Genomic DNA, 144179 nt, shown 5'->3' on the forward strand with positions numbered 1-144179 from the left:
TTTTTTATTGGCATATTATTTTATTATTTTAATATAAATTTTTGTTTTTATGTTGGTAAAAGATGAGACCATTGAAATGGAATTTGTGAATGGGACCATTGAGTTGGAATTTATGAGATATATTTATTTTGTTAATATAGTATAGCAAAAAATATGATGTGGACAAAACTATTTGGTATTTTTATAATGAAAAGCAATATATAAAATTTAGGTATTTTGATAAATATTTAAAATGCATCAAACTTAGAAATTAATTATCAAAATTTGTTTTCAAATTGTAGGTATCGAAATAAGTTCATCGATTAAGAACGATGATCACATATCAAACACAGTTAATAATATGATAATATATTGTCATTTGTTATTCACGAGTTCCCTCAAAAAAGTTCCATGTTATTTATGGAAATAAATTATGTTATAATAATTATTTTCTGGAAATTAATAGTGTCAGGGTCCGTACTGCACATTGAGGAGTCGGGTGAATGGTTTAGGATATCCCCCGAATGAATGACTGATGACATACTTAGCGTTAGCTGGATCCGGATCAGCAGCATTGATCCAGACGTTTGATTTGAATACGATTAACATCCACTTTGGTCGAGCGTTGGCGCCTGGAGACCCACACTTTTCATTTGCACTACACCAAAACAGGCTTTTAGCGGTGTTTTTAGCGGCGTTTGAATAAAAAACGCCACTAAAGATCAAGCATTTGCGGCGCTTCCCAGAAAGGGCCACAAAAAACCTAAACCCAACGACGCTATTTTCTAGGCTTTCGGGGATTTAGTGGCGTATTTTAGGAAGCACCGCTAATGCTCAGGGATTTAGCGGCGTTTTCGAGAAAGTGCTGCTAAAGATTAGGCTTTTAGCGGCGTTTTTTAGAAAGCGCCACTAATGCTCAGGGCTTTAGCGGCGTTTTTGAGGAAACGTCGCTAATGCTAGGGCTTTAGCGGCGTTTTTAGGAAAGCGCCGCTAAAGATCAGACTTTTAGCGGCGTTTTCTAAAATGCGCCGCTAGTACTCAGAGATTTAAAATAATTTAAAATATATGTTAAAAATGAAAAAATTAAAATACTATTATTTAAAATAATTTTAAACTTTTTTGGGTACATTACTGTTTTTTTAATTTATATATTAAATAATTTCTTATATAATCGTAAAATAGATAGTATTAATTTTAAAATATTGAATTAATTATTACTATAGTTTAGGGTTTTTGGTTTAGGGTATATGGTTTAGAGTTTAAGGTTTAGGTGTTACCATCTTAAGGTTTATGGATTATGGGTTTAGGAGTTATGGTTTATTAGTTTGATATTTTGAAATTTAAAAGAAAACTTCATTTGGTAGACACATAACAAAGAAATTGACAAAAAATTGTAATAGAATAATTAAATTCATTGAAATAAAAATATGGGTAAACTACACCCAATGTCACTATACTATTAGTGAATTTACATTTTGATCACTCAACTGCAAAAAGTTACAAAATAGCCACTTAACTATTTGAAAGTTTTCATGCAAATCACTACAGTATTAAGTTTTTTCCTTTATAAAGTCCGGCTAGTGAGTTCCAAGTAATGATTTGATAATTAGTATGGTGGATCAATACCCATTATCAAGTAGAAAAATATACCTTAGATCCAAGTAGAAGAATATCCAAATTTTAAGGTTTAAGGATTATGTGTTTAGGGATTATGGATTATGGTTTAAGGGTTGGGGTTTAAGATTCAGGGGTTAAGGGTTATGGGTTTAGGGGTTAATGTTTATGTTTTATGATTTAGGGTTTAGAAGATAAGGGTTAAAAGTTTAGAGTTTAGATTAATTGGTGTTTTTAATTTATATATTAAATATTTTCTAATATAATTGTAAAGAGATAATATTAATTTTAATATATTAAAATTATGATTATAGTTTAAATTATTTAAGAGGTAATAGATAAATTTTATATATTTTAAATGGTTTAGGATTTAAGGTTTACTTTAGATTTGTTAAATGATGAAATTTTATATAATTAATTAATGCTTTTATATTAAAAATATTTAATCTAAACCATTTGATATATTTAAATATTAGATTTAAAAAACATTAATAAATAAATAAATAAATGTAACAAATTGATACAGATAGGTAACTATCTATTTTGGATATATAAGACCAAATTATAACAAATAAATTAAAATGAAATACAAAACTAAAATCATTCCACATTGAACATCTAGCAAAATAGTTATATTTTAGTTAGGAAGAAATATCTCTAATAAAATGGAGATTAGATCGAAATGAATAATATAAAATCATGATTAACGCCTCAATCTTTAATAGAAATTTGATATGTGAGATTAATTGCTTACATTGGATAATTATAACTTAATAATTAATTACAAGATTTAATCATTTTTTATTATTAAAATATACGATATTTATTTTGAGAGTACTTGATTTTTTATAAAATTTAATTTATAAAAAATAATAAATGTTTTATAAAATCACTTAACTAATAATTTTTAACAGACAAAATAAAAAATTTTTAGCAGAGCAAAACAGCGTCGTTTTGTTCAAAATAAAATAATTTTTTACGGCGTTAAGCAATAGAGGCATTTTTTGTCAAAAAATTAAAAAATGGCGCCACTTATAAATTTTCCCCCCTGAAATCTTCCCCGCCTAAAATCCCTAATTTCCCCCTTGAAACCCCCAACTTTACAAACACACCATCCTTTAAAACTTTTAACTCCATGCCCATTGCTATGTTTTCTTCTTCCCTATATTTTTTTTTTCTGATGAGACTCTTAATCTTTACATACAACAGGTCTTTTCTTCCCTATATTTTTTTCTGATATTATATGTATATATATATGGAGTAGCAAAGTTTTGATTTATTATGGTATGGGGGGTTTTGATTTGTTTTCTAATGGGAAAAGGAAATGATAATTGACAGGAACTTTGTGATACTAGGAGGAGAGGAGGGGTTCCAAATGCTCGTTGATGCCTTGGTTTGGGATTCAGACGCCTTACGTTGTTGCATATTGCATCATGTTCCTTTAACTGGCCATGCTTGTCTTTGGGAATCATGGATCACTTAATCTCCTGGGAATGTTAAAATCAGAAGTAACTAATATTTCTCATCCATTTTCTAAGCATTTTCAGCTGTGTTTTTTTTTTTGTTTCTATTATAAATCTTACAGGCAGAGAAGGTATTCAACCAGGACATGTTTTTCAGGTAGACTGTCAAATATGTTGGAGAGCCAATGACCCACTTGAAATCCATTGCTTCCTCTGCGGTATTTCTTCTTCCCCGGTGCTGCTCTTCGTAAATCAAATTTAATGAAGATTTACTTAGATTTCTTCAATTTTGTTGATTATATCTTTGAACGCAGATTCATAATTAAATATCTTCGTTTTCGTTGATTATATCGTTGAAGAGCAGCTGAAGAAAAGCCTGTCTTCTGTTCAAATAAATGGAGGTGAAAGTTTAAATGTGCAACACAATAAGAGCTCTACTTCTGTTCAAATAAATGGAGGTGAAACTATAAATGTTGGAGTGGAGGTAGCTAATTCGGAAGTAGAATACATTGAATCTGAGAACTTAAGTGATCTAGAAGATGTTGATACATGTCTTAAGGTATAATTTACTTTCAGTTTACACTTCAATTTCTAATATTTGGTGTACTGTTTGCTGATTTGCATATATACCTATTTCAGAAGCTCTTACCTGGACTTGACTCTAAAGATTGGATTCTGGTTGTTGAAACACTCAATAATGTTCGTCGATTATCAATATTCCATGAGGAAACAATGCATAGTATGTTGTAAGTCTCCAATTCTTACTTGGTTATCTGACTAGAAAGACTAGAGAATCGGGTGTCTTAGATTTAATTTGACTAGTGCATTGTAAGTATGTGCTCAGAAGGGCTTGTTTTACAGAGTCAAGTTCAAGGGGTACTATGGTCGTAGTGTTCCACGTCTGGTAGGCAGTTGGGATCTGATATCCTTACTGCTATTTTATTTATCTGGAAGGAAGTCCATTTTTTTTTCCAGTCTTAATCATGTTCAATTTGTTTCATTGGTTTGGATGGTACCGTTGTTTGTTATATTTGCAGCAACATAGTTCATATAGATTTCTATTAACTAAGTTCATTTAAAGTAGTTAGCGTCTAGCTATATATGGGTCTTTTTGGTATATGTGGTTTACAAAGCTACTGTTTTTTTCCCTTTTTATCCCACCACTTTTTCATGCATACTGATGATTATTTGGATATCAACCTTTTGATATCCTTGTTCACTTATTTTCATGATTGTTTGCTTTATTTTATAGGATTTGATAGATGTCCTGTCGTATTTTATGAATTTCCTTTTTTTTATTCATTTGATTTTATCTGGGTGTTGAGGGAATTAAAGAATATGGAATTGACAAATTGATACAAGTAGCTGCATCCCAACTAAGCGACCAGCTCCCAGAGTCACGGGAGGCTGCTCGAACCCTTCTTTTGGAGCTGCAAACTGTATATGAGAAGTCCTACGGTCTCTCAACTGTAGTATCTGAGAATCCAAAGATGGGCTCTTCGGAGAACTTTTGTCTGTCAAAGCTCTCTCCTTTAAGTGCACAAGCAGTGCTTTGTGTGACAACAAACATCGCTCGGGAAGGTCTCGTTATTGATTCCTAACGGTGAGCTTTATATCGACCATATATGAGTTTGTAGCAAGTAATGTCTTCTTTTTAATTTTGGCCACAAATATATGAGCTTTAATGAGCAGAGTCTACAGTTACCTATTATTGTTTTGGCTTTGGTTTTGTCTTTTTTCCTTGTAAATTCTCTTGAATCATCGTCTCCCATCTTGGTTAGGAAATTAGTCGGATTGGAATTGAAATCGAATTAATGATATTCTTTGCATATGGTTCCCGAAAATAGTATACATTTGCTTCAGCTTTCCTTCTTCTTTTTTTGCGCTTAATCTTATAGCTGAATGTTCTATCATATATGTTACATAATACAGTGTATACATGCTCTGAACTGATGACATATAATGGTGTTATTGTTTGCTAGTCTAATTTATTAAATCTTCACTCTCTATTTATATATATATATATTTAGAAATGAGGTATGATGTTTTAAACATATGACAAGAAGTTTTAATTTTTTTAATATACTTGTATTATATATAGATATAGATATATGTATGTATCTAATATACCCATGTTAAATCTGGGTAACGTGTCTAAGAGTTTGGGTTTAGTTTAGAAGTCTTTATCATATGTTCACGTCTTTTTAACATCTTTAACGTGTCTAACGATATAGATATATATGTACGTATGTATCTAATATATATATTTTATTTTTAACATCTCTCTTGTTTACCAAGTTTGTTGGTTTATCTGATCATTTCGTTTTGCATCCTTTAGATATTGAAGGTGTAGCAGAGGATTCAATCTCTTCAAGCTGGAAAAGCCAAGGCTTAGCACTTCTTCAAGTGGAATGTTATTTAATGTTTCATTCCATGGTCGTTTATATTAGTCAGAACTTGAATTTGGAGTTATTGAAATAGGGTTTTATAGCTACTTTGTGTACTAGCTTCTTTAACCATGATTATTAATTATTACGTGTTTTGTAGCTTCTTTTATAATTAGCCGAGTTAATATAGATCAGACAAACTGTGAGGTAGATTGCTCATTTATTTAAACATAATATTTAAATTCTAAATTTAAATTCATTAATTTTTATATTTAGTTTTAAAGTTAAAATTTTAATAGAAAATTTAATTTAATTAATATTTTTTATCCTTAATATATATATATTTTAAAGTTTAAGTTTCAAAAACAAAACATAATATAATATTTATCATAGAAATAAATATTATTTAATTAAAATATTTTTTAAAGGTCATGTTTTTAGTGGCGTTTGTAGAAAAAGCGCCTCTAAAGGTCTTGTTCTTTAGCGTCGTTTATGGAAAAAGCGTCGTTAAAGGTCATGTTCTATAGAGGCGTTTGTGGGAAAAATGCCGCTAAAGGTCTTTATCTTTAGCGGCGTTTGTAGAAGAAGCGCCGTTAAAGGTCTTGTTCTTTAGCGGTGTTTTTGAGAAAGCGCCGCGAAAGGTCTTGTTCTATAGCGGCGTTTGTGGGAAAAGCGCCGCTAAAGGTCTTGTTCTTTAGTGGCGTTTATTTCTAAAAACGCCGCAAAAGTTAGCGGCGTTGTCAATAGCAGCATTTTTTGCGACGCTACTATAAGCACCGCAAATACTAAGCGCCGCTAAAGGCCAAAAAACGCTGCTAAAAGCATGTTTTGGTGTATTGTTGCCGTGTGGGGAGTGCATTGTCACTTTAAAGGATGTTGCACTGCAACTTGGGCTCCCAAGCGACGAGAATGCGATAATGGGCGCAAGTACAATATTTGAGTCGGAAGCCCTTTGTTATAACCTACTAGGAGTCTCGCCCAGTGATGTTAAGTCAAAATTTACGAGTTTGAGATTTCTATGGCTGAAAGCCAATTTTGAGCATTTATCAATTAATGCCACTAAGCAGGAGGTGATGAGCACAGCTCGAGCGTACATTATGCATATTATAGGAGGTGAATTGATGCCAAATACAAACAACAACAGGGTTCATTTGATGTATTTACCCCTATTAACTGATTTGCAGAATGTTAGCTCTTATAGTTAGGGTTCCGCAGTTCTGGCTATGTTGTATCGTGAGCTTTGTCGGATGACAAAGCCTTCTGCTATAGACATAGGCGGATGCCTCATATTGCTGCAGTTTTGCTCTATTTACCGGATGCGATTCTTGGCATCGGTTAGTCACCAAGCATACGTTTTCCACTAGTGAATAAGTGACACAATTTTACTTGTTATAGCAATTAATTGACATATTTTTTTTTCTAATAATACTATTCTAACGATACTATTCTAACATGTAATTTTTTTTCGTAGATGGAGTACCAATTCGGGTATCAGGAGGTCATACACTGTTTCGATATACCGTTTGATGATTGAACAACATGCTGAGGAAGGGGTAAGGTAATCCAATATTCATGACATGCAATTACTTTGTATATCTTACTCGAACCGTGTTAAAATTTAACCATGTTATTAATTGTGCAGTTCATATAGATGCCGTATCGGAGACCGGAAATTGCGGCTGTTATTCCCTCGTCTGCCCATATTCATTGACAGCTGTGGTGCATTAACGCATGCATTATCAATTTCCAGACAGTTGAGTGGTATAACGATGATCGAGTACTCTAGCAATTTGGTTGCATACAGTATATTCCGGCTCTACCAATGTAGTTGGGGAAGTTCCATAGGATAAACAAGAGAGGAAAACATGGAAATAATTGGGGGGTTGTAAACCAAAAATATATTGCAGTGTGGGACAATCGGATGGCGCGAAGACCTCAGATGGATATTGCTTTTGATTTGCAACCATCGTTAGAGTACATATAGTGATACTCCAGTACAGGAAAACCATATTTACTTGGTAGGCAATTGATTGTAGTCCCCCCGCATATGCATCGACTTGGGGCATATGAGCTAAAGCCAAAGCTAGAGCCCGAGCCTAAACTTGAGCTAGAGCCCGAGCGGTCGCATACCCATTATAGGGATAGTTTTTATCATCCGGAGTTGTGGGTCAATGATTATTTCCCGGGCTCGTCAAGACATGGATATCATTCTAAGTTTGATATCTTCAGTCTACTACCACCGCAGTATAGCACTCCTCTCGGCTCGTATGCACTGCATTATTCCACTCCTCTTTGCTCGTATCTACCGCAATACTCCTCCTCCCGGATCGTATCCACCGTAGTACTCCACTCCTCCCGGCTCAAGTTCATCGATGACTTTCGAGGCATATGATTTTTCTTCTATGTTTCGCATACCTCCACCTGCGGGTGAAGAGAATGTTGATCACCGAGATCACCCGCAACGTGAACGTTGGCCCTCACAAAAATATACCCCTAGGACCACACCATCAAACCATCAATTTTAGGGGTCTGTTGTAATTTAAATATTACAAAGTTTATAGTTTTTTAATTCTACAAAATTATAAATGAATAAAAGACAATTTTTATATTTATTTAAATATATTAATTGCAACATTATAACTTGGAACAAACTCTGTAATATGAATAAACTTTGTAATATAAATTAAATACATTACAATATTAAAATGATGAACAAACTTTGCAATATAAATTAGATACATTATAATATTAAAATGATGAACAAAATTTGTAATATAAATTAGATACATTACAGCATTAAAACGAGGAACAAACTTTGTAATATAAATTAGATACATTACAACATTAAAACGAGAAACAAACTTTGTAATATAAATTAGATATATTACAACATTAAAACGAGGAACAAACTTTGTAATATAAATTAGATGCATTACAACATTAAAATGAATAACAAACTTTGTAATATAAATTAGGTACCTTAGCTCAATTCCTGCCCAATCGTGACGATTATCCAATATGGTAGTTTTGCTGCGGGCATTTACTCCGATTATGACCAGCTAATCTGCATAATCCACAAAGCTTATCATCAGATTTCTCCCTAATGTCCATTTTATTATAGATTCTAGATGATTGCAGATAACCTTTCGGATTTCTATACAATGTTTTTTCTGGGACAAGCTCGAAAGTCGTTGAAGGCACCTCCTACGTAGACAGGTCAGGTAGGACAGGGAACTCGTTCTCCCAAACACGCAACGCACGCTCGAGGGTGTACACATTATCGATAAATTGTTCAACATTGAGCAAAACTTTAGCACAAGCTGCCACGACATGTGCACATGGATAATGAAGTGTTTGGAACCTTCTGCAATCGCACCGTCTATTTAGGAGATTAACTCCATAGGGCCTAGGTGGTATATCGGGTTGACGACCGATGGTCTCTGTAACTCGAAACATTTCAAGATGTCGTGAATATACTTCTACATTCATCGACCTCGCCATCCGACGGTTTGCAACCATTGCATCCCTGACATCTTCGACAAATACGTATCCCATATCCATCTGGTTGATTTGTTGCTGCCCCATTCTTGGCATCAAGGTAGCCAACCTGTAGAATGTAGCTGAGAAGATAGATGAAATCGAAAGATGTCATGTTTTCATCAACACGGAGTTAATCCCCTCCGCCAAGTTAGTGGTCATATGACCATAGCGAAAGCCCTCGTCAAAAATTTGATCCCATTGCCAGGGCTTCATGGTACCCAACCACTGTCAAAAAGATGTGTTCATTTGACCTTCCATGTCACTCTTAAGCCGAGTCATTCTTTGTTGAAAAATGTATGGTTCTAGCTCGTGCGCTGTGTATGTATTAAGAAAAGATAAGTTACAGTCTCACCTTAAAATATTAAAACATATATTGAAAAGATAAGGTTATCATTTACTCATTCTCACAACTTGTCTCCGCCAGTCTGCATTCTTATAATCTCGATGAAAGTTAGCTACGATGTGCCAGATGTAATAAATGGATCTTTATGGCACATCGGAACGCCTAATGGCAACAATTAATTATTTCCCTCTATCGGAGATGATGCAAATATTATCGTTGCTAATAACATACCTCTGGAGGTTCGTAAGGAAGAATTCCATGATTCCATGTTCTTTTTATCTACTATGGCAAACACTATTGGGAGCATGTTCTTGTTCCCATCTTGAGCAATCGAAAGAAGTATGATCTGTGTATATTTTTCGTATAGCCAGGTCTCATCTACTTGCACAAATGGCTTGTAGTAGGGCAATGCGTCTACACATGGATCAACCGTCCAGAACATTCATTGAAAAATTATTTTTCCCAGTTGTAGTTAGTCATTCGAGCTGTAATAAATTCGTGTCTGTAACTCAATGACAGTCCTCGGCACGTACTTCCGCATAGCAGCTATCCATCCCTGTAGCTCATTGTACGATGCATCGAAATCCCCGTACAATTGTTCAGTTGCCATCTGTTTAGCTATCAACGTCTTTCGGTATGATACTAGATACTAGAATCGTACTTGAATTTCGGCAATCAGTACCAAAACTTTAATGGTCTGCATGTCATTCACCATTGGCATGATGCAGTTACAGATAGTTTTAGAATCAAGTTTTCGATGATCTTCTGTCATACGTGTTGACGTGCATGTGTGAGGCCAAACAAATTTTTGTATCTTTCATATTTGCGACTTCTAAATAAATGCGGCTCGTACCTGTCAATTGCAGCCTTATGTCGACTTCCAACACTCCCTAATATATAATGTCAGTTTAAACATAGTGACTTTGTAGTCCACTAATATATTTATGCTATACCGCTTAATGAAAAATATGCACTATTCCTTACTTTCAAATCTCTGGCCCAAGAACAACTCCTCAAGATTGGAATCTACGGCTAGCTAGTGGGCAGGTAGTATTTTAGGGTACTCCGAAAACTCGATTGTATGCGCCGTGTCGGGGTTTATGAGCGGCATGTGTGCCCCAAGATTATTGTGTATCACAATACGTCGAATCTGGTTCTGGACTGAAGATGCGTTAATGTTTCCATCGTCATTCACGCCTTCATCGTCAAAGTCATCCGGGACCTCGTCCACATCAGGATCACTATCACTATCGACCTCGTGATCACAAGGATCACTACTATCGTATCCATCATCACCAACCACATCAATATCAAGTGTAACATTAAGATCGATGTCGATCCCACGTACAATCGATTGATTATCAACGTACGATATCGGAGCCACCATACACGGTGCATTTTGGTCACTCCGATTCCCACAATAAAGAGCGACCATTGTCTCCACGTCTTCACCGTCTACAAGTTCCATTTCGGTGAATTTGATGAGACCTGTCGAAATTGGAAATTTGTAGAAAAGTTTCGAGATCCTTCTCCCATAACAACTAACAATTTTTGCACTAATTATTTCTTTCATATCATCAAACGAAACATTTCTATTAAATCTCATTGCTATTTGTTGGTGACATTCAAATATACATCCAACCGTTGTTGTCAAGATTACTCCATCGAAATAAACACATACGAAAAACTGATTATCCATCTTCAATACTCAATCTGTTAAAAAAGAAATAAAAATTTTCAAAACAATTTCGAACAACAAAAAAAAATTACTTATATAAAAAATTTAATGAATAAAAAGAGACCAAAAATATATCAATATGCAAAATTTTTCATTCATAAGCTCGGACTTTTTAGTTCTCATTTTGTACATGGATAACATTTATCTTTACATTTAACCACTTAAATTCATTTCTACTTTTTCTTCCATCTCTGATTTTGTATCATCTCCTGGGAAATTCTCTATATTAAATTTTGAATTCTCTTCAAATTCATTTTCTACAATCCAATTTGGAAATTCCTCAAGATCTTCTTCTTCTTCTTCAATCTTCATAACAAGTATTGAATTTAGAAATTCTTTTGGTAATCTCCTAACAACTAATTTATCCATCCATGGTATGTCAAACACATTTTGCTTCTCAGTCAACTTTCGCGAACCTATACTTTATCTCGCTATTTTCCTTACTCCATAAGAGATTATAAACTTCACGAAGTATATAACTAGATTCCAATAGGTTCGTGGTACCAATGTATTCCAAAATTGGTCTAAAATGATTTGATGCTCCCGTTCTATTAAGGTCCCTCTAAGGGTCAAGTATTGTACTTTATTCTTTCTAATTAGTTTATGACCCTTTCATAACACTTCTTGCATCTTTTGATTTACGGTAATAAGGTGTTGAACGATGTCTTCTTCTGGTTTCATTCTGTAATCTTGCAATTCTCTCATCATCTTATCAACTTTCTCCATTTGTGCTAAAGTTATTATCTCATCAGGTAATATTAGTTTTATTACCATTTCTACCAATATCTATGATAGAAAATATTTTTATTTCGATTTTCAGTATTTATCTATTTTTTTCGGTGTTATCACTAACTAACAATTACTTTATAATAGTTACTAGCAAAATAGCTTTCAAATATATTAAAAATATTAAAACGTAACATTCATAACCTAACAAATCACAATAAACCCTAAACAAATAATTAACCTAAACACAAAACTTACTAACAAAAAACTTTAAAACTTTAACATAACATTCATAACCTAACAAATCAATAAACAAAATAACTTTAAAACAAAACATAAAACTAACAATAAACAAATTATATAATACTAACAAAATAATTTATTCTCATCATAATCCATTCTCTTTAAAAATAAAAATAAAAATAAAAATACATTTTCTTTCTTTTTTCTTCTTCATTCTTTCTTTATTTATTCTTCCTCTCTTATTCCTTATCTTTTGCTATTTTTTTTAACCGACCTTTCTTCTTGAACCAGACGATTAAATAGGAGTGTAAATTTAATACACTGGTGCCGCCTATCAAATAGGGGTCACCAGTGCCGCCTACCAGATAAGGGCCACTAGTGCCGCCTACCACACCCCTGCATTATATCCGTATGTATGTATATGTATATATATATATATACGGGTTCATACCAGCCCGGTATAAATGTGGTGCCGCCTATCAGGTAGGCACAACTATTAAAATGATATATATATTTTTTAATCAAGGCTGTTAGAATTTTAGGGTGGGCATGAATGTACTTAAGGGTGAGCATTCGATCGAATCGAATCGAAAATTTTCGAGTTAATCGAGTTTCGAATCTCATTTTATCATCCTAACTTTATTTGAAGTTTTCTCAAATCGAGTCGAGTGAGATGGAATTCGAATCGAATCGAATCAAATATATTTGTTCGAGTTAAATTTTAAAAAATAATTTTGGGTCCTTATAACCACTGTCACCCATCGTAATAAAATTTGTCCACCTTAATCAAATTTTTTATTAACTTTCATCGCCTTATAATTTATTTATTAATTTTTTATATACTGGTTAGCTTCTTTGCTTGCTTAGTTGTTTCAATTATCTTCAGATTCTTGTCACTATGTATTTTGGAATTTAAAATATATTAAATGTAAAAATATATTTTTAATAAAAGTTATTTTAAAATAAAATATGAAATTGATACCAATATAAAATTTTAACACGAATATTTTATGGCATAATTAATAATTCAATTTTAATATAAATATTCAATATGACTAAACAATTCAATAATATAAATAATATAAAATGTGAAATTTAATTTAATAATATAAATGGTAGATATAAATAAAATTATTACTATTTATGTTTAGTGAATTTTTTTTGGATAATTTTAATTTTTTATTTGAGAGTAAAGGGTGAGAAGTAAAAGTTTAGGGGGAAAATAAAAAGTTTTGGAGAATAAAAGTTTGAGGGAAAGTAAATAGGGGGAGTAAAATTTTGGAGGGAAAATATTAAAAAAAAAATTGGAGGGGGGAGGGTTTGGGGTAGATGAGTGGTGGGATGGGAAGGGAATAAAAGTTTTAGGGAAAAAGTGGGAGGGAGTAAAAATTTTGGGGAAAAATAAAAGGTTTTGAGGGCTTTGGGGAGTAAAATTTTGAGAAAAAGTAAATGGGAGAGTAAAATTTTGGTGGGAAATGAATTTTGGGTAGATTGGGGGGTTAGGAGGGGATGGAAGTAAAAGTTTTGGGGGGAAAGTGGGAATGAGTAAAAGTTTTGAGGAAAAAGTAAAAAGGTTTGGGAGTTTGGCGTAAAAATGTAAAATATTATAGTTTGATATTCGAATTATTCGAGTTATTCAAATTCGAAAATCCAACTCGATTCGAACGCGAAATTTGAAAAAAAAAATCGAGTTGATTCGAATAACTCGATTCGTTTAACTCGAAATTCAAATTTTTTTCAATTTTTTCGAGTCGAATCGAATTTTGCTCACCCCTAAATGTACTATTTCGGTACATAATCCCTTTGACATACCATTTTAGTATATTATTTTTATTTTTATATTATTCAAGTAAAAAAGCCGTGAGTTAATGCCTAATTGATTTATGATACCAAATTAATTAATAACATTATTAATATATATAATTAATTGAGATAATAACTTGTAAATATTAAAATAAAAATATATAAAATTCATTAAAATGAGAATTAAATTTTTATTAATCTTATTAGTTTTGATTCAAATCTCACCTTATATATTTTTAATTGATTTTTGTAATGAAAAAATTTAAAATACCCTTAAATAATATAACTTAATTTAATTATAAATAAATATTTTCGTAATTTTTTAATCGGTTAAGAGTAAGCAGTAGATGAAAAATAAGGAATTAGGGACAAAATTTCTGTTTTGGGTTTTCCAAGATTGCCTTATCATAAAAGGGACACGTGTTGTCGTGCGAAAAGATTTCGTTCAACAGCTAATTACTGCACCTTGCAGTGACAGATGACAAACTCAAATGCAAAAAAAAAAGGATAAACGTAAAACGACATGATATAACAGATAAAACGACATTGAACTTCCGTGAATACCTCCTTTAGAGAATATCTTTTCCCGTAGCCCATAGCTTATTGAAGCTCCTGCTTGCTTTCCTTTGCTTCAGCAGAGCGACACAAACGAAGAAGAAAAGAAATATAATAAAATAATTTCAAAATTATTTATATAAATATGGCGTTTGGCGCCAAAAAGGTGGGCCATGTGGTCTCTGGTATTGGTGGCAACGGAATGGGCCAGATTTTGGCCGCCATGGCCGCCGCACTCTTGATTCGCTTGTTCTCCGGGCCTGGCCCAGCTAGCTTGCCGGAAGATGAAACCTGTGAAGAAAACGACTCCGTCAACGGAGATGATGCTCCGCCATCAGCTGGCAAAGTTCTTCCGGTCACCATAACGTGGAGGAACATCACATGTTCCCTCTCCGATAAACACTCAAAATCAGTAAGTAAATAGTAGTAACAGTTTTCCTCTGTTTTTTTTTCCCTTTAATTCATTTATTGTTATGCATTTTTGCCTGGCTTCTAAGAAGATGCAAAAGGAAAATTGAAAACATATTTGAGCTTCGAATTGAAACTGGAAATGGTAGGACTTGTTTGTCTTTTAAATATGATAGTTATTTATTTTACGATAGGTTCGCTTTCTGCTTAAAGATGTGAGTGGAGAGGCAAAACCTGGAAGATTACTCGCCGTAATGGGGCCATCAGGATCAGGAAAAACCACTCTGTTAAACGTTCTGGCGAGTCAGATTTTGGCATCACCGCGGTTGGCGTTGTCAGGTCTTTTGGAGTTAAATGGGAAGCCCAGTTCAACTAAAGCTTACAAGTAATGACATTATTAACTTTGAAATCATTAGAAGTGTAGTTTATATATGGGTTTGATGGCATTTATAAGACTGTTTGTTGGTTCTTGTAGATTTGCTATGTTAAAAATTTGAAAATCTAGGGATGAGGTATAAACCTATAATAATTGAGTTGAATATGTGACTGCTAGCACTATAAAATAATATATAATATATAATCACAAGGTAAAAAGTGTTAGGTATCCCATAATGATAACAAAAGGATGTGAGTATTATAATCTTAATAGACTCATGACATAAATATGTTAGATTCTTATAATTACGGGAACATTCATGATGGGAACTACCTATGTGAGTAGGAGTGTGGTCGCTTCTAAGAGCTTAAGAGTTTGGCTCTGACAACACTCATGAAAAGAGGTTACATATACATGACCGTAATACTGTGCATTGATTGGTGTTGGAATTGTTGTGTGGGATGTGTTCGGTTAGTCAAATGGAATAGCTGGTTCAAAGCATAATTTACCATGCAATTTCGATTAACTTGAACATGTTTTCACTAAGTGAAAATTTAATCGTAAGACATCTTCATTTATGCAATCAATTTTCAAGATTATCAAAATCTAGAAGCGACCCAAAAGTTATGCCAATTGGTTATTAGCTAAAAGTTGTCACTATTTATAGTGATGAGTTATGTCTCTTGTTACTAAGAGTTATGTTTCTTAATTATTAATAAAGAGTCATTATTATTCAAGTAGACTCTATTGATAATTATGTTTATTATTAAAAGATGTGATTATCCATTGGATAAAAGAGACATAAGAACTCTCATAAATAGGAGTGAAATTTCATTTGCATGTACACCAAAAAGACATGGAAGTAAAGTTTCTTTCTATTCTTCCACCATCTTTTATATTGTTAAATTCTTTATGGAAATTGATATCCTTACTGTGCTCCGCTGAGTGCTCAATGGATTGTTTCTGTCAAGTGCAAAACGTAAATAGTCATTGGATATCTTTGAGATTCATTTGCCGTAACTCTTTTGCACATCATAATATAGATGGGGCAAATAGAATCTTAAAGAAAGTGACATTGATACACGCCTTGAAACCTGTGTTAATTTCTCATGAGTTCATTTTTATCCCCCACACACTAACTTTTTGATGGCATTTCTAAGACTGTTTGTTGGTTCTTGTAGATTTGCTTATGTCCGACAGGAGGATCTTTTCTTCTCCCAGTTGACAGTTCGAGAAACATTATCTCTTGCTGCAGAACTTCAGCTTCCAGAGATATCTTCCATAGAAGAGAGAGATGAATATGTGAACAATCTCTTATTTAAGCTAGGCTTGGTAAGAATAACTTGATTTCTGTATGCTGGAGATATATGAAATTGTGAGGCTTGCAGACATATTACTTTCATTGTCTTAGCTGCCATTTGCTTTACATAATAATTGAGAGATAGAGAAATTAGCTGCTTCACTGGAACCTATCAGCTATGCTACCACCCTATATTACTAATTGTATGATCTTTGCTTTTGGGTTAATACAATGTGGTAAGAAAGAGGTTTGCTCAATTTATAGTCAATTATCATTAACATTTTTATCCTGATACAGTTTTTCTTTCTGGGTGATCTTGTTATTCATTCTCTAAAAGGTCAGCTGTGCCGATTCAATTATTGGTGATGCCAAAGTTCGTGGGATCAGTGGTGGTGAAAAGAAACGCTTATCATTAGGTTGTGAACTGATTGCAAGTCCATCTGTCATATTTGCTGATGAACCCACAACTGGTATGCATGATTAAGCATATTGTAATCTTCTTGTAAGATAGCTCTTGTTACTCAATCTTTTTCCTATGTTACATTTGATCACATTATTTCTAACTGGTTTCTGAATGCTTAACAAAAACCATCCATCATGATAATATCTATGCTTGATTAATTGCCTCCTCAGTAATTCCGAATTGCTATCATCTGGTAATGTATGTCAGACACCTAAGAAGTATTGATAGAGCATGTGGGGTGCAAAGAAAAAAAATGTAGCCGAGAGTGATAATTTCCTGAAGTTCTTCATAAAACATCCAGAAGTGACAATTTCACATACCATGCCATGTCCAAATCAATTAGTTGCAACCTTTAATGTAGAATAATCAGGGTTTTCCTGTGAGGTTGATCTCAGTTTTTCTAGGTAATCTTGGAACACTTAACTAAAACCCATCTATCATGTAATATCCATGATTGCCCAATTGTGTCCTCAGTTATTCACAATTTGTATCCTAAAGAACTAATCTTAGACTCCTAAGAAGCAATGATATAGCATGTGTGGGGTGCAAAGTACAAAATGTAGTTAAGAGTGCTACATTTTGGAAGTTCTTCATAGAATTTGTGCCATTTATAGAGCATGAACAAGACAAAATTCGATTTTACATACCGTATCATGTCCAAATCAATCAGTTAGACCCTAAACCTGAATTAGTGTATGGTCATTAATATTTTTACCAGAGTTGATTTTGGTTTTCCAATTTCTTCTTGTGTATTCAGGACTTGATGCTTTCCAAGCTGAGAAAGTAATGGAAACTCTCCGCCTGCTTGCACAAGATGGTCATACTGTAATTTGCTCAATACATCAGCCTAGAGGTTCGGTATATGGTAAATTTGATGACATTGTGTTGCTAACAGAGGGCACACTTGTTTATGCTGGCCCAGCACGTGATCAGCCGCTGGAATACTTCTCCAGATTTGGGTTGTTATCAAACTTTGCTCCTGTTAATTATGGAATGCAATGTCTGCCTGCATGCTATGGTTCTTTATTCAGTCTCAATAAATTTAATTCTGATTGTCTGATTTTTATTGACTGCGACTTGTGAGGAAGAGACATGTAAATATCTTCTGTTTAAAAATATTTAACCTCTGAAAAGGTGCATTGTTGGGTTTAGGACTAAACTTATCCATCAAGTTTACCTGCTAGGAATCCCGATTAGCATCAATATTACTTGTATGCTGGATGAGATTTCTAATGTAACTCTAGCACTCCTATTATGCTTGAAATGTAGCTGCATGTGTCCACATCAGTCAGCTTAAGGAAAAAGAGAAAAAGAGAAAAAATAGATATTGCCATGGCCTCATCATTTACCAATATACCGTTAATGTGTGATACTGACGCATCCCTTCGCGCATGATCTTGTGGACTAGTTATATTTTTCATTTTGTTTATGGAAGTGGATGATCTAAATATTCTCTTTCTCTCTCTCTCTCTCTCTCTATATATATATATGTTGTTTCATTGATATCATAATTAAACGGCTTTGAGGATCATGAGCTGGTTTTTTTCCCCTCTGCTTTTGTTTGCTTTAATAAACAATCTATTATTTGAACTCTGCATCTAGATGGAAATTATCTTACAACAAAGTACCAGAATCTGAAATGATGAGACTTATTCTTGAATATTGATTAATCAACAGGTACCAGTGTCCAGATCATGTAAATCCTGCTGAATTTTTGGCTGATCTTATATCCATTGACTACAGTTCTTCTGACAGTGTCTACTCTTCTAAGAAAAGAATTGATGCTCTCGTTGAAGCATTCTCAACACAGTCGTCAGCAGTTCTTTATGCCACTCCTCTTACTGGAAAGACTGGTCCTAAGCAGGGCATGAAGTTTGGCAAGAAAATCGCTGCTAAGAGGAAAGGGGGATGGTGGAGACAATTCTGGTTGCTTCTAAAACGTGCATGGATGCAAGTTGGTTTTTCTACTATTTAGTATAATTTTATGTCTATTTAGTTTTTATTTGATATCTTTAAGGTTTAAGGACATGATAGAATATAGGAACAATCATTCCCTTAAATTCATTGGTTTGATTAAGAAATTGTCGTAATTCATTTGTCTGATATTTAGCTGCTTCATTTTACCCAGTCTGGCCAAGCATTCTAATGATGTAATCAATTTCTAACATCCAGTGTTTTATTCATTCCCTGAAGCCAGAACAACAATGAAAAAAATAAAAGTCCTAAAATCAATAAAATCATTGTATAACATGTTAGTCTCCTTTTGTGAGGTTTTTTTCATACAAGTCTTGCTAATTTCATTTTTCTTTTACTTTGTGTGGCTGTGTGTGTGCATGTATTCAAAATGATCATAACTTCTGTTCCTTTTTATTCATTGACAAAATGGTTGGCCAGGCTTCTCGTGATGGACCAACAAATAAAGTTAGAACTAGAATGTCAATTGCATCAGCTATAATATTTGGATCTGTTTTCTGGAGAATGGGAAGATCTCAAACGTCCATACTAGACAGAATGGGTTTGCTTCAGGTATGAACCCTTTGGTTTCCTTAAAATTATTGCTCTCTTTTCTGCTATAAAATCGCGACCATGCAATTTTTGTGGTACATGAAGTCCCTTTGATCCTACTCTAGGCTCGGATTTGTGTTTTTCGTAAGAAAGTGGACCAAAATGAATGGTTCAAGTGTTTTTGATAGGGGAGGTCAGTGGAGGGGAATTAGATAAGTGTGGAAGGTATTGAGGACAATTTTTCTTTCTGACCATGCCAGAAACTGATGCACCTGATAAATGGAAATGAAGCCATTTGAATTCTATACCCTCGATAAAAAGGGTTTTTAGGTTATTATGATTATTATATTATTTTTATTTTAGCAGTTTGTTCCTCAATTCCAGTTGGTAGTTCAGGTAATGAAAAAACTGGCTAATTTCTAGCTTTTGCTGGCATTGGACCTCCATCCTCTTCCTATTGTGCCATAGCTCAAAGGCACTCTTGAGACCACATTCTAACTCCTGAAACTAATGAACCATACCCCTTCCTAAAACTTTATTCTCTGTTGTTCTACAAAGTATATGATGTTCTCATATTTGAAAGGCAGCATATCTAATCATCTACCATTCTTGAAGAGTGACTGGTGTCGAGCAATTAATGATATATATGTGATTAAGAGATGTAAGTCTTGATCGTATTAAAGTTCCTTGACACTATTCGCATCATATGCCCTGTGTCAGGTTACTGCAATAAACACAGCAATGGCAGCTCTCACAAAGACTGTGGGTGTATTTCCCAAGGAACGTGCAATTGTAGACAGGGAACGTGCTAAGGGATCTTATGCATTGGGACCCTATCTTCTTTCCAAATTGATAGCTGAGATACCTGTGGGAGCAGCATTTCCTCTAATGTTTGGTGCTGTGCTCTATCCCATGGCTCGCCTTCATCCAACCTTTTCCAGGTCTTTTCATTGCCTTCCATAATGAGGCTCTTTATATTGTTTACACTAGAAATAGGTATGTTGCTCTATCTACAAATGTCATGTTTTGTTGAAGTAATTGCTTACCACATGCCTACCTTTTCTCAAGAAGATGAAGAAAAACACGAAGAAACAATTATAGCATTTTCCTCAATGATGCATAAAAAACACATAATTTGGCTTATGATTGTCGAGGTTGAAATATCTGACAATACCAATTGAGGAACTAATATCAATTGTTAGTTAATAATTTGGTCAATATCATGGAGATTTGGTGAGTTGACCTTGGAGTTTGATTTTCTAGATTTGGAAAGTTCTGTGGAATTGTGACTGTGGAGTCTTTTGCTGCATCTGCAATGGGTCTGACAGTAGGGTCCATGGTCCCAACCACTGAGGCAGCAATGGCCTTGGGACCCTCTCTTATGACAGTCTTCATCGTGTTTGGAGGGTATTATGTAACTGCAGATAATACACCAATCATCTTCCGTTGGATTCCCCGTGCTTCTCTAATAAGATGGTAAATAAACAAATACTAAACTCTGATAAGGCATTATTTGATGATAAATCAGCACCTTTCTTGTTTGTGCTTTAATGATGATAAGTCGCATCTTTGTTTACATGCTTTCAGGGCTTTTCAAGGGCTTTGCATCAATGAATTTACTGGTCTTAAATTTGATTGTCAGAATTCCTTTGACATTCAGACAGGAGAACAGGTATGGAGAGAATATAATTCCCTCTATCTGAAAGAGTGTCCAGCTTTGACAAGACAGAATTATAAACAAGAAAGTTATTAACTTAAAATTATAGCCTAGTTCCGTTTCTCAAACCAAAGTTACTATGATGAGTAGTCAGATTCTTTAACTAGAATCTACAGCAACTATTATTATTGAAGATTGGTCAGATTAATTTGCTAAGTAAACGAGAAAACTACATGATTTCCTCAAATTTAATGTGCGTATATATACCTACATATGCACACAATGTGCTTAACATTTCGTACTAGGACTAACTTGTCTGGATAGCATGGCTAATTTAGATGGCATTTCTGGGGTTAAGCAGTCTCATGATTTCCCTTTAGTTAAATGTAGTCTACGATAAGATTCTTGTTTTCTTTTAAAGCGCTCTCGTGAAGCTTTCCTCTTAGTCTATCCTAATTCTCTTTTTCTTGCTTTATCCAGGCACTCTATCGGTACTCCTTGGGAGGAACATGTATCAGAGATACAGTTATAGCGCAAAGTAGAATTTTGTTGTTTTGGTATAGTACCACTTACCTTCTCCTCGAAAAAAACAAACCCAAATACCTGCAGCTAAAGGCGCCTGCATCTGAGCAGATTGAACCAAAGCTAAAGCTTGAACCTTTATTAGAAACCGACCAACCTCTCCCACTCAAACAAGTTGAACAAAATCAGCAAGTTGAATCAACTCCAGTAGACCAAACTGAACCATTCATCCTAGAAGGTTTGTAAAAATTTAGGCATTAATGATGTTACAAGAACTAAGAGGTGCTACTATTTATTGATTTATGTCATACAGGTGCTAAGTAAAGGAGATATCTTTGCAATAAAGGAGGGTCTCATGCATTTTCGAGCTACATTTACATCAATGGTATACTTTCCCATGTAAAATAGCTCGTCTGTAATGGATCTTTATGACGTCCATATGAACCATATCTGTGCTACACTTAACAGATATCTTCTGTCATCTCTTGTCTAAAGAGTAGCTAAAACCAAGAAAATGTAGTTTTCGTAATGCATGATGCTATGTTGAAACTATCCTGGAATCATGAAACTTTTAGGTAATATATCATGTTCGAATCTCTACCTTTTAGGATGTCGATTTGGTTTGATGTCTTGGTCTCTTATTGAACGTAATAGCTATATGTAATATATGTTAGCAATGTTTCACTGGATTATAGCAAATAAGGTTAATAAAATTATGGGAAATTAGAAATTAAAACCCCTTTATAAACTCAATTGTGCTGTAATTTGGTATCCCTGAAAACAAACTCATTTTTTTTGTCATCTTTCTCATTGTGATGCCCAAACCGAGAAGAAGAAATGGAAAAACCCAATGTGTTGTCGGTATGCTTTTGTGGGTTGTCATGGTCAAACGCTCATGATGTTTTTTTACTTGGTTTGATCCACCAATTGGTAATCATGGAAGGATCATTCTCCTTGGACTGTTGAAGAAAACCAGAGAAATAGAGAGAACGTTTGATGTGGATTAGTAGCTTGATTTTTACTCTAGTCTTGGTTATACATTATGAAGTGAAAGGGGAATAAATGAGTGCTTCTTGTGGGCTTTAGGGTGATGTTGCAAACAATTTTGGGGTTCGACCGTACTCTTTCTTAATGTTTTTGAATTGTAGGGGCTATATGCATAATAGTTAATTTCGCAAATGTGTGAATCTAATGTTGAAATTGTATTGCAATTGGACTGCATAATTGCTAATTTGAATTTTTTAAGTCCTACTATTATGTAATTTCTTTTTATTGGAGTGAGTGCATAAGTCTCATGCACCACCAGTGAATAATAATTATGGAAGACTTGTAAATAAATACTAATAATTTTATTTACACATCAATCATAACTATTATAGATAAATATTAATATTAATAACTCTTGGATATATAATTTTGGGTTTAAGGATTTAGGGATTGGGTCTTGGATTTAAGGTTTTACTATTTATGTATAATTGTTTGTTTTAATTATGTTTAAATAAAATTATTAGTATTTATTTATATGTCGACTATTTTTGTTTTATCTAATGATAAGGTATCATATTATTATTCACCAATAGTGCATGAGATTCATGCATCGACAATGCATCAAATATTCTTCCTTTTCTCTTAAGTAGAAGTTTGATTGAGATTAAAATGCGATATAAAAATACAAAGAATTATTAAAATAATAATTTTAGTTCTCAATTTTATATGTTTTTTGTCAATATCACCTTAATTTTATATAAAAATATAAAAAATCGAAACTATTTAAAAACTAGAAAATTATATATAAAAATTCTAAAAAATAAAATATCGAAAATGTGATGAAGAACTAATAAGTATGGGAAATAAAGAGAATTATCATTCAATAGAATCCAATAATAATTTTAAAAAATCGAAAAAGAAGAAGTTATACCATTACATGCTTGCTTAGTGTTTCTCAAAACCAAATTAGTAATATCTTCAACTCAAGCTCCATACTGCTAAAGAACATCTAGAATTGATATTATAGAGATTTGTCAAATTGACTTTGATGCCATTTCATCAGCCAAAAATAAAAATATTCACAAAATAATTTAAGACTCGAATCAATTTTCAATTCATTTAAATTATTTTCAAGTCCAAATTGTAAAAATAACTATATTCTGATTTTTTTATAACGAAAGAACTATGTCAAGAAACAAAAGAAGTAAAAAATAAGAGAACTAGTAATTTTGCTAAATGTTTTAATTTTTATATGTTCTTTTAAAGATTATGTATTGAATATTTCTATATAGATAATACAAAGAGACAATTTTGGAGGGTTTAAAATTTTTCCCTCATTTTCTCTCACTTTATCTATTTTTAATTTTTAGAATTTTAAATTTTTAAAAAGAATTTCAATTTTATCATTTTATATATAATTAAGGTCATATTGATAGAAAATATAAAATTGATGATCAAAATTTTATTATACCAACTAAAAGAATGTCGCTTAATAATCAGTGGCAAAAAAATTAAAAACTTTAATAGTGAAATTGTAACTATTTTAATTAAATGATCAAAATAAAAGCTTACCTATAATTTATTGTCTAACAATTTACCTCAAAAGGAAAAAAATGCAAGTTGACACCTAAATAAAACACACCCTGTAATCTTAAAACTCTTAAAAACAACATATATTGCAGTAAGGACACTTATAAATTACCCAAAGTTTCAATACACCACAACCAACCTCAATACAAAAATAATAATAATAATACTAAGAAAAACACGTCCTTTAGCATCACAAAATATAACTTTATTATCATAGTAAAAATATTATGGAAGTCCTTGCAGTAAAAGTTAGATTATATTTTATTTTTACTAAAAATGGATAAATCAAAGAACAAATTGATCATTTCTATAAAAATTTCATCTATTTCTATCGTTAAAATCTAGTATAGTGACGGAATAATTAGATAATTACACATTGCATGCCACTTATATCTTGTGGTGACATACATAAATCAGTTTTTAGCAGTAGAAATGAATAATTTTTTAACAAAAAAATCAATTTGCTTTTTGATTTAATGCACAATGATACTTTTATCAATTCTTCACTTATAAGTTTTAAATTTCTTATGATATTTTTCCTATGGAAATATACTGAAAAGGTGATTAAATTTATTGATTCAAGGAAGCCTCAAGGGAAATTTGGCCTCCCACTTTTGAGTACAACCACTTGACTGTCTCTCATTCAGGGGATTCATTTTACTCTCGTTATTGTTTAAAGGAATGTTACTTGACTCATTTTAGGCTTCCACCTAACCCAACAGATGTTTTCTCACTCAAATCAAAGGATTGTATGAAATAGAGATGTCACTATTTTCCAATAGTTTAATGCCACATCAGTATTTTCATATTAAAAAAATCAAATCTAAATAAAAATTCTAAAATTCAGGATGAAATTACAGATTTAACATTAAATTATTAGAAATGGATGATATCTCTGTTTCATACAATCTTTTCTCTCAACTTGTATGCTAATGCTAATTTACATTATTTAATATTTCCTCATTTTCAACCTGTTAATACTTGGGGTTTAATTATGCTTTTTTTTAAAAAATTCTAATTTTATTTGATTTAAAATTAAAATATTTAACAAAAGTTAACTAAAATGTTATTAATTGAACTTTCATTTTAAAATAAGAAAGATTAAATTCTCTCGATCAAAATTAAAACAGCTAAATTTCAAAAATCCAAAACTATAATAACTAAAGCTAGAGGATGGTGGAGAAGGGTTTTTCTTTTCTTTTTATAATGAATATCATAAATTAAATAATAAATTACAAATCAATAATACCTTTTAGACTACTAGATTTCCATACGTGTTTATATTTTTATTATTTAGAAAATATTTTATTTCCTAATCATTATAAAAAATAAAAAATAAAAAACATAATTAAGTAATTTTACAATATTTAAAAATATATACGTAAATCGATGTAAATAAATTAATGATTTTATCAATGTATCAAATAATAATTTTATTTTTAATTACAGAAGAAATGCTTCGTATGTAACTGTCTTGCAATAACACCTATTTGTGTGTATTTGTGGTTTGGTAATAGAAATAATCTCGTTTTAAATAAAAATAATAATTTAAAATAATATGATATTTCTTATTTATTAAATTATAATAAAAGTGTAACTGAAGACGGATCATTTAAATTTTTATTATGAGTTTGAATAAATGTAGAACAACAATTCTATTTTTTAAAATTATGTACATATCTTAAATATTAAAATACAAAAATAAAAAGCATTTTAAGAATTGAGATAAAATTTTGGTTTAATTTGAAGGTGTACACTAATAATAGATTTTAATCTATAACTATTAATTTTATATTTAATGTTAAATTTTAAACTAGTTCTTTTAGTTTTAATATTAAAAGGTTAAAATGTGCCACAAGTCCTTGTACAATCAATAAATTTAAAATTTAGTCCCTTTACTTCTATTTTTATGAATTTAGTCCTCTACTTTTCAAAGTTCAAAATTTAGGTCCAATTGTTAACATTGTTAATTTTTTTTTTTTGTAAAATTTGTTAGTTTGACATTTTGAAATTAAAAAAATGCCACATGATAGCAATGTATTTAAAAATGATGTTGTAATGAACCTAATTTAACAGAGTTAACAATTAGATTTGAATTTTGAACTTTGAAATTAGAAGGGCTAAATTCCTTGAAATAAAGTACAAGGATTAAATTTCATAGTTTCAAAGAGTATAGAGACTTATGGCTTATTTTAACCTATTAAAAATTATTTTCTAATTTAAAACTAAATAATAGTGTTACTAATTAAAGGAGGAGATTACTCGATCCATTTCCGTATCACTCATGATCTATATAATAATCGGGGCTTCCATTTCAAATGCATACCCCATTTTTGAGCAGCGGGGGCATGAAAATCCACGAGTAATTCAAATTATATCAAATATAATCAAATTAAATTATATGAATCTTGATCAAAAGCAACTTATCTAATTGGGATGAGATTATCACAATATATTTTCTAATTTTATAATAGTTTATTTTCACATGGAAAAAACTATTGAAATTATTAAATCATCTAGTTGTATTATAATAAAATATGAAATAAATTAAATACAATTTAAAAACTTCAACTTCCTAATTAAAATAAAAGTATATTTAAACAAATAAAAAATCTATCCACCTAAAAATTAAAATAAAATACTAATAATATTACAGGTATGTTTAAATTTTTATTTTAATCTTCTACTTCAATCTATCTTCCTCGTCAACATCTTTTATCTTGATCTTCGATTAACATTGGACTTCTTATATAATTAATTACTTTAGAGTTGCAAAATACCTAAAAATTATAAAATATAATAATAAATAATAATTTATTGTTGTAAATTTAAAAAATGTACAAAGTAAAATTAAAATTAATTAGGACGTATCATAAAAAGTGAAAGTTTCACATTAAAAATAATAATAAGGGAAATAGAGGTGTAGCCAGGGGTTGGCAAAGGCCCTAAAATAGAAAAATTTTCATTTAGGTCTTTTAAATTTTTTAAAATTTTAAATTAGTAAAGATAAAATTGCACTTTTCCCCCTAAAAATAATAAATTTTTATTTAATCCTTTAAAAATTATAAAGATATAAACTATTCAAATGATAAAATTATATTTTTACTATCGTAAAAATTAAAATTTAATTTCGCCCCCTCCTAAAAATAATTTCTGCCTTCGGCCCTGAAGGGAAAGTGAATAAGGGTGGGGTTTAAAATAAATCTAGCGAATAACGAAAATTAAACAAATGTGTGGTAAAAGAATATCATGATTTTACTTTATCATTGATTAAAATGATCTTTCATCTATTTCCAGTGACATTGTTATTGTTATTTGAATATGACTTGAAATTTCATTTTCTAAAAATCAATATTTTAACACTCTATAATTTTTTGAGACACTTCAAACTTACTAATACTAATAATATCCATTTTTTTTGTAATATCATTTATATTCTATTTATTTGAAAATGCTTAAGTGCAAACATGGGCGTAGCTAGGGGGTTAGCAGGGGCCCCGGCCTCCCTAAAACTACCATGTTTAGTAAAATCGTATAAGTATGTGATTTTACCCTTTTTCTTTTTCATCATTTTATCTACCAAAAATTTGCTTGAATATGATACAATTTATTGACTTTTTTTCCCAAATAAAATAAATAAAAATATAAATTTTCAACTAGAACAACATTGGCCAAGATAGAACATATTTCAATTTTGGCAGGAAAAATGAGCCTATGGAATCGATTTCAACCTAAAAATGGACTATTTGACCAAAATGACCCAAAAAATAAATAATTATACAAATGACTCAAGTTCAAAAACAATCACTTAAAAAACTTGAAATGAACAGTAAATTTAGGTGGGGGGACTTAAACGATCGGCACTACCTCAATTTTTATCCCAATCATCACCTGATAAAATTTTCAGGTGTTAAAATAATATTTTTTGGGGCTAGGGTACTTAAATGGTCGACACCATCATTTTTTTCCAACCGTATCATATTTGTATACTTTACACCAATATTTGAAAAAAAATTTGGGTTGGGAGACCCCGATGGCCGGCACCACTTTTACACATAAAAAAAAAAGATTTTTTTTGGGGGTGTTGGCCATCTATCAAATAAAAAAAATTTTGGGTCGGGGGTACTAGATGGTCAACTTCAGCTTTTCGGGGACTAAAATTTTTTTCTAATTGTTGGGACATTGATGGTCGACATCCTTGTACTAGATTCGAGAAAAAAAAATTGGGTGCTAGCACACTGATGGTCGACACCCTTGTACTAGATTTGAGAAAAAAATTTGGGTGCTGGGACACTGATGGTTAACACCCTTGTGCTAGAATTTTAAAAAAAATTTTGGGTCAAGTGAAGTAGATGGCTGGCACCAATGTACCCAAATTTTTTAAAAAAGTGTGCCTGCACCCCAATACCAGATTTTAAAAAAAAATTGGGTGCTGTGACACTGATGGCCAGCACCCTTTCAATATATAGGGTTGTTTTCTCTTACATTTGAGCTTTTTCTTTGCTTTTTTTTAGTTGAAATACAATATTAATGTTTTGTTTGTTGAGGAGGAAGCAATAATTGTTGAAAATGAGTTCTCAAATTTTGTTAGTTTATGTTTATTTCGATGGAGAAATGATAAATACAACTGAAGAAGGTTGTGTTTGTCAAAGTCGGCAAAAATAGGATGAGATTCAACAAACGTGTTTTGCTGGCAGATTTGAAGTAGAAGATTGGTACAAAAATAGCTACCCGATGCGGGAAACAGATGTTGAGACTATTTTACAAATTTTTGATTTCAACAGATCAGCTTAAGTTCACGAAAATGGAACTTGAAGATGATGATGATCTAGGGACAATGATAGCAATTTATTGCCCCCAGAAATGGAAAACCTTAGCCTAGTGGAGTTGTTTACGGAGATGGCTGAATCAAAACCTATTCAAGTTGTAATTCTAGTAAGTCAGCATTCTAGAATTGATTTTGATTTTAATGTCTGTTGGGAAGATTAGTCGGGTTGTGGATGGTCACTACAAACTCCCGAAAATCCAAACTACGGTGAATGTTCGTATAACGTTCTAATACCGTGCCCTCGTCCAGAGATTCATCCAGAAGTGTTGGCCACCATAGAAGATGGTAAAGAAGGATCCCATAATGAAGAGCAGTCCGGCTATGAAGAGCAATCCAAGCATGGTATTGAATATTTGAGTGATCCTGATTTGGATGACATCTCTAAAGACATAGACGATGAAGGCCCAATAGAGGGTGAAGATGTACATCCCCATTTGACTGGGAATATGGGACCCGGTATAGTTATCCGTAATAATCCAAGGGCCTTCATGATTGATGTAGATCTTGATGCGGCGCTTGCGTGCGAGTTCTCCGAATATCTAGATATAGTGTCGGCTCACTTACTAGATGAAGAATCAGAAGCAGAAAAGTTATTCATAGGACAACAATTCGATAACAAGAAAGACTACTTACATGCAATAAAACAGTAAGGTCACGAAGCCAACGCAGTCTTTATATGTCGAAGAATGTTGGAAAGCTTCAAGTGGCTGTAACTGGTGTGTTTGAGCTGCATTAATGCAGTGAACCCAAATACGGAAAATTAGGAAAATGGAAGGTCCTCACACTTGCACGGTTGCTTGTATGTCACAAGAAGATTGAAAATTGGATGCAAAAACAATATGCAACTCTATCATCCCGTTGGTGAAAGATAGTCCCACCATCATTCTATCGATTCTTATTGCAGAATGCAAACTTGGTTCAAATACAAGGTTTCCTATAAGAAGGCATGGTAGGCGAAACAAATGGCAATAAAGTAGTTGTACGGCCATTGGGATGCATCATACAACGAACTTTAAGGGCGAATAACCGCGATGTGGGAGTATGTGCCAAGAACGGTAACTGATTTGCAAACACTACTGTATAAAGGCTCAAACACCGAGATAAAATCGAGCAAATAGGTTTTGCACTGATTGTTTTGGATGTTTGAGCCGTGTGTTAGGGCCTTCCTTCATTGCAAGTCGATGGTGCAGGTACATGAAATATGGTTATTTGAGTTAGGCACGCAAATACTCTTGATTGCGGTTGCACAAGATGAGAACCGCAATGTACTTCTTATCGCTTTTGCCATAATGGAGAGTGAGAAATTCAAGTTTTGGGAATTTTTCTTGTCAAATTTGCGAAGGCACGTTATGAGGCAAGAAAACATTTGCCTCATATCAGACAAATCAAAGGGATTAGTTGCTGCAGTAAGGCGTTCAGGGGTTCCGTGGAGGCCCGTTTATTGCATCTGGCACATTGTGTCAAACTTCGAAAGAGATTATAAGAATAAAGAATGGCGTAGAGAACTCGTAAAAATGGGTAAAAATACTATTCCAAAATTGATTTGTATATTTTCAAGATTTATAAGTTTGTATTTCTAAATTTCTTTTTTTATTATAAATTTATAGGTGTTTAATTGTTTTAAACTATTTGTTCGAAATTGGATACACAAGGTATGAGTTAGAACTGCAACGACTCATGCAAAGGTTTGCGAGGCTTGAAGCTCAGATGAATTCGTTACCCGAAAATCATCATCTCTGGTAGTGGTTGGGTAGAATGGAGAACTGGCAATGGAGTCAAAGTTTCGATGTTGGGTTTCAGTATGGTCACATGACAACCAACCTCGTAGAGAAGGTTAACGCGGTATTAAGGCATACACGTCATCTACCAATTTCGACTGTTTTCTCGGCAACATCTTATAGATTGGCGACGTTGATGCCAATGATGTGGCAAAGGCAAGTAAAGTAGATGGAGGTCATGCACGAGTACGTTGAGGGCGTCTGAAACACAATGAAAGTAAACGCGAATAGGGTGCGAAAGATGAACGCAGAACTGTATTAGCATGACTTGGAAACATTTTGAGTTCAAGAATACATAAGCCGTCGCTTAGGTCTTCCACCCAGGTACGCTATTGATCTATGAAATAGGCGTTTCAAGTGCGAGAGGTTCCAAACTCTTCGATCTCCGTGTGCGCATGCAAAACTAGATGTCGAACATTTCATAGACGAGGTCTACACACTACAACGCACATTGCGTATTTGGAGGAACGAATTTCCCGTAATGCCGGATGCCTCGAATTGGGAAGTTTCGCCCCTTGCTTTTGAGATATTGCCGGACCGCTGTCTTCATAAACATCCTAAAGGTCGACCACAGTTGACGAGGATTCGAAATGACATGGATATTAGGGAAACGGGCGAACCCAAACAGTGAACAGTCTGCCGAACATCCGGCCACAATCGATCAACTTGCCCACATCGTGTTTATGTTCGCAGTTAATCTTCCTGTAATTCCGGATTGGAAGACGACGATGAATAGGTGAACCTTTTTTTTATTATTTCATGATTATTGTAAAAAACAATAATTTATTATTAAAAATAGTGTGAAATAAATAAAAATTATTCAATTATCCAATTATTAAATAAATAAAATTTTAATTATTATATAGTGTAAAATAAATGTTTTAAATAAATAAATTATTAAGTTATTATATAGTGTTAAAGTAAATAAATTAAATAAATAAATTATTCAATTATTATAGTGTAAAATAAATGTCTTAAATAAATAAATTATTCAATTATTATATAGTGTAAAGTAAATAAATTAAATAAACAAATTATTCAATTATTATATAGTGTAAAATAAATAAATAAATTATTCAACAAATTGAAGAATAAAAAAATGGCTCATGACCTAAAGAAAGAAAAGAAAAAATGGAAAAAAATGGCGTGACACAAAAAAAGTAAAAAAAACTAAAAGGGCCCTTAACAACAATGGTCGGTGTCAGGCCCATGTCAGGCTCTTGACATCAATGGCCGACTTCAGCTTGCCAAGTAGGCCTTAGGTCTGCGTGTGATTTAAGCCTGATTGACGAGCAGGCCATGGCCACGGAATGGCTGACTTCAGCCTTGTCAGCAGGTACCTGGTCCTCTAATGGCTGGCTTCAGGCCTGCTCGACGTGGTCCTCTAAAGCTAAAAGAATGCTTAAATAATAGTGTAGTCAGAAAAATGATGCATGAGAGGTGTTTGAGTAAATGCTCTCAATATAGTATTCACTATCCTCTAGACGTAGAGCGCGCAGGGCTTTGAACTCAAATATGTTACCCACAATGGAAGTAAACATGTTAGTAACAGAACATTTTTCAAAAAGGTCTAAAGGGTAATCTACATAACATACATATTGATCTTCTTCTTCAGGAATGGGCTCAATGTGGTACCATCGCCCTTTGTAACGATCAAGGTTGGTAAGCCCATCGATCCACATAGTTGTCCATGTACCAATAGAAGATTTAGCAGCTACCGCGACCCTTGCTTCCTCAGGCAGAACTCTGGGTTGAGGAGTTACTCAGAAGGCTGCCAAGATATCGAAATAGGGCACGAGTCATTGTAACACCCCTTACCCTTATTCGACACCGAAATAGGGTACGATGCATTACCAGAACACATACACTTGTAAACGTATTGAACCGAGTTATAAAATTTCATCTAAATTAAAACTTTCAAATTATTAACATGCTTTTACAATTATTCACAATATATCCTCAAAATATTATATTCATAATAAATAGGGCCTACGAGACCCGATACATACTCATGCAATTCAATGCTTCATTTTTTTTATTCAATTCACAATTTCTCATGCTCACAATTCAAATCCTATCACTAGTAATTTCCATTCAATTCACGTACAATTCAATATTAGTAAGTTTAATACTAATACGTATTTACCATTTAACTCAACGTTTATCGATTATACCATTCATTAACACATTTATGAAATTCTCAATTTTGCAATGAAAAATATCACTTTAACTTAAATAACAACATCAATTAAACTCATCATCCCCTTTTTTGTCATTTTTCACTTCAAATATGAACTTACTATTTTATTATCTTTCCACACCCGTTTCCTATGCATATCACACAAGGCATAAACATATCATTCAACCATAGTTGCAAGCTAATGCATTTAAACATAATTCTTTTTGGAACTAACCATGTGATAAACCATTTCACTAGAGATTACATAATTTAAACTTTACCACCCCTGTCATGATCACAAGCATATTTTCATTTAGGCACTTACCATCTCAATGCATAACTTATAAGTTTAACGTGACATAATCCAACCACAACTTGGCCAAAGCCTAAGGATGTACACCAAATATGTTAACCAAATAAACATATAGCATAAGCATTATAAGCATAGATGAGCACAACATTTGTTCATGTATCAAACTTACCAATATATGTTAATTCATAAACCATTCATGACATTATTTCAAGCCATATCATATTCCAAATATTCCATACACACATACTATGAAACTTTATTTTCCCACATGAGCTTAAATTATGACCAATCATGCGCAAATATAAGCATAATTTCTATTTCATCGTTTATCAATCATAATTGAGCATATAACCAATTATACACAAATCATTCATATATTTTCCAATTTTCCTCCTCCTACTCTCCATTCCACATCCTTAAACTGTATAACACACTTAAATAACATTATCCATACTTTCACTATTTTCTTGTATGTAAATTCAAACTGTCTATCTAAGTTAGAGTCACTAATTTATTTATATCTCGATATTCCGAGCTCCAAATTAAGATCCATTAATTTTATCCAAAACTAGACTCACATATATTTTTAACATAAAATTTTCATAATTTTGGCTTATCCAATAAGTACAATTTATTCTTTAAATTTTCCCTATTTCATTGCTCGATAGCTCTGACCCTTCTTCAGTAAAAATTAATTATTTCATAGTAAAAAATTTGATAATGTTATTGTTTGTTTATTTTGAAAATAGACTCATTCAGGATTCTAAACATATAAATTTTATCTCATAATTATTTTTTACAATTTTAATGATTTTCCAAAGTCAGAATAGAGGATTTCAAAATCATTCTAGCGCTGTCTCACTAAAATTCAAATATCTCATAATATCAAACTATTTTCTTGCTCTGTCTCTTTTATGTAAAAATAGACTCATTCAGCTTTAATTTCATATATTATTCAGCCTTTAATTCAATTTCCACCATTTTTGGTGATTTTTCAAAGTCACACAACTATTGTTGTCTAAACTATTTTGTTGCTAAATGTACTCTTTCATAATTTCACATTTTCTCACTTTCTTTTTTCACTGATCAAAGTCAATTTCTCGTCTTTCTTGATTTATAATAACACATTTAACTTGTTTAACACTCGCATTATTCAATTTAATCCAAAAATCACACTTTGAAAAAATTACATTTTTACCCCTAAAGTTTCACAAATTTATGATTTTGCCCCTAGGCTTGTAAAATAATTTTTATTCAATTTCCTTACATTTTAGGCCAAGCTGAACCATTTTCATAACTATAACAGTCCACAATTCTCACTTATTCACACACTTGTGACATATTTTATAACTTTTACAAATTAATCCTTTTAGGCATTTTAATCGAAAATCACCTAGTAAAAATCGATTATCGCACTCTAAACATTCATATTCTTCCATAAAACATCAAAATACATGCATATCATCCATGGTTAAATTTTTAAACACAAACCCTAGCTCAAAATAACGATAAAAATAGGTAAACCGAGTTACGAGGATTTCAAAAATGTAAAGAACATTAAAAACGGGGCAAAGACGGACTTACTATGAAGCTTGAAAGCTTGAACCAAACCCTAGCCATGGCTTCCATGACATATTCGGCCAGCCCCCATGAGAAGATGATGATTTTTTTTGCCTATTTTGTCTTTTTAATTCACTTTAATTACCAAATTACCAAAATGCCCCTAACTTAAAATTTTCTTATTTCACTTATCTCTTGCCCATTTTTGTCCCCAATTTAACCAATGGTCTAATTACATTTTAAGGGCCTCCAATTTAAAATTTCATGACAATGGACACTTATAACATGTAGAACTCAACTTTTTCACTTTTTTACAATTTAGTCCTTTTTACTAAATTGAGTGCCCAAACGTCAAAATTTTCGAACGAAATTCTCACGAAATCATTTCGTGAAATTGTAGACCATAAGAATATAATAAAAAATAAAATAAATAGATTTTTCCTTGTCAGATTTTTGGTCCTGAAACCATTGTTCCAACTAGGCCGAAAATCGGGCTGTTACAAGTATGATAAGTCAATTTATACTTTTTAACACCAGCTTTGAATCTAACACTTGCTTTAGTCTCTGTTTGTGGTGACATAAGTCCTTCCCTACAACTCATGAATTAAGAATTCTCTTAACAATAAGGTCTACTCGACATAAATGAGGAGTTAATGAAACCTATTCGAATAAATCTTTCAAAAAATTATCAACAAATCCGAAAGGTTCCTTATTAGACAATGGTATTTGATTTGCCAAAATTCTTTACTCTTTTTTGAATCAAAATTCTAAATGCAAATGAAATAGAAATAGATAAATAAATTAATAAAATATATAAATCAATTCTAATACAAATATATATTAGAATATATATAATAGAATAGATAAATATATAATAGAATTAATATTCTAACATCTAATATATATTATACATTATAAGATCAATAATAAGTGTTGACACCATTTTTTGATGAAACGGGGTCGACTTGGGTTTTGAAAAATGAAAACAAAAATGGGAGTCGCCACCAATCCTTTTTGATAAGGTGTGATAAAATCACCTTGAAAAGTGGTTATTTTTAATAAACGATTTAATTTTATTAAAACGACGATTTTGGTCCACGAAATTCAAAAAAACAGGTTCGGGAATCGGTTACGTACGAGGAAGGATTAGTACCCTCGTAACGCCCAAAAATCGGTACCTAGTTGATTAGTTAATGTTTTAATGTCAAAAATTGAAAACTTTAAAGAGATTTAAAGTACGATCCTTAAAAACTTGAATGACATGGATTAAGATTTAAGAGGATATTTGGCTATTTGGTCGAACGAGAAGTCGAAACCCAGCACATTAGGGCACGTTTTCTCGAATTTCCAAACGTAAAATATTACCTTATTTTGAAATTTTTAAAAGGATATTTGGCTATTTGGTCGAACAAGAAAAATCGAAACCTAGCACATTAGGGCACGCTTTCTTGAATTTCCAAACGCAAAATATTGCCTTATTTTGAAATTTTTAAAAGGATATTAGTATGCGTAACAAAATGTTAATGAATACAATGGTGTAGCATAAATAATACGAGTAATAGCAATGAAAATAAATTAGATAAAAAGGGAAAATCAATGACATACAAAATAACAATACACATAAGCAAATAAAATCAAAACATTCTTTCGAAATAATAATGAAAATGTAAATAAAGAAATAATCAAGCAAATGAATAGAACTATAAAAGTATAAAAGATATATATGTGTATATACATAAAATTATGGAAATATGAAAATATATGTATGTATATATTTTAAAATTATTATATAAAATATATATATAAATATATAAGTAAACATATACATCCATATATACGTACGTACATTAAAATATGTATATGTATCTGTATGTATATAAAAATTATAGAAGGTATATAAAAGTATGTATATATATATGAAAATGAAATATGTCACTACACCAAACAGGCTTTTAGCGACGTTTGGACAAAAAACGCCACTAAAAATCAAGCATTAGCGGTGCTTTTTGAAAAACGCCACTAAAGGTCTAGCATTAGCGGCGCTTTTTGGAAAATGCCACTAAAAATAAGTATTAGCGGCGTTTTTCAAAAAGCGGCGCAAAAAGCCTAAGCCCAACGACGCCGTTTTTTGAGTTTTGGGGGGCATTTAGCGGCGTTTTTGAAAAATCGCCGCTAATGCTCGGGCCTTTAGCGGCGCTTTTTTTAGCGGCATTTTTAAAAAAGCGCCGCCAATACTCGGGCCTTTGGCGGCGTTTTTAAAGAAGCGCCGCTAATGCTCAGGACTTTAGCGGCGTTTTTTGAAAAGCGCCGCTAATGTTCGGGCCTTTAGCGGTGTTTTTTGAAAAGCGCCGCTAATAATAATAAAATCTAAAATTTCTCAAAATGACGCCATTTTAATAGAAGAAGTTAAATTTATTAGTGGTGTTTTCGAAAAAAATGCCACAAAATAGACATTACCTGCGTTTTTTTATAAAAACGCCACAAAAAAATTTTCGCGTTCGGATTCATCCCAAAATTTCCCCCTTGAAACCCCCAATTTCAGTTTTAAAAATTCTTCGCCTAGTTGTCCTGCTCCTTCTATCGCACAAATTTCACTCTTCCTTTTTAATTTATTTCAATTTTGTTTTGAATAAATTTCAATTTCATTTTTACATCCGCCGCTGCAAGTGCAAATCCAAGGGCTGCCATCTTTCGATTCCAAAAATTTTCCTTTTTCTCCTCGTAGATCCTTCTCCGGTTCATTTTTATTTTTTCATTTTTCATTTCATTTTAGATTTTTTTAAAAAAAATTGTTTTTGAATACTGTTTTGGTTCAGTGAGGAAAGCGCCGAGCTTTGTGGTAGTCAGATCTGATGGAACCATGAACTTGGATTTTCATTCTTGGGATTTTCATTCTTGGAATTTTTGTGAGTGTTTCTGTATTAGGTTTTAAGTAGCTGAACTAATAGCCTTGCTTAACAACAAGCACCACATACCAACGCCACCTGAAGATGGAGATGGAGAACTAGAACCCTTTTCAACTTGATGTGAGAAATCTCCTCGCTTTTAACCCTTTTCACAACTTTCCTTCCCTCCCCACTTCCAGGTTTGCCCCTTTTGTTTCACAACGACTCTTTGATTCGTCATTGCTGTCAATAAGTAGCACAAAGAATTTAAATTTTCCTTCATTTGTTCTCTGTGAATTCATTTAATGCTTGAAGATTGAATTAAAATTTGAGAGAGAAGTTAGCCTGTTACCTTTAAGGTTTTAAGATGGATCCTTTAGTTGAGGTCAGCGAAGAGCTAGCGGAGATCGACGGACAAGTCGCCGAAATTTTTCAAGCTTTATCGTAAGAATTTAATTTCTTTCTCTTCTTTGTTTATACGATGTAAGAATTTAATTTCTTTTTCAAGCTTTATCGACATTTTTCTTCATTTTTAGCTCTCTGGGTTTTTGTTCTTTTGATTGTTTTATAACAGCGTCTTCTTAAAGGATATGTGATATGCGAAATCTAGGAGTTGAATCCAGGTGTTCATTTATTCATACACTATTCTACTTTATCTTGTTTTTATCACAATGTTTCATATTTGGTCTATAAATTTCAAGAAACTTGGTTTGGCAGATAACAGTTTACTTCATGAAGCTTGCTACCCCACATACAGAAGAAGTAATAAAACTTGTTGATAAAGTTGGCGATTTTGAGTGGTTAATTCAGAAATCTCCATTATCTTAGACTTGCAAAGTAGAACAGAACACTAACTGTTTTGGTCCCTTTTAATAGAAACTGAACTCTCCAGGATTTTTGCATTATTATTTAGTGTGAACATTACTAATGTATTTCCATATGACAGGTCCGTTCAACTTGATGTGGGTCTTCTAAAGGTCAGAAATAAAATAAGTTGAGCATATTAGGTTTGTCACTTAAAGGGCTCTGCAGATTGTTTTAGATTGGCTTGATTTTTTATTCACTCGATATTTCTCTTTATCTCTCCATTTGATCCTGTTCTAGTATCATTTAGTACTTTTTCTCATATGTTCATTGATATTTAAGTTATGTTCTTTTGTGTTCGATTATTTTAGGTGTTGCTGAAGAAGCAACCGCAGTTTTTGGTCAAGCAGCTGCTCTTTGTGTTCAAAAGTAGTACGTGGATCATGGGGCAGCTAGCCCAAATTTGTATATTTCCAGTGAGGATTATAATTTGGTTTTGTCGCGGAATACATTGAATCTGAGAACTTGAGTGATCTAGAAAATGTTGATACATGTCTTAAGGTATACTTTACTTTCAGTTTACATTTGTCATCTCTAACAAATGACTCAAACTTGAAAGTTACTGCAACTTCTGTTCTTAACATTAGTTGTCTTAAAAGTTGCATTTGAATGAATCTGAAAATTATATAATCCTAAACTTAGTGTTCCTGAACACAATTATAACATCTTTTCTTAGCATATAAACTTAGCATGAATCAAGTCAATGATCAGTTTAATCTTTTCAGGTTTGGAGCCATCAAACACTAGTGGTGTTGTCTTCTTTATGGTTCAGACTGCGAGAGTGGAGAGGAGGATAAATGAGACAGATAACTACAGCAAATTGGTGTATGTATAGGAAGCTTAAATTTTTATTTTGTAGCATTAAGTTTTCTGTTAAGCTTAAATGTTTTCTGTAGCTATCTTTCCATTGTTTATTTTAGTTTTGATTCTAAATTTTTATATTTACTTTAATATTTACGACAACTTGAGTTCTAACTTTTGGATTTTAATTGTATTTATTATTTTATATTTAGTTTATTGAAAATTTAATTTAAATAATATTTTTATTTATCCTTAAAAAGTATATTTAAAGTTCAAATTTAAAATATAAAACATAATATAATATTTATCATAAAAATAAATATTATTTGATTAAAATAATTTTTTTTAAAGTTTATGTTTTTTAGCGGCGTTTTTGCTAGAAGCACCGCTAAAGGTCATGGTCTATATCGGCGTTTGTGATAAAAGCACCGCTAAAGATCTTGGTATTTAGCGACGTTTGTGGGAAAAGCGCCGCTAAAATATGTGGTCTTTAGCGGCGTTTGTGGGGAAAGCGCCACTAAATGTCGTGGTCTTTAGCGGCGTTTGTGGGAAAAGCGCCGCTAAAGTTAGCGACGCGTTCTTTAGCGGCGTTTTTTCGGCGCTTTGCGCTTTGCAAAGCGCAGCTAAAGGCGTAAAAAAGCGCCGCTAAAAGCCTGTTTTGGTGTAGTGTGTACATAGATATATAGATATGCATATAAGTTATAAAATATAAAGAAACGCATGCATATATATATATATAACAAATTTTAAAATTTAAAAAGTATAAATGAATAAATAATAATAATAATGGTATAATATGATAATGATAATAACATTAAAATAATTAATTAAATAATAAAATAGCTAAAAACATGGACTAAATTGAAATAAAAATGAAAAAATTAGGGCAGATTCGAAAATAAATAAAAGGGGAGGACCACATTGAATGCGCGAATATCAAGGAGGGACCAAATGGGTAATAATCTCGTCCCTCCAAAACGCACAGTTTCAGGGTGGGTCGAATTGAGAGCCAAAATAAATTGTAGGGCAAAATTAAAAATAAAAATAAAACTTAAATGCAAAACAATTTAAAAGCTGAAGGGCTAAAAGTGCAATTAGCCCTTTAGCTTAAAAACATGCGGACCCTGGCCTGGAGCGGGTCGGGTAATCTGGCGACGTTAAAACGACACCGTTTTGGCACCTGAAACTTAGGCCCAAAACGACGTCGTATGGCCTACACTATAAATATAATTTTTTAACCCAAAAAATCATTTCAGCCATATTTTAAAAAAAAACTGCCAAACTCTCTCAACCCCTCTCACTGACCACGTTAGCTCCAGCCGCCGGACCACCGTGATGGCCGCCGGTCGCCGGCGACGGCGTCGCCATTCACGGTTGCCGGGAAGTCCAAAAGACGCCGTTTCAGTCCCCTTTTTAAATGAAACCCAGATCTGGGGTTCAAATCTCCGAAAAACTGACCGACACTCGACCGAAGGAAAGGAAACCGAAAGGTTTCACCTTTCATCGATGAGGCCCCCTGTCTCGGTGGAAAGGGCTGACGACGGCGGCTCCGACGACGTACCAAGTAAGATCCCCTTTCCCTTTTTTTTTTGTTTTACTTTCGTATATAAAAAAATAAAAGTAGAAAATGAAACAAAACAAGAAAATCAAATAGATATCAACCTTTGATTCTTCTGATATTTTTGTTCTCTGCTGTATTTTTCTCTGTAAATAATTACATGGTCATTTTAGTGGCTTTTATAGCCACGATTACAATCTTGGTCCATGTTACTGTTTGCTATTTTTCTTGCTACGTCTTGCTATGTTTTGCTTTTGTTTCTGTCTTTTTGTTGATGTTTCTGTGTTGCTTCTTGGTCCTTTTTGCAGTTATCGGGGGTCAACGGAGGGGAATTGCTATCTTGGTGCAAATGGAGGCTGCCTCGGGTGACGAACGTGCTGCTGAGGCACATGGGCAGCAAGGGGAATGGCACCTTAGGGTTAGGGTTTCAGTTCCTACTGAAACCAGTTAAGGTTTTGGGCCGTCGGGCTTTGGGCTTGTAGCTTGGGTTTTAGGTATTTATTTTGGGTTGTAAGTCCGGGCAAATTTGGGCTCCTACAATAAGAAATAAGAAATTCACCATTGACAGTAATATATGTTGTATATGTAAATCCTAGATGTGAAAACAGGCGTAATTCGGCCCAAAAATGAAAAAAAAAACGAATATAGATGGAAAAAGGGGGGAGAGGTTGGACGTAAAGTAAAAAAAAATCGATATGCTAAAATAAAATACAAAATGAAATTGAAACAAGGCTAATGAGATAGAAATAAGGAATCAGAGTTTGGGTTCGAATTCCATAGATAATATGGATGGTGTTGCCTATAATGATGGACAAATGAAAGACTTTCAAAATTTTTATTTATCCACTTCCTATTTTGAAAATAGATCGGTTGAACTTAAAAATTCTTTCATCGAAGAAGGAAACAATCCAATTGAATGCACTTGAATTGGATGGGACCAACGAAATCGAGTGCTAACCCCCATTTCTTATTGAATTAACCGATCAACCTTCTGTCGAAGATTTATTTTGTATTAGATAATTTTTGGAAAAAAAATTGACATATTTCACTTTATTATGAAAATAAATCCTACTACTTCTGTTCTTGGAGTTTCCACACTTGAAAAAGAAAATCTGGGGCGTATTTTTCAAATCACCAGTCTAGTATCCAGTACTGGATGTAGCCTTTCCCTCGGACAAGATGCCTAATATTTACAATGCCCTAGTAGTTAAGAGTCGAGATGCCGCCGATCAACTCTTAAATAATACAGAAAACAATGGATCAATAGATGGTTTACAATTGAGGGGAGGCTCTATTTATAGAGTTCCCTCAAATCCAACGGTCTCGCTATATTTACATCGACGGACGAGATAAAGCTTATCCCTACAATTAAGGAATTACAAGATTTACATAATCAAATCAAATCAAATCTTATTAGATATTATTCTCCTCAATCTTCTAAGATTAGTTTTCCTATTTACCAATGTAGCCTAAATTTTCATATCTGCTTGGTTAGGCCATACATGCTTCTCCATAAGTTTTTTGAATCTAGCCAATTCTCGTAAGTCAAGTGATCCTTATTTAACTAATAGACCTCTATGGGATACATTTTGTGTGATGATAACGGGTTTTGAACTACGACCCGCGATATAACAACATGATTAGTTCATATCATCTTATTTTAACAATGTTACAAAAATGAATCAAAATGTATGATTCGGATACCCATTTTTAAAAAAAAGTAAATACTAATTTAAACATTGTTGAAAAATTCAAATAAAAAAATATATTTAGCCTATTCTTAACTCTTAACAAAACTTTCAAATTGGCTTCGCATCACATGAATGCGATTTTTATTTTTAAATTTCGACAGATGAAAAATAAGGTAATATCGCATGTTTGTTGTATGATTTTACAAAATATTCTAGATTTTATTATGGTAATGCAAACAATTAGAAAAGTATTATAGATTTGTAATTTATTATTTAATTTATGAATGTGGCTTTCTCACTTTCTCCTCTCTCCCGCTATTTCCTTTTTATTCGAATAAATATCAAAATTATATATAAATTTTGATTTAATATATAATTTTAATTTTCGTAATTGCATAGATTAGACTTTTATTTTTTATTTAATTATATGCATTTAAATAAATGTATATATCATTTTTTTATATTTAATAAGTATAATTGTTAATGTATATAGTATATAAATGTAAAATGAAATTATATCATTAATGATGTTAATTGTTTATAAAAATTAAATCAAATCAAAATGTCACATATAAAATTACACAAAATAAAATTATATATATATATATATATATATATATTCTCAACCAAGGAAATCATTTTATTCTGAAATAGAAAAGTATCACAATACAAAGCACCAAATCCAACAATAAAAAATAGATAAACCAAGACAAAGAAAACACCTCCTAAAACCACAACACGAGACACTTCACCCCCAACAAGAGGTACAAAATCTCACAATTATCGTCACCTTTAACTAAAAGTACAATGATCACCTAACATTATCCTCTCTCTTGGTATCACTCTCATTTATTCCATTTATAAAAAATATATATCATTGATTTGATTTTATCTATTATAATGACATTGAATTCAACTTCAAATAATTGAATGCTATAAATTGCAGTTGCTTTAACAACGCATGTGGCACATTGTAGCTTAGACTCGACGATCGGATCGAATATTGGGGTGCTACAAAAATTTCGGTGTCCGTTGGAAAAATTTTGTGTTCAAATAGAAATATTGGTATCTCGAGTGTTGATCGGTGTGGACTAGACGTTTGATCGGCCGTAGATCGGTTAAAAGATATTTTAAAATTATTTAAAATGAAAAAATAAAAATTAATAAAAGGTTTTATAAAATTTTAAAATATATAAAAATTTTAGTAAAAAGTTGTAAAAAATTATTAAAATTTGTAAAAAATATTAATTTTTTTAAAATGAAAAAAGCAGAATTGTTCAAACTTTTTTAAAAACTTATTATAATTTTAATATTTTTACATGAATTTTAAAATTTTCTAAATATTTTTACTAATTTTTATATATATATATTTGCAAGTTTGTTTTTTCATATTGTAAATAATTTTAATGATTTTTCACCTGGTCAACATGGGTCAACGCCTGAAATACCAAAATTTATCCCTAATGGCCAATAAAAAAAATCATTTAATTGGGAAATAAGAGAGTACGAGAATAGACGACACAAAAATCAAATAAGCAAGAGAAAGAAAACACCTCACATTACCATGCCTCTCTTGGGGTGCTCATTGGACACGTGTCAATGGACAACATTAGTATCAAATTTATTAATTATGTTTTTTTTTTATGCAAAAAATCTTGACTTGGGTCTACTGGGCCACTCAAGATACCCAATCTAGAAAACCATATTATATACGACGTAAACAGTGATGAAACCCAATACACTCTAGAAACCCTTACGTATGACCTCATTTAGTTTTCTCCTTCAATTTCTCTAAAAATATTTACTTAATATTTTATTTCTTTTAGTCTTATTTCATCCCTTAATTTATATTTCATCACCCAAAGGTTGGCATCATTATTTTGTGCTGATGTGATACTGATGGTCAATTCGATAGACACATGGTAGCCTCTCAATATGCCACATACAAACATAAATTTAAAAATATATTAAAAAGATCTTTTTCACATCAAAAAAATTGAACTCTGGACATCTATTTATCTAGATTATTTTTTTAATTTGTTTATAAAATATTAGTTTTTAGGTTATTATTTTAAATATATATAATATAAATTTATAAAATATAAAAATATATACAACTAAAATATATATTAAAAATCTTATAGTATTTTGAAAAATATAAAATATATAAATTAATAAAAATTATGAAATTATAACAAATATAAATATATAAAAGAACTAAAAAGCACACCTACAATGAATTTGGAAAACTTATTGTCTAGATACATTTAAATCTAGACAACCTTGTGTCTAGGTTCATTCTATATGTCAAAACTTTTATATTTTTATTAAATTTCATATTTTTAAATTTCGTAATAATAATATAAATAACTTGGTATTTTACAAATAAAAAGCATATAAACTTACTACAAAATTACATCTAGAATGAATCTAGATAAATTGGTGTCCAAATTTAAATATATTTGGACAACCATTTGTCCATGTTATTTTTTATGTGAAAAAATTCTATTTTTTATTAATTTATATATTTTTTAAAGTTATTTAAATTTATTTTTGCCATGTATACTAAGAGGCTACCACCTCACCCCATCATATTGATTATTAGTGCCACATTAGCATGAATTAACGATGTTAGTGCGAATATACCAACTTGGGTGACAAAATACAAGTTCAGATACCAACTAGGTCCCAAAAAAAGTTCAAGTACCAACTAAGTTCTTCTGGACAAGTTCACAGGACAAACTATATATTAACTCATTTATCTTCACTCATTATGTGAAGTGAAAAAAGAATTATTTTGTAAAAATTATAATAAAAATAATTATGTATAAAATTAATAGAATTTTGGTTGAAATGATAAAGTTGAGATTTTAAAGAAATTAATGTCCTAAATTTAAATCTTGTTTTTGAGTTTTTTTTTTAAATACAATGCTTACGTTAAGTACCCATAATTCTTATCAAGCCTTAAAGCGGAGGAAAAATATGCTTAGACTCGTTTGAACCCACATCCTCTTATTTGTTGCAATAATAACAATGTCAATTGAGTGAAAATTCAATCGATCATTTTTTAGATTTATTTCGAGTTTAAATTGGTTTTTTTTAAATTATATAAAAGAAAATGTTAAATATAAAATTAGTACCTGAACTTGTCCACTTATCTCAGATTGGTACTTATGGTTTTTTTCCCCAAATTGGTACCTGAACTTTTATTTCGTCAACTAAATCGGTACATAAGTCCAGCGTCGTTAAGTTTAGGACACATGAAAAAATAATATTGTGACATGTGGCATAAATGACGTCATGGAGATGTCATCATTAAAAAAATTAACAAAAAAACCTTCTTCTTTTTTTTACTTTTCTCCTCCACTATTTTTTTGACATTCCTTTTTTTTTCCTTTTTTCTTCTTCCCTCAACCCAAGTTGTTGCCTTTGTTGCCGACAGCGGTTAGCCTCCTTTTTGGCCTGAAAATGGCATCGGAGTGATAGTCAACGATTTTTTGTCTTCCTATGAATCAATTGCAGAATTTGTCATCTTTTATTCACCATTGGTTCTCATGTTCGTTTCGTCTTATCTACTTGCAAAAAAAGTTTGGGTTCAAAAACCATCCTCTGGTTCTTAGAGAATCCATCTTAAACCAATAAGCCTGTTTTGTATCCAATCTCATTAAGATTCTATACCTCGATCTTCTTTCTGGGTTTCTGAAACTAATTTCATTCAATCTACAGGGTTTTGCATTCTGACCCTTTCGACCCAATTTCAAGGTTTTTATCTTTTGCCATGTTGCAATGGCTTGTGGATTTCTTTTTCTTTAGTGATAAATCAATGGTGATAAATCATATTTTATTGGATAAATCAATGATGTTGCTGGAAGGGGAAGATTTTACTGGATGGTCTTGTGGGTTTCTTTTTCTTTAAGTGTTTTGTTGAATGATGCAGTGCAAAGTTTTTTTAAGTTATGTTGAATCATATTTGATCTCTCTATATATATTTATGAAAAAGAAGGTTGTAGTCTGGGAACTAAGAAAAAAAATCATAGATGTTGAGATTCTACCACTCTTCCCTTAGATATGCAAGTAATTTTGGGAAACTGAACCAAAGACCTATGTTAAGGTTTGCTAAACTTCATGAGATAAATCAACAACATAAGAAAATATTTCTTCTGCGAAATTAATCATCTACAAGAACTATCTCAACATTTGAACTGAACATGCACCCATTAATGAATTGAATGGTCCACTTCAAGTGTATCTACAAAAAAGGAAAAAATGAAAATTTGGGTTTTTTTTCGAGAAACAAACAGAAAAAATAAATGGAAGAGAAGGGTTTTAAGGTTGAGGAAGGAAAAGAGTGGTGGAAAAAAATGTTGACTGTCACTATCAAACAAGAAGAATAAACTTTGGTTGATAGGAACGAAAAAAAAAACGTCAAAATATTTTGCGAGGTAGAAAAGTCGAAAGGATTTTTTTATTTTTAATTATGACAACACCATGATGTCATTGATGCCACATGTAATAATATTATTTTTCCATGTGTCCTAAACTTAACAACGTTAGACTTGGATCGATTTAGTTGACAGAACAAAAGTTCGAGTACCAATCTGGGACAAAAAAACCATAAGTTCAATCATTGCAATATTATGACTTTTATCTCTTTCCATTTCCCAGAATATTGAGAGAAATATGCCAAGTCAGAAGATGTCGTAGCAACAAAGAAGTCCAATGAGGAAGAACAGAGTGAAAATGGATACACTCAATATGATAACGAGGAAATTGCCAGAAAACCTGATCCTTAGCCACACTATATGTCTACCTTAAAATTTCTATATATTGTAAATTGATATTCGCACCTCCAGGAAAATTTGAAACATGACAAAACTGGGGCATGCCTAAAAATTCTTTGCCCTCTTTTTGTTTTCCATGGAGGTTATGTAAATTAACTAACTGTTGTGTATATATTTCAAGTATTCATCCATTGTTGATACTAAATTACAATTTGCATATGTTCTTCATCTACATATATCAATTAAATTCATTTCAAGTATTCTACAATTTACTTTTAAATATTGTAGAAAAACCATAATTTGTTCTTAAAATTATTTTTTGTTTACACTTTTCATTATCAAGGTAGAATCAAATTTTATAACAAAAGTTCAAGAGAAATAAAAATTTAAAACCAATTCCTACTACAAAATAACATATTAGACTTCTACAATATTTCTCTTTCAAAGATAAACAAAATAAAACGAAAGTTAGACCCCTCTTTAACAACTATATTACCCAAAAAAATGAAGTTACTGAATGAGAGCTCTGTTTAGAATAGAAAATTTGAATTTTGAGTTATTTATGTCCTAATAAAGACCATTTTCATCTCCTAGTTTCAGATCCCTTCTCTTCACAAAATTTGTAATCCAATTTTTTTTAGCACATTGACACCCTTGTTCCATTGCTTGAACTTCATGTAATGTTGGGTATTGGTATCCCAATCCCAAACCAATACCGGTAATCTTTATTGAATTTGGGCTAACTGATCGGTATTCCTGTACAGCAAAACATGGGATTCCACCAACTCCGATGGCAATAGCAGCCTTGATAGGTTTCTGAGATCAATTTTGTAAAGTTGCTTCTTAATGCACCATGGATTATCATGGGCATAATGCCCCAATTCAGTTTCAATCTCGACTCTATTTCTCTTGTTTTTATCGGTTGAAAATTTCGAGTTCCCTATTGTTTGTCTCTTGTTGAACAATGTCAAAGTATGCTCTCTATTGATCTTCTTATTCAGGCTGTTCAAGTTATGGTGATCGCTATATTCATCGACTCCATATGAAAGTGAAGGAGATAACTCTAACGAAACATTATCACTGATGTTGGCTTCCATCGGTTCCAACAAAATAGCATCGCTGCTATTCTCGATGCACATCATATTACATACATCCAATTTCCTTTTATCTTCAATTAAAAGTTTTTCTTTATCAGCTAGAGTAGTTTTGGTGGACATATTATTGATAGAAGGAGAATATTGTAACGATAATTCAGTATCGGTATCCTTCAGGTTTGACTGGAAATATCTAAAAAAGTTGATCCTCGTAGTTTTAATTTCTCGTAATTAATTTCTTGTTTTCCCATATCAGTTGATATTGTTGACGCAGACGACGAAAGAGACAATTCTAATCAAATATTAATATATTCACAATCTGGGTTTATTTCTTTGATGCTATTGGTGTCGTACACATTGATGGAATTCAAAACAATGAAGGGTTTGCCGTCTTCCAAGGATGAAACAGGTAAGCACCGAACAATCACTTATTTGTTTCACGTAACTACTGAAACCCTTGTTTAATGAGAAATTTATAAAAACTAAAACCTTGGAACCCCATGTCGAGTAAACCTTGCACATTCTTTGTTTGCCTTATTCGTTCCTATTTTGAAGTTGTTGTTATTACTCTCGAAACATGGTAATCAATCCTATGATGTTTAATTTTAGATTTGGTGAATGTGTTTGAAGTGTTCCTTTCGCAACTTCTTCTATATCCCAACCCATGAGATCCATTGAATAGAGAAGCTGCTTCATGCAACTTATGAACATAAGTGAATAAGCATAAACTTTTATGTTCTATATTTCATACATATCTTTGCCTTTAGAATGCCCTACCGAGGTAATTTACTTACATTTCTTTGTCCTTGTGTTTGGAAAGTGGAGGTTTCAATTTTAAAAGTCAGCCATTTTCAGTCGATAGAGTTAGACCTACTTGACCGATTTTTGTGGCCATACCATTTCACTACTTCTTATATTCTTTAATATAGTTTTTCGATGGATTCAAATCGCTAGTAATATGTTGTGGCAAATCATTTATCATATCCTTTGCATGATGCGATTCTTGTTTTTTGAAAGTATGATCTATGATTTACAAAATCATGCATTGCTTCTCTTTCATTCTTTGAGATTTTAAGGATTCAATAATTGCAATATTATGACTTTTATCTCTTTCCATTTCCCAGAATATTGCGAGAAATATGTCATGCTAGAAGATGTCGTAGCAACAGTAGCAGAAAAGTCTAGTGATGAAAAGCATAGTGAAGACGGATACACTCCATCTGATGACGAGGAAATTGCCGAAAAATTTGATCCTTAGCCACACTATATGTCTACCTTGAAAATTCTATGTATTGTACATTAATATTTGCACCTCAAGGAAATTTTGAAACTTGACAAAACTGGGGCATACCCAAAAATTCTTGCCCCTCTCTTTGTTTTCCACGGGGGTTAATTAAATTAACTAAGTATTATTTATATATTTCAAGTATTCTTCTATTTTTAATTTTAAATGGTAGTTTGCATATGTTATTCATCTACATATATTAATTAAACTCATTTCAAGTCTTTTACAATTTACTTTTAAAGATGCTAGAAAAACCATATACATGGAACATAATTTGTTCTTGAAATTGTTTTTTGTTTACACTTTCCATTATCACGATAGAATCAAATTCGATAATAAAAAATTAAGATAAATAGAAAATTTAAAAACCAATTCCTACTACAAAATAACATCCTAGACTCCTATAATATTTGTCTTTCGAAGATAAACAAAACAAAACAAAAGTTAAATCCCTCTTTAACCACTATATTACCTAAAAATGAAGTTAGTGATTAAGAGCTCTGTTTAGAACAGAAAACTTGAATCTTAAGTTATGGATGTCCCAGTAAGGACCAATTCCATCACTCAGTTTTAGATCCCTTCCCTTCACAAAATTTGTAGTCCAATTTTTGATGAGCACATTGGCTCTATTGGTCCATCGCTTGTACTTCTTGTAATGTTGGATATTGGTATCACAATCTCAAGCCAATATTGGTAATCCTTGTTGAATTTGGGCTAACTGATCGGCATTCGAATGCAACAAAACATGAGATTCCACCAACTCCGATGGCAATAGTAGCCTTGACAGGTTTCGGAGATCACTTTTGTAAAGTTGCTTCTTGATGCACCATGGATCATCATGGGCATGATGTCTCAGTTCAGTTTCAATATTGACTCTATTTCTCTTGTTTCTATCAGTTGAAAATTCTGAGTTCCCTATTGTTTGTCTCTTGTTGAACAATGTCAAAGTAAGCTCTCCATTGAACTTCTTATTCAGGCTGTTCAAGTTATGGTGATCGCTACATTCACCGACTCCATATGAAAGTGAAAGAGATAACTCTAACGAAATATCATCACTGGTGTCGGCTTCCATCTATTCTGACGAAAAAGCATCGTTGCTATTCTCGATGCACATCATATTATATACATTTGATTTCCCTGTATCTTGAATTAAAAGTTTTCCTTCATCAGTTGGAATAGTTCCGGTGGACATATTATCGATAGAAGGAGAAGATTGTAACGATAGTTCTGTACCGGTATCCCTCGGTTCCGACAGAAAATCTCTGAAAAAATTTATCCTCGTAGGTTCTAATTTCTCGTAATGAATTTCTTATTTTCCGATACCAATTGATATTGTTGACGTAGACGAAAGAGACAACTCCAATGAAATATTGCTATCTTCACAATCTGGGTTTTTTTTTTCTTTGGTCCTATTGGTGCCGTCCACATCCATGGTATTCAAAACAATGAAGGGTATGTTGTCTTCCATGGATGAAGCAGTCAAGCACCAAACAATCAACTTATTTGTGTCAGGTAACTGTTGAAACCCTTGTTTAATGAGAAATTTATAAAAAGAAAACAATAAAAAATTCTCTCCTCAGTCCCAACTCTAAAATCTAATCTCTTTACCTCCCATTCTCACTTTTTTGAAAAAATATGAGTTTATATAACTAAACAGGATAGAATCTTTTTCCTACTAGAAAAGTAATTTGGCCTCCAAGTACAATGTTGCCCCCACTCTCATCTTCATCTTTTTTCTTTTTTTACTAATGAAATTGTTATTTGATGTATGAATGTTTTTATTAATTATTAGAATTAATTCTAAATAATCATAAGTTAAGTTTGCAATGATAGAAAACATAAATTTAGATATTCATTCCAACGTCTTCAAAATGGTTATTAATGAATTTTATATTTTATTTACCGTCAATGTTTCATTAAAAGAGAACATTAGGGAATAAATTATAGGCATGATTATTTTTGAACCTTCAACTTTACGAAATAAATTATTTTAATTTCTCAATTTAATTTTTCGTCTTTTTAACTCGTTAACTTGTATTTTTGTCAAATAACCTCAAAATTTATGGAAAAGTTAACGTTTTTTAATTTTGCATATGTGGCATGCCAATATTTAATTAATTTTGAAATTTTAAAAAATTCAAAAAAACATAAAAACTATAAAAAATACTTTTAACTTTAAAAAAATTAAAAGTCAATTAAATTCTGACATGTAATCCACGTGACAATTCATGTGCATGCCACATCAATACAGTTAATGAACGTTAACTTTCTCATCCATTTGAGGTGATTTAATAGAAAAATGTAAGTTTAAGGACTAAAAGTGGCGAAAAAGTGAATGGAGAACTAAAATGACATTTTTTTATAAAGTTAAAGGATCAAATAAGTCATTATACCTAAATTATATTAGGATAATCCGAAAAATTAAATATTTTAGTCACCAATAAAATAATTCCCCATCATCCACTTTAAAAATTGTGAAAGTATTATCATACTAATCTTCATATTCAAAATCATCTTTTTAACTTTAATTAAATTATTTAAACATTTAATAAACAAAGAAACATGTTTTCTTCTTTAATAAATTTTAAAATTATTTTACTTTTCTTTTAAAATTTAATCAACTTTTATTTTTATGTAGTCAAAATTTTAATTTCTTTTAAATTTTCAATGTCTAGACACCTAATTTTTCTTTTTCAATTTTTGATTTTCTATATTTTCATAAAAATTAATGAAATTCCATGGTTTGGTAACACTGCGGGTGGCTGTAATCATTTTCCATTTTTGCAAACTCTTTTCTAGGTTTTTAAAAATATTTAATGATTGATTTTAATTTTTCAATTTTCAATTTCTTTATAATTTTATTAGTTTTCTAATTTTTAATTATTGTTTTCAACATTTTATATTTTACTTTTACTTTTCTTTTCCACATCTTTGCATTTTTCCTCAAAATTTTAATTATTTTTAAGTAATTTAATTAAAATTAAATTAAATTAGAATGATATCATATATAATTGAGTGTCGAATAATCTTTGTATGTCTTTGAAAACTAGTGATGTTGCACTATTTTATTGTTATCTAATAATTGTATATTTTCGGATGATTCTACTATAAGTTATTCCCGATACGTAAATTTATACATGAGTAACTATTCGATAAATAGTTCATGAACAATTAAATTTTTTTCGTTAATACTTATTTATTAAGCTAAACAAACAAAAAAAAAATCAAAATGTTTAAGCTTGCTTTTTTTCTTGAACAATCACATTATAGATTCCGATTACATCTGCTCTTTTTGACACAATGTCTAGAACTATCCATAGCTCCTCCTTAACTCATAAATAGGAGGATAATGCATTTCAACGCACTCGAATCCACGTCCTCTTACATTGGCAACAATGCCTATGCCAATCGAGCTAAGACTCAATCGACGTTTAAGCCTATTTATTAAGTGAACCGAACATGAACAAAATTTGGTTGGTTCGTTTGTGTTCATAAACAAACACGCTGATGTTCGCTTAAAGCTCATTTCATAAATTATTTTAAGTGTATTTAAAACTCATTTACGGTTCAGTTATCGTATAATTAATAATATTATTATAGTTCACGTGCTTATTCTATTTATATTAAAACTATTGATATTTATATTTAATTATTTTATATCTAAAAGATAATATGTATGTTTATTTATTGTTTGTTAGTTTATTCTTCATGATATTATTTGTAAACGTGTTCAAGTATATGTTCGTAAACAATTATATAAATGACCACAAACACTATTTTAAAACTTTTAACTATCACTAACCAAACATTAAAAACTTAAAATAAATAAACAAACATGAAAATAGGCTGGGAGGCAGGGAGGGATAATTTTTATTTTAAATAATAATATACTTTTATTTAACTTTTCAAATTTCTAGTTAAATTTATATAAATTATATTTTTAAAGACACGTGCCGCTTGTTGATTGGTTGCAAAGATTTTTTTAATGGATGTAATGATAGGGATAACATTAATTACGGAATGAAGTTTATATACCTAACTCGACCAAAAGAAAAAGAATCTAATTCAAATAAAGAGCATAGTTTATGGGCCTCTAATTCAAATTAACCCTTTAATTATTTATAATTAGATTTTAATATTGAACCAATGTAATTTTTTACGTGCTATAAAAATTGATAATATCGTGATAAATAATTAGAGTGCATTGAATATTATTAATATGACGTATTTATTTATTTAAATTTAATTTTACTCACAATTTAAATTTTTTTATTTTAATTTCGTACATATGACATGTGTTATTATTAATTTTGAACACTGCATTTCATTATTTATTATATGTTATTTTAAGTGTATAATTGTGTTCTAAACACATAATTTTTACACGGATACATGTATGATAAAATTTTTATTTTTATATATTTTTAAATATAATATGTTTAAACATTTCGATTAATATTTACTCATAATTAATAGAATATATGGAAAGTATCCTGCGGTTCTCAAGAGTAAAAAGGGATGTTAGATACGTTCATTACTACTATTTATTTTAGATTTATATTTTTATTTAAAATATATAAAAATATGAAACCACGAATCTGTTATCATAATAATATTAGAGGTTAAATATAAAATTAGTATTTAATTTTATATTTAATGTTAAAAGAAAACAGAAAGATGATGGGACTAGGTGAATAAATAAAGAATTAAATATAGAAGGGCAGGAAGAGTAGGTGTAAGAGAGGGATTAAAAATTGCATGAAATGATGTAGATACAAGTGGACGCGGTGTGACTGGCGCCGCCCCCATAGGATACGCACGTACATTCCCATTTCTTACTACAGAATCTTCCAATTAAAAATCGAGTGTCCCACACGTTATCTGACCTTTCTTCCAAATCAATCTCTAAATTCCAGGTTTTTGACGGTCCTTCACCATCTTCTTTCTTCTATAAATACTCTCTACTTTTTTTCTTCCCAAAATCATTGCGCCACTTATTCCAGAGATAACTTCACGTCCAAAAACCATGCAGGCTACTACTTCTTGTCTTTCTAAGTCCTCAGCTTCAGCTCCTCCACCACAACATCGCTTCTCCAGCCACCTAATAGGTGGGAGAAAGGGTTTGGGAGGAGCAAAGACGGTAAATGTCAAAGTAATGGCTTCAAAAAGATCATCAGGGCCATATAGTCACAATTTCGACGGGAAGCTAGTGGATGAGAGCATGATAGTGTTGAGAAAGCGGATTCAGGAGATGCAGAGGGTGGAGAAGAGTTATGAGCCTCCCCAGCATTGGATGGAGTGGGAGAAACAATACAAGAAAGAAAAGTACGACCTCGATGTTTGCCAAGCTGTGGGGAGCTTGCAATCCAAGCTCATGGAAACCAGGCCTGCCGTTGCTTTGGGGATGGCTCTTCTTCTTCTCTTTATCTTACCAACTTCAATCGCCGCACTTCTCTTTCATCTTATCCCTAATTCCCTATGATCATTTACCTCTAAATTTGTTACTTCTAATTCAAAATGTTACAATCTTCGTACTCTTCCTACGGTGATTCATCTTATTATATAGTGAGTTCAAATTTGGGTTGGGTTTCCATTCTACCATGTAACCATGTATAGTTGTTCTATTATATTTTGATTATATATTGATATGATTTTATTTTATAGTTGTCAATCATGTTTTTCAAATCAAATCTTTGCTTTACCAAAAGCCACATCGATCTTCAAGTTCTAATTTTTATTTAAATTTTAATTTCTAATTATATTTTGACCTATGTGCGTCACAAAATATATTAAAATTGGAATCCAAGTAATTTAATGTGAGATAAATGGGTGATTTGATAGACCTCAATCCTTGGGACTTGGGCCGGAGTCGGTGATGCTATTTTTTTATTACTTATCTTGATTTGTGTTTTTTCTGGGTATTAATTAAATAGCAAAAAGAAACTACCCATTCAATCGAACCTATAAAATGGGTCAACCACTACTTTTCAACTCCAGAATTTTTATTTAAATACTCAAACATAAAGCCAAGAATCAAACCCATGTGAAGAAGGCCAATGATTCTGACCCAAAAGCCTTGCCTCCCCTATGGAGAATGCTTTGCTTATTTTTTCCAATCGTTTTGGTTTGGAGGTAGCTTTTCTTATCAAGTAATTTCCAAGACAACTTGGCTAGGAAGGCTTGCTTCATATTAGCAACTCGTCTAAAACTCAAGCTTCCATGTGATTTAGGTGGAGTAAGAGCTTCCCAATTATTTCAATGATTTTTCGTCACTATGCTACCACTAGAAGTCTTTAGAAACTTTAAAGCGTGACAAATAGTAAATGAAAATACTTGACATCTTAGAATGCAAGTGTGTAAAAGTATAAGAAGGGCTTAAAAAAGCCACCCTTAATCTTAGCCCTTAAACCAAGATATTTCTCAATATTGTTAGGCCTATAGCATTGGAGTTGATAGAATTCAACCAGCCGACATTCTACATTCGAGAAGGGATGAAACCCATGGCTTGCTGTACTATGGAGCATATGGTTCCAAAGGAACGAACCTTCTTTAAAGAAGACCAGCCTGTGAGAAAGTTTATCCCAGTCAGACCTCTATTCCTAGGCAGAACGTTCTGCCTTCTGGTACTCTCAGCCTCCACGACTACTAAATTTCAAGCATTTGGATCAAACTCTCATTGGCACCAAGATTCTCCAAACAAATGCTTTATTTGAGTAGCAATTAAAGTTTAATTTGAATGTCATAAAAATATACAAAGTTGCCATGCCGATTATATTTTATGGACTTAATCAATTTATTAGCCAACATGAGTCAAATCTATAACAATTCCATCAAAACAACAAACATCCAAAGAATAATTAAAATTTAGTTATTTATATTATCATAATAGTTGGCATACATCCCAACTCCTTCCCTCATTTGCCTAAAACAGCAAAACTTGAGAAAGCCAACCTTTCTCATTATCATCATCGTAAATCGATGTATGCTAAAAAGCAATCCAAAAATCTACCCCCCTATTACAAAATATTAAATCCTAAATAGTATATGTAAAAAAAAAGAGTTAGAGTAATTTTTGTCGCAGTTTCTACTTGTTCTTGATGGTGATCCCAAGCTCACCTGCAACAATAACAGTCGTAGCCATATCAAGAAACATGCCATGTTCAACGACACCAGCAATCCTCAGAATAGCATCGCTTGCCACCTGCAAATCCCCAATGTCTTTCTTCAAATACAAATCCACAATATAATTCCCATTATCTGTTACAAAGGATTTCCCTTTAGAATCATTCCTGAGCTTGGCCACACAACCCGAATCTTCGAACAGGTTTTGGAGTTTATTAGCTGTGAATTTCCAGCAAAAGGGGACAACTTCAACAGGCATGGCTAAGCCACTCCCTCCCAAGTGCTTAACCAATTTGGATTCATCAACAATACAAATAAATTTCTTACAAGTCCCTTCCACCATTTTCTCTCTTAACAGGGACCCACCTCTGCCTTTGACGAGATTAAGATGTGGGTCCACTTCATCGGCGCCGTCGATTGCTAAATCGATGGTGGAATGGTGGTCGAGATCCGAGAGCGGGATGCCTAAAGAAACAGCCTGTTCTTGCGTTTTCTTGGAGGTGGGAATTCCTACGATGTTTTTGAGCTTGCCGAGGCGAAGCAACTCACCGATGCGATCCACGGCGTGTTTGGCTGTCGAACCAGTGCCTAGACCCAGAACCATTCCTGATTCAACGAACTCAACGGCTTTGTATGCGGCAATTTTTTTCAATTCGCCTTGGGTTAGGATGACCGGTGGAGATAAAGATGGAGGCCTAGACAAAACCTCCACATAAGAAGCTTTTTCAGACCAAGCAATTGCCATTTTGTGTGTGTGTTGGGGGTACTAAATAATAAGAAAAACAGATTGAAAATGATTAAAAAAATAAAAAATTGAATCAACAGAAATCAAAAGATTAGCAGCATTGTAAAATAATAAAGTGGAAAAAGAAAAAAGAAAGTGGGATTTGATTGTCTCCTGTTGGTTATTTCCCCCCAGGATATTGATTTAGGCCAGGAGAGGAGGCGTATGGAAAACAGAAAGGGATGTGTTAGGTAGTTTTAAAGGCGGATGGAGGAAAGGGCATCCACTCCTCGAAGTCAAGACCCAGGCCACACAAATAAAATGGATGGTGGTGGTCTTCTCTGATTTTTTACTTTTCACTTTGCGGATCAGATATTATTGGAGCTCTTTTCAATGCTTATCTTTAACTTTCCTCCATTTTTACTTTCTAAAATCAAGGGTGTTGTTTGTTTGAAGAAGTGGCAACTTGCTTTTCAATACGATTCTCCGCATATTCTCAACCTCTGGATGAAATTTGGACGGTCTGTATTGTTTCGCTGTTTGTTCTCATCTCCAACATCTTACTAACAGCATTGTCGTCGTCTTTGGCTTCTTCGATTGTAATATATGCAGGGGCAGACGTAGTTTTGGTTAAAAACATAAATGAAAAGTGTAAAAATGCTTTGGTACGCATTATACGAATTTTTTTTACCTATTAATTTTAATTATTTGCACAATATGTAATTACATGCTCAAAATAGTTATATTTAAATAGGACTACTCTTTTTTTTTTTTGAATAATGAACGTATCATTTTTAACATAAAATTTTATGATTAAACTCATAACAATCTTTTCGGGGGGGTTTATTTTCGATTGCCAAATAAAATAATGAAGATGTTGAATACAACTTTTGTCATCGACCTCTCTCTTCCAACTTGAATGGTCCATAAACAAAGTTTCAGTGCCTAAGCTAAGCTAAGAGAGGTAGGCATCTTCTTGGGAAACTCATTCGTTATAAATACTATTAAAGCGAAAGCAAGAAAATGTGGAATAAAAATAGCCCAGCCCAGCCTAGACTCCACCATCGGGACTTGGAACTTGAAAGCCGCCTCTACAGAGTCACATGCATCCATGGATTGCCCTTTCTAACTTGCATTCATCTTTCTTTTCAAAACTTGGAATATTCCATTCCATTCCATGCTAAATGGGTCATCAATTAATAATTCTAATTTCTCTAATTCAATTTAATTTATATTTTTATATGGTAAAAGTGAGTATTTTAAAAAAATAGCTTTTTTTTAAAATAAAGTCCGATTAATACTTGAGCCTAAAAGACCAAATCAGAGAAGTTTATAACAAACCCAAAAGAAAAAATGAAAGGAAAAACCAAATAACAGGGAAATAGAAAACCAAAAAAGCAACAGGCCCCAAAACAAGAAATCGTCTTCTCATTTCTACAGTTTTTCAAGCTCTTTGCAAATCTAAACTCCCCAAAGAATAAACAGCTAAATCTTCCAATTTCCGGCAGTGAGTCAACCAGAAGAGGAAGCAAGTTGAGATAGACAACCAGATTACCAAGTTTCTCAACCCAACCGAAAGATAAACCCCCACTTCTTTCATCTGAATCAACATCTATTCCATTAGGAAACCACACTTACGCCTGACCTTTTCCATATTACAACTCTGAAGCTTCGTTTCAATTGAAAACACCACCGTGGGATTTATGTCTCTCAGCATATGCCGGAGACGATTAACAATTCGAGGCCTCCCTAAACCCCGAACATTCCAGCTTAAGAGTTTCATTGTTCCCGGCTGGCTTGCTTATCAAGGCCTGCCAATCTTTTAGTATTTTGTACTTGCAATGAAGTACCAAAAGTTTCATTCGAATCATCATTTCCAGAAACTCGTGAAACATTAAATTGTATGCGGGGTCGTTTAAGTTCATCACTATGCATTATTGGACTACTCGCTTCCTCATATGCTACCATTTCCTCGTCAAATCCATCATGATGTTGATCCATTTCCCCAAGTTTTAATGGGCCTAGAGCAAAAGTAGACTTTCCTTTATCTTTTACAGAAACAGAATCTTTTGGGATAGAACCCCAATTCTCACCTTTATTCACTGAATTTGATTTCAGAATCCCCACATTCTTTTTTTCCCTAGTTGACATTGTGTTGCCAAAAATAGAAGGTTTCTCCCCCATCGTCTTCCACTAACCACTTGCTCTTCCATGACAGATTCTTTCTTGGTTGAGCATGCAGAGAAATATCCCAAATAAAGACATATTCTGACTGTGGTTGAATAGCTCTAATCGAGCAAAAACTTTCACCATGTCCAAATTTGCCACATAGAAAGCAAAATAGAGTCAATTTTTTGTACTCAAAACGAACATAAACTGATTCACCATATTTTAGTGCAGTCCTCTTCTTTCTCTTAAGAGGCTTTCTAACATCCACCCTCACCCAAATTCTCATGATGCATTTATATCCCAGTTGAGTTGCAACAGTGTCATATTCAATAAATTCCCCAATAAAATTTCTCAACTGATAAGCAACAGTATCTGCCATAAAACCAAGAGGGAGGTCATGTATTAGTAGCCAAAAATCCACCCAATGTAATTGAACAGTTAAAGGATCCTCTCCCGTCTTCCATCGATGTAGAATTAGTAAATGGGAATTAAAATTCCATGGCCCATTCTTCATAACTCTCTCCACATCCACTTCATAATAAAAATGAAATAAATATCTCTCCCTTCCCAGATTTGAGATTGAAACACCCCCTATTGGATGCCAAACACTTGCCAAAGTCGATTGCATTGCTTGAAAATGCACAACACTAGAAGTAAGAAATACTCCCACTAAACAGTTCACATACGAGATCTCTTGACTAGTCTTTTCCACCTCCAGTTGAATGATTTCTTCCTCTTCATCATCCAACGAAAGACCTGCAATTGAATCCTCCATTTTCTTCCTACGGAAAAAGACAAGCAGGTTACCCAAAATAGGAAATTAAAGAAAATAAAAACATATCAAAAGATAGAGAAAAAGCCTGTCAAAAGACAAATAATTGATTCGAATCTAAAAAAAAATAACTTAAAAGTTTTATAAAAAAATATTATTATTAATATAAACTCCAAACATTCAAAACCCAAACTTGGTATAAAAAGAAAAATCAAAACTAAATTATGACATGGGTTCAAAAATTCAAAATCCCTACTAAACCAAACCAAACCAAACCAAACTAAGCTATACTTTTACTCATGTGAAATAAATAAAACATATAATGCCCTGCATATTTTACCGCATTTTAGATATATAAATTACACTTGTTTAATAGTTGATCTAAAGTCGACACGAAATTTGAAAAGATTTGAATATAGAAAATAAATTTAGGAAAAAAATTTGAAATATCGGTTGAGCTTGGATTGTGATATTTAAAATTTGAAGTTCGTCTGACTCAATTTATATCATATGAAATTAAATATATAGTAATGTAGATATTATAAAATATATTAAGTTATTTACGTTTAAAATATTAAATAAAATAATTTTATTTTTAAAAATAAAAAAATGTGGGTGACCTTGAGAAAACTGTAGACATATTTCTATAAAACTAAACTTAAATTAAATAAATATGAATGATCACACAATTTTAGTACAAAAGTTAACATTTATTATACTATATTTTTGGTGTTTATTTGAACTTAAAAGACCCCCCAATAAAAAGAATATTTCTATAAAGTAGATTCCCACTGTATACATTATGTGCACGAACTCTTCCTCTTGTCGACACTTTTACTTACACAGTGAAATATTTCTTTAGTGAAATAAATCAAACGAATGTGATTGCAAGACACAAAAGAGAAGATTGTAGTCGATAGGTTAAGCCATGCCATAAACCAAATAAAGTGTGTTGGTAACCTAGACCTTCTCTTCCCCAAATTTTGCAACTATTAACAAAAGGTTTAGCCCTCATAATTCTCTACAATTTCGCTATTCACTTTTTATAAAATTATGACTTATTCAATTTGGTCTTTATTTACTAATTTTGGTCCTTCAAATTTTTTTAATTTACATTGTAACCCCTCAACTTTTTGAATTTCACACTTTGACTCCACCACTTTTTATTTCTTTACAATTTAGTCAACACCTAGGATTTATTTCTCTAAATACATGACTCCTTTCAATTGCCTTCTCTACTAACTCTAATAATTCTTATTTTATTTCCTTTGAAAATTCCAACACATTTCATCTTTTCTCGACTTAGGGATGTTACAATTCCCTTGTTTTTCTTTTTCACCATTCGGAATTCTCAATGTGATTCATTTCTCATTAATTGCTACATTTGTATAATCTTTCGACCTATCAAATTAGAATATGAATATGTTGAAAAATTTTAATTTATTCATAGGTTTTCGGAAGATTTTTCAAAATTGAACCCAAAATACAGACGGGAATTATATATTTTCCCTTAATTTTAATTTTTTTATTGGTTTACTTTTATTCCTTTAATAAAATAAAATAAAATCCTTCTTAAAGTAGAATTTATTTATCTTGCGTTTTGCTTTTGTTAAGGCCTAATTGTTTGCAAATTTTGTTGATAACTCAGTTTGATTTTATAGAAGAAAATGGAACTAAAAAAATGTTGAAACAATTTCAGGGGAACGAAGAGTGTCGAAACCATCTTTTGAAAAACAAAAATGTTTTAGGTTGTCAACTTTTTAAAAAATTAAAATTGGGAGTCGCCACCAATCTTTATTAGGGTGTGACTGGATCACCTAAAAAAAGGCTTTGGTCTACGAGTTTTAGAAAAACGGATCCGGGAGTCAGTTACGTATGAGGAAGGATTAGCACCCTCGTAACGCCCAAAATTGGTACCTAGTTAATTAATTAGTGTCTTAAGGTCGATAATTTGGAAAAAAAACGTAATCCTTAGCAAAACTTAAAAGGCTACGTATTAAGACCCTTATTATTTCAGAGAAAGAAGATACCACACCCAATGCGTTAGGGCACATCATTCTAATTTTCCCCAAAATGAATTGGGTCAAAATACTTGTACAATAAAATTTTAGAAGAACATCCACTTATCCAAGATTTAAGAAATCACACTCAATACGTTAGGGCACGATTCCTCTAGAATCCCAAACTCGGAGTATTTCCTTTACTTTAAAAGAACATCCACTTATCCAAGATTTAAGAAATCACACCCAATACGTTAGGGCACAATTCCTTTAAAATCCCAAATTCGGAATATTTCCTTTATTATTTTTAAAAAATCTTCATTTCGAGAAATCAATGCGTCACATCCAATACGTTAGAACACAACATGTTGAATTCCCAATAATGAGTTTTTATTTTTTGATTGAAGAGAAATACTCGATTATCGGATTTAACGAAGAAAATTGGAACCCAATACGTTAGGGCTCAATTCCCTTGAAAATCCTAAATACGAACATTATCTCAATTTTAAAAAATTTTCTATCTTTAAATTTGAGTAAAAAATGATGTAACGTGATTTTATACATGCAAATGCTATAATAACAATAACAATAATAAATACATCATCGACATAAAAATAATATAAGCAAATGCATAAACGAAATAAAAAAAGTAATCCATGACATGCAAAATATTAAATGTAAACACAATTATACAATGGATGGGATAGCAAACAAATAAATAAGGATCAAAAGATGTACACATGGAAATTATGAAGATTAAAATATACATATAATTTACAAATAAAATTTTAGGTCATAGAATTTATATATAAATACAATACATAATATACTTATGAAAATAAAGAAAAAAATATAATTATACGTACATATATAAAATAATAAAATAAGTATATTTTAAAAAAGGAAAAAAAGGGTGAGTATTTAATCACTTAAAAATGTAAATATATACATATAAATATGAAAATATTCATTAAAAATATATATATATATATATGTACATATAAAAGGAATATATATAGATAAAAATAGAATAAAATAATAATTACACTATTAATTAATAAAATAAATAAAAGAACATAAAAACTAAATTGAATCGCAATTTAAAAATCAGGGTAAATCCAAATAAATAAAAGTAAAAGGACTAATTTGAACGTCGAATTACATAGAGGGGCTGGAAGGAAATTTTCCCTTCTCCTCTAAAACGGTGTCGTTCAAAAGGATTAAATTGGAATTTAAAATAAATAAAAGGGTAAATTAAAAAATAAAGAAAACTTAATTAAAAAAACATTAAAAGGCGGAGGGGCTAAATAAAATAAATAAATAAAATTCGCAGTGGTATCACCTTCTCCCTTTTTTAAAATCGTAAATAAGTAAAAAAAATAATCGAAAGAAAAAAATAGTAAACCACCTTTAAAAAACTGCCAATCGTTCCTTTTTTATTCCTCATCTTTTTCCCCCCTCCTGTCTTTTACAATGAATGGAGAGGCCTCTATTTATAGTTGAGCCTCCCCAAATCCAACGGTACAGATCAATTACATCAACGGCTGAGATTAAAGGGTATCTACAAATTAAATCTCTAAGATTACAAAATCATATATTCTAAGATTGCATATCATATCTAAAGATTATATATCATATCTAAGATTGCATATCATATCTAAGATTGCATATATCATATCTAAGATTGCATATCATATCTAGGATTGCATATCATATCTAAGATTGCATATCCTCAAAAATTATGTTTCCATATGTGAGCCGGCTAAAATTAGGTATTACAAAGAGTAGTTTAAATTTTAAAATGTGTGAATTACTGTGAAAATGGATTATCTAATAATTTAATAACAAAATGACCATAAAAGATTTTAATCAACTCATACCTTAGCATGTTGAATTATCTAATCATTTCTTTTACTTATATTATTCCTTTCAACTCACATTTTAAATTAATTGATTTTATTTTTATTTTTATTTTCATATGACACGTGTATGTGTGATTGGTATACCAGTATATCCAAACTATTAATTTATTATATATTATATTATTTAAGATAAGATTATATAATATAATAGAAGAATTAACTTTCAAATGTACGAAGAGTATAAAGGCTTAGAGCATATTTAAACTAATAAAATAAAAAATATATTTAATATTTAATATTTAATATATTACCGTATGTGATATAATATTATATAATATAATAATATATTTTAAAATTATTTATACATATGTGATTCCCCACACCCGACTTGGTCACCGAGTCCGAATGTGAGCCATCACATTTGTTGTCGGAACAGCTCAAACTAACTCTTATTTCAAATTTAATATGAACATCAAGCATTAATCAATTCATAACAATACATTCACATTGATTAAAATCATTTTCAAGTTATTTAAATCATGTTAGAAATATTTTAAAACGAGTTTTAGGAGTTTGGGGGTGATTGAGACCAAGTATGCGTCTTTAGGAATTAAAACAAACTCAAAATAAGGGAGGAACCCCTTGTCTAACCCAGTTTTATCAACACAAGTGGGTACTTGTATTGATACAAGTACTTGTTATTGTACTCTTTTTTTTTTTTTTGCTATTGACTTATATTGATACATCTGACCACTTGTACTGAAACAAATTTGCTAGGACCCAAAATAACCTCTAAAGTCACTTATTTAACCCAAAACAAGACCAATTCATTTCCTAAGTTTACGGGACTTGAAATACATGTCCTAAACACCAAAATTGTTTACCTAACCACATTCAATCACATACCATCAACATGATCACATTATCTCCAAATTCAAACTTCAAAATATCTTACTTGGCATGCAAGCAACTTATGAATCATAGCATAAACATTATCCAAGATCATACATACCATGATGCTCACACCATTATACATGTATAAACATACTTAGATTACAATTCATTACATGCTAAGTCATCAAAATGGACTCCAAAATTAAGCCTGACACTAGGTACATGCCAACTTGAAATACAACGTACAAAAGACTATACAAACTCTGCTGAGTTGAAAAGTGGGTCCTAGATGCTATCAACCTTCCCAAAATCCTAGAGACCTACTCATTACATTTGCACGGAAATAGATAAATTCGTACACTGAACAAAAAAGCTTAGTGATAATAACATAATCCAAAAAAATACATATTTAAATTAAGCACATAAGCTAATTGTAATTTCATTTATAAACATTCAATATCAACGATCATTATCTCATGCTCATTTCTTTTGTACTTTCTTATGAATTCTTCATTCGAATTAAGCTTTATGTGTCAACTAATTGATATGTCTTTCAAACTTTACATTACTATATTTAGTATCTACATTTGAAATAATCATAACATCAATGCTATCTCAGTATCATTTATAACTTATGTCATTCTCAAATCAATATCTTTAACTTAATTTCACCAATAAAATAGTTCAACTCGTTTCATAACATCATCAACCCTTAGGGCTCATGTTACATGTTTTGCATGATCTTTCACATGCTATGGTTCATCACACTTGCATTTATTTCAATTATTCAATTCAAGCATAAGTTATTCATCTCAAAATTCAACTAACATATTCAATCATGTAGCACATAATTTGAGGCCCCTATTAATCAGACACAGATTCAAGACAGATATATAAATTTAAACTCCTAACACTCCAAAATAAGCACCAAAGTGCTGATCAGGAATAAATGCACTAATCTCCCTAACACTCCACAAAGGTAATTGCACCGAAGTGCCAATACAAATTGCATCGAATTGCCAGAACAAATCGCACCAAAGTTCTAGAATAATCACACCGAAGTATTAGTATGCTCCCACCAATAATGTATATGAATCCTATGACATGACAACTATACTCAAACTCTATCTAAGACCGTTTAATAGGGCATTTCTCATATTCATATGCATAAGTCTCACATCTTATAATCATTACACAACATTTTCATAACCCGTTCATCTTAATATCATGTCTTCATATATCAATCTTTTATGAGATCACATAATCATATAACATACATTTCATATATCTATTTCTAAACATTTATCATTACATTGTAACATGAACTCATTCACATAAATATTCAAAATACAATAGTCATCATATCACAAGTATACTTACCAATCATGAGACAAATAAACATTTTTACCTTATTCAATTTGCTACTTAATAGGATATACATTTAAATCAAATCACGATAGCGCAGACCGAAATGGAGCTACTCATCTACGACCTTCGCCTCTCTATTATCCCTCGACTTCCCAACATTGTCTTTAGCTCTAGTAATTTGGAACGACAAAAGTGAGGAAAACTAACAAACTTTTTATTTCTTTCTTCTTAGCATAAACAACAATTGGTATGAGGAAGAAGATATCATCCATTCTCTTTTCCACTCACTTAATATATATAAAAATATTAGCAAAATAATTAAACTTAATTAAGCCTTAGACGGATGGTTATTATCTATCATTAATTAATTTAGTGGAATTGGATGAATGAGATAAATTCATTCAGCTATGGAATAATGATGGTAATATATCAACATGGTCCTTGGATCAATTGCCAAATAAAGCCTCACAATCAATTCTCACTTGTGATGACTCATTTGCAATTTAGTCCCTGTACTATAATTAACAACATTTTCAATTTAATTGCTCAATAATTCACTATTATAATCTCATACTAGATATGTCAACTCTTCAAATAATAATTCACTAATTCAAATTACAAAATCTGCTTTGAAATTGTGTTTTCCAACACCGTTTAAAATCAGGTCGTTACAATATATAATAACTATTATTGAAATAAAATTTGAATTTACCACCCGATTTGCTTGAACTGGCTCGATTTGGTTAGGTAAGTCAGTTTTAATAGCTAACTACAAAAGATGATATACTATTACACAATATAATAATATAGTATATAATTATGAATAAAACTATTGATACATATATACAACTATTATTATATTATAGAAAGCTTCAAAAAATATTTTAAAAATCAAATAAAACTCTAATAAAAAACTACAATAATTTAAGTCCTTAATTGAAAATTAGCAATAAATTGAGCCTCCAAAATATAGCTTTCCGTCAAAGCATCTAACATGGGATGATGTGGCAATTATCATGAAAAAATGATGACTAGGCAATTGGAGTGGAAAAATAGTTTAATTTTTAAATTATTTTATTAACACTAATAATATTTTTGTTGAATTTGTAGACGTGACATTAAGAATTTTATACTTACAAACATTACATGTAATAAGTATTGTGTAGTTATGTTATAGATAACATTTCTATTAAAATAAAACATCTATATAAAATTATTGCTTTATATTAAGTGACTTTTATTGTGTCATCATCGTGTAAAAGTAAATTAATTGTTACATTTGAAATATATTTTATAAAATATCAAAATTATTTGAATATGTTTAAGCTTGTCCAACCAAAACTGATTCAAATCCGAGAAAATTCAAGCTAAAAAAAATTCGAATCTAAAAAGGATCGGGTCTGAGAAAACTTCTAACCCAAGAATATCCAAGCCTGAATTGATTTGAACTCGAGATAATATAAGCTCAAAAAGAGCTCGACTCGTGGCACTTGTACTAAAAATTAATTAAACTCTCGTAAAATAATTAAAAAATAAATTAAGGCGTCATAAATTTATTTAAAAATCAAATAAACCTTTCACATACAACATTTTTCATGTCACATCATCATATAATAATACGTTAAAAGTTTAATTATTTTACATACATTTAAGTCTTAATATTTTATAATGAACAGTACTTTAAATTAGGTAAACAAACCCAACCCTTAAACTAAACCGTCCGACAAATAAAAAAAAACTAGCCGACAACTTAGCCCAAATAAAATAGAACTATCTGAAGTCTCCACAAACCTAAACAGATTACTCAAAAAACACAACAGATTTAATGTTTTAAATGTTTTAATTTTAATGTATGTTTTTCTATTTTTAATTGACTTTGCAATCTATAATTAATGTTTATGTCATTGTTACTTAAATGTGTTTATAAATTAGTTAAAAAAAAGAATTCTGATTTTTATAGTATTTATTAAACCATTGACTGCTCTCAATTCGGCTAAGAAATTACGAAAAAAAAAAAACTTGTAGTTAAATTTTTTATTATTACTCGAGAGTACTTTAGTCTTTTCATTTTAATAGAAATCAATTAAAATTACTAAATTTTACATATTTGTTTCAAACTATACGTTTTAAATTTCCACACGCATTAGTCTAGTCTGTAGCGTTTTCCCATTTGAATTGATTTGATCTCATTTTAGAAAGAGAAAGTTAAATGGGCCTGGCCCAACTTGAACAAGTCTACATCTTAGTCCGTCAATATTGACCCAATATTATCCTCTATAATTAAGAAAGAGATGGTGGTAGTGCAAAAACCTGTACTTGTTCTTAAAATATAAAAACGGGAAATGCGGGGTGGTGGCTCAAGAATCTTCCTCCTCCCTCACCAAAATCATAACAGAAATGAAATCCCATATATAATAACTGAAACACCGGATTCCAATACATTCTTATTTACCTCAAAACCCCATACCTTATTTTTCACAGAAACCCAAAAAGAAGCTCCCTTTGCTTGAAGAAAAACGATCCCTTTCTTGTAAGTTTCCTCTTTTCTTTTATGCTTTAATGCTCTTGTAATCGTAAAGCACTCTCTCTTTTTTGCCCCCTTTGTTATTGCTACCTTTTTCCCTCTCATTCCTCTTTTCCTTTCTTTTTGTCTTTTTGGCTTCTTTGGGTACTTCCCTTTCTTCATTCTGTTTTCTTTAGAATGTTTTTGGATGTATTTTCTTCAATGGCTTCATGCCAATTTGTTTGCTTTTGTGGGTTTTCTTGTTCCTAGGCATTTGTATTAAGTGCCTGTCAAAAAGCCCCTCTTTTTCTTTTCATCTCTCCCTTTTCCTCCTCTGCTTAACCTTTTCAAAATTTTAAACTTTTTATATCTGTATTTGCTACAATATGTTGAGCTTTTGATGCTGTTCGTTTCCGAGAAAATTTCTTCTTAACTCTCTATGAGGTGCTTTTGTCCATACTTTATTACTTGCACTTGTTAGGGTGTCCCCAATTCTCCTGGTTTCAGTTCCGCAGTTGAGAGGGGCCTTATATGAACTTAAATCTTATATACTTATATACTAACACCTAAATTTTGAAAGTTTTTGATTGTTTCTAATCTTTTGTAGTTGTTGTTCACAGCAGGAAATTAAACAAGAGAACTTGATCAAAACCATTCCTGCCTTGTCTTTGGCTTGTTTAAAGCTGATTGTTGAGTTTTCATTTTTGTATCTGATTATGGGGGATCATTTTGTATTACTAGTGGACCGGTTGATAACTGAATCCACATTGGAAGCTGCAATTGAAAGCAGGAACCGGTCTTTTCAGGCCACTGCATCAGTGGTTGATGACACTAAGGTATTCAACCCTTCTCCAAAGTTGAATTTATCCTCCCTGGGGGAAATTGTTGAATGTAGGATATGCCAAGATGAGGATGTAGACTCGAATATGGAGACCCCTTGTGCTTGTTGTGGCAGCTTGAAGGTTAGTTTGGTGCTTATTTGATGATAATTTTTCAGAATTTGAATATATCTGTAAATGTTATGTATATTAAGATAACCCCACAAAATTTTCACTATAATGATTTGCAGTGTTCTCACGGCGCCGCACTTGATAACATAAGTGAAACTTTTGCATGTTTTATAGACAAATTAGATCACTCTTTTAGAGTTTCTTATTATAATTATATATCTTAGCCTTACACATATACATATATCGCCTTACTCACTCATATGAGCACTTTTGTGTTGCACGTTGCACCTCATGCAATATAAGGGTTCTAGTGCCTAGAGTGCGCCCTGCAACTTTGACAACATTTTGTTCCCAATTTTAGGTGAATGATGTGATGAACTTTGTGTAGTTTTTGCTCCTTGGAAGTTTGAATACATCATCAGTTTCAATCGGGCTCCTATATCCTTCAATACTCATTCATTTTCAGTAAATCTTTTTAAATAATCCAGTCTAGGGGAACCTGTGAATATGCATTTTCCTTCTGAAGGGTTTAGCTAGTCTGATTAGTTGAAGCTTGATTTTTCTACTAACCCTTTTTATTTTAATTACAGTATGCGCATCGCAGATGTGTACAGAGATGGTGCAATGAGAAGGGCAACACTACCTGTGAAATATGCCATCAGGTACCATAATTTTACATTCACGACCCAAGATTCTTGTTAAAGCATTTTTTCCCCCTTCTAACTCCAACTTCTTAAAGTGGTATGGAGCTCAAATTCTTCATTGATATATAGTTTCTTACCTAAATTTATGTGATCATACATCTTCTGTATTACAGCAATTCAGGCCAGGTTATACCGCGCCACCTCCCTTGTTTCATATTGGGCGTATTCCAATGAACTTCAGGTAAGTTTTGTTTGAAATTTAACTGTTTTAGGCATTAACTAAGCACTTCTAGTCAGATTAAGAGATTTTAAAGTGCTTCGTTTTTCTCTGGAGTTTTATGAATAAGTAACCTTTGTGCCTTTCTTTTTTATTATGAAATCAGGGGCAATTGGGAGATATCTAGGAGGGAGTTAAACAATTCTGGCTTTATAGCAGTGGTCTCAACAGATCACAGCTTACTGGATTCTCGCTATGATGAATATTTAGCTTCGACTACAAGAAGCTTAACCGGTTACCGTATGGTTGCAATACTTGTAAGTCTCTCTCCCTCTCCCTTGGGAAAAATCTGTTTTAACTTGTTAGATTGACATGGCAGGCCGCTGCTTATCAATGTCCGACAGATTTGGACACGCTTGACATATAAGAATTGTATGATATTATATGGAAACATTACTGTCATATCATATTGTGCTCATGTTTTAATCTTTAAGAAGAAAAAAAAAACAAAGTATTGTGTGACTATATTTGTGTTCAAGTTCTTTTTCTAATTTGTTGTGCTTTTAATCTGTAGTTCATGCTTCTTTTGGTTTTACGGCATATTCTTCCTGTCCTACTAAGGGGAAGCGATGACTTCTCTTTCCCATTATTTATCGTAAGCCGTCTTTTTCCCCCATGCATTTAAAGAATACCATCAGATTCTTTACTTTTTAGACTTATAAACTTATCACTTCTTTTGTTTTACAGTCGATATTACTTCGGACCATCGGAATTATCCTGCCAATGTATGTCATTTTTAAAACAGTGACTGCCCTCCTTCGCCGAAGGCAGCATCAGGTGAATACTTGCCATTAATTCAGCTTGTATTTCCTACTGTTCTGGTTGGTTGTCTATTGTTTGCTTATCAGAGCTACGTTTTTTTGCCGTTGTTCCATTAGGAGACACCAAATTCATTGTTTGCTGAATCAGAGGAAGAGAATGAAGTTGCTATCATGCAAACTCAGCCTCACATAGTTAACATACATTGAATTCCGACATGGATAAGATACATCTCTGTATCTTCAGTAGGTGAAAAAGAGTTGAAAAGTAGGGGTTGATATCAGGTAATAATATAGCTTGTTTCGCAGATAATTTTAGCTATCAAAGAAATATACATTAAAGCCAAGAAATCCAAACAATGTACAGTGTATATATTCTTTGTGCAGTTTATAAAAAGAACAACCACAAATTCAAGTGAGATTTGCTTACTTGTACAGAAAATAAAAGAAAAACAGATTGTATGTCTCTCTATTTATTCATTTATTTTAAAGTATTTGATATTAAAAGTTTGCTAATGATATAAACAAAATTTAAAATGACAATTTCAACTGATAACTAACTATTGGACTCAGAAGTTGCAGCCCATAGACATAGAAGATAGTATTGTCGAAACCGTTTTTTGAAAATAAAAATTTAGTTGTCGACTTTAAAAATTAAACTGGAGTTGCCACCGATCCTTTATTAAGGTGTGATTGGCCTACCCTATTTTGGTCAACGAATTTTGAGAAAATGAGTCCGGGAGTCAGTTACGCACGAGGAAGGGTTAGCACCCTCGTAACGCCCAAAATCGGTACCAAATTGATCATTTAATGTCTTAGTGTAGAAGGTTAAAAAGATTTTAAAATCAACTCGAATGATGAAATTTGAAAAAGGATAATCAATTGTTCAAGTCGTGTAAAGAAATCGAGTCCCAATACATTAGGGTACAATTCCTCATAATCTCCGAACTTTGAATATCACTTTTATTTTATGCGAAAATCTTCATTTCGAGAAAGTAACATGCCACACCCAATACGTTAGGGCACGACAAGTTAAGTTCTCAAAAATAATTTTTATACCCATGCATTTTGAATAAAGAATATCCTCGGTTATTTAAGATTAACAAAAAAAAATCAGAACCCAATACGTTAGGGCTCAATTTTCCTCGAAAATCCCAAACTTCGAATATTACTTTTATTCAAAAAAAAACGTTTGAATCAAGAGAAAATGATTTTGATGTTTTGACAAAACCAAAATATATCTTCTTGTTTAAAAAGAAATGACATAATGTTAATATACAACATGAAACACATACCTTAATTTTAAATTATATTCAGTATATGAATTATGAAATGTCAATGCATATATATACATGTATGCAAAAGTTATGGAAATAAAAGAATAATATATATATATATAATATGTACATGTATTTACAAAATATGTATATATATATTTATAAAAAATAAAAGAATAAAAAATGTATTTAGATTTATATAGATATATAAATTATTAAATATATATAAAAATATGAAAATATGTATATACAAAAAATGTATGTATATAGGTATATATATATGTACGTAATAATTATGAAAATAAGATAAAAAATAAAAGTATGTATATGTGTATATATTTACAAAATAGAAGATGTATAAGTATGTATTAGAAGATCGTGGAAATACATATATGCATATATATATATATATAAAGTATAAAGTTTAAAAAAATTAGGAAAGTAAAATAAAAATATAAAAAGTACCCACCAACTCCTCAGACGTTTGTTTAACATTATTATCCAAATTTTACCAATTTCAGATTGTATGCATTTATTGATTGATTTTTTATTCTTTTAAATCAGTAATTATACTATTAAATTACTTGATTCATTGTTAATAAATCAAAAAGAAAAAAGTACTAAAATAAAACCAGGATGTATTTTTAATCAAGTAAAAATCAGTAATTATTGATTTTCAGTGAAGTGATGTTAAGCAAACAAATACATTTATTTCCATCCTAAATTAACCATAATTCTTATAGTACAAATTACAAACCAATATATTGTGAAGAAGCAAATGGATCAGAACTGAGGTGTGGGATGGCAAGGTAATGAATGGCCGAGACTCAAACTCTAGTTCTTTGTACTTGATTCCGGGATGCACCACTCTTACGGATCTAAAATCAACCTTCATCGGCTCTATTTGGGCACTAGCATGTACCATCCATGTAATTTACCAACAAATCTTGAACCATGCCTCGATCTGGCATCTTCCCTGCAGCACCGTATATGGGTGCTAGACCTCCGCTTATCGGCCCTGGGTTTTCTTTCACCTGAAATGGAACATATATATAAACGAACGAATTTTGATAATTCAGCAAATTCTCAACTACCAATACTACAAAAGTTTCTCTAACATACCAGTAAACATTACAGACAAAAAAGAAAAAAAGATGCTTACAGTTTGTACAGCTTCCCTCAAATCCTGGAGGAAGGCATCAACTACTGGTACATGTTGAAGAGTGACACAGATATGAATGCTGTTTCAACCACATCAAAGAAAAGAATCAGTCCTGATAATAGAAATTGCTACGAAGGTAACAGATTCCAACTTGAGAAGACAAGTATACAAGTATCTATGAAAGCATCTAAAATTCACAATAAAGTAACACATTTAATCAATCATACTAGAGGCCGACCAGAGGTACAATTCATCTCAAATGACTAAGGGAAGTCAATTCAATGCAAAAGCAAAGAAAGAATGAGGCAAACAGTGGTCACCTGTTGGGCCTCTGCAATGCATTTAAATGCCAACCTTTGCCAGACATGATATCATTGACTTCAAATATGTCCAGAACAGCAGATCCAAATGCCACGATTGTCATGTCTGGGTTCCCAATGATGAACAACTCAGGAATCTCCTTTATCCTACCATTTGAAATAGCTGTTATTCTATATATCTCAATATTAAAGAATTCAGCGGAAAATGTGAAATGAATTCGAACCCTTTCTGAATCATCTTCGATACTTCCATGATTTTTCTTGTGTTCTCCAAGTAACCTATGCGTTTTCAAGGAAACAATAATCAGCCAAAAACCAGAACCCCTGAATAATCTAACAGTGTAGATGACAATTTGCTAGCTTCAGGCATTGTGCACTAGAAAGGAATTTTGCTACCTTGTTGTCCCAGAGACATCATTGCTGCCCAAGCTCCAGCAATTACTCCTCCAGGCCTGCTTCCAGCTATGGTTGGAGACACATAAAGCCCACCCGACCACTCAGTAACTGTCCATGAAAAAAAATAAAACAAATATAACTGAGTACCACATTTCATACGTAAATTAAGAATTAATTCTAGCACCTGAAAGATAATATCAACACAGTATCTGCTCTCTTTCAAAATAATCCTCCCTGTTATACCAAACTAATGCTTTCCATCTCATCTTAAATGTTTAAAATGGCCCCGAGAATCAGAAATACTATCCTAGAAGTGATCTGGCTGCCTCAGTTTTCTGTTTGAAACAACCCTAAGATTTTCCTATCCCCCTTCTTCCCATCTCAAGCATATTTCTCTTTTTCCTTTTCTTTGACAGTAGAGATTCTACTTACCAGCTACAAATTGATGCTGTTAAAGAACAGTCGGCCAAGAAATCCATCATAATATTTAGTAGCCACCAAGCAAAGATGACATGAAAAGAAAACATCATAAGAACTTGATCAGAAGTGTCAGAAATATGTTAGACAAATATCTGAAATAAACCTTACTGACTTATCCGATTTTATCAAACTTAATCTTGACACTTCTATTCAAGTTTATGTTAATACAATGTACATAGTCAAAAGGCAGAATCAAAGCAACAAAAACAGATAATATGCATTGCAGAACTTGTACAGAAAATTGACATTTGTCGGTAGAGACATATACCTCCAAATCACCAATTTAAAGTCTTTACTTCAGCAGCTAAATATAATCAAATAATAGAGCCCAAACAATGTTCAATACTGTTCAAAGAGAACTGTTAGATACCTTTCTAATGTCATGATTTCTGTAAAGAACTACACTCGTTCCTTTAGGAGCCAGCCCATATTTATGCACATCCGCTGAAATTGATGTTACTCCCCTAACAGTGAAATCAAATGGCGGAATTGGGTACCTGAGAAAAACATATAACCAATCAAGTTTTAGCCAACATTCCTGTAATAGAGATGGAACAGAAACAATTATATTAAGAGCTTATGCTCCCGATAATACTTTCTACTCCAATTCAAAAACAAAACACTAACATTTCCAAACAAGAATTCAAGTATCAAAGGGAGAAAACCACTACCTGTAGTCCATACAAGGTATCCGTTAATTAAGATAAAAATTGGAAAAAGAAAAGGTAAATTGATACTATCATAGTGAAATAATGAATAAAGTGGCAGCCCCAATCATATAAAACAGTTTCCTGATAAAATTGCACCTGATAGCAGGTTATGCAGATCACACAATCAACTCAATGGCATAAAACACACAAGTTGATAAATTCATTCAAAGGAAAAAATAATGTCAATAAAAGTGAAGACACTTATCCAGAGTAAAAAAACCTTAGCGCATTCAACAACTGCATAGAAGAGAGAAATACTAATCTCTTACAGGGAAAAACACTCAACTTCTTCAGAATAAAGTGAATAATCAGTTATTCATTGAAAACTAGAACTACTAAACAGGTTGGTATCAATTTTTAAAAAGTTTTGATGACTCAAATAAACAGTTCCTTAACGAGGGAAGCCAGTACCAAATCAACAATAGACAACTACCCTCTTCAAAGAACAAGAACCAAATTTAACAAGGACAAGATGACTACCACAATTCCAATATCTTAGTCCATGTTGAAAAGAAAATAAATAATATGATCTAATACAACTGAGAGTTCAGCAGCACGTACCCGAGTTTACGAGCAAAAGGCAACACAAAGCCACCAAGACAAAGGTCAACATGGAGACAAATTCCATAGCTATCAGCCAGTTTACCAAGCTCCTGTGAGAAGGATGCTATATTTTATCAGAAAGGCTCCCAAGTAAAATACAACATTAACAAATTACATTTAAAAGCTTTTCCTACCCTGATGAAATTAGTGGCTTACCTCAATAGGGTCAATGATGCCATGAGGATACCCAGGTGCAGATCCAACAATCTGCAGAATCATAAGATTTTTGTCAGGCCAACTTACAACAAAGACCTTAGCTGCATATAAGATTACTGCAAATAATATAGGCATGCATACCAAGATTGTCTTTCTGTTAATTTGTTTTCTGATTGCTTTAACATCTGCTTTAAATTCTTTATTGACAGGGACGCGACGGAGTTTGATGTTAAAATATTGTGCTGCCTTGTCATATGCTGAATGTGCAGATTCAGCTATTATCCTATGGTTTGGAATCGAATAATTCAAATTGATAAAATCGGGATTGATAATAAATTAATGAAATGATTTTAAGTAGATATCAGGAAAAGCTTACATTTCTGGCCTTGTAATTCCCTTCTTCGCCTTCATGTAATCCCGAGATGTTTTCACTGCTAATAATATGCTCTCAGTTCCTCCTGATGTCATGTTTCCACAAACTTGTCCTCCAGAAGCCTTCTCTTTACTGCCAAGTAGATCTGCTGTCATAGCAACCACTTCAGCCTCAAATCGCGCCACACTCTGAAACACATCTAAATGTAATGGGTTGGTATGTGCAAACCTGAAAATAGTCAACAGCACTTTTTAAAAATGTGTAGCTGAAAGTGGAGTGGGGTAGACATGATTTCCTCAAAGTAATAATAGAAAGGATATAAATCTTTAACTGACGCAAATAGAGTATTTTAAACACTCTTTTTGGTAACCAAGATAGTGTCAAGTAATTATCTGAAACTTCCAATCCAATCAAATGAGTTCAAAGCATTGAAAATAACAACATACCAGAGATGTTCTCAGGAATTTTTATTTTTTTTTTTAAATTGAGAAATTAGGGTATCTTACTAACATCGAGCTTGCCTCATTGATCAAAGAAAAATGTCCTTCAGATTCACTTCCACCAATGTAGCTGGACAAAAGTAAACCCATAATTTATCAAGCTCAAGCACAATTCAACAAAAACTGATTTATATTTGAAATAACAAAACACATACAATTTTTCTCTCAGACAAAATTATAAACATACACTGTACCGGAGCATTTTCCTTTCCAATCAGCATCATTGCTCTTTACATCTTTCATTTCCTCTATAACACCCACTCCTAAACCTGTGGTTGGCAACTCTGTCCTCCAGTGTTCTCTTTTGGATTTGCTACCAGATTGTAGCTTATCCACAACCTGCATTATTCAGACCGATATATGTAACAAATTATATTCATCCAAATTTTAAAGACAAAATTTACTAAGATCTGACTGATTGGAACATAAAATCCACAAACAATATTTAAAAACAAAATTGCATGATGCATCTAGAGCAGATATTAGTATTCTAGTTCTAGAAGCAAGAACACAAGTGTCTCTACAACATGTTGAAACAACAATCACAAGCCTTCTCTAATTCATGTTATAATGAATACTTATGCACTTCCGCAGAATTTCATCCAACAGGAGTTTAAAATATAATAGTTAAACGATGTAAGAAACACTTCCACTGAATTCACTATATAATCAATAAACAACATCCCTGATGGTGTCATTCAGGCTTTGGCTATTCTACACCAATATTCCAACATTATTTATCTCTCTTTGGCTCTTACAGTTCAATGAAAGCAGCACTCATGCTTAGTTTAAACAAATACACAGTAGCACTTATGCATAGTTTAAACAAATACACAGTACATTTCCATCTAGACAAACACCAAAAAAAGTGCTACACTACAGTCTCACAACCCAAACTGCAAGCCCTTTTTTTTGAAATTCTATTTATGAGTTCCCTTATTAAATGCACAAAAAGTAGGTAAAAAAAATTATATCAATCAGAGAGAAAATTCTAAATAGCGCCAGCGACTATAACTGTAATACAAGAAATGAACTAATCATTCACTGATATAGAGTAAGGCCCTCTATGATGCCAAATAAAAGAAATCAAATAAATCCAAGGAACCGTACCATACTATAAAATGCAAGCCATTAATGTGTTTTCAGATATCCACAAACAGTAGTAGCGGCCAGCGTTGGAATTTTTATAGCATCATAATACTACTACACTAACAAATGCTATGAATGCAACTCAGCGGACGCGTATTAAATGCTTCCAGTTATTCCTGATCCAGTTACAATATATTCTTTCATTCATTGCCCAAACAAAAAGAAAAATAAATTTCTATTGTTAGGAACGAATCAAAACTAAGCATTAATCCGCAGCACGAATAAAACTGAGTGTATAAATCATTTTAAAAAATCAATAAATATGCCTTAAATTATAAGAATATATATAATCTGACCTTTTGCTTCTCTGCATCAATATAACTCTGAACACCAGGAACCAACCTTTTTTCGTAAAAAAAAAAGAATGATGTTTTTTTGCAAAATGGAGAACAAATTGATTAGTCAATGAAAATGAATATTTCCGCTCTGAAACGTAAATAAAATAAAACATATAAGTTTTAATAGATTACTTGATGGAACTCATGAACAAGACTAAGACCGTAGCTTTGAGGCCTTTCTCGTGAATAACGGAAAGGAGCGAGTGAAGTAGACGGGCGATAAAGAGAGTGAGCAGAGGGGCGAGAAGCAGAGCCAAAGGTTCGAATTGTGAAAGGAAGAGATTGGCAGACAGTCTGAAGCGAACTAAGAAAGAATTCAACCAAGAAGAATAAGAATCCATCTTTGTTTTCTCCTGAAAAATTTAGGAAGAAGAGAGGAAATGTGAAAGGGTTTATAATGTTGGGGTTGGTAATCGCGTGCAAGGCACGTCCCTTACTTGTGTTTTGGATAGCGTGACGTTGCCTCACTTTTCCTTCGACTTTCCTCGTTCCTACAAAACTAATAATTTATTTCATGAATTAATCCCAATCTCATTCTAATCAAAATGTTTTAACCCGTACTAACTCCATTATATTGTTTATTTGTTTCACAAATAATTGAAGTTGGAATATTATTCTACCTAAAAATTATGAATTACTTATTTATCCCTTCTCTGTGAAATATTACCCTTTTTAATATAGAAATAAAAACGGGATAACATCAATTATATTATTTTGGAAGTTCGACTTATACATATTATGATTTTGAAAGAATGCCAAGTTAAATTCTAGTATTAAAAAAAAAGTTTAAAATTAGAAAGATTAATCAAAATATCCATTAGCTTTGAATATATGATGATAAAAACGACGAAGGGACAATTGAAATTTATTTCGCTTTAATTTGACTCAATATCCATCGACGAGTAAAAGAACATATCTTAGATCCAAGTTGATCTGATGACCAGTGTTAGAGATCAGAGAAAAAACTGTTTGAATTTTGATTCGCAAATTTGTGACATCCAAAGTTATTTCATGAAAAAAATCGAACTGTAGAAGAGAAGGTAAAAGAGAGCTTCTGATTTGTGTAAACAGTGCAAACAGTGAAAGTCATATAGCATCAATTTTAACGGCCTAGTGACTTAAATGAGAATTTTTTAATAGTTAAGCGATCAAATTATAAGTTTTTTTTAGTTAAGTGACCAAAACGATAACTTATCCTTAATTTAGTGACTAATGCTATAATTTACCCTTTTTTATTTTGAAGGAAAGGTCAGGTGGGATTGATGATATACTCAAACTCTAATATTTATAAGACATAATTTACGATTTAGCCCTTGAAGCATAACTTTGGTACTTAAACTTTTTTTTTACCCAATTTGATACTTAAAGTATTGATTTGTTATGGTTTTGGTCCAACTTTTAACAGAAATAAAAAAAATCTGACGGCCAATCAAATAAAGCCACGTGGCTTGACTATATTTTCATAAACTATTTTTTGTTGAAAAGAAAAAATATATTATTAATATAATGTATTTCTTAATTATTTTTTATTAAATTTCTTTTCACCCTTCTTGATCCTTCAACAAAAACCCATTTCTAAGAAAACCCAGATTAGCATTTTCTTCCAGTAATTCTTGTATTCTCCACTTCTAATTTTACTACATATCATATCTGTAACATCCCAAAAATCTCAATGTCACTAATAGTAATGTTTAAAAGAAAAATAACAAAATTTCCCAAAAAGTAAGAGTTTATCAATTGAATAATAATAGTAAAGTCAAAATTTGACATTAGAAAAGAAAGTATAAATAGTAAAATTTCAGTAAAGATTAAATAGGAAATTTGTGAAAGATGGACTAAAAAGGAGCTGACTGTAAAACATGGGAATTCTGGGCTGTTTTAGAAGGAATAAAATATGTTTTAAGGATTAAATTGTAGAATAGTGAAATTTTGGATTTTAAGGACTAAATTATAAAACTACAAAATTTGATTTTCAGAGACTGTATTGTAAAACTGTAAAATCTGAAGTATAAAGACTGTTTTAAAATTTTTGAAACATGTATAAACATGGACATAATAATTATATACTTTATTTCGTGAAATTTTGATAAATACATGTGTGAAATTATATAATGGAAATTTGAAATCGGTTAGATTGGTTATGATATGTATGTGATTTTGAATATTTGTTTGAGTTGTGTATACGAAATTATGATGAATTAGTGAGAATAATAAAATTAAATCTTAAAGCTATGAAATAAGCTCGAATGGTATATATATATATATATAGAGCCCGTGACCATCAATTTTTTAAAACTATAATGGACTAATACTTAGGTACTAAATTGAAACAAAAAAATATTTAAATACTAAAATGAGAAAATAAATATACGTAAATTAAACTTATTTATAATAATACCAATGAATAATCAAACAATTTAACCAATATACATTTATATAAAATTATGTTATTAATGCAATAAATTTCGCTCAACCAAATCACAAACTATTATATATTAGTTCTTTTTGCCCTCTAATGCACAAATTGATTATATATATTGTCGAAACCGTTTTTTTGAAAAACAAAAATTTGGTTGTCGATTTTAAAAATAAAAATTGGAGTCGCCACCGATCCTTTATTAAGGTGTGATCGGCTCACCTTAAAATGATTTTGGTCTACGAATTTTGAGAAAACGAGTTCGGAAGTCAGTTATGCACGAGGTAGGGTTAGCACCCTCGTAACGCCCAAAATTGGTACCAAATTGATTATTTAATGTCTTAGTGTCGAAAGTTAAAAAAAATTTTAAAATAAGCTTGAATGATGAAACTTGCAAAAGGATAACAAATTGCTCAAGTCATGTAAAGAAATCGAGTCCCAATACGTTAGGGTACAATTCCTCATAATCCTCGAACTTTGAATATCACTTTTTATTTTATGCGAAAATCTTCATTTCGAGAAGGTAACATGCCACACCCAATACGTTAGGGCACGACAAATTAAGTTCCCAAAAATGATTTTTGGTGCTCGTATATTTAAAATAAAGAATATCCTCGGTAATTTGAAATCAGCAAAGAAAATCAGAACCCAATACGTTAGGGCTCAATTTTCCTCGACAATCCCAAAACCTTGAATATTGTTTTTTATTCACAAAAACTTATGAATTGAGAAAAATTGATTTTAAGGCTTTGATAAAACCAAAAAAGAAATAATTTCTAAAAAGTATGTTGAAAACCTCAATGAACAATTATGAGACAAATACTTTAATTTAAAGCATATATGAATAAATATTTACAAATATATATACAAGTACAGTAAGCAAATTTGCAGATATGTATACACATATACTTAACACACATACAATAACACATATAAAAAGATGGAATGCAATATATATAAAAATGCATGTATGGGTGAATATGAAAATTGTAAAAATAAAAAAATGTACATACGTTAATGCATATATAAGTGAACCAATAAAACAAAATTTATAATAATTTCTAAAAACATGTATGTGTAAAAATGCATATGAATTAGAAAATGTAGGCATATACACATATATATGTACATATTTATTTATATAAACTATGGGAGCAGAATATATAAAAATATATGAAATATGTGTATATAAGAACTAAAATATGTATGCATATATGTATCTATTTTAAAACGTATAAGTATATATATGGAATATAAAATATGAGAAAGTTAAAACTGTAAAAAAGTTTTAAAAAAATGTATGAATGCATGTGTTCATGAAAATTTAAAACATATATGTATTAATTAAGCATTAAGATAGGCGTATATAATAATAATAATAATAATAATAATAATATTAATAATATCAATAAATAGGATAAAATAAAATGATATAGCATAATTATGATAAAAACAAAAAAATGGATTAAATTGAGTTAAAACGAAGCAATGGGGTAATTTAAAATAAAATTTAAAAAGGGCCCACTCGAATACTGCAGCGTAACAATGGAGGACCAAAGGAAATTATCCCATCCTTCCCAAAACGCTGCACACCAATGGGTTAAATTGGAACACACAAAAAATGCGACTCAATTTGCAAAAGAACAAATCGGTTTGATGAAACAAGTCACAAAAAAGCAGGGCCAAATGCGCAATTAGACCTTAAAAGCCAACGCAGATCCTCCCTTCGAGTCGGTCACCGCATGGGTCAAGGCTGGACAAAAGCAGTACCGCTTTACTCGCTATTTAAAGCGGTATTTTTTAAAAAAATCAATTTGCAGAGAATAAAAGAAAAAAATGAAAGGAAGGAAAAAATTTCCCTGCTAGGGTTTCGCATGGCCGTCCGTCCGTGTGGTTTCATCGCAACCAAAGGGTGGGAGGCGCGCAAATTGGGTTTTTAACCCTTTTCGAGCCGATCCGAGGCGAGGTAAGCCTCTCTCCCTTTTCTTTTACTTTTGTATGCACAGAAACTAAACAAAAATAAAAAAAAAAAACTAAAGAAATTTTAATAAATCACCTTAAAACTGATATTTGCTTTCTATTGATTTTTCTCTCTGATTTTCATGTCCTCCTTTTTTACAAAATCAAACGGCATTATATAGCCTAAAACTTATTTGTTTTACACTATATTTTTGCTAATGGACTCTCTAAGTCCGTGTTTGCAGGTGCGTGGAGAGTTTGGCATGCGTGGAGGCCGAAACTTGCGGCGTCCGGATGCTGCTGGAGGCGCTGAAGACGGGGGCTTGCGGCGCTACTTGCTGCTATGGTTCTCTTTTTTTGAGGGGGTTAAGGCTAGGGTTTAATTCGGGCTTTGTAAAAATTGGGCTGTGTCCCATTATTTATTCCACACTGGCCTGGGCCAATTTGGGCCTACTACATATATTATTTAATTTTTTTAAATTTTTTTTATAAAATTTGTAATGTTTTATTAATAATATGGTTTTTAAATTAAAATAATATATATAAGTTTAATTTTAAAAACACACATTTGATATTAGATTGAATTTAAATAACCATATTTTGAAATTACTTTTAAAATTAAATATTATAATAATATATTGTGTGAAATTCTATTTATATATGTTCTACCGTAATTTTAATTTTTAATTTTAATTAGTGAATGTAAATTATTGTTGATTTTAAAATTTGTGATCATTGAATAATTTATTGTAACATTATTTATAATTTAAAATATATATTTGAATCTTAATAGTGTATTTAATTTTTTAAATATTGATAACTTAAAAGACTTTTTTAAGCGATTTTAAAATTAAAAGTGGCTTATTATGTAAAAATGTAAGTAGAATTATTGAATATAAGCAAATTGGAAGACTTATTATGAAAACATCACCAAAAGATATTTGGTATTTGAACTTGATACTTTTTCCTAATTTGGTACCTAATATTCTTTTTTTGTTCGATTTGGTACTTGAACTTGACAAACGTTTACAAAATACTCCAATATATTGACAATGCTATTTTTTATGAGGTAGCAAAATAATCAATGTATGACCGACATGTGACGGATGACATACTGTTTTTTTTGTATTTTATATGTTCAATTACTTTTAGTTCATTAATTAAAAATAATAAATCTCTTTTAATTCACTAAGCGTAGCCCAATACCTATTTCTTAATATTAATTTTCTTTAATACTGACAATATTTTTATAGCGTAACTTGTATAACGTTTAATGAATTTAAATATTTAATTAAACCTAAAAATAGGTTAGATAGCAAATTAGGGAAAGTGTGAAATTTAAATATTAAATTAGAGTAAAAAGTTAAAAGTAGGAAATGTGATATGAAGGCAAGGACAAATAATGGAAAAGTGATCAAATATGAGAAGATGCATAGTATTTATACAAATTTTGAGGAATGTAATAAAAGCGCGCATTTCCATTCCCAAAGGCAAGGAGTTGAAACATGAAAAGAATAAAAAACATGACAGCATTAGTTACGATAGATCAAACATGAAAGATATAAAGGGTTTTTACAAAAATAATATAAACAAATAAAAAATTACTAAAATGTTATAACTTTTTTTTATTTACCAAAATATATTTTTTTTATTTACCAAAATATATAAAAACAAAAAAATAGAAAAAAAAAACAATCGATTTGACAACTCCCAGGTGGAGGGAAGCAGGTTGGCGGCACCAAACAAGGGAACCAGGTTGGCGGCACCACCCTTGAATTTAAGGGTGGTCGGTTGGTGGGGAAGAAGGAGAGGGGAAGAAGAAGAAAGAAAGGAAGAAAGAAAAAGAAGGAAAAGGAAAGGAGAGGAAAGAAAAGGAAATGAGAGGAAAGAAAGAAAAATAAGGCGTTTGGAATTATTAATATTATATCGAAAATGGAGGCATATAACCTTAAATTAAGCTTTAATATAATGCAACTTTAAAATAATTAAATTGGTAAAAAGAAATTGAACAATAAGCACAATAACTAAAACTAGAATAATTAAATTAGAATAATTAAATTGATACAAAAAAGTACAAACGTGTTAATGTACAAACATGTGCCATACACCCCTAAAATTGATGGTTCGATGGTGTAGTCCTAGGGGTATACCTATTCGGAGGTCGACGGTCACGTTCGGGTGCCCGACGACGACACATTATCATTTAGCGAAGTGGTGGTGTAGTACTAGGGATGAAATCATTTTGAGGAGTCCCATAATGAACTTGATGCACGGATATGGGCCGGGCGAGTAGGATCCGAATAGTTCAAATTCGTATGCATATTCTGGCCCTGAGAAGCTCGGCAAATTGTCAGTGCCTGACAAATCCGGATGATAGCTATCTGAACCGACAAATCCAGATTGTTCCGGATCTGGCTGGGGCTCCTGCTCGGGCTCCGGTGGTTCCTGAGAATAATATGCCATGGGATCCAGATCATGCTGGGCCGCTGTGGCCGATCCCCCATGTCGCTGCATGTGCGGGGGGATTACAATCGGCTGGCCTCCGTATAAATATGGCTTTCCGCAACTATAGTACCATTGCATATACTCTACTGATGGTTGCGAGTCGGTAGCCATAACCATCTGAGGTCTTCGACGAAATCGATCGTTCCACAGCGCCACAAATTTTCGGTGCTTAATTCCCCAATCTATCATCGATTTTCCTCTCTTATTCTTGCCGTGAACTTCTCCCACCTCACACGGCGGATCCGGGATAGGTTGAATGAAGCCAAACTGCCGTAGCACCCGATCCCCGTGATACCACTCGACCATGTTGAAATTTATAATTGGTGCGTTAGTGCACCATATGTACGAATGCACGTACGCAGACGAGGGTACCACGGCGGTAATTTCTGGCGTTCGATACGGCGTCCATATAAACTGCATGATTAATAACATGGTTATAATTAGTCATAACGTGTGCATAAGATATAGAAAGTAAGATGTCATGAATATTAGAATAGCATGAATATTAGAATAGCATCTTACCCCATCCCGGGCATACTGTTCAATCATGAGGCGGTATAGCAGGACATTGTACGACTTCCCGATACCCGGACGAGCACTTCACCTACAAAAAACAAATATAGCGTTTAGAGTTGGTAACATTAGTCAATATATTATGACTACAAATAATGAGAAGTTATATTTTATCACCTGTTCAGCAGTGGATAAACATACGGTTGGTGTCTAACCGATGCCAAAAATGGCATCCGATACAGCGCCCGGTCTGCAGCAGTGAGAGGCATCCGCCAATGTCGCGAACTTTCAGATCTGTCGCCCGACAAAGCTCTCGATACAAGACTGCTAGCACGGCTGAGCCCCAGCTATAGGAGCTAACACTGGACAAGTCAGCTAACAGGGGCAAGTACATCAAATGCACCTTGTTTTTGCTTGCATCATGCATGATTTCTCCCCCTATGATATGCATGATGTACGCTCGAGCAGTGCACATCAACTCGCCTTCAGTGGCTGTCGCTGATAATTGTCCATACTTGGCTTTCAGCCATGTAAATTGTAAGCGCGAAAAATATGACTCACCGTCCCCTGGTGAGTCTCCTAGAAGCTGATAGCAAAGTGCATCCGGATCGGTAAATGCAGATAATCCCGTTACGGGACTCCCGTCAATTGAGAGCCCAAGCTGCAACGCTACATCCTCCAAGGTCATCGTGCACTCCCCGCACGAAAAATGAAAAGTGTGGGTCTCCGGGCGCCACCGCTCCACTAGCGCAGATAATAAATCAAAGCGCAAGACGGTGTACCGGATTTGTGCTACGGACCCAAATCCGGCTAGCTCTAAGTACGGCATCAACCGTGCATCCGGAGTATTCTTCAAAACACTCACATGGCCCCTTAAAACTTGGTACGAGTCCTGATAGTATTAAATTACAGAAAAAATTTTACGATAACATTATTTCTTTGTACGTCTATCCTTTTTAAATAAATAGAACTCGTGATTAATAAATAATAAATCATATCGCGTTATTAGCCGCATCAGATATGTGGCTTTTGGTGCTAATCAATGAAGCCATTGCGATGCCTGCAAGTTGAAAAAAAAGTTAGTAAAAAATTCTTACTTCGGCCATTTGTTCGTATTTTTTTCTCCGCATTTTATTACTTTAAAAAATATCTTCATTTCTAATTTTATAATTTTACATAATGTTTTAAATTTATTAATTTAGTGTAAAAAATTAATTTAGTGTAAAAAACCATTATCCCCGCCATTTACTCGTATTATTTAGTGTATTTAGTGTAAAATTAATTTATTAATTTAGTGTGTTTTTCCTCTTTTTAGTTTTTTTGTTTTTACTTTTTTGATATATTTTGGTAAATAAAAAATTATATATATTTTGGTAAATAAAAAAGTTATAATATTTTGATAATTTTTATTTTTATATTATTTTTATAAAACCCATAATAAAACATTACAAAAATAATAAAATATTAAAAAATACCAAAATATTATTTTTTTTATTTACCAAAATAAAAAATACTAAAACGGGTTTTTATTTGGTGTAAGAAAAAATCCTTATCCCCCATTTGCTCGTATTTTTCCCGATTTTATTACTTTCAATAAAAATATTTTTATTTTTTATTTTATTACTTTATATTATTTCATTACATTTTTTAAAATATTTGTATTAACTATTTCTCAATTTTTAAAAAGTTAGTAATACACTATTATTTTGGCCATTTGTTCGTATTTTCTCTCCGCATTTTATTATTTTAAAAATATCGTCATTTTAAATTTTATAATTTTATACTTTTTCAGTGCATTATGTTTAAAATTTATTAAAGATATAATTTTTTCTCATTTTCTTACTTTCGGTGAATATATAATTTTCGTTTTTGCTTTTCGTATTTTATGTTTTCTTAAATATATTTCTTTATCATTTTACTTTTAATGTTATTTTCCTAACAAAACTAATTTCAACATCCTAAGTCAATTTCATAAAAAAATTCCTAATCAACATATAATGTACATATAATGAATTTTTTCATGCTAAATATATCTCAAAAATTATATATCCTAAATAAATTAATAAAATACGTAAAATGTACTTAACATTATTTTTTAACACACAAATATTACAAAAATCTTAAATTAATAATAAAAATTACCTTATTTTCTTTTTTTCCTTCTTTCCTTCTTTCCTCTTCTTCTTCTTTCTTTTTTTTCTTCTCCTTTCCTTTTCTTTCCTTAATTTTCTTTCTTTCCTCCAATTTCCTTTTCTTTCCTTCTTTTTCTTTCTTTCCTTCTTTTTCTTTCTTTCCTCTCCATTCCTTTTCCTTCTTTTTCTTTCTTCCTTTCTTTCTTCTTCTTCCCCTCTCCTTCTTCCCCCCACCAACCGACCACCCTTAAATTCAAGGGTGGTGCCGCCAACTTGGTTCCCTCCACTGGTGCCGCCAACCTGCTTCCCTTGTTTGGTGCCGCCAACCTGCTTCCCTCCACCCAGGGAGTTGTCAAATCAGTTCATTTTTTTTTTTATTTTTTTTTTTTTTTTTTTTTTTGTTTTTTTGATATATTTTGGTAAATAAAAAAGTTATATATTTTTATTTTTTATATTATTTCAAAAAACCCTATATATATATTTATATGAAAATTATAAATATATATTTTAATGATTTTAATTAATAATAATATTTAAAATATGTAAATAAAAAAACCGTTATAACATTTTAGGCTAATTTTTACCCAAGCCCTGAAAGCCCATATTTTTTTTATATTATTTCTGTAAAAAAATTAAAATAAATACTTCGTATGAATGTGGAAACAAAAATTTTGAACACAAATATGCATTTAAAAATAATGAAATGAAAGATGTAAAACTAATAATAATAATAACACATATACAATATGTACGAAATTAAAATAAAAAGAGTTTAACTTGTGAGTAAAAGAAAATTGAAATAGGTAAATACATCATATTAAGAATATTAAATGCACTCCAATTGTTTATCATAATATTGTCATTTTTTTATAGCACATCAATAAGTTATCAAGTTAGTAAAAAAAATTAAAAATTAAATATCAAGTTGACTTGTGACACCAATGCAATTAGTGACATTATCTACATATGTGTATGCCCACGTCACCCAAATTTGGTGAGCGAAATAATTTTATTTTAAAAGTTAAAATGGTAAATAATTTGATTATAAATCCATTAAACACGAGTTTAATTTCTAGATATGTTAATTTTAATTATTTTATTTAAAAGCGATGACTATATAAAAGTAAGAAGAGATAAAAGGAGAAACAAAACCATAATAATAGTTATTTAATAAAATATGTATTAGTTATTTTCAAACTGAATTAATACCCGATTAAAGAGAAAAATAGGAATGGATTGGTTTTATTATTATAAAATATTATGAATTTATTTATTGGAAATGAGAATGGTGACAAATAGAGTTGAAAAACCAAATATTCTTTGTTTGGATTTAAAAATGGTTGTACAACCAGACAGCTGACGAAAGTGTTATAATATATAAATGCCATTATAATAATAATATTTCTTTCTTCTTTTCCTCAACTAGTTTTCTTAATCAAGTTATTAAAGATCTAATCACGTAATCACAATAACTTTATTAGATGTCACGCCTTTCAATAATGAGATATTTTAAGAAGCTATTAGGTAAAGCCACCCCATTATTATTACTCAATTATCAAAATTTAACGTTTTAGATCCTTCATTTACATTTCGGGATTTTTCTAATTGGTATAATAACATATTTTATTAGTTTGATTTTAATTCTAAATTATTTAATAAATTTTATTCATCAATTTGACCCTCAAACACATATAATCAAATATAATACAATTATATTTAAACACATAATAATTAAATCTCGATTTACTTACATGTAAATTTATGATTTTGATAAACTCAAAAACTCAATAAAATTGTGATTTTTATAAACTTCATTTATAATCTTGCTAATAGCATTTAAGAGTGAGTGTTCGATCGAATCGGGTGAACAAATTTCGAGTTAATCAAGTTTACGAGTCATACTCTATCATCCTAATTCGATTTGGAAATTTTTTGAATCGAGTCGAGTGAAATAAAATTCCAGTGTAGTCAAATCGAGTGAAATTGTTCGAGTTAAATTAAAAAACTAAACATGTCAAATTTAAATCTTGTTACAATATAACTAATTCTATGCTAGAGCACATAAATTTGAAGCCATGTATATTTAAAAACATTTTCAAAGAAAAAAAAAGAAAAATACTTTAGTATGATAAACTAGAGGAGTTCATAACCTGGCCCGGCCCAAAAAAAATTTTAGCCCGCTTCCTAGGCTCGAGCCCAGCCTGGCCCAGAATATGGGCTTGAGATTTTGTCCAGGCCCGGCCCGGGGAAAAAATACGGAGTCCGGCCCTGCCCGACCCGTTTTTTAAAAATTAAAATTATATTTTTATTAAAATTAAAACTAATTGTTATTAAAATTTTATCAAATTATATTTTTTTTTGTATATAATGAAAAAAAAAGATTAGTATTAAAATAAAATAAGTGAGGTCAGTTTTGCATTAATTAAGAATGCATCATTTCAGTATTAAAATCTTAAGTATCATTCCAGTAGTAAAATCTAACATTTTGTACCAGTCAAAACATTAAGAATTGAATTAAATTGGTATAAGTGTGTATTAGTCTTGAGAGAAGCATGCATTTATCGCATCTAACTACTTTGTTCGAAACTCAGAGCTATGGGTATAGGCCTTGACTAGTTCTTTTCGACCCAAATTTACAACCTGATTACAACCCCGTTTTACCTGATATAAACTTGACTAGTCTTGAACAAACCTTTGCAATATTAATAACAATACCCTCAAATCTCCATAGGTAGTTCATTATTCTTAACTCTCAACCTCGGCCATTAATGCCAACTCCCTGGCCATCATTGTTATAAGTCCAATTTTATCACTTCCAATTCTATCCTGTCACCTAAATTTTATAACAAAATATTTAAACATATTTAATTTTATAGCAATAAATAACAAACCATAATATTCATACATTAATCCATCAACATATTTAATTTTATAACAAAATATAAACTGTAAGCTAAATTAAATTTTAAACATTTAGAAAGAATTTAGCTGATCCAACTATTTTTATTTCTTTTTTCCTGATCCAACTACCAGACTATCTACTATGTAAGCTAGCTATACCCCTTCCCTAAACACCCACTGCCTTACCCTTTGGAGGTGGGATTCAGACCTGCATACTTATTTAATAGCCAAACAATTTTACCAGCCAAATTAAGATCTAATGACTTTTTACTAGGACATTAAACCGTAATTAGGTTTTTACTAGCTGCCTAGTGGTTTCATAATTTCAATTTTTATACTACTTTGAAATATAAATCAAAATATTCTAATGTCCAAGTACAGTAATTAGCAAAGCACTGATTCAGCAGCAGTCAGAGTATTCATGGTTAAAAGAAATTTATAAATTTAGGCGATTCATTACCTATAGATGTTCTGGCCTCTCGAGGGATCCATATTCTGAATTAATAACTATAAACAACTATTATATATATAGATAGCTATGAAAGTTGTAACCTGTTACTAATGCAATTTCAAAAGCCCTTAGCATCCAATTATTGTAGGCCAATGATTCATTGAACCACATCATAAGTGAGAGATCTGACAATTTTGGTCTTCTATGAATGGGTCTACCAACAGTTAATAGGAGTTTAATAACCAGTTCCTATATGCCTGATTGCCTAAGAAGTTCATCTTTCAACCATTGGTGTGACTTCAGCATGTCAAGGCTGTGCATGAAGAACTCAAGCCTTTTGCATGTAGCTTCTCTGGTTGTGGGATGAGATTTTCATACAAGCATGTCAGAGATAACCATGAGAAATCAGCGCTCCACGTTTATGTTCCAGTAAGTTATTTAGTTGTCAATGATTAAATGCTATTATAAGCTTGTTTATTTCGTCATAGGTATTTTTCGTGATAGACAAAGAGTAATGATTGTAACGACTGTTTCCTATTCAGGGGGACTTCATAAAGTCGGATGAGCAGTTTCAGTTAAGGCCAAGGGGTGGGCGGAAAAGAACATGTCCCACTGTGGAAATGCTTATTCGAAAAAGAGTTGCTCCACTACAAATGGATACGATGATGGACCCAGGGCCTATTCAGGGTTGCTCTTAACAGATGAGGGCTAACACTGAGACTAAATGGGTAAATACAGTTCAGTTAACTTGTATTTTTTAGGTTAATATAATTTATAGCATAACATATCATAGGTTCTGCTTCTCTTTTCTTCTGTAATAAACTGAAGTTAGTAATGGATGGGCAGATGTAGTGTGACTACCAAGGTAGTAGTCAAATAGCAGAAATTAAATTCCCCTCCCCCCGAAGATTCAGTTTCTCAAAATCAAAATCAGAAAACCATTAACAACAAAAATCAAAATTACAATCAAAATCAAAAAGCAAAAAGCAAAAAACTACTTTGAATTGGGTTAACAGGAAATAGGGTTAATAGCAAACTCACATTTGAAATGAGAGGTTCAGAAGACGTAGAAGGCTAGAAGCACCGTTAGAGAGGAGGTGGAGTCGTGGAGGTGGATTTTCGAATTGGGTGGAGCCGTGGAGGACTGGAGGTGGAATGGTGGATCGGTGGAGGTGGATTTTCGATTTGGGGAAAAAAAAGGAGGAAGGAAGGGCTTAGGGATTTATCAGATGCACGGGGAAAGGGGAAACGGGAAATGGGAAGGGGAAATGGGAAATGTAATAATATATTTTAAAAATAAAAATATAAAAAAAAATTTTGCCCGAGGCCCAACCCGTTTTCTGCCCAAACCCATATTTCGAGCCTATATTTTTACCCGAACCCTCCCATATTTCGGGTGGGCCGTCGTGCCAGGTCGGGCCGCCCGACCCATGAGCGCCTCTATGATAAACTTGAATCATTAATTAACTTATTTAGGTCTCAAAATTATTATTTTAGAAAATTTTTAAATTTGTAAAATTTGAAAAATAAGGGCAACACTATAAAATATGAAAAATAGAGGACACACGGTCGTGTGACCGGACCGTGTGGAGGAGGTACACGGCCGTGTGACATACTGTGACCGTGTGATATTTGCAAAATCAACCTACAAGGGAGACACGGCCGTGTGGAGGAGGCCGTGTGAGAATAAAAAAACCTAGGGTTTCAAGGGAACATGACCATGCAAGGGGTCGTGTGGTCCATATAGGTGGCCTATATGCCCGTGTGGCAAATTGTGTGGCCCTATTCTAGGCACGATTTTTCCCCGATTCACTTGTGAAAGAACACACCTTTCATCAAGATTCCAAGCGATGTCCCTTATGTTTAAATCTTACATTCAAATTTGGTCCAATGCACCTGTAACGGGTCATTCAAATGAAATTTACACTCGAATCAGTAACAATATTCAAGATTTATCAAGATTATCAAAATATTCGATGAAAAATTGAGAAGGATAATTTTATTGCAAGATTAACGTTAGATAGAAAATCTTATAAAGATTCAAGATCAACTTCGAGATTTGAGGTGTACTTATTGCTTCTTGGCAAAGATTGAGGGGTTTCTAACGACAATTACGATTCCTGTAAGAAAATGAGTTAATATTAGGAATAAATTTTGATTCAGGAACAAAATTAATTTTAGTAATGGAATGACAAATTTGTTGAAAAGAAAAGGGGAAGAAAAGAAAAGAAGAATATAAAGGGAAAAGAGGGAGAAATCAAATTGAATTAGAAAAAAAAAATCTAAATCCTAGGGTAATTAGGATACGAAGGACTAAATTGCTAGATTTTCAAACTTTTAAGGGGTTGCATGGTAAATTACCTATATTGTAGAAATTAAAAAGAAAATGAGAGAGGGTGGCATAATTAGAACTTAGGAGCACGTAAGAGAAGGGAGAATGCTTAACCATTGGGTTGCTAACCACACTTGTTTATTTATTTTCTACTTCATTTAATATATATGATAGAGTGACTTTCATCTTAGTTTACTGAAAATTAAAAGAAAAGAAATGGGAGAGAAGAGGATAGAACCTAATACCTCTAAGGAATGCATTAACAACTTAACTATCAAGTCTATTCAATTATTTGGTTATTTATTTAATCTAACCCCCTATATTTTGAGGCATTACAACCATAACCTAGTCCTGCTGCGACGCCTACACCCAGATCTGACGAACAGGTCGGGTGGGGGTGTTACAAAAGATCATAAGTACCAACTTGGGAGAAGATGTCAAGTTCGAGGGATTATGTAACAGCTCGATTCTGGGCCTAGTCGGAACAGTGGTTTCGGGACCACAAATCCGACAAGGGAAAATATGACTATTATTATATTTTTATGGTCTACAATTTTACGAAAAAATTTCGTAAAAATTTCGTTCAAAAATTTCGACGTTTGGGCACTCAATTTAGTCAAAAGGACTAAATTGTAAAAAGTGCAAAAGTTGAGTTCTACATGTTAGAAGTGTCAAATTGTTATGAAATTCTAAATTGAGGTCCTTATGTGGTAATTAGACCATTAGTTAATTGATGGACAAAAATAGACATAAGAAATGGGTGAAATAGATTTTTTTAAATGGGGGGCATTTTGGTCATTAGTAAATAAATAGAATTAAAATGGGAAAAAGATGGAAAAATGGTGTCTTAGGGTTTCTTTGCTTTCTCAAGCTCATAGTAAGTGCGTCCTAGCCCCGTTTTTAATGTTCTTTGCATTTTTGAAATCCTCGTAGCTCGATTTAGCTTATTTTACTGTTAATTCATGTTAGGGTTTATATTTGGAAAAATACCCATAGGTGAAAAGTGTTTATTTTGCTGTTTTATGGTGGAATATGAAGCTAGAAATTATGTTAAACAACTTTTGCTAAGCGATTTTAAACGAAAACGGGTAAATTGACATAATCGGTAAAAATAGTTAATGTTCAAAAGTATGTGTTAGAGTGAGAATTTGATGTTTCCATAGAAGGGAAAAATGTTCAGCATGTCATAAAACATAAGAATAAGTGATGAAGTTTAATTTCCGAGCTTGGGGACAAAAGTGTAATTATGCAAAAGTTTGGGGGCAATATTGTAATTTTTCAAAAAGTTGGGTGGTTGATTATTTTAATAAATGTGGACATTAAATGAGTTAAATTTTCCATTATAGATCAAGAAAGACGAGAAGACTACCTCAAACGGGGAAAAGAGAAGGTAGTGGAGTAAATTGCAAAATTTTGATATTTTGCACCGAGGTAAGTAAACATGTGATTTAATGCATTATTTTGACATTATTTGATATATGTTGAGATTTATTTGAACATAGAATAAATATTTGATAAAAATCCTAAAAATATGGTTAAGTTGGGAAATGTGGTAAAGTGTTGAAAATATGGGTTTCGGTTGAACACTCGGAATAAGCCGGAGTACATTGAATATGAAGGGGTTGCTAAGTGCTGATTCCCCGACTCATTGGTGGTTGCTAAGTGCGGATTCCACCGTATCTTTAAATATAAAGGGGGTTGCTAAGTGCTGATTCCCCCAAGGGGTTGCTAAGTGTTGATTCCCCGATTCATTGGTGGTTGCTAAGTGCTGATTCCACCGTATCTTTAAATGTGAAGGGGGTTGCTAAGTGCTGATTCCCCGAATAATTGGTGGTTGCTAAGTGCTGATTCCACCATATCTTTGAATGTGAAAGGGGTTGCTAAGTGCTGATTCCCCGAATCACTGGTGGTTGCTAAGTGCTGAATCCACCGATAACGGTTAACATTCCGAGTGTTCAACGAGGAAATTGGGAAGGTGAATATTTATGTATGGTGGACAAATTTATGGGAGGAATATTGGGTTTGATACATAGTCAACCCATGTATAAGGTAAGAGGAAGTATCAAAAACTACAAAAGAGCAAATTAAATATACTACAAAAGAGCAAATTAAATATAAAACTGTTTTGAACAACGGCAGTTGGGCAACTTTGAAAAATCACCATAAATGGTGGAAAATGAATTGGAGGTTGAATAATATATGAAATTAAATCTGAGTGAGTCTATTTTCATATGAAAGAAACAGAGCAAGCAAAATAGTTGTATATTTGGGGATATTTGAATTTATTTGAGACAGGGCTGGATTGATTTCGAAATCCCCTGTTCCAACTTTGGAAAATCACCAAAAATTTTTAAAAAATAATTATGGCCTGAAATTTATATTCCTGGATTCCTTATTGAGTCTATTTTTAATAGAAACAAACAAAACCATTGTTTGAATTTTGTACAGAGAGTTAAGTAAATTTTAGTAAAGGGAGGTCAGAACCGTTAGGCAGTGAAACAGGGGAATATTTAAAGAATAAACTGTACTAATTGGATAAATCAAAAATTCTTAAAATTTTATGGTGGAAAGGTATATGAGTCTAGTTTCGGGGAAAATTTACGGAACTTAATTTGGAGTCCTGTAGTTCCAGATAAAAATAAATTAGCGTCTGTGACGTAGAAAGACAGTTTGCTGGAAATTAAATGAACCTTGAAATTTATGTGTGACTAAAATTATGTTGCTATGAAATCATGTGGGAAATTTATTTATTTGTCATATGTTTACTTACTAAGCTATATGCTTACTCGTTTTTATTTTCCCTTGATTATAGTGACATCAGCCAGCTCGGAATTTGGACGAAGTCAGGAAATCATCCACACTATCATCAAATTTTTGGGTATTTTGTAATTAATATTTTGAAATATGACATGTATAGATGACTTTATGTGATGTGGTATAAATATATATGTAGTGTTGTTCGGTTTAATATGTTGGTGATTATTAATGGAAAAATTATGTCTGAACATATATCTGTAATTGGTTGGAAATATTGAAGTTGTTTGAAATCGTTTTTGGAAAGTTGCAGGGGGTTTTACGTAAAAACAAGCCAAAATGCTGCCGAAATTTTTATAAAAAAAATTATAAGTGTTTGAGTTCTAGTAATACCTTATACTCTGTTTCAGCAAGGAACACGGGTAAGGGGTGTTACAGATTAAATGTATATTTGAGCCTTATAATTAAATATAAACACATATAATATTATTTATTATTTCTTGAAGCTCGATCTCTCCCCCGAATGAACCATATAGCCAAGAGAAACTATGAACCAGGATAGAAGAGCTTGCCCCACCCATGAGTAAATATTTCCTAGTAGCCTCATTAAACCGTACATATTTCTTGGTATATCCAGATAATAGGTAGGAGCATAAACTAAAACATTCTGGAGCTACAAAGATAGTTATTAAATTGTTAGCACTGCTTAAAAACATTCCTCATAGAGTAGCTGTTAATACGAACAACAAAAACTTTACTATAGCCATTTCTGTACATTCAATGTGCTCTACGGATAGAGGAATACATAGAGTTGAACATACTAAAATAAGAAATTGAAAGATCTCATTGAAATTGTTTGTTTGGAAATTTCTTGAAAAGCTAATCATAGGTTCTTCTCTCCATCGGAGAAATAGGGCCGTTATGCTCATGACTAAACTTGTTGAAGAGATGAAATATAACCAAGGTATATCTTTTTGATCGGAGGTTGAATCGATCACCAGAAGAATAATTAGGCCAAAAATTAGGATACATTCTTGGAAAACAAAAATTCCATCGAAGAGAAGCAAATGAAAGGCTTTCATAAAAATTCTCATAGAATCGAGAATGAAGTTTTCATTTTGTACATGCCAGATCATGAAATCTCCAAAAAGAATTCCAATTGTTTTGAACTTTCTATTTTTGGAATGGGAATATTTACGGAATCCCCATGAATAGGATCAAACCTTATTCCATGGTATTTACATGAGATTCTTGTTTCTTATTCTTAAGCAAGTCCCTGATAAGGCTTAGTTGAACCTTGATTTATGTTTCAGCTTTCGTTTCCTTTTTGTTTGTTTCGAGAAATATATTGATCAATTCTGATTCTTTCTTTTTCTATTCAGTCTTTTCTGATCGAGATGTATGGATCCATGAACCTATGTGTCTATATCGATCCCGTTGGGCCAAAATTTTAATGGCATTAACGTGGCCACTTGTGTGGCAATCCATGAACAATTCATAAAAATACAAAAAAATATTTAAAAAAAGTAACAAATTTAAAAAAATTCATAAAAAATTAGAAAATTTATCCATGTTAGCAGTGAAATATACATAAAATGCCACATGCCACGTCAATTTCATTAAAATTTTAATAGTTTAGTCAATTTTTTGTCCAAAACAAGCAATTTGACTAAATTTTAAAGATTGTAGGTCAAAATGATGCAAAAAATAATAAGGGCCAAAATGAAAATAAAAATAAAAATTAGGGGCTAAATTTATTTTATGCCTAAATTAAAAAAGAAAGAAAGAAGGAAGGTAAATTTTACCCTATTTACTCACATGACATTTTAGGAGATGAAAATATCTATATAATACATAAATATAGATATACATTAAATAAAAATAAAATATAATAATATTTAAAATTTATAAATAGATTAATTAACTTTTACAAAATACTTAAAATGCCCTTATTAAGTTTTAATGCTTAAATTTATTTTTATTGAATGCTCTTACTAATTTTTTATACAATCCCTTTAAAGCTAATTTTGTATAATATATAGATGAAAACATCATAATAATAATAAGGAATATCCGCAATATAATATATATTCTATAGGTAATAAAGAAAATTGAGTTACTTGGCATGATTTAGAAGTTGACAAGTGAGGATGGGAATGATGTTGGTAGAATTCACACCCATGGAGATATATGAATTGGAAGTTTCCATCCTAAAAATTGTATTGAATGAACATCTTTTAAATGAATCAGCTTTCTAATATAATTATAATTATAATTATAATTAATATAATAAAAGCCTCTCAATAACAGTAGATTCAGCAGATTCGAAGGTATAGAAAGTTACATTTAAAAATGAAAAATAATTAAGCTTTAATTTTCAATTATTTTGATATAATAAACTTAATTATAAAACCTCTTAATCAAATTTGCATCAATTATTTCGATTTTATTCAAATAAATTTTCAAGTGTTATAAATTCAAAAACAAAGTATCTAAATGACTTAAACTTTCTACAAAATGTTTTTGAAAACCCTCAAGCACTTTAAAATGTTTCTAAGCCACATTTTTTAAGGTTCATGATACGAGCAGCCTGACCCAATTCAAGACCTATGATGGAGATGAGCTTAGTTTCTTAAGGCCCAATCATGAGATCCATATCCAAGTAGTTGAAGTCAAAACTTAATTTCTTCGTTGAAAACTTTATCACGAATAAATTTCAAGAAGAAGAGTTGAAGCTTTAAAATAATGGACCTTGGAGTTCATTATGGAATGAAGATTAATAGAAGAGTCCAAGTTTATTCGTGGACTTAAAATTTCAATCAGTGATGACAAGTCCATATGGAAGATGTTAACAAGCTTAGGGATTACATTTCAAAGAACCCAATCAAGCCCACATGCTTAGCCCATGTTATAATCAGTTGACTTGTGGTGCATTTTTTGAAGAGATCCATGCACTTTTGGGTCAACATGTCTCATATGGATCAAATATTTGTCTCTTAGCTTCGCAATGCACTTTAAATCACTCAATTTTGAGTCCGAGAGCTCAAGTTATGACTGCTTTAATGAAGATTGCACAAACAAAATTTATGGACGGGATTATTAAGAAAATTACGAGTTTTGAGCTTTAACTCCAGTTTAAATCATATTGAGTTTGATTTTTAGGCTTAATTTTCATTATATATGAGCTCAATATTGTATTTATTAAGTTTTATATTATCATTATTTGTTTATTCAACCTTTTAGATATTTTTAAGTATTTTAAGTTATTTAGAAGTTTTATGTTTCTTAGTCAACAAGAAAGTTTAGTCCATTAAAACTACTTCTAATTTATATTAATTAAAGTTTTATTATACTTGAAAGTTTTATTTGGATGTAATTAGCTAGCCTATTTAAAGACCTCTTCAAGATTCATTAAAGGCGTTTATTCATTAATAAAATTTTCAATTCTTGGAGTTAATTTCTTTCGTGCAAAATTGCTTTATTGTAATTTTTAGAAGCAATGTTTCTTCTCGCTTGTAACACCCCATACCTAGTTTAGAAGTTAATACCAAGTCTGAAGGTTACATCAAATTATTTTAGAACAAACCAACCTTTAATTACTTGAAGTTCAACAGTCAAAAAGCATGTAATTAGTTAAATCAAACATAAAATTCAACTTCCGAAACATAATCCAAAATAAGCACACACTAGCATAAGTTTATAAAAGGAACGATAAAATAACTAAAGAGGAATGATCGAGCTTCTGCCACGTCGACCAACCTAAGTCTATGAGTTACTTGTAATCCAACAAACAAATAATGAGTTTACAACTCAGTGTGTAACTTACATTCTCAACTAAACCATAAAATAAAAAATGTTAATTTAGTTCATCTTTAGTAAATTAATTCTCAGAATTAGATACAGAAACAGAAACAAAGGATATCAGATACAATTGCAGAACAGTTTAGATACAGATGCAAATTCCTACCCCAGCCGCTACACACCATCTCCGTCCATCCCTATACACCATATAGGGTATCAAATACCCATCCATCCGTACACACTGCATTTGTCATGTTTTAGAAATATTATAGTCAAGCTATCGGATCAGAATGCGATAACTAGCTAAAGTCATATATAAGTTTATGGCTTAGCCACTAAGCTTGATAGATTATTAAACTGCTCACACTTCCTCCTTTTCACAATCTCAATCCAATGCAGATGTAGATTAACAAATGTCAGATATGCGTGTACAGAAATACCAATTCAGATATGTTCATGTAACGCTATCACAGTTACTTATCAGATTTCATGTCAACCATATATATAAATAATAGATAATTTAGTTACAGATAATCAGATAACATTTTCATTATCTAATTTAAATCATACAGCCCTTACGGTGGCCTACATTCGATTCAAACGACGATTACAGCCCAAGGGAAAAAAATTGATTTTTGGCCCAAAAGCCCATGTGGATTCACACGGCTTAAGTTGCTGGTCCGTGTGGTCCACACGGCCTAGCACATGCTCGTGTAGCCCTCTTAATGTCATGCACGACCTATCACACGGTCTAACATACGGCCGTGTGACTCAAAATAATGAGTTACACGGCCTAGCACACAGCCAAGCACACACTCATGTGACTCAAAACTCAAAATATCTCTCACACGGCCTGGATACATGCCCATGTCTTTGACCTATATAACTCTAATTTCAAAACAGTGAGTTACACGACCTGAACTGATACGAGCCAAGGAGGTGACACTCAAGGGGTTGTTTTTCCTAGTGGTCGAATCACTCGAAGCAAGACACGACAATTAAAATCAAAGATGAATGCTTTTGTCCAAGACTTTGTTGCTAAAAATTTAATTCATCATGTTCGTGACGTTGACAAATACGGGAATGCAATTCACTGGACCAATCTTGGAATAGTGCAAGCCCATAAATTGGTGGATTAATCTTTTATGTATCTTATTATTATTATTTACTTAATTCTCATTGGTTGGGACACATCACTTATGAGTTAAGTAATTTTATTGGTTAGGTTATTATTTATTTATTTTCTTAGATAAATTTTAAAGAGTTTTATTAGGGTTCAATTACTCTTGTATTTTTCCTATAAATAGGCTTGCTTTCTACACATTGGGGGGAGGTCGAATAAAAAGAGAGTATTTGTTTTCTTCCAAATTTGTGTGAGATAAATTTTTGAGAGTAGAGTGATTCTTCTCTTGCTATTTAGTTTGGAGTTTGTTACTTTCGAGGGTATTTTGGAGTTGCAAATATTCAAATTTCTTTCCCGTTCATCGGTGTTTCTAGAGGTTCTTCTTCTAGGGGTTTCGTAGGGAGCCGCTCAGTCATTGGCATTTTTGGTTACAAGTTAACCAAGGGTTCTATAGGGCAAATCTATCTTTTTTTTTCTTATTATTATTATTATTATTATTATTATTTAACTAATTTTATTTATTCTCGTTTTATTTCTAATTTGTGTTTCTCTTGTGTCTAGATCCGGGTTTCCGCATCAGTTGGTATCAGTTTCAGGCCATTCAGTGTTATTTTTGAAGCTAAAAAAAACAGCAAACAAAAAAAAAGCAAAAAGCACAAAAAAAAACTGCAAAAAAAAAGTTGCCTACCTTTCATACATAGGTTTCTTCTTTTCCTGTTATTGTTATTATTTTTATTTTTATTTTTCCCAAAATTGAATTTCTTTTCCTTCTTCTTTTCTTGACTCAAGTATAATTAAAGCTTCAATTTTTGAAAATCTTAAGACACCAAACGTTTCTGATTTTTTTTTTTAAATTTGGGTAGAGTTTTCTTAAGTTTTCTTCTTATTAAAGCTTTTCTTTGACTCTAGAGTTAGGGATCGTTGCAGGTCTACGTTTTTTGTTTCTCTTACGCTTTCTAACACTTTGTTCTTCTTGTGTTAGCAGATATTAAAGGCACGCACAATTCCTTCATCTGTGTAGCCTCCATTACAAATTGCCTCGTCAAGTTTTTTGGCCTCTTAGAGCAATTAGGGTCTTCATTGTTTCTTTGAAGTTTGCACCTCCGTTATTTGATCTTGATTAGTAACCCTCTCCAAACATATTTACAAGTTTTGAATCATTCAGAGAGTTATTCTTTTGAGAGCTAACGAGTGAGGTTATTATTATTATTTCTTTCTTGTTCCTATTTGTTTGATCTTTCACAGATACCATGCCGCTCACTAGATCCCAAACTAGTAAAAATGAAGAGGATGAGCAAAAAAGAGAGAACGATCCTTTGGTCGAGTTGTTACAAAAAGAGATGAAAAAGTTGCAAACTCAATTCGAACATCGCATGACCCAAATGTTACAAGAGCAAAGGGAGTATCTTGATACAAAACTTACAATTCAAGAGAGATACATTACCGATAATTACAAGAAGTTGAACGAAGCCTTTATAAGTCGATCAAATTCGCGAGATCGAACTTTTAAACGAAGGGAGGACCATGTTTTTGGTGATGACTTTGAGTCCGAGTATGTACCTAGAGAAAGGTTGGAACGAAACAATGACAACCCCAAACCAAAATTTCCTTCTTTCTCAGGGAAGAATGATCCTGATGCTTACCTTGATTGGGAGGAAAAGATGGAAGTAGTCTTTGCTTGTTACAATTACTCTGATTAGGAAAAGGTAACATACGCTGTCGCTGAGTTCATTGATTATGCACTAACATGGTGGAATCAATTATGTAAAAGCAGGATTCTTAATAGAGAGCAACCTGTTACTACTTGGGTTGAAATGAAGCGTATCTTGCGAAAACGGTTTGTTCCACCATACTATTATCGAGAACTCCATCAAAGACTCCAACATCTTATTCAAGGAGATAGATCTGTGGATGACTACTACAAAGAGATGGAGACTATTCAGATTAGAGCCAATCTTGTTGAAGAGGCTGAGGTGACTATGGCTAGATTCCTTGCCGACCTAAAGCCTGAGATTGCAAATCGAGTTGAGTTACAACACTACATGGATGTTGAAGAGATACTTCAAACTGCACTCACCATTGAAAAGTAATTATGAAAGAAAAAGGACAACGAGGGCTGCTAGTTTAGTTTCTAATCCTGCTTGGAGAGGAAATTGGCAAAAACAAGATGATAGATTGTGGAATGGGAGAGATGCACGGTTCAAGCCAAATGAGCCTAGAACTTACTCCAAAGATAGAGGTAATGCCTAATTCATTTAAAGGTTCTACTTCTACCAATCGAGCTCCATCTTCTTCTTCTACTTCTCCTAGTGCCATTAAGCAGCCAAAAGATATTACCTGCTTCAAATGCCAAAGAAGGGGTCACTATGCTCGAGAATGCCCTAATAAAAAGTCATTGGTGATTCGAGAAGATGGCGAGGTTAATTTTGAGTCTGATAACGAAGATGAGATGCCTCCTTTGGAAGACGCTAATGATGTGCATACTCATGATGAGTATGAAAAATACTTGGAGTATGGTGAGAAAGCACTTGTTGCTCGAAGGGATTTAAATGTCCAGTTTAAAGAGGAAGAGCGCGAACAAAGAGATAACATTTTCCACACGAGATGTTTGATTGGTGGACAACCTAGTTCATTGATCATCGATTGCACCAATGTGGTGAGTTCTTCCCTTGTTGAGAAACTTGGCCTACTTTGTGTGAAGCATCCAAGGCCATACCGCTTGCAATGGCTGAATGATAGTGGGGAGGTAAAAGTATCTAAACAATGCTTAGTTTCATTTTCCATTGGTAGATACTCTGATAAAGTTTTGTGTGATGTTGTTCCAATGCAAGCTGGGCACATATTACTTGGACGGCCATGGCAGTTTGATCGACGAGTAAATCATGATGGTTTCCTTAACCAATATACCTTTGTGTTCCTTGGAAAGAAGTTTACTTTGGCTCCACTTCCTCCTCAAGAAGTCTACAATGATCAACTCAAACTTGCTAGTGAGATGGGTAAGGGAAGTGAGGTAAAATCATTGAAAATGGCTGAGAGTAAAGAGACCCTTAGTGTTAAAAGCCAACTTAAAGGCCCAACATTGGTGAGTGATTGCACACACAAGTCACGAGATGAGAGAGTGAGTTTATTCGCTAGGTTTTGAGATATCAAATTTACTCTTTGTACAAAACAAACATTTATAATTATTAGGTTTAGGGAAAACTTTGTTTTGACTAACCCTAATACACATTTGCCTAGTTGTTTTGTTGATCTTTTGCAGGATTTTGAGGATGTATTTCCTTCTGAAATGCCTAAGCGATTACCTCATTTACGAGGGATTGAACATCAAATTGACTTTGTGCCTGGTTCGAGTATTCCGAATAGACCAGTCTATCGAAGCAATCCTGAAGAAACTAAGGAGTTGCAAAGGCAAGTTGAATATCTCTTAGACAAAGGGTTGATTCATGAGAGTCTAAGCCCTTGTGCGGTCCCTGTACTTCTCGTCCCAAAAAAATATGGTTCTTGGAGAATGTGTGTTGATTGTCGTACTGTCAACAAGATTACGGTAAAGTATCGATATCCAATTCCTCGATTAGATGATATGTTGGATGAGCTTAATGGTGTATGCATTTTCTCTAAAATTTACTTAAAAAGTGGTTACCATCAAATAAGAATGAAACAAGGTGATGAATGGAAAACTGCTTTTAAGACTAAGTATGGTCTGTATGAGTGGTTAGTCATGCCATTTGGCTTAAATAATGCTCCTAGCACATTCATGAGATTAATGAACCACATACTTAGACCTTTTTTAGGAAAATTTGTCGTTGTGTATTTTGATGACATACTGATTTATAGCAAAACTTTGAATGATCATGTTGGGCATGTTAAATTAGTATTGGATGTGTTAAGGCATGAACGACTCTTTGCTAATCTTGGAAAATGCACCTTTTGTATGGATAAGCTTTTTTTTTGGGTTTTGTGATAAGTTCTATAGGAATCCATGTGGATGAGGAGAAGGTAAAGGCAATTAAAGAATGGCCTATCCCTAAAACTATTTCTGAGGTAAGGTCTTTCCTTGGGTTAGCCAGTTTCTACCGCAGGTTTGTTTGTAACTTTTCCACAATTGCTTCGCCTTTGACTGCACTTATTAAAAAGGTTGTATCTTTTCGTTGGACAGATAAGCAAGAATTAGCATTTAATGAACTTAAAGATAAATTGTGTAATGCTCCTATTCTTGTTTTACCTAATTTTGAAAAGACCTTTGAGATTGAATGTGATGCTTCTGGTGTAGGTATAGGTGCTGTCCTCATGCAAGATGGTAAATCACTAGCCTACTTTAGTGAGAAACTTGGTGGAGCACATTTGAACTATTCGACCTATGATAAAGAGTTGTATGCCTTGATAAGGGCATTAGAAGTTTGGCAACATTACCTTTTACCGAAGGAGTTTGTGATTCACACTGACCATGAATCACTTAAGCACTTAAAGGGACAAGGTAAGTTGAACAAGCGACATGCGAGGTGGGTTGAATTCATTGAATCTTTTCCTTATGTTATAAGGTATAAGAAATGTAAAGATAATATTGTGGCTGATGCTCTACCAATGAGGTACACTTTACTTAGTACTTTGCATACTAAGTTATTAGGTTTTGAGTATCTCAAAGATTTATATGCCACTGATTCTGATTTTGCAAGCATTTATGACGCATGTGAACATGGTGCATTTCACAAATTTTATAAGCATGATGGCTATCTTTTTCGAAATAATAAACTATGTTTACCAAAGTGTTCAATGCGAGAATTGTTGGTTCGAGAGGCTCATAGTGGTGGTCTTATGGGTCATTTTGGAGTCACTAAGACTTATGATGTTTTACATGAGCATTTTTATTGGCCTAACATGCGAAAACTTGTTGAGAAAATTTGCTCTACTTGCATTACTTGTAAACAAGCTAAATCCACTGTGATGCCTCATGGTCTATATACTCCTCTTCCTGTTCCTAGTTCACCTTGGACTGACATTTCAATGGATTTTGTAATAGGTTTACCAAGGACAAAGCATGGACAAGATAGCATCTTTGTGGTTGTGGATCGATTTTCTAAAATGGCTCATTTCATTCCATGCCATAAGACTGATGATGCAACCCATGTTGCCGATCTATTTTTCCGTGAAGTTGTGAGATTATATGGAATCCCAAGGACTATCGTTTTCGATAGAGATGAAAAATTTCTTAGTCACTTTTGGAAGGTGTTATGGGGTAAGTTAGGTACTAAACTACTTTACTCTACTACATGCCACCCTCAAACTGATGGTCAAACTGAGGTGGTAAATCGAGTTTTGGGATCTTTGCTTAGAGCCATAATAGGTAAGAATGTTAAATCTTGGGAAACCCTATGTTGAGTTTGCTTATAATCGTTCTATTCATTCTTCCACAGGTTTTACTCCTTTTGAGATTGTATATGGCTTTAATCCACTTACTGTTTTAGATTTGCTTCCTTTACCTTTGAATGAGATTGCTAATTTAGATGGTGAAAGGAAAGCTGATTTAGTGAAAGAGATCCATGAGAAGGCTCGTAAAGCCATTGAGAAAAAGAATGAGTCCAATGCACATCGAGCTAATAAAGGGAGAAAGCAAGTCTTGTTTGAACCTGGAGATTGGGTATGGGTGCATATGAGGAAGGAACGATTTCCTTCTAAGAGAAAGAATAAACTTGATGCACGAGGAGATGGACCATTCCAAGATTAATCCACCAATTTATGGGCTTGCACTATTCCAAGATTGGTCCAGTGAATTGCATTCCCGTATTTGTCAACGTCACGAACATGATGAATTAAATTTGTAGCAACAAAGTCTTGGACAAAAGCATTCATCTTTGATTTTAATTGTCGTGCCTTGCTTCAAGTGATTGGACCACTAGGAAAAACAACCCATTGAGTGTCACCTCCTTGGCTTGTATCATGAACACACGCTTGTGTGACCTTAATTCACAAATAGTGAGTTACACGGCCTGACACACGACCGTGTGACTCACACGGCCTACCACACGGCCTGACACACGATCGTGTGACGTCGACAACCATGTCTTCCGGCGTTCGTGAATCACATAATTTTTTGGTTTTCGTTACACACCCGATGTCGTTTAGATGCCAGAACAATGCAGAGAAATCCAGAACCTAAAACAACCAACCAGTGTCCAATTTAACAAATTAGTCGAACTAAAAATGCTAACTTAACTGTCGAATTGAATTACGTCGAAAACTTCGACACAAAACCCCAAAATACAAACTATTCACTTACAACGATTGAACAGGCCCTAAGCAGAACTAACTCGCTAGAGGAATACTCTTCTCAAGATCTTTGCCTAATGAAAGCAAATCGAACAATTAACAAATAGTTGATAATCACTAATAGTAACATTCGACCGCAATGAAAACATATGAAATCTAGCGAAAACAGAAAGAAATAAAAATAAAACTTACGAAAAATCTTTACAATCGAAACAATGAACCAAATAGAATGCCCAATTAATTCGGTAGTAATCTTATATAGGCAATTAAAAAGAAAAGGAAATGAACAAAGAAAAAAAAAGAACAGTGAAGAAGTAAAAAAAAGGTCACCAGACAAATATTTTTTTTAACAAAGAAGTAACTAACCTATTTAATTTTTCAAAAAAAAAAAAAACAGGATTTACCATGTAGCATAAAATGTATTCTCTTTACCTACGTAGACACTCAAACACAAGACTAAAGAGTATACACGAGCTTAACCATCAAACCAGCAAGCTCATTATTAACACAAAATTACATAGAAATAAACTTAAGTCGAGGGCTTAAGGATAGGGTTTAAACCAAAATAAACAGTAAAACTCAATAAGTAAGACTCAAACCCCCGATCTCAAACACATGGACAAAACACTTAACCACAAAAGTAGATACTTAATTATTAACAGAATTTACCAAAAAAAATGCTCAAAATTTTGGGCATTACATCGCTTTTCTTCAAGGAGTCATTGGAATCTATTTTTTATCTTTCAATTTGCCAATGATTATTTTTTGGAGGGTTGATTAGTGTCATTAATTGAATTTGTTGGGGTTTATATTTCAAAGGGTTTAATTGGACAACTATCTTCTATCCATATCTATCGATTTATTTGATCCATCTTCCACCTTCTAATTTCCATTTTATTTATTTATTTATTTATTTGAATCTTTATTTTTTTTATTCTTGAATTTATTCTTTTAGTTGTTTTTGTTTTCCTTGTTTTTTTTTGAATTGTTTGGTTTCTTCTTTTCAAGTAAGATCTGAATCCTCTTGTGTCGAATAACTTGAATACATTATTGGTTCATTGCTCATATCATTTGGTATCAAATTTAGGCACTTTTGAGTTGTTCCCTTGTGTGAAATATAATTTTTTACTGATTTTGTTTAAACAACATTTACAAACTGTTTTTTACCTAGAAAATTTTCCAAAAACATCCTTTTAGTGGGTAAATGAATTTGAAACGATCTGAAATTTTTTTATACTATTTCTTGGCACATTAATACATTGAAAAGATATTTCTTACAAAAAACAAAAAAGAAAACAAATTCAAAAAGAGAAAAAGAGAAAAATCAAAAAAAATATTTTGTGGGTTGAATTTCATGCCGAAAATTTTCAAATCTATTATTTATCATATAAAGCAAGTACAATTTAAATTTCGTGATTTATCGCATTGAGAAAACCTTGAATGAAAAATTCAAGTTGTTTTCCATTATTTCGGGTAATTGATAGGGTAGTTTACTGTAACAACCTAATTTTTAGTGGTGTTGGTAATAGTGGTTCAAGGCCACCAAATCTGGCAAGTAGGTTAATAATATTTATGAGTCAAATATGATTTTAGAAAGGTTTTTGAATTAGTAATTTGTGTTTTATAATGATTTATTCAATTAAGTGGTTTTAGAAAACGAGGTATCGGGACCTCATTTTTATAAACCAAGCCGTAAATATTTTTATAAATATTTACAGAGTGTCAATAAGGTAGTATTAAAGTTTCGTTGAAAAATTTTATCGCTTTTGGTAGTCAATTAATTAAAAAGAACTAAATTGAAAAAGGTGCAAAACTTGCTAATTATAATAATTAAGTGATTAAATGGCATGATTAATACATAAAGAAGGACTTAAATAACAATTTTGCCTAAATGAAAGGATGAGGCGGCATAAGAGAAGAAAATAATAAAATAAAGACATTTAATGGCACAATGGTAAATAAAATGAAATTAAAACACCTAAATTGAATTTTAAAAGAATTTCTAGACATTTATTCTTCATATTTTCTGTTCAAACGGACAGGGGGTGAGCTTCTTGAGCTGGTTTTACATATTTGCTTCATGTGAGTCCAATTCTTACCGGTTTCTAGTAATTTTTATGTTTTTGAGATTGTTACAATTAAGTTCAACTAAACCTTACCTTTTTTTTTTTTTGATTTGTTAAAGATTTTGGATGTTTCCATTGATGAATATATATGATTCTTGATGTTAAATGATGAATTTGAGATATTAGTTGTTAATTAAAAGTATTTTATTAAGTGATTTTTGATGAATTTCTTGATTAGGGACTAAATTGTTGAAATGGTAAAAATACAAGAGTTTCTAGTGAATTTATTGAAAAATGAGCTGTATTGGATGCCATGAATATTTGGCTAGCTTGAATTTGTATTAAAAATGATTAATTTGCATGTTTTGAGTTTAGGGATAAATTGAATAAAAGTAAAACTTTAGGGCAATTTTGTAAAAATGTCAAAATGATCAAATTGCATGAAATGGAAATTTATTATTATTATCTAAATTAATAAATTGAGTGAAATTATTAATTTAGATCAAGATCGGTGGAAAATAGAGGAAAATGGAAAATTACCAAAATGCCCTTAAATCTTGGTATTTCTGTAATTTAGCTAGGTAAGTTTGTGTATCTAAATTATGCATATTTATATGTTTGAATTAAATGTTGTATATGTGAATTTGTGTAATTGCTATTTATATGAAATTGATTACATATCCGATAAAGCCTGATAAATGTTAAGTCTCGTTTGAATAAATGAAATTTGATGGATACAAGATTCTCGAATTGGTTGTGGTCCTGCATATGTTGCGGACACACCATAGCTCTCAAGAGCGTCCTGTTATTAGCTCTCATGAGCATCGCGATATATGACCCTCTTGAGCTTCCCGTTATATGGTTCTTGCGAGCTTCCCGTTAATAGCTCTTTGGAGCATCCCGATCGGTTGTCATCCTGCATGTGTTGTGGACACACCACAGCTCTTATGAGCGTTCCGTTATATGGCTCTTCATGAGTTTCCCAATTAAAGGATTTTTGCGAGCTTCTTGATTAATGGCTCTCCGGAGCTTCTCGATATGACTCGCTTGAACTTTCCGATATTTGGCTATCTAGAGCTTCTGATTAATGGCTCTTCGGAGCTACCCATTATTGGCTCGCATGAGTTTCTTGATTTTGGATCTTTTGAGCTTCCCGTTATATAGCCCGTATAAACTTCCCGTTTTATGGCTCGAGAGAGGAATTCCCGATTATGTGCTTTAATGAGCACTCCCAAATATGAATTGACGGATTACAGATTCATTCACTTCATGTGTATTACTGTGTATCCATCGACTTTTCAAATGGTTCAACGGACAAAGTTCTAATATAAGTTAAGATGAATTCTGAATGAGATACTACCTGTATACACTTGGAATACATGGAAATGATATTTATTTGATATATTGAAACATGACATGAAAAATACATGTATATGAAGCTTGCCTAATAATTATGTATATTCATGATTATGAACTGTTACCGGAATAAATATACACGAAATTCATGAAAATTATGGTACCTGAAATATTGATATAATGAAATGAATGATATATGTTTATAAAGAAACGACAAGAGAATGATATGTATCATGACATGTAAATATATGACTATCTTTGATATGTTGATACAAAGAAATTATGTATGTTGAGACGAGTAATAAACTCAAGTGTGACATGTCGAGAAAATAAGTTTATCAGTGTTGAATTTATATGTAATATGTGCAGTACGCTAACTAGTGTTGTTGCTTGATGCTCAAGCAAGTGCCAAACTATTGGTTGAATGGTAATATGTTTATTTATATGATGCATTGAATTGGTAAGTATTTAAGTGAAAATATGCTAGTGCTCATGAAAGAGTGGTAAGGTTTAAATTATGCAATTTCTTACGAAATGACTTATCATATGATCAATTCGAAAAAGGCTTTGGTTAAATGCACTAGCTTGAGACCATGGTTGAATGATATGTTTATGACTTGTGTGTTATGCATATGGAATAAGTGTGGAAAGTAAAGAAATGCAAATGAAAATAAAGAAATTTGGAAGAGTTAAAGTTATATAAAATACTACTAAGCTTGGGATAATATGTATAAGTGATGCTATGGATTTATTCACATTGTGAGTTGATGAATGTAACTTCATGAGTATTGTGGTATCAATATTGGATTATTCTTGATATGTATAGATTTCATATTTGAAATGAATTAATATGATTAAAGATTACACAAGCTTACTAAGCATTCATTGCTTACGTATTTGTTTTTATTTACTCTATAGATTATCGGAAGCTCGAACAGGTTGAAAGCTTGTCGGAGTTATATCACACTATCCATTGGTTCTATCGGTAATTTTGGATGATTTGATTCTAGTTATAATGACATGTATAAGTTAATTTGGCCAATGTTGGCTTATTAATGTTTTGTTGTATCTAGCCATAGGGATGGCTGGTGATGAACATGTTTTGATGTGCATATAAGAGGCTATATCATGTTAGATGTGAGTGTTTGGTATAGTTGAATGATGATAATCTTATAGGTATGTTAATACTTAGTACAAGTATGCATATATGTGAATTTGATCAATTTGATAAGTTTGAATATTAGAGTATTTATGATGATCATATATGTATAAAACTTGGTTTTAGCTTGATTTGAATGCTATGATATAGGTTGTTGATGTGTAAAAGTGTTGAGTCAGGTTGATAACAAAGAGGGTGAGAAATCTGGCTTGGAAATGGCCTAATTTCGTCCACACGGGCAGAGGCACAGGCATGTGTCTCAACCGTGTGTGACAAACGGCCAGGTGACACGGCCCTGTGTCTCTTGTATCTATTAAATTGACCAAAATAGAATGTTTACACGGCCTAGCACGTGGGCGTGTGGCTTGGCCGTGTGACCCTTGTACCTATTTATTGCAAGTCTGTATGCTCACACGGCCTAGCACACGGGCGTGTGGCTTGGTCGTGTGACCAAAGTCAGAGAGCACCCTAATATGGACACGGGCTGGGACACTACCGTGTGTCCCTATTTCGAATGCCTACATGGCCTGAGACACGGGCGTGTCTCTTGACTGTGTGAGACTCACGGCCTGACCACACGGGCGTATGTCCCCTGCACCTTGGAAAATTTTTGATGTTTTCTAGAAAATTCTCTGAGTACCCGATTTAGTCTCGACCTATTTCTAATGTGTATTTTGGGCCTCGAGGACTCATATAAGGGACTTTATGATTGACTTCTAATATGAATACTATATGATGTGAAATATCTGTTTACTTGATCTGTAAATTCCGGTAATGCTCCGTAACTCTGTTCCGACGACGGATACGGGTTAAGGGTGTTACATTTACTTTCTTTGATTCTAGCTTTAGGGTTTTTGTTTTTAAATTTTCTTATTCTATTACGCAGTTTAAAACATTTTTGTTTCTTATGTTAATAGGCATGAAAAAAGTTGCCTTTCATTTCTCCATAAAACTTACTTCCTTAGAGTCGAGTTTTTTTTGGCTACTTAGAGTCTTAGGTTAGCTTTGTTAGAAAGTGATCTCACATATATTTTTAATATTATCAAGTTTGATTACTCTTTAAAAGTTACGAGAGAAAATCTTAACATCTTTTCTTTGCCTCTTAGAGTTATTTATTTTATTAGGACTGCTAACGGTGTGATTTAGTTTTCTTTGATAAGCTTTTCTTGTTTGAATGTTTTTTTATTTCAGCCTTTAATCATGGTATGCAAATGTAGTAAGGAATAGAAGCATGATACATCCTCGATTACCATGGAAAATAACTTGCAGCAATGTTCGAAAAACTTTAAAAAAATTTGATTGAGGTGAAAGAGGGTTTAGGAAATAAGTTTGACACATTGCAGGCTTGTATCCTTCATAATGAGATAGTTCAACAAACTTTCAACCAAACTTTGTCTTGATTGGATGTTAATGGTGATGATGATGAACAACCTCTTCCCCCTTATTATAAAATCGACAATCATAATGATGATATGAGTTGTGACAGTCTTCTAGACATATTAAACGTAGCTTACGTACTCATGCTGCAACTTCCACTGTGTAACAATCCAAAGTTCAATGGTATCAAAAATGCGATTTTGGAACCTCATTTCCATAAAATAAGTTCATAAATATAAAATAAAAATATATATGGAGTTGTTATAAAAATATATTGAAATTCATCTAAGTAGTTTAGCCGAAAAATAGTTAATTAAAACTCATGAACTAAATTATAAAAGTTCAATCGCTATTGAATTTTAATTAACCAAAGACTTAAGGACCTAATTAGTAATTAGCTAAAGCCAAATGTTCAAAATGGCAACTAAACCATTTTCTAATAAGAAATAGTGGATGTTGATGGAAACTTCACTATGTATGATTAAAAGGTTAATTATGTTAAGTAAATTATAATTTAATTAATTAGACAATGTTAATTAACTACTAATTAGCCTATATATAATAATTTTAGTGGAATGAAGGAGAAGATCATCATCATCGTCATCATCATCTTTCTTTAGTTGTTCCACCATAGAAAGAAAATGAGAAAACCCTTTTGAGGTTTAACCATTCGGCCATGTCCAAATTCATATGTAATTTAGTTATTTTCATGTAATTTTTATATATTTATGATTATGGGAGCTTGAATTAGCTAGCCCATGTTTCAATTTATCCAATTGTTGAGTTTTTAGAAAGTTACCATTATTGATAAATTGATGAATTAGGATTAAAATTAATAGATTTTAAGCTTAGATTATGAAAATGATTAAATTGTAAAGTTAATTTAGTTAGTTTGTTAACTTTGTTACATTAGGAACCAAATTGAATAAATGTAAAATTGTCATGAGATTTTGATAGAAAATGAAAATATAAGGTCCCTAATGAAATAATATGAAATTAGATTTTAATCTGAAGCTAGGAATCAAAAGATACGGTTGTCCCGAGTTTAAGGACTAAATTGAATAAAATGTAAAATATGTGTGGCTTTGTAATTGGATGTGGATTGAATGAAACTAGTAATGCCCCAAAATTTCTTTAAGGAGGAGAAAGTTGTCATGCCCCAAAATATAGGGGGTTAATTGAAATGGATAAACAAGAAATGAATTAGGCTTAATGGCTAAGTGTTAGAGAGTCCTCCCTAGATATCCCAATTGAGCTTCGTTCCTCCCATATATTTTCCTTTTATTTTCGGTTCATTTTATTAATAAATCTTTTATGGTTTTTGCCAAATATTTTGACTATCTTGCCAAAATCTTGAAACCATCCATTAATTCGTGTGTAAATGTCGTTTGAATGACCGAATTTAGGTGAATCAGACCAAAATCAAGAGTGAGGAACATCAACGGACCAGTGGTAAAATGTGTATTTTCCAATTGAATCGGTGATGATTGTGTGTAGGTTTAAGGCCACACGGACGTGTGGACCATACGACCACTACATGGCCATGTGCAACTATAAAATTTGGGGTCTTCGTTTTCCACACGGCATCAGGTTGTTACACGGCCTGGCCACACGACCAAGTGACCCGCCGTGTGACCCCTGTTTTATAGTTTTGCCCAAAATTTTATGATATGTTCAGTTTAGTCCTTGTATATTCCTTAAATTATTTTTAGAGTTTTTTATTCGCTCAATTAAGTCCTTGATATGATTTTTATTTTGGAATCTGTGATTTAATGACTAAAGTGCTATTGTTATATCGTAAGATATGTGAATATTACATGTCTACGGTCAATGTCATACTAAGAAACTGTTAGTGTTAATACTGTTACCGCCTTACTGAGTAATTGTTAAGCATGTCTACTACTAGTGTTGAATTGAATACATGTTAAGCATGTCTAATGTTTTTGCATTGTTCTGTTACAAAGCATGTCATATTGCATCGCATGGGGTGGGAAGATATGTACGAAGGAAGAGTGGCCTTTTAATAATCTACAACCCAGTGGTGGCTTGTCCACAAACCTAGTGGCAGTTTATCTGCAAATATGTGGTTCATTTACAACCCAGTGACAGTTTATCTGTAGATGTTTTATCTAAAAATACTGGTGGTTTACCCACAATTTTACAAAAAAAAAGTGGCAACATATCTACAAATCAGTGGTGGTTTATCCACAACTTGATGTGTATGGATGGATGAGTTTTGGGGAATTCATAGTGTGGTGTGTAACAGAGTTGGGTAGGATCTTTTCTGATAAACTGAAATTTCATTATCATTCATAAGCATGTTGGAACGATGGAATTGTGCAAGTGCAAGTGTACACAATCGCAACAAGTAATAAAGTGACAAGTAAATGTCGAGTTATCGTACCCACAGGGACTGTGAATAGAATTATTTATAAATGCAATTAAAAACACTTTGGTAAAGAAAAATATTTTGATTTGAGGAGGTGATTAAAAACTAGAATTTTAACTAAGTAAAATAAATAAAAGTTCCAATGCACGATTTCAAAAGATGATTTTAATCAAGATGACATAATTGTGCTAGATTAATTACATTTCATAACTTAGAATTATTAAACTCATGTTTATGTTGTTACGAATACATTCACGGTAACTCGGTAATTTGCTAACTTATGAACATACTTGTCTACCAAAATCCATTTATCTCTTGACTATATCTCTATGTCAATTCAACCAATTAAACAAATTTTAATAAGCAAATGTGTTAATACACATACATACTTATGAAATTAAAATAATCTCTTGTACATATCTCTATGCTAATTCAAACAATTAATTCAATCTCATAAGCACATAAAAGATTATGTGAGGTAACAATGTATTTCTACCTTGAAACAATTTAATCACAATAATCTTGTAAGTTATGCAAGGCTAATGTATCGTTGGATACCGCTTGCTAATTTAACCCTTAGCTACCTTAGATGATTAAACATGCATTGATTAAGTATCGTGTCAATTAATTACAATTTCAATCCGTTTAAATAATTAATTCATTAGTTACATTACAATTGTAATGCAATAATAACTTAGTCATGGTTTTACTTAATCAAACATCTTACCGAGGCCTATAACAACACAAACACAATTTTAATAAATTAAGTAGACAAAATGCAATCAATCTAACACAAATTAAATTTAAGCCATATTAATTAAATTAAACAGATCAACATCACAAATATTCATAGACATGTTCATCATAACAACAACAAAATTAAAAGGATAGGGAACAAGAATCAAATCTGGTGTATCTTCGAGGCTTGACTAATTTGCTCCACTCCTTCTTCTCCGCTTGTTCTTGTTGAACTGAGGCTTCCACAAACACTTGAATGCTGCTCCAAATGGTGGATGAATGACTCTTTTTCAAGAGGTGAAATCGATAAAGGAATAGGGAAGAGAATAAAGAACAATAAAGAGAGAAAAGTGAGAGAGAAGTGAAGAATGAATGATTTTGAGATGTGTTTGAAGTGAGCAGCAAAGGGGGCTATTTATAGGTTGAGATGGCTGCTAAAATTAGCAAAAATTAGCAGCCATAAAGTCCCCCCATGGCCAGCCACACATGTGGCAAGTTTGAAAAGCTATTTTAAGGTAGGGGCAAATTTAGAAAGGCATAAATAGTGGAATGGTTTGACTGCAATTTGAAGGAGTCTTCAAGGGCTATTTTGCAAGCCAAATAATTAGCCAAACAAGCTAGTTGGGTCAGCATGTGGGACGGTTTTTGGCTACCCAGTGCTCGGTTGGATCGGTTTTCTCGATTCAGCTCAACTGGGCCCCTTTTCATAATTAATTAACAATAATTTATTTAACCCAAATTAAATTGGATTAAATTTAAAATTAATTATATTATGAATTAATACACATACTTTGGACCGTCTTAAGCTGAAAAATTAGTTCGCCTTGGTGCTTCAAAGTTGCTTCTCGGTTTTGTGCTTCTAGTAGTATCTATCGAGCTGTTTTTCACCCTTTATGCAAATCTATCGAAAATAATCAAAATTAATCAAAATTAATTATAAAATTAATTAAAATTCAACATGAAAATTAATTAAAATTCAACATGCTAATAATTTAAGTACAAAATAATTATTTTATAATAATTATATATTTTTCGATAAGAATTTTATCAAAACTGCATGAATTTGAGTTAAAAAAGGCATGAAAAAGTGCATATATTTTCGTGTTTCCACATGTGCATACCAACTGTGAATTCTGAAATATTATAGTGAAGTGTTGATTTGGAAAACCGATACTGTGATTTTCCATACGGTTGCGATTATTCTAAGAATTGTTATTTTGTATGCTTTGTCTACTGTTTTACATCAATTTTCTTGTGATTGGACTCATATTGAGCTTCTTAAGCTCACTCCCCTTTAGTTTTCATCTTTACAGATAACCTACCAAGTTAGGATGGACATAGCATCCGAAGGGCTCAGCTCGGATAGTTTTTTTATTTAAAAGTATTTTAGACTTTATATTATAATTTCAGTTATTTGGAACTGTATTAATTTATTTGAACTATGGCATGAGACTTCAGTTTTGAGTTTATTTAGCATGCATGACATTTAATTTGATCTTAGGATATTGAAATATAGATTTTGAATTAATTATGCATAAAATTCTAGTTTTCTTCATTAAAATTATTTTAAGTATCACTTTTCCATTGCAATTTCATGTAAATGAGATTTTGAAAAGTAAAGAAATTGTAAATTAACTTTTGCTAAGTAAACTTTAAAATCTATCATTTTGAAAAATTATATCTTTTAGGAAAAAAAAGATAACACACTAAGTTTTCTTCAAAAATAAAGCAAATGTTTTAAAACAACTGTTTTATAAACTCAGTCAGTTCTACTAGGACATTTCGATGGCCAATGTAATCTTCCAAATTCGGCCGTAAAGTCTGAGTCAAGTTTAGGGGGTTACAAAACCTACCACCAAGGGCTCTTGAGAAGTTTGGAGAAAAGTATGGAGCAATCCACCCATCGTAGGTTGGTATGGAATGGTGATGGGGGATTTGAAGTGAGTCATCAAGACAACCAACACACTAGTGACTTCTAGTTGATGACATGCACATGCAGAGAAAGGATGTTAATTAGAATCTATTATTGCCACTCAATATGTGCTATGTACCATGACTCTAGAGACCCTCGAGAATAAATCTCAGAATACTAAACTAATAAGAAACACATAGCAAGTTACAACCATGTTTCGCAACCAATTAGGGGAAAATGTTTTGGATGCAGAGGCATGATCCAATTCAACCCCCAAAGGTTAAAGTCGTGCTTGGAAGGCCAAGAAAGAAGAAAAGAAAGGGCAAAGATGAACAAATTAATCATAAATTTGGCAAGTTCAGCTGATCTAGAGTAAAAATGAAAGGTAGTTTCTGTAAATGTGTTGGCCACAATAAGAAACGTTGTCCAGAGAGGCCCAACATCAACACTACCAACACACAAATAGTCATCTAAAAAATAACTCTTTTGTGCCACCCCTGATTTATATGTTTGACCAAGAATCTGCTTTGATATTCTATTCAGGATAGAAATGGAAGTAGTGGATTATCAAGAAATCCAGTAAGGGCATCAAGGAATGTAAGCAGGGAAGATAACCAGAAAGAACTATCTAGAGCCAATTTAAAAGTATATTGTTTTTACATATGCTAATGTTAACTTTCTTTTTTCCAACTTATTCGAAATCTGGCTTATGATATTGTTAACTTATGTTAGTTATGTATCAATTGTCCAACAACTAGAAGCATGACATTTAATGTCATTGAGAATTTGAGCAAGGAGATTCAACTGCTCTTACTTCCACCTTACAACAAAGCCAAAAGAACGTTTGGCATTGGATTATATACCAAGATAGACAGTGGCGAGCACATATTGAATGTGAGATCTTCTTATTACTTGACTTGTGATTGTAACCAACCAGTTTTTTGAGTTGGGCAATACAATTATTATATGTTAATGCAGTATGGGGTGGTCAGATTGAAAGGGAAGCAAGCTGTGACTAGAAGACAACTTCAGCAAGAAACTTCTAATGCACGCAAGAAGGGTAAGGCTAGGCCTCCGAGAACACAATCAAGCCAAACAAATACCATTCATATTGAAGATTAAGTAGTTACAATGCTACTGTTTTACTAAGATTTATGAAACTTTTTTGGGTTGAAGGCATTTTGTTGTATACCATTTATAAGGCTTTTTTTTAAAGATAGGTTTGGTATTGGGAATTTCCATGGTAACAGTTGTATATTCTCGGATTATAATAGTATTTCTTTTGGGATTATACCTTTATACAATGCCTTTTTTGAACTCAAAATAAGTTTTCCTATCTTATTTTCCAACATATTGTCTTCCTATATTTGTTAATTCAGATTTCCACTAAGGATTATATGATTACATCAGAAAATTTACAAAAATCACAATAACATACCATTCATAGAAATTACAAACATCAATACTTATTTTCACTAATCCACCATTAATCGATTCACTCCCACATAACCAACATCACCACTAAAGCCATTGTAGTTATCAGCCCACAAAAATACAAACTTTTTTACTCCTACAATAATGGGCATTCTTCATTGCTAAAACCATTTGTTTCTCCATTGATTTCATCTCTAACTTTACTTGCAAAACTAAAGATTCTTCCTCACCTCTACCATTCTCTTTTTTCAACTCCTCCATCATGCCATTTAAAAAACGCACAATCTCCAACCTTATAATTCTGGCAATTGAAAAACCTCCTCTCGATATTTGGTCGTTTTCATGTTGTCCACACTGCGCATTTGACATCGCAATAATAGTATACAATTTCTCTCTCGTACTGCCAGCGTTCAGCTACCTTCAGACGATGAAACATGATGACATTGTCATCTTCCCAAACCCTAAAAACTAAAATGAAGAGATTGGGTTGGTTCAGCAGTATACTAGTTGAAATTGTTATAATAAAAGAAAAAAGAGTTCGTGAGACAACAACCATACATTAACTCAACAACGTAAAAGAAAAAAAACTCTTCGATATTTCAGAGATGATAGCTTGCTGGGGAAGAAGAAAATGGAGGCATACGTTTTCTGTAGATGCTATTTTAGGGTTTTATTTAAGGATTTTGGGTTAATAAAAGTGATTAATCAAGTCGCTTACTTTTTAATAATTTTGGTATAAATTTTCCTTTAAAATCAAAGAAAATGTCATGCCATTAGTCGATGTGATATTTTTTTATTTTAAAAACAATATAATTGCCTCTTGTTAACGGTAAAGTTTAATTGAATGTATTGATTTTCTTTTTACAAAAGTTGGAGGACTTTTCTACTCATTTAGCCATTTATTAAATATTATTTCCACTTGTACTTTATCTATAAAAATTGTACCTAAATAGAAAATGTTAAGAATGGAACCTTAAAGAAACTTTTATTATGTATAAAGAAGATTGTAAATTCGTAATATTTTATTTTTGAAAATATGATTATAAAGTTCTAAAATTAATTAAAAAATACTTTCTAATTATATTATAAAAAGTTTAATTGGAACAATGGAACATAAATTATGTCTTACTCTATGTTTGGCATTACTTTAATCTATTTGTAAATAAATATTAAAACGGTTTAATTTATATTGTAACTTTAAATATAAATATTGTTAAGATATTTCATATATTATGTAAATATTTTTATTTTGTTAGTATATGACAAAAAATTTGATGTGAACAAAATTGTTTAGTATATGCCGCCTGTCAAGAAGACACCTCCTTTCTTGACCTAAACCTGTGTATAAACCGGTATTGTAGCTCGTGCATAATACATCTATCGACAAGCCATCACCATTTTGGCGGTTGTTAAAATAGAATGATGGCACCACTCTAAACATACCATAAATGGTGGTGGGGGTACCATTTTAGATATTTTTAATTTATTTTATATTATATGGGTAAAAAAGACGTAACAAAATATTCATACACTATTGCTTTGCCAAACATGTGACTGACCCTATGCAAAACGGTGGGCTGAAACTAAAGTGGATTTGGAAAATATTAAATCAAAAACCATAAAACAAGGAAGAAAGCTGATTAGACAGATAAATTGTACTTTTAAAATTTATTTATTTTTTAAATAATAAAATTATATTTTTTTACCTCTTTCAAAAATTAATTTCAAACCCATTTGATTTTAGGGTCCGTTTGTTTGCCAGTAAAATGTTATCCGTAAAATGATTTCGGAAAATGTTTTACTTTTCGTAAAATGATTTCTTGGAAAATATTTTACGTGTTTGGATGAATCATGTAAAATATTTTCATTGTTTGGCGATTTCAAAATATTTTCCGGAAAAGTTGTTTTACATATATTAATATATATTAATAAATTTTATATTTTAAATTGTTTTTACATATATTGCAATGATTTATTTATAATAATACTCAATTATTAAGCTACAATATTAACCGTCATAAATTGAAAATAACTAATATCAATTAAATTATTTGTAATTGTGTTAAAAAATAAAAAACAAGGATTGAATAATTAAATTAGCTTGAAACCACAATGAATACTAGAAATTAATAATATTATCTAAATACATAATTAGTAGTACACCACATAATAACAACATTGTCCAAGTGCATAATATTACACCACATAAAAGTATCAATATCTTTAACCTTGAGAAAATTTTTGAAGCCAAATTTTTTTATGCTTCTTACTTTTAACTAAAAAAGCTTTAGCCTCGAATTCATGACTCACTAGATAATCAAACACAGAACACAAGAAGTCATCATCAAATCCTTCTTCCTCCATCGACATCACTTGTTCGTAAAGCTAAAACTGAAGCCACGACTCCGACAATTGCCATTTGATGTTGATTACGATCCATCTACACAAAATAATGCCACACAAATATATGATCACTACAAAAAAGGATGCAAGATTTTCATAAGATCACATAAAGTTACCATGACTAAAAGTGCATACATACATATCAAGCTAATTATAATTGCATAATAATTTTTTGAAAGTACCACTTAAAATATATTGATCATAGTTAATACAATACTTCAATAAATAATTTTTTGAAAGTACCACTTAAAAATTTTTTTAACTCTCCTTATCAAACCAAATGGTTCAAAATCCACAATTCTAAATTGCTTAAAAGCTTAAAAACCCAAAAAACAACAAAACCTCATCGAAATCAAGTTTTTGAGAATCAAAAACTATACATAGAATTTGATATATCTTACTTGAGGTATGATTTCCAATCAACACAACCATCGATTATAGAAATGAAAAATTCAAGCATCTTTGCTAAGAATCTAACCAAATACACTCATCAAATCAGCATCGAAAAATCAAGCTTAATTCTATGAACTTATCAAACAAATTTCAAAGATAGATCAAGGTTGACAAGCATAAAATCCAAATAAATCAATCATCTCAACTTCATTTTGAGTAAAATCAACAAGCAGCTATCCCAAAATAAAAGCAAAACACAAATTTTAAGGAAACAATACATTACCATGCTTAAAAGCACATAAGCAAGCAGGACATGGAAATCAAGCAAAGGAAACAACTCCACATTATTACAAGTAAAGAAGCCGAACCTAATCGCTACACGATTGAAACCCTCTCACTAAATGAGATCAATCTTTTTGTTATTAATACTTGTGTATGAACAAGTGTTGCGGGATGACAATGAAAGAAGGAAGATATGAATCTTCTAAAATATGAAGCTATATGCTACTCATCAGAATTCTCAGTTAGTTGTAGGGCTTTATTTTTCTATATTAAGTTATTTCAGTAATGCATCAAGGACTAGAAAACTGGAAAGATGTTGCAAACCATGAATAAGTCTTGCATCAGACAATTGTGAAATTTTTTTGAAAGGTGCTAATTGTTTGTCATTTAATCTTGCAGCTCAAGAGGGAATTAACACTTAAAAGCACATAAAGCAAGCAGGACATGAAAGTCAAGCTAAGGAAACAACTCCACATTATTACAAGCAAAGAAGCCGAATCCAATCTGCTACACGATTGAAACCCATTTGTACTCTGGAAAAAATGGAACTAAATACAGATCCTTGGGGTATTTCTTCTTGTTCAACAATGGTAATTATAGACAAAATATAAACCCCTTTTTCATCATTTAAGTTTTAGAGTTTCAGATTTAGTCAATTATCTGGTTTGTTCATATGTTGTATAGCTTTGTTCTACTCAACTCGGTATTGAATAATCGCAATTTTTAAACTTCCATTCCTTCAAATTTTTTTTCTAGTAACCAGTATCCACATAAATAAGTATGTTTTAATATATGTAAACTGACCATAATATCGTTCGACTAATTAATTAATATATGGAGCTAGCCTTATTGATACTAACCTCTTAGCAATGAAGCAAAGCAACATCTTGTAACACGATTCAAGTAAGCAATAACAAATTGGGGTTTGAACTAATCAAAAACAACAACAGCTTTAAATTAAAGACAACCACAATATGGAAAGCATCAAAATTTTTAAAGGAGATGGAAACAAAAATTGAAGGTAACACAATGGCTTTCAAGGAGCATGGCAGCGGCTTTAAGAACGGCAAGTAGTTGATGTTTAGATGGATTGGTACGATAAATATGGATGAAATTGCAGTAAAAAGGAGCAAATTCGAGGGATGATCGGCACTTAACAGCAGTGAATTGGAATGGAATTAGTGGCAATTTCATCGAGAAACTGTGGCCCCCTTTGTAAAAAAGAAAAAGAAAAAAGGAACTATGACTAGCGTTAACATTAGGGATTTTGGAACTGACGAGACATGAAGAAGTTCAAGCCATGGTGCTGGAATTGAAGTTGTCTCAACCAATTGCAAGCAGCTGTTTGTTGACATATATTGGAAGACAGAAGGGGATACCAGAAAGAACAATAAAAATTCCCAATTGCAAGCTACCAGAAGGGGAAGACAGAAAGGGATACTTACAATATCGACAATGGGCCAACTTTGGGATTTTTAGATCCTGCAAATTCGTGAGGGGAAGACAGATTGACGAAGGAGAAGGACCAAAGGAGGAAGGATTTTCGGAAAATGTCTTACTGAAATGAAATTGGTAAGACATTTTCCTAAATCGAGGCCATTTTACTCAGTGTCTTGGAAAACATTTTACAAGTGTAAAATGTTTTCAGAGCTTCAAACATCAGAAAAATAGGAAAACATTTTCCGTAAAATGTTTTCCTGCAAACAAACGCACCTTTAATGTACAATTTTGCTTAGTAAGTGTGAAGGGCTGCTTTATCCTCCTATTCAAAATTATGCATACCCAAATCCTCATTCACGGCAGAATAAGATTTTGGGCTAGTTTGGCAATACTTTTAAAAAGTTTAGTTTAAAATTTGAATGTTTAGCATTACCGTCAAAAAGTACTTTTGAGAAATAAAATGTCCATTTTAGACATGTTATTATAAGGTAACTAATATGCATTTAAATAATATTTAAATTAGTTAATATTATTATATTTTAGTAAGGATATAAAAAATTATTATAACTTGTTGTTGATATTTTAATATATGAAATATAAATTTTAAATATTTTAAGCAATAAATATTAAGTATTTGTAAAATTTAATTAGAACATATAAACTATATTTTAAATATAACCATTAAATATTTGTAATTAGTATTTTAAAAATATTTTTATTTTTAATTAATAATTTTAACACATTTGTAATTAAGCACCAAGAAAAAAAAGAAAGTACTATGTTATTAAAGAGGTGAAAAAATAATTAAGCACCAAAAGTACTTTTGAAAGAGAAAAAAACTAAAATTTTTAGCTTCTCATTTTCAGAAGTGCTTTTCAAAAGCACTTCTGAAAAGCTAAAAATTTCAGCCAAATACAGCTTGTTCTACACGGCTTTTCTTTCGAAAATACTTTTGGAGTCAGAAGTATTTTTTTCAACAATAAAGAACTAACCCTTCAACAAATTAATCATCATTTTTAATAACACCAATTCATCAATCCTACGCCTTATGCTTTTAACAAAATACTGCAAACCAATACATTAATACAAATAATTTTATTTATATACAATATTAATTTTAATTGTTCAATAAATTTGTCCCTCCATATTTATAAAATTTATCAATTTATTTCTAACTCTAAAATTAATTTTAATTTTAAAAATAATAAATTTGACCCTCAACATTTACAAAAATTTCAATTTAGATTTAACTCTAAAACTTTAAAAATATTTAAAAAATTATTTTTAGTCTTTTATAACCCATCGGCTAGCCCCCTTTATAACCCATCGGCTAACCCATGTGAGATATTAAAATAAAAAAAGAATACTCTCCTTCATGTCACCTGCAAAAGAACTCTAAAAAATTGAGATAAAACACCAAAAAAAAAAAGACCCAAAAGAAAATAAATGTATTAAAAACATTGTTTGTTAGGGTAGTAATGTAGTCAATTATTCCTGATAGGTTCCAAATTAATTAGTTTGGTCCAGTGTGAAGCCTAAACTATAGTAAAAAAAAATTGCTACAATTGACTTGAAAGAGGACACTCTTTTTCTTATTTTAATATCTCACGTGGGTTTGTCGATAGGTTATAAAGGGCTAAAAATAATTTTTAATTTTTAGAGTTAGGACTAAATAGACAGATTTTATAAATATTGAGGGCTAAAATTATTGATTTTTTTTATAATTAGAACTAAAATGAAAAATTTTGTAAACATTGAGGGCTAAATTTATTTATTTATTTTTATATTTAGGATCCAATTAATAAAAATATGTAAATACTAGAAGACTAATTTTATTACTAGACCAATAAAAATTTATTTAATTTAAAATGATTAAAATATTTAATTTCGAGAAGGTTAATGATGAAGAAAGCTGCCTTGTATCATGTGCATGCTATAATAATTAGGTTTGCTTTATAGATTCTGCTATACAAAGGTAATTTAATCGAAAATTAAGGTAATTAAAATTTTAATTTTTAGTGCAGGGGATACAATTTCAAAGAGACCGTACGACATCGTTTGCACGCAATAGCATTAGCTGTGGTGTTTCTGTAGCTAGCTAGCCAGCCTAGCCCATATTATTACCATCACCTCCGAACCCGTCTGATCTAGTAAGCCTATGATTAGCTTAGATACTACTTATTTTATATAGTTAAAATTCAAAAATTATAAATTATTTTAAGTTTGTATTTTTTTATGTAAAATTTAGCTACAATGTTAATATTATTAAATTTTTTTATTAGATTTGACACTCTAATTTTTTTAAAATACGTATTTAATAATTATGTGTAAAAAAGATATTATAATAGATTTGAATTAATAAAAAATTTTAACGGTGTATTTAGACTAATATATGACATTATAAACCTCGTCACATTAACCATTCATTCTGATCACATTTCATTTTACAGCCCATTGTAAACTAAACATAACATTTAGGATATACAGAATAAATGCCTAATCGCACCGAGGTGTGTTATCAGAACAAAACAGCACTGTAGTGCTTAACAGAACAGAGGGTGCATTAATTCTCCTTAATGGCATGCCATTTATATCCTAATAGTTCTCATCTTGTCTACATAGGCTTGAACCGGGAGTGTGGTCACGCCCTATTTTTAAATAAATGTTGTAGGAGTTATGTCAAGTAAATTGATCTAGTTTAGTAATTAGGTGTCTGATTGTGTGCTTGAGGTCCTGTGTTCAATTCCCTTCCCTTAGGATTTTCTTAATTAATTTTGGTTCCATATCTGATTTGTTCGTAAGGGTTATCTTTAATTTTTGTAAGTTATTGGCAAGAATGAGCTTGTTGGTTCAGTGGTAAGGTTTTTACTTACCCTTTGGTCCCAAGTTTGAATCTTGTGCGTGTGCAAATTGGAATTCTTTTTGTTTCTCCCTGTTTGTGTTGCTTATGTGATAGAGATTGGGTTAAATTCAAATTTTGATAAGTCTGATAGGGTTAGTGGATAAATCTGGTTAGTTGAGATATTAGTTTTTAAAAATATAGTTTATAAAAAATAGTCCCTAAAAATACCTCCCACTTTTGTTACCATCCACTCCCCCACTTCCCCATCTTTTTCTTGTTTCAGTTTTCATTCTCTTTTCTCTCTTCTGCCAAAATTGCTTGTTCCTCACAACTTTTCTGGCCTTTTTGTCTTTATTGATTTCAATTTCTGATTTAGTTTGGCGTGAGTTCTATTGTTCAATTTCTTTTTGGTTGTCCCAAATTTGGTGTCGTTGGCGCTCTTCTCTATTTTGGTGTTGGTTGTGCGTGATTGAGGTGTCGGATAAGAGTATGGAATTCTTGTTGGTGATGTAGTATTTTCAGTTGTTAAGTTTCTGTGGTGAGGAAATAATCTTTTAATTAGTTTATTAGTTCTTAATTTGGTTATTTTGGTGCACTGTTAGGAAAAGATCGTGAGAAGCGTGATTTATCTCTTGCAATTTAAGGGATTGTAGGATTGATGTTTTGTTGGGTAAGTGATCAAATGCCTTTTGCTAGGGACTGGTTCTTCTTGTTAAGGCTGAATGTCTAGTGCTTGTGGCCGAATTAGGGATTTGGATTTAGTAAATAATTGTTAATTAGTTGTTTTGAATGTTATTTTTAGGTTCTAAAGTGTGTCATAGCGTTGCTTTTCAGAATCATTAAGTGTGTGACCTAACCTTGCACAATCTATATGTGTGGCGTTAACTTGAAATTCTAAAAAATAGTGAGAATATTGAAATTGTCGATGCCGCACGGGTTATGCTAGGTAGGGCGTGTAGGCCCATTTTGATCAAGTATAGTTGGGGCCGAGTTTTGGATTGTGTATACGAGGTTAGTGATTTTGTAGACTATGATGAATGATATGTATGATTGCCCGATCAAAGAAATCTGTTGTTTCTGTTGTGTGTGCATACTTTCCATAAAAATTATATATATAATTTATAAATCTGATAGTATCGTTAGCATGTTCTGATGTAATAGGCATATAAATAAGCATGTTTAATCTGAATATATCTGTATATGAGTTATGATGTTACATGTGCATTGGGGTGGGATGTGATTATGATATGGAGGAAGTTATGGCAATTTAATGGTCTGTGCTATTAGGGTTTAACCACATATCTATTCTGGCAATTTAAGTGTTTCACGTGGCTTGACCACGTATATCTATTTCTGGTGGAATTTCGGCAAATATATCTAATAGCTTGACTGCATAATTCTTAGTGGCATATGTCCACATATTTGGTGTGTTGGTTGGATGGATCTATCATAACCCTATTTGGTGTGTTGAATGGACAGAGATAGTGTGTAACAAATGGGGGTAGAATCTATTCTTGACACTATGAATTACTTAGCATGCCATGCCATCTGCTATCTTTTTTGATATGATATTTTTGTGCATTATTTTTGCTATCTGTTATGCTTTTGGGCTAAGGCATACATTGAGCTTCATGGCTCATCCAATTATCTTTATCTTCTCAGGTAATACTTAGGACTAGGATTGGGCGACGTTCGAGAGCATTGATTCAGATTCTCTAAATCGAATAGATTATAAAAGTTTATATATATAAATTATGGATTTTTATTCGGACTATGGACAATTTTTGGACTTTACTTTTGGTTTTGGATTTCTGTTGGGTTTTTGGTTAATTAGTTTTAATTATACCATGTAATTTTTCTGTTATTTAAAAAAGATGTATGATTTTCAAAATTGAAATGTTTAAGAACTTTTACTGCTGCAAATTCAGAATAAGCAAATTAGTTTTTTTCATTGTTCGTAAAGATAAAATAAGTTAATATTATGATTTTCAGTTCGATTTGATGGAATGTAATGTATGTTTTCGAAAACATTTGTTTGAAAATAATTAAGTTTTCTAGGAAATAAACAGAAATGTTTTTCTTTTTTGCAAAATTACTAATAATATAATAAGCAACGGTTTGGGAAATAAACAATCTAGCTTTAAGTAGTCAGTGTAACTCTCAAGATTCAATCATAACTTCTAGGCCGAGTTTGGAGTGTTGCATCAATCATCTTCTAAGGAGTCACATTTACAAGCCATTAAGAGAATCTTTTGATACCTTAAGGACACCCCAAACTTAAGGCTTTGGTATTCAAAAGATTCATCTTTTAGTTTGCATGCTTACTCTGATGCAGATTTTGGAGGATGCAAGTTAAAAAAAAGTACTTTCAAGACATGTCAATTCTTAGGGAATATACTTGTTTCTTGGAGAACCAATATGTCTGATTTTCCCATGTTGACATAAATCGCATCTAAAGGAACGCATCTAGTGGGATGCCGCAAGAGTGCGGTTGGTGCCACATCTAGAGGGATGCATTGTTTTAGTATCAAAGATATGGTAATATTCAGTCTAAAATGTCAACTCGATACAATAAGGTTACTAAAGGTGTGACTCCATGTTGATGAGAGCATCGACATAGTAAGTAGGGGAGAGTGTTACAGTCTGCAAGTTACTATTCTAGTTATCAATGTTGAGCTTTCCCCAAATGGTCTTAAATGAAGTTAAAGTAGTGATCATTTACCTTAGCCCTTTTAGTAATTGAGAAATATTACTCTTGACTGGGTCGGGCAAGAAGCCGAGTGGCTTAGGAATCTACTTACAAAGATTCCTTTATGGGAGAATGGAATACTTGCTTTAAAGTACGTGAGGTCTGAAAGGAACCTAACTGATCCACTAACCAAAGGGTTAAGTAGGAAAAAAAGGTCCTTAATTCATCAAGGGGGTGGGTCTTAAGCCCAGTGGTTGAGGAATTTATGGTGGATACCCAACTCAGTTTTCTAAGTTCAATATGGTCAAACGAAACCATGGAAAGACTCATAGTGTATGTCACACCTCAAAAATTGGGTTAGAAGAATCGAGTTTGTGAAAATCGAAGGTGGTTACGCCCTAATTTATAAGACTATCTTTGTGCATTTATAAATTTAGGGTTTGAAATAAAAACCGAAATTAGGGTTATAAATAATTAATTAAAGTATTGAAATAATATAATCAGGTATTATTATATTAATCTAAAATAAAACTTGATTACGAGGTTTAATTTGAAAATAATATGTTTAATTGAGTTAGAACCTAATTGGGATATGGGTAAAATGAATTAAAATATTAATAATGAAGACTTGACTATGAATATTAATTATTGTATATAAACTAAAATAGGAATGTGTTAAAAACTATAAAGTTAAATAACTCAATAAGAAAAAAATTGAGTAAATGTGTTAGCTAATAAAGAATATTTAAGTTGAGATCAAAATAAATATATACAACAAGAATTAAGTCATAAATTGAGTGGTTAAGTGTTAGCTTCCTTCCCGAGAGAGCTTAGATTCAAACCTCACTCCTCGCATTTCTTTTCCTTTTAATTTTCAGCAACCTAGGATAAAATCCACATTAAAACAAATATTACTTGAGGTAAAAATTAAACAAGAAATGGGCTTAGGCCTAATGGTTAGCAAGTTAGTTCCCTTCCTAATTAACTCAAGTTCAAATCCATTCTTCCTTTTTTATTTTATAATTTCACCAAAAACACCCTAAAAATGTATTAATATAATTAAGAGTAAAAAACAAACAAGAAATGAGTAATAGCTTAATGGTTAAGGCATTAGCTTCCTTAAGTGACCAAAGTTTGAGCCTCCTCCTCCTCCCATTTGATTTTAATTTCAAGTTTCGGCAAAATCTTAGGAAAATTGCCCTAGGATTTACAAACCCTAGGAATTGACCAAATTCTATCATAATTAGAATTAATATCTTACCTTTTCTAAAAATTCCAATAGAATTAGAATTCTACTATCTTTTTTATCTTCTTTTGCTAATTAGAATTTCAATTTTCCCCTTTTTAAATCCTAATAGAATTTCTCTCTATCTTCCTATTTATTCTCCCTTTACTTTCCATCAAATTGGTCATTCAATTGCTAAAATTACTTTTACTCTCGATATCAAATCAATTCTCGATAAATCAGTTCTATAGCGATTGTTGAATTCATCATTAATAACCTTCGTAATTCCATCAAGTTCAGTAAGCGCATCTTGATCTAAAGTTTAGGACCCCAAATCTCGTAGAAATTCTATCCGATATTGATAGTTCAAATAAATTAGTTTCACGGTTCTTGACGAATCTTAAGTTAATATTGTTGAATTTTGATAAATGTTAGAAAATAAACCCTAACCTATATACAAATGTCATTTGAAGGGCCTATTACAGGTGGATCGAACCAGATTTGAACATGAAGGACATTGCTCAGAATCTCGGTGAAAGGTATGTGTTCTTTTACAGGTGAATCGGGGAAAAATCGTACTTAAGATAGGGCCACTCAGGTATGTGGACCACACGACTCCTCACATGGCCATGTACCCTCTGAAACCCTAGTTTTTTCGTTTCTCATACGGCCTAAGACCTCCACACGGCCTACCACACAGTCGTGTCTCCACTGCAGGTTGATTTTGTAAATACCACATGGTCTAGTCACATGACTGTGCACCCCCTCCACACGGTTCGGTCACATGGTCGTGTCCCCTATTTTCAGATTTTATAAATTTTCCCTCATTTTTTAAATTTTACAATTTTTCCCTTATTTTTCAAATTTTATAATTTTACCTCTATTTTCTAGATTTTACAATTTTGCCTATGTTTTGTAGATTTTAAAGTTTTGCCCTATTTTTTAGATTTTGCAGTTTTGCCTCTATTTTCTAGATTTTATAGTTTTACCCTTATTTTTTAGATTTTACAATTTCCCCCTACTTTACAAATTACAACTTTGCCCAGAATTTTATGATATGTTCAGTTTAGTCCCTAATTGATTCCCTAACTATTTTTAATGCTTTATTTTGTTCAATTGAGTCCTTAATAATATGAATAATATTAGAATCTGTGATCTAATTGGTGAGTTAATATTATATAAATATTTGAATGAATTGTGAATAATACATATGTCTATTGTATCTATATTTGTAATTGCCTATATAACATGCCTTATGTTACCTTGAAATCGAACACTTAATAAGCATGACTTTTGCTACTGATTTGATCTATTATATGCATTTTATTTGCTACCATATTGAACTATTATAGGCATATTGATTGCTATTGTATTGTTTTTTTAAAAGCATAATTAAATGTTATCGTATTAATCCATTTTTAGCTTGTCATATTGCATTGCATGGGGTGAGACGATATGTATGGAGGAAGAAGTGGCAGTTTATCTCCAAATTTGTTGTGCACCCACAACCCAGTGGCAATTTTCATCCTTTAACTACAAATATGTTGTACATCTACAACCCATCGACAACTTTTACCTGCAAATATGTTGTGCATCTACAGCCCAGTGGCAGATTTTATCTGCGATATTTTGCTATGCACCCACAGCCTAGTGGCGATGTTTATCCTTTAATTGCAAATATGTTTTACATCCACAACCCATCGCCAGCTTTTACCTGCAAATATATTATGCATCTATTGCCCAGTGGCAGATTTTATCTGTGATATTTTGCTGTGTACCCACAACCTAGTGGCAGGTTTCATCTATGAATTTTTACTTTGTATCCACAGCCCAGTGGAAGATTTTATTTGCAAAACTAGTGGTGGTTAAACTACAACCCGGTGTGTAGGAGGTTGGAGTTCAGGGGAACTCTCATTATGGTGTGTAGCAGTGGGGTAAGATCTTTTTTGTTAAACCAAAACTGTATGGCATTCATAAAGCATGTGCATACAAACTGGATTTATTGAGATGACATATATATATTTATATGTATACATTGTTGAAATGGGCTGAAATATCGATATTCTGAAATTGCTATTCTGTATTGTTCTATGCATTGTGTTTCTGTATACTTAAGCATTTGCACTAGTTTACTTATGATGGAACTCACACTAAGCTTTATATTTCACTCCCCTTTTATTTTTATCTTTACAAATAACCCACCAGATTAGGACACGGATTCTACATACAAAGGGCTCAGCTCAGATTTGTTTTTATATAAAAGTATTTTAGATTATTATTTAAAATTTCAGCTATTCTGAGACTGTGTTGTTTTATTTTTAAAATTGTGGCATGGGATTTGGGTAGGGTTTATTTAGCATGCATAACATTTAATTTAATTTTAAAATAATGTTTTATTTAATTAAGGCATGAAATATAGTTTTATTAAAACCAAGTAAAAAAACCACTTTCCACTGCTAGATTGTAGATAAATTTTGAGTAATAAATAAATGGAAAATTAACTAAGTTTTCTTAAAAGTAGTCACCGTTACATAGGAAAGTTAAATTAAATCGATTTTTAATAACTCATGGGTTTTTATGAAAATAGACTATGTTTTCTTCCAAAATAAATAAATTTTTTTATATTAACTGCTTTATAAATCTCGATAATTAGTAGGCCATTTCGGCCGATGTAATCTCTCGAATTCAAATCTAACGTCTAGGCCGGGTTGGAGAGGTTACAATATACATTTTACCTATCCCTATAGAGAACGATGTGCATGCATAAGGTTGACTTCTTTCTCTTAATGAATTCATATCCTAAAGTTTTGGTGGTATTATTGAGACGGACTTGATGAATTCACCAACATGTGAGGTTGAATTTCTTATTCTTTATGAGTTCATATTCTAGAATTTGGGTGGTCCTATTGAGACGAACTTGATGAATTCATTGAACTTAAATTTGAGAGGATGAGCTTAATAAATGCTCTTAATGATTTGACAGTTGTGATTCGGGTGATCTATATTGAGATAGACTTGATGAAATCACCTATGTAAGTGTGAAGAACTAGCCACCTTTTATGAAAGACATTGGGTAGTCTTTCTAGAGCACTGACCAACAACCCAAGGCATATTGGCTAAAACTTGTTGATATATCGCGAAACATCAATTGGATCTGAGATTAGTCGTGTGTCATGAGTTAACCATTATCTTAATAAGTTCAAGATTTGTTCACTTATTAAAGAGAAGAATTACTCATTTCACTATGTGCTAGTTCAAATCCACATGATACTAGTGCTTAAGCGACTAGTTTTACTATTACTCTTCTCGTGTTTTACCTTTCCTCATGTTTACAAAATTTTCAATTCCTTTGTATTAGTAGGGGAATGTTTGTAATGCAAAGAAATATTCTTTTTGTTTTTTCGAATATTTTCGGTTGAGAAAAATCCTCTAACTGTTGCAGAATATTTATAGTTAAGGAAATCCTTTGACTATTGCAGAATATTAATCCTTTGTTATTTTTTTAAAATTGAAACTGCTATTTTACCATTTTTCCCCTTTAGAAAATAATATAAATAGCATGTCATTCTTTTCATTTTTAACAACAACAAGCAATCTTTTCTTCCACATCTCGTCTGTTTCTTTCACAACTTTTGTTTTCCGATTTGGATTCCTTTGTGAGAAGAGCAATACCAATTGTGTTCCACCTTCTTTATCCGGGTGTACAAATATTGAAGTACTGTGTTAACCTTGGGGGTGACGTTCACTACACAATTACACTAGTCAGGACGGATTCACTTCTATGGTAGTGGTTCTTCTACGACACAGTGATTCTTTTATTATTTATGCTCAATTAGTTTTTTTCCTGTCAATGCTAATAGTTTTCATTTTACAGTAGTATATTTATAACAAAAACCAGTTTAATTAATGTTAATCAACATAATATTTTCTAACATTTCAGTTATATATAAATTAAAGTAACATTTCATAATTTATTACCTAATGAATACTATTAAATATTTTATAACCTCTAAATAAATATACTTTTATGAAGTTTTTAAAATTATTTTAATATTTTAAAATTATTTTAGATTTTAGAATTTTACTTAAGCTTAAATGTCGAATTAATTTATATTAACCAATTTTTTAAAATTTTAATTTTGTACAAGTATATATCCTTTGGTATTTTGAATACATAATTTACCATATCATAAATTCAATTTTATATTTTGTAACATGTTAATAATAAAATGTATAGTTCTAAAATGTCAATTTCACACGAAAGAATACAAGCAATATGATGAATGTACTAAAATCTATACAATACTAACTAGCAATATATTAAAATTTATAAAAAATATATATATGCATATTATCGTAATGGTAGGGGCCTCGACCCCTAAAATATAAAATTTTCCATTTAAGCCTTTTAAAATTTTAAAATTTTAAATTAGTAAAGTTAAAATTGTACTTTACCACCCTAAAAATTATAAAAGTTTGATTTAATATTATAAAATTATAAAGATATAGGCTATTAAAATGGTGAAATTTTATTTTACTATCGTAAAATTACAATTTAATTTCGTCCCCTAAAATTTTTTTCTAACTTCACCCTGCATATTATATTAAACATGATTATGCCACATGAAAATTTTTAAATACAAAGTAAATATACAAAATTAATAATATATTACTATTTTTCCAAAATAATTATATAGTCAATGGATTAGTGCCTTTTAAAGTACATTTAGTAAAATTATTCGAAGTTAAATTGGTTAAAAAATTAATTGAAAATTATTTATGACCCACATCTACTCAAAGAGGTTAGAATACTGGAAGAATTGAAACTAGTAGAAGCAAGGATGGATCCAGAGGGCGTTGGGTGGCAGTCACCTCTTTAGAATATTCAGATTTTTGCATTTTATATATAAATTATAATAACCCGTTTTTTAGTGGTGTTAGAAATAGTGGTTTCGGGGTCACCAAATTCGATGAGTAAGTTCGTAAATATTATATTTAATATTTAAGAATTAATTGTGACTTTGAAAAAGTATTTGATATATTGATTTTTGTTTTCTAAGCGATTTATTAAGTTCAAGCGGTATGACCCTAAGGTCAAGTGGTTTTAGAAATTGAGGTATCGGGACCTCATTTTTATAAATCGTGTCATAAATATTTTTATAAATATTTATGGAGTGTAATTAATGTGGTATTAAAGTTTCGTTGGAAAATTTTATCGTTTCGATAGTTAATTAAGCAAAAATAACTAAATCGTAAAAGTTAAAAAGTCAATTGCTATTAGTTTAAAAGCATTAATTGATTAAAGAATTATAATTGGAGGGCCTTAATGGGTAAATTACCCATTCTTAAGTTGGTGGACGGTTAAAGGTTTATGTTCTTTTAATTTTATATGTGATTTTTATATTATAATGTTATTCTTAAATGAAAAAAAATCAAGAAATAAAAGTTAATAAAATAAGAAAACAAAGGTTTTCTTCTTCATTTGACATCTTCACCACCGAAACACCATGGTAGAAGAACCAAGGTTCGGCCATGCTTCAATTCATGCATGGTAAGCCATTTTTTTATCCGTTTTTAATAATTTTTATGTTTTTGAGATCGTTGCAACCAAGTCTAGCTAGCCTGTACCTTCGATTTTGAAACCATTGAAGATTTTTAATGTTGCCATTGATGAATCTTGTGATTTTTTTTATGTTAGATGATGAATTTGGAATGTTGATTTATATTTAAAAGTATTTTGTTAAGTGATTTTGATGAATTTTTATTAGGGACTAATTTGTTAAATTAATAAAAGTAAAATGATTTAATGTGAAATTTTTGCATAAATGAGATTTTTTTGAATACTATGAACATTTGGCTAGCTTGGGTTTGTATTAAAAATGGTTAATTTACATGTTTTGGGCTTAGGGACTGAATTGAATAAAGGTAAAACTTTAGGGGTAGTTTTGTAAAAATGTCAAAAATGACCAAATTGCATGAAATGAATATATTGAATGAAATTATTAATTTAGATCAAGATCGGGTGGAAAATCGAGGAAAATAAAAAATTACCAAAATGCCCTTGAACCTTGGTATTTCTACAATTTAGCCAGGTAAGTTCGTATGAACTAGAGTCTGTATAATTTTGATTAAAGTGAATGCTAATAGGTGATTATATTATGATTAAATCAAAATATATGTTAGTATGCAATTTATCGTGTTATGAAACGACGTAAATCCAACGACGTACGACGATTACCGAGTCCCGTTTGAACCTTAAGAAGTCGTAGGATACAAATGGAATGTCATTAGGGTTACCAATTTCAGCTTGTTTGGTCTTACCGTTACTCAGCTCGCATGAGCTTATCATTTTTCAGCTCGAAGAAGCTTACCGTTACAGCTCGTATGAGCATACATGTACAAGAATTGATGGATTATAGTTCAGTACACCTCGTGTGTGCTACCCAAGTATCCAACGATATTCTAAATGGTTGAACGAGAAATGTTCTGTTACGAGACGATATGAGTTCGATGCGAACTAATACAAGTATATACATGAAATAAATAGAAATGATGGTACATGATATATTGATATATTGAAATGGATGGTATATGTATATGGAGAAACGATAAGAGAATGATATGTATCATGACATGTACATATATGAATATCTTTGATATGTTGATACATAGAAATTATGTAAGTTGAGACGAGTAATAAACTCAAGTGTGACATGTTGAGAAAATAAGGTTATCAATGTTGAATTTATATGAAATATGTTCAAGCATGCTAACATGTGTTGTTGTTTGATGCTTAGGTAAGTGCCAAGCTATTAGTTGAATGGTATTATGTTTACTTGTATGTTGTACTGAAATGGTAAGTGCTCAAATGAAAATATGCTTGTACTCATAAAAAAGGGGTAAAGTTTAAATTATGCAATTTCTTATGAAATGACTTATCATGTGATTAATTCGAAAAGGGCTATGTTTAAATGCATTAGCTTGTGGCTATGGTTGAATGATATGCTTATGACTTGTGTGCTATGCATATGGAGTGGGTGTGGAAAGTAATGAAATGCAAAAGAAAATAAAGAAATTTGGAAGAGTTTAAAGTTGTTTAAAATCCTACTATGATAGGGATAATATGTATAAGTGATGCTATGGATTTACTCATTTTGTGAGTTGTTGAATTTGGTTTCATGAATCGTGTGGTATCGGTATATGATTATTCTTGATATGTATAAATTTCATATTGGAAATGGATTGATATGATTAAAGTTTATACGAGCTTACTAAGCATTCATTGCTTACGTAGTTGTTTTTCTTTACTTTTTAAATTATCAGAAGCTCGATCTGGTTGGAAGTTTGTCGGAGTTATATCACACTATCCAGTAGTTCTATCAGTACTTTTGGATGTTTTGATTTTGGTTATAATGGCCTGTATAGGTATTCTGGTTAATGTTGTCCTATGTATTTGAATGTTAAAATGGTCATTTGACTTGGTTGAATTTTGGTATATTGATGGTATAATGGCAAAGTTTGGCATGTATGTGAGTAGCCTTCCTATGGTTAATGTTTGGCTTGTTTGTTTGAATGATAAAAAATGAAATGGTAGTTGAATATGCACATGTCATATGTGCTTTATGATATGTGGTATATGTGGTGATTTGGTACCTTGTTATGTATAGGTATTTTGGTTAATTGATATTAGTTAAAGAATGACATTTTGGTACCAAATGATTTGTGTTTTGGTAAGTAAGATTTATGGTATGTATGGATGCAAATCAAATTGGAACTTAGTTGTTTATTTTGACCAAATGGAGTACTTGGTTATATATGTTTGTAAGTTGTTATTTGAGATGCCTATGTGCATATTAGTTGAATTTGGTTATACTCTATGTATAAAGCTAGATTATGCATGATTTTGGTGCATTGTTATGGCAGGTATACATGTGCATTTTTTTACTGTAGGTACATGCCTTGTTGGGTGAGAAAAATGGCTTGTAAAATAGCCTATTTTCGTTTACACGGACAGAGACACGGACGTGTGTCTCATTCGTGTGTGACACACGGCCAGGTGACACGGCCATGTATCCCCTGTAGCTTGTACAGGTTTGCAAGTTAGTATGTTCACACGGCCTAGCAGACGGGCGTGTGGCTTGGCCGTGTGACCCAAGTTAGTATACTCACAGGGGCACGAGCACGGGCTGGGACACGACTGTGTGTCCCTATTTCAAATGCCCACACGGTCTAAGACACAGTCATGTCTCTTGGTCGTGTGAGCCACACGGCTTGGCCACATGACCATGTGACCCCTGCAGTTTTGAAAATTTTAAGTGTTTCTGGAAAAATCTCTAAGTTTTCAATTTAGGCCTGATTTGTTTCTAATGTGTACTTTGGGCCTCAAGGGCTCGTATAAGGGACAATATGTATGATTTTGATAATTTTTTTTACATGAATGCTATATGATATGAAATGTTTGCATTTTCTATCTGTTTGATTTGTAAACTCCGATAATGCTCCGTAACCCTTTTCCAGCGATGGGTTCGGGTTAGGGGTGTAACAATAATGATCATGTATTTTAGATTTGGTGTCCACATTGTATAACATTCACCCCTTTGGCCAAATTTTATTTCATATAATTCGTCCCTTAAGCCATAACCTTATACTTAATATTAAAAAAGTATTTTTCAGTTTTTAATTATATAACTTTAATAATAAACTATTAATGTATGATGGGCCTTGAACTACTAAACTTAGAGGCCTAATATGGACTTTAAAGGTAAATTCCATAATTAATTGATTTGATTCATACCCATCCATATTAGTTTAGCGGCTTTGTTGTATTTTGATTTGTATGTCTTGTTAAGGAATTATATTATTTTGGTAAGGTGCTGACACTATTGAGAGAAAAAGAAAGGAGTTTGATACCGAGATTGAGAGCACAGAGTAAAAAAAACAAATTATATTTCTCTCGGCTCTTTATGCAGAAGACCTCTCGGTAAATATTTTTGCATAAATTATGTTATTTATTTATTTGACTTATTATTTTTTCTTTTTCCTAATATGTTGTTTAATATATTGTTACAATCTTCAGGTTTTTAAATTAAATTATGGTAAAAAAAAAGATCGAATCTTTTTTCAAGAAAAGGGTGTCAGAAAGCAATAATGATCAACCGGTTCCTCAACCTTCTATTATTACTAGAGAAAAATCAAATATTAGATCTTCCCAAGCTCCTGAAAGAGATATTAGGTATTCTTAGTCTCAAACTCCTGAATGAGATATCTAGTCTTCTCAATCTCAAGATCCTGAATAAGATATCGAGTTTTCCCAAGCTTCTAAATGAGATATCGGGTCTTTTCAAGTTCCTGAACATCCTCGTAAGGTGCCAAGAGTCGAAACAAATGAGTTTGATTCTTCTTATTTAGAGCGTGATCCGAGACTTTGAAAACCTATTTGGGATTACCCTCCAAATCAACAGAACGAAGTTTGTTGAGCTTACATTAAGTTTGGGCCATATCAACCAATTCCTCCAAGTGAGGCTCCAACATCTCCTTAGTATGTTGACAAGAATAAATGTCGATTTCTCCCATCTTGGTACAAGTTATTCCCAGATTGGCTCGAGCTTTCACTAAGAATGTCGCACATTGACTTGTTTTCTCTTCAACAAGCCATTTGGGTGTCATGGAAATGCTCTTACAAGTCAAGGATTTCGATCATGCATGTAACGCCCCAAAATATTGATAATTTAATTCTGAGACTCTACAGTAATTAAATCCTTGTATCTGTGGTTCTGTGCTCTTCTTTTGTGTTTAAGGTCTGGAGTTCGAGTCGCAGCGTTAAAAGTTTGCTATTTTTTTTTAAAAAAAACCCTTAATCATGCATTACATAGTTAAGTTCAATTTAGTGTAAACTTATGTCCAGAATGAGCCTGCTGGTTCATTGGTTTAGAGTTTGTATTCCGTTAGGTCCTGTGTTCAAATCCCAGAGTATGCGATAGGGAACATTTTTCTAAGGGTTAGAAGTCTGATGGGAAGTTATCAGAAATTTTAAATTTTTATCTTTTTTTATTTTTCCTCTCTTCTTTATCATTTCTTCCTCTTTTTCTTTTTCAATTATTTTCTTTTTCTTAATTCAGATTGTGGTTGAAAGCAAATACGAAGTTAAATGCTGTAAATTGTATTGATCGAAAGGTTATTGAGTAAGTGACTGTCAATTCATTTGTTTCACGATTTTCCTTTTGTTCTTTGTATTTTGCTTTGAATCAAGCGTTTGAATGTGTTATGAGAATTTTTGATAGACGATGATTTGTTTTACTATTAGCCTTAAGTATTGGAAGTAACGAACATCAACACGCCAATTCCAGCAATCGTTGTTGAGTTTTCGGTAAGTAACAGTTTTGTTGAAGGTTTCATGTCGAAACTTTAAACATAGCGTAATTGGGAATAGTTGTCAATTAACTGGCTTATTTTTGTAATTGAATGGTTGCATTAGGCTTTGAAAGTCCCTTACGTTGTTTCTAAATCAAAACTACTTAAGGTGCGTGCCGAAAACCTTATTTTATGTGAATTTCGGTCGTCAAAAAAATGACTGTTGACACCACACGGCCGTGTGTTAGGCCTTGTGGTTGGTCGTATAACTCACTGTTAATCGAATGGGAGCTACACAAGCAAGGCACATTGGCATGTGTCCAGGTTGTGTGTCACCATGTTAGTGTAGAGTTCACACGGGCAACGAACATGGGCGTGTGTCTAGGCTGTGTAACTTACTATTCGTGACTTAGGACCACACGACCAGAGACATGGGCGTGTGCCCAAGCCGTGTAGGTCACATGGGCAGGGACACTGACGGGTGTCCAGACCGTGTAACTCACTGTTTATACTTTGGAACCACATGGACTGAAGACATGGGGGTGTGTCCAGGCCGTGTGGCATATAAATAGGTTCCAAATCCTGTTTTTGAGGCCGTGAGTGTTGCCTAACACTGATATTGACCTCCCCAATGTATGAATGATCTGCATCTGGTTGTATGAGAACTCACTGATGCTCTGTGACTGACATATGAGTAACATAAACGTATGTGTACTGTGATAGTTATTTTGGTATTGAACTGTATTATCTAATTGTGAGATAATTTAGAATGACTGAACACATATTGTGTACATTTGTACTCTGCATTTGCATGGGTTGGGATGTTGTGAAGAAGGAAGTAATCTGCTTTGAATTAGTGACTAAGCCACAATGCGTATAAATCTGAATCTGGCGCTTTTTTGCATTTCGATCTAATAGCTAAGATGTGTCTTTGTAAATGTGTGAGACAGACACTTTGTAGTGTGTAGGGTTGATTGGGTATTGAACGCCCTTAACAATGTGTGGGGATGTCCAAAGATGGTGTGTAGCGGACGGGGATAGGAATATCTACATCTAAATCTGATATGTTCTATATTTGATACTGAATTGCTTTTGCATATGTTCTAATCTATCCTGAATCTGAACTAAAATTGCTTCTATTACCAAACCGGATCTTGGAATTCGAAAACTATCTTATAAACTTGTTCTAATTAAACAAACTTTTTTTACACATTGAGTTCACAACTCACTTTGTTATTGATTGGATTTCAGGTGGTTCTCAGACTTGAATGGGTCAGCATCGCAAGAGCTCGGTCAAGCTTTTATCTTTCTTCTAAGTATTACTATTAAAAAATTTGGTATTTTATGATGTTATGGTATTTGGGAAGATTATATACTTATTTATGAGCTGTGATGGATTCTATGTGATGAATGGTTCATTTTGACTGTGTTATAAATGTGGTATTTGTCATATCGATAATGTAACTCTCGAGACTTGGTTTGGTCGTCTACGCCGGGTTTAGGGTGTTAGAATGGAAGGTCAATGAAAGATATAAATGTCCTTTTGTTACTTATATGGATAAGGATGCAAGTTTTTTACATAATAATGCAATGAAAAATTGTCTCGACCTTCAAAATTCCTTGCAAAATATTGAGAGGATTATTGAGAAA

At 31.9% G+C, this 144179-nt stretch overlaps 8 protein-coding genes and 1 long non-coding RNA gene across 19 annotated transcripts; 6 read left to right on the plus strand and 3 right to left on the minus strand.

The window, feature by feature from the left end:
• The first annotated feature begins 2845 nt into the window (after window positions 1–2845).
• Window positions 2846–5714, plus strand: LOC128031905 (uncharacterized). Its single transcript, XM_012611866.2, has 6 exons — window positions 2846–3101; window positions 3214–3274; window positions 3416–3615; window positions 3696–3802; window positions 4366–4659; window positions 5395–5714. Exons 1-5 carry the CDS (start codon window positions 3045–3047, stop codon window positions 4655–4657), a joined length of 717 nt encoding a protein of 238 aa, XP_012467320.2. The 5' UTR covers window positions 2846–3044; the 3' UTR covers window positions 4658–4659; window positions 5395–5714.
• Window positions 5715–14405: 8691 nt separating this feature from the next.
• LOC105785727 (ABC transporter G family member 7) lies at window positions 14406–22232 on the plus strand. The gene is made up of 12 exons (XM_012611864.2): window positions 14406–14803; window positions 14994–15184; window positions 16357–16507; window positions 16813–16945; window positions 17696–17897; window positions 18616–18892; window positions 19333–19464; window positions 20164–20384; window positions 20707–20919; window positions 21031–21115; window positions 21581–21860; window positions 21936–22232. The coding sequence occupies exons 1-12, from the start codon at window positions 14537–14539 to the stop codon at window positions 21944–21946; spliced, it is 2163 nt and encodes a 720-aa protein (XP_012467318.1). The 5' UTR covers window positions 14406–14536; the 3' UTR covers window positions 21947–22232.
• Window positions 22233–37369: 15137 nt separating this feature from the next.
• On the plus strand, window positions 37370–39581 carry LOC105785728 (uncharacterized). Of its 7 annotated transcripts, XR_001131158.2 has the most exons (5): window positions 37406–38186; window positions 38317–38365; window positions 38689–38749; window positions 38918–39107; window positions 39332–39581. It is a non-coding gene; the product is annotated as an uncharacterized LOC105785728 (long non-coding RNA). The 7 variants fall into 7 exon arrangements; XR_008197881.1 differs by having other exon boundaries at window positions 37410–38365; XR_001131160.2 differs by lacking the exon at window positions 38317–38365 and having other exon boundaries at window positions 37411–38186.
• A 1066-nt stretch (window positions 39582–40647) lies between these two features.
• On the plus strand, window positions 40648–41536 carry LOC105785730 (uncharacterized). The gene is made up of 2 exons (XM_012611868.2): window positions 40648–40971; window positions 41274–41536. Exons 1-2 carry the CDS (start codon window positions 40743–40745, stop codon window positions 41414–41416), a joined length of 372 nt encoding a protein of 123 aa, XP_012467322.1. The 5' UTR covers window positions 40648–40742; the 3' UTR covers window positions 41417–41536.
• Window positions 41537–54842: 13306 nt separating this feature from the next.
• On the plus strand, window positions 54843–55298 carry LOC105785731 (uncharacterized). The gene has a single exon (XM_012611870.2). The coding sequence runs from the start codon at window positions 54843–54845 to the stop codon at window positions 55296–55298; it is 456 nt and encodes a 151-aa protein (XP_012467324.1).
• A 1372-nt stretch (window positions 55299–56670) lies between these two features.
• LOC105785732 (probable ribose-5-phosphate isomerase 2) lies at window positions 56671–57987 on the minus strand. Its single transcript, XM_012611871.2, has one exon. The coding sequence runs from the start codon at window positions 57681–57683 to the stop codon at window positions 56901–56903; it is 783 nt and encodes a 260-aa protein (XP_012467325.1). The 5' UTR covers window positions 57684–57987; the 3' UTR covers window positions 56671–56900.
• Window positions 57988–59441: 1454 nt separating this feature from the next.
• On the minus strand, window positions 59442–60606 carry LOC105786997 (uncharacterized). Its single transcript, XM_012613461.1, has 2 exons — window positions 59861–60606; window positions 59442–59802 (listed from the first exon to the last, which is right to left on the minus strand). Exons 1-2 carry the CDS (start codon window positions 60604–60606, stop codon window positions 59442–59444), a joined length of 1107 nt encoding a protein of 368 aa, XP_012468915.1.
• An 8438-nt stretch (window positions 60607–69044) lies between these two features.
• LOC105785733 (uncharacterized) lies at window positions 69045–72325 on the plus strand. Of its 3 annotated transcripts, none has more exons than XM_012611872.2 (8): window positions 69045–69257; window positions 69838–70192; window positions 70771–70842; window positions 70998–71065; window positions 71208–71358; window positions 71616–71696; window positions 71789–71878; window positions 71980–72325. In XM_012611872.2, exons 2-8 carry the CDS (start codon window positions 69947–69949, stop codon window positions 72067–72069), a joined length of 798 nt encoding a protein of 265 aa, XP_012467326.1. In that variant the 5' UTR covers window positions 69045–69257; window positions 69838–69946; the 3' UTR covers window positions 72070–72325. The 3 variants fall into 3 exon arrangements, with proteins under 3 accessions (XP_012467326.1, XP_052489549.1, XP_012467327.1); XM_052633589.1 differs by having other exon boundaries at window positions 69854–70192; XM_012611873.2 differs by having other exon boundaries at window positions 69046–69257; window positions 69851–70192.
• A 1450-nt stretch (window positions 72326–73775) lies between these two features.
• LOC105785734 (sphingosine-1-phosphate lyase) lies at window positions 73776–79708 on the minus strand. Of its 3 annotated transcripts, none has more exons than XM_052633594.1 (15): window positions 79456–79708; window positions 79282–79327; window positions 78024–78175; window positions 77847–77906; window positions 77340–77564; window positions 77105–77246; window positions 76964–77014; window positions 76766–76857; window positions 75865–75991; window positions 75447–75462; window positions 75015–75122; window positions 74843–74897; window positions 74653–74765; window positions 74299–74377; window positions 73776–74170 (listed from the first exon to the last, which is right to left on the minus strand). In XM_052633594.1, exons 1-14 carry the CDS (start codon window positions 79662–79664, stop codon window positions 74340–74342), a joined length of 1434 nt encoding a protein of 477 aa, XP_052489554.1. In that variant the 5' UTR covers window positions 79665–79708; the 3' UTR covers window positions 73776–74170; window positions 74299–74339. The 3 variants fall into 3 exon arrangements, with proteins under 3 accessions (XP_052489554.1, XP_012467332.1, XP_052489558.1); XM_012611878.2 differs by having other exon boundaries at window positions 74619–74765; window positions 79456–79704; XM_052633598.1 differs by lacking the exons at window positions 79282–79327; window positions 79456–79708 and having other exon boundaries at window positions 74619–74765; window positions 78031–78174.
• Window positions 79709–144179: the final 64471 nt, after the last annotated feature.

The sequence above is a fragment of the Gossypium raimondii genome, chromosome 1 (assembly GCF_025698545.1).
Source record: "Gossypium raimondii isolate GPD5lz chromosome 1, ASM2569854v1, whole genome shotgun sequence".
Classification (NCBI taxonomy): domain Eukaryota; kingdom Viridiplantae; phylum Streptophyta; class Magnoliopsida; order Malvales; family Malvaceae; genus Gossypium; species Gossypium raimondii.

Excerpts from the sequence above, each read along its gene's own strand:
- LOC105785733 (XM_012611872.2), top strand. The coding sequence starts at position 69,947 with ATGGGGGATCATTTTGTATTACTAGTGGACCGGTTGATAACTGAATCC. Across the intron at positions 71,066-71,207 it reads CGTATTCCAATGAACTTCAG|GGGCAATTGGGAGATATCTA; the intron begins GTAAGTTTTGTT and ends TTATGAAATCAG. Across the intron at positions 71,879-71,979 it reads TTCGCCGAAGGCAGCATCAG|GAGACACCAAATTCATTGTT; the intron begins GTGAATACTTGC and ends TTGTTCCATTAG.
- LOC128031905 (XM_012611866.2), top strand. The coding sequence starts at position 3,045 with ATGCTTGTCTTTGGGAATCATGGATCACTTAATCTCCTGGGAATGTTA. Across the intron at positions 3,275-3,415 it reads AATCCATTGCTTCCTCTGCG|AGCAGCTGAAGAAAAGCCTG; the intron begins GTATTTCTTCTT and ends ATATCGTTGAAG. Across the intron at positions 3,803-4,365 it reads GAAACAATGCATAGTATGTT|TTATCTGGGTGTTGAGGGAA; the intron begins GTAAGTCTCCAA and ends ATTCATTTGATT.
- LOC105785730 (XM_012611868.2), top strand. The coding sequence starts at position 40,743 with ATGGCCGCCGGTCGCCGGCGACGGCGTCGCCATTCACGGTTGCCGGGA. Across the intron at positions 40,972-41,273 it reads CGGCTCCGACGACGTACCAA|TTATCGGGGGTCAACGGAGG; the intron begins GTAAGATCCCCT and ends TCCTTTTTGCAG.
- LOC105785727 (XM_012611864.2), top strand. The coding sequence starts at position 14,537 with ATGGCGTTTGGCGCCAAAAAGGTGGGCCATGTGGTCTCTGGTATTGGT. Across the intron at positions 16,508-16,812 it reads TCTTATTTAAGCTAGGCTTG|GTCAGCTGTGCCGATTCAAT; the intron begins GTAAGAATAACT and ends ATTCTCTAAAAG. Across the intron at positions 20,385-20,706 it reads CTTCATCCAACCTTTTCCAG|ATTTGGAAAGTTCTGTGGAA; the intron begins GTCTTTTCATTG and ends TTGATTTTCTAG.
- LOC105785731 (XM_012611870.2), top strand. The coding sequence starts at position 54,843 with ATGCAGGCTACTACTTCTTGTCTTTCTAAGTCCTCAGCTTCAGCTCCT.
- LOC105785732 (XM_012611871.2), bottom strand. The coding sequence starts at position 57,683 with ATGGCAATTGCTTGGTCTGAAAAAGCTTCTTATGTGGAGGTTTTGTCT.
- LOC105786997 (XM_012613461.1), bottom strand. The coding sequence starts at position 60,606 with ATGGAGGATTCAATTGCAGGTCTTTCGTTGGATGATGAAGAGGAAGAA. Across the intron at positions 59,803-59,860 it reads CTGTCATGGAAGAGCAAGTG|GGAAAAAAAGAATGTGGGGA; the intron begins GTTAGTGGAAGA and ends AATGTCAACTAG.
- LOC105785734 (XM_012611878.2), bottom strand. The coding sequence starts at position 79,664 with ATGGATTCTTATTCTTCTTGGTTGAATTCTTTCTTAGTTCGCTTCAGA. Across the intron at positions 79,328-79,455 it reads TTGTTCATGAGTTCCATCAA|GTTGGTTCCTGGTGTTCAGA; the intron begins GTAATCTATTAA and ends TTACGAAAAAAG. Across the intron at positions 74,898-75,014 it reads GATGTCTCTGGGACAACAAG|GTTACTTGGAGAACACAAGA; the intron begins GTAGCAAAATTC and ends GAAAACGCATAG.